This window comes from Pimephales promelas, chromosome 2, assembly GCF_988280905.1.
Source record: "Pimephales promelas chromosome 2, fPimPro1.hap1.1, whole genome shotgun sequence".
Taxonomy (NCBI): domain Eukaryota; kingdom Metazoa; phylum Chordata; class Actinopteri; order Cypriniformes; family Leuciscidae; genus Pimephales; species Pimephales promelas.
In genome coordinates this window covers 12,012,969-12,157,147 of record NC_142770.1, presented here as the reverse complement: position 1 = coordinate 12,157,147, position 144,179 = coordinate 12,012,969, and the positions used below count along the sequence as shown (strand labels likewise).

The 144,179-nt window shown below is 39.8% G+C and overlaps 4 protein-coding genes and 1 long non-coding RNA gene across 7 annotated transcripts; 1 reads left to right on the top strand and 4 right to left on the bottom strand.

Annotated features, from left to right (window-relative positions):
• Window positions 1–53,076: 53,076 nt before the first annotated feature.
• Window positions 53,077–85,874, bottom strand: hcn2b (hyperpolarization activated cyclic nucleotide-gated potassium channel 2b). Its single transcript, XM_039681565.2, has 8 exons — window positions 84,326–85,874; window positions 78,995–79,418; window positions 74,280–74,441; window positions 69,536–69,754; window positions 62,901–63,047; window positions 62,581–62,821; window positions 58,015–58,179; window positions 53,077–55,778 (listed from the first exon to the last, which is right to left on the bottom strand). The coding sequence occupies exons 1-8, from the start codon at window positions 84,994–84,996 to the stop codon at window positions 54,892–54,894; spliced, it is 2,916 nt and encodes a 971-aa protein (XP_039537499.1). The 5' UTR covers window positions 84,997–85,874; the 3' UTR covers window positions 53,077–54,891.
• LOC148995801 (uncharacterized) lies at window positions 62,688–79,382 on the top strand. Its single transcript, XR_016169806.1, has 4 exons — window positions 62,688–62,827; window positions 65,648–65,679; window positions 72,314–72,433; window positions 79,248–79,382. It is a non-coding gene; the product is annotated as an uncharacterized LOC148995801 (long non-coding RNA).
• A 123-nt stretch (window positions 85,875–85,997) lies between the features above and the next one.
• Window positions 85,998–99,233, bottom strand: bsg (basigin). 2 transcript variants are annotated; one of them, XM_039681557.2, is made up of 8 exons: window positions 98,998–99,233; window positions 91,410–91,578; window positions 90,930–91,018; window positions 90,719–90,852; window positions 89,944–90,220; window positions 87,774–87,798; window positions 87,548–87,622; window positions 85,998–86,979 (listed from the first exon to the last, which is right to left on the bottom strand). In XM_039681557.2, exons 1-7 carry the CDS (start codon window positions 99,065–99,067, stop codon window positions 87,562–87,564), a joined length of 825 nt encoding a protein of 274 aa, XP_039537491.2. In that variant the 5' UTR covers window positions 99,068–99,233; the 3' UTR covers window positions 85,998–86,979; window positions 87,548–87,561. The 2 variants fall into 2 exon arrangements, with proteins under 2 accessions (XP_039537491.2, XP_088991356.1); XM_089135230.1 differs by having other exon boundaries at window positions 87,774–87,786.
• A 2,038-nt stretch (window positions 99,234–101,271) lies between these two features.
• Window positions 101,272–109,687, bottom strand: LOC120485770 (interferon-induced protein 44-like). Of its 2 annotated transcripts, none has more exons than XM_039681552.2 (8): window positions 109,599–109,687; window positions 108,046–108,574; window positions 103,645–103,699; window positions 103,374–103,569; window positions 103,133–103,285; window positions 102,451–102,622; window positions 102,265–102,365; window positions 101,272–102,102 (listed from the first exon to the last, which is right to left on the bottom strand). In XM_039681552.2, the coding sequence occupies exons 2-8, from the start codon at window positions 108,572–108,574 to the stop codon at window positions 101,932–101,934; spliced, it is 1,377 nt and encodes a 458-aa protein (XP_039537486.2). In that variant the 5' UTR covers window positions 109,599–109,687; the 3' UTR covers window positions 101,272–101,931. The 2 variants fall into 2 exon arrangements, with proteins under 2 accessions (XP_039537486.2, XP_088991340.1); XM_089135214.1 differs by lacking the exon at window positions 109,599–109,687 and having other exon boundaries at window positions 108,046–108,114; window positions 108,150–108,234.
• A 16,962-nt stretch (window positions 109,688–126,649) lies between these two features.
• fstl3 (follistatin like 3) lies at window positions 126,650–133,799 on the bottom strand. Its single transcript, XM_039681566.2, has 5 exons — window positions 133,619–133,799; window positions 132,655–132,840; window positions 129,598–129,813; window positions 127,270–127,497; window positions 126,650–127,177 (listed from the first exon to the last, which is right to left on the bottom strand). The coding sequence occupies exons 1-5, from the start codon at window positions 133,692–133,694 to the stop codon at window positions 127,143–127,145; spliced, it is 741 nt and encodes a 246-aa protein (XP_039537500.2). The 5' UTR covers window positions 133,695–133,799; the 3' UTR covers window positions 126,650–127,142.
• Window positions 133,800–144,179: the final 10,380 nt, after the last annotated feature.

Below are 144,179 nucleotides of genomic sequence, written 5' to 3'. Positions count from 1 at the left end.
CTTAGACCTGAGTGCAAAAATGGAGGCTCTAGCCCCTTCCAGAGCTGAGATATCGAAACTCAAAAATTCGTGCCGAAAAAAAAACGACAGTGGTACCCCTTACGTTTTTTTTTTTTGGGCGAAAAATTAAGTTTCTCCAATCTTCCCAAAACTCTGGATTCTGATAGAGGGCCATGAGACTTAGACCTGAGTGCAAAAATGGTGGCTCTAGCCCCTTCCAGAGCTGAGATATCGAAACTCAAAAATTCGCCCCGAAAAAAAAACGACAGTGGTACCCCTTACGTTTTTTTTTTGGGCGAAAAATTAAGTTTCTCCAATCTTCACAAAACTCTGGATTCTGATAGAGGGCCATGAGACTTAGACCTGAGTGCAAAAATGGAGGCTCTAGCCCCTTCCAGAGCTGAGATATCGAAACTCAAAAATTCGTCCCGAAAAAAAAACGACAGTGGTACCCCTTACGTTTTTTTTTTTTTGGGCGAAAAATTAAGTTTCTCCAATCTTCCCAAAACTCTGGATTCTGATAGAGGGTCATGAGACTTAGACCTGAGTGCAAAAATGGAGGCTCTAGCCCCTTCCAGAGCTGAGATATCGAAACTCAAAAATTCGGCCCGAAAAAAAAAACGACAGTGGTACCCCTTACGTTTTTTTTTTTGGGCGAAAAATTAAGTTTCTCCAATCTTCCCAAAACTCTGGATTCTGATAGAGGGCCATGAGACTTAGACCCGAGTGCAAAAATGGAGGCTCTAGCCCCTTCCAGAGCTGAGATATCGAAACTCAAAAATTTGTCCCGAAAAAAAAACGACAGTGGTACCCCTTACGTTTTTTTTTTTTTGGGCGAAAAATTAAGTTTCTCCAATCTTCCCAAAACTCTGGATTCTGATAGAGGGCCATGAGACTTAGACCTGAGAGCAAAAATGGAGGCTCTAGCCCCTTCCAGAGCTGAGATATCGAAACTCAAAAATTCGGCCCAAAAAAAAAACGACAGTGGTACCCCTTACGTTTTTTTTTTTTTGGGCGAAAAAATAAGTTTCTCCAATCTTCCCAAAACTCTGGATTCTGATAGAGGGCCATGAGACTTAGACCTGAGAGCAAAAATGGAGGCTCTAGCCCCTTCCAGAGCTGAGATATCGAAACTCAAAAATTCGGCCCAAAAAAAAACGACAGTGGTACCCCTTACGTTTTTTTTTTTTTGGGCGAAAAATTAAGTTTCTCCAATCTTCCCAAAACTCTGGATTCTGATAGAGGGCCATGAGACTTAGACCTGAGTGCAAAAATGGAGGCTCTAGCCCCTTCCAGAGCTGAGATATCGAAACTCAAAAATTCGTCCCGAAAAAAAAACGACAGTGGTACCCCTTACGTTTTTTTTTTTTTGGGCGAAAAATTAAGTTTCTCCAATCTTCCCAAAACTCTGGATTCTGATAGAGGGTCAAAAGACTTAGACCTGAGTGCAAAAATGGAGGCTCTAGCCCCTTCCAGAGCTGAGATATCGAAACTCAAAAATTCGGCCCGAAAAAAAAAAACGACAGTGGTACCCCTTACGTTTTTTTTTTGGGCGAAAAATTAAGTTTCTCCAATCTTCCCAAAACTCTGGATTCTGATAGAGGGCCATGAGACTTAGACCTGAGTGCAAAAATGGAGGCTCTAGCCCCTTCCAGAGCTGAGATATCGAAACTCAAAAATTCGGCCCGAAAAAAAAACGACAGTGGTACCCCTTACGTTTTTTTTTTTTGGGCGAAAAATTAAGTTTCTCCAATCTTCCCAAAACTCTGGATTCTGATAGAGGGTCATGAGACTTAGACCTGAGTGCAAAAATGGAGGCTCTAGCCCCTTCCAGAGCTGAGATATCGAAACTCAAAAATTCGGCCCGAAAAAAAAAACGACAGTGGTACCCCTTACGTTTTTTTTTTTTGGGCGAAAAATTAAGTTTCTCCAATCTTCCCAAAACTCTGGATTCTGATAGAGGGCCATGAGACTTAGACCTGAGTGCAAAAATGGAGGCTCTAGCCCCTTCCAGAGCTGAGATATCGAAACTCAAAAATTCGTCCCGAAAAAAAAAAACGACAGTGGTACCCCTTACGTTTTTTTTTTTGGGCGAAAAATTAAGTTTCTCCAATCTTCCCAAAACTCTGGATTCTGATAGAGGGCCATGAGACTTAGACCTGAGTGCAAAAATGGAGGCTCTAGCCCCTTCCAGAGCTGAGATATCGAAACTCAAAAATTTGGCCCGAAAAAAAAACGACAGTGGTACCCCTTACGTTTTTTTTTTTGGGCGAAAAATTAAGTTTCTCCAATCTTCCCAAAACTCTGGATTCTGATAGAGGGCCATGAGACTTAGACCTGAGTGCAAAAATGGAGGCTCTAGCCCCTTCCAGAGCTGAGATATCGAAACTCAAAAATTCGTCCCGAAAAAAAAAAACGACAGTGGTACCCCTTACGTTTTTTTTTTTTTTGGCGAAAAATTAAGTTTCTCCAATCTTCCCAAAACTCTGGATTCTGATAGAGGGCCATGAGACTTAGACCTGAGTGCAAAAATGGAGGCTCTAGCCCCTTCCAGAGCTGAGATATCGAAACTCAAAAATTCGTGCCGAAAAAAAAAACGACAGTGGTACCCCTTACGTTTTTTTTTTTGGGCGAAAAATTACGTTTCTCCAATCTTCCCAAAACTCTGGATTCTGATAGAGGGCCATGAGACTTAGACCTGAGTGCAAAAATGGAGGCTCTAGCCCCTTCCAGAGCTGAGATATCGAAACTCAAAAATTCGGCCCGAAAAAAAAACGACAGTGGTACCCCTTACGTTTTTTTTTTTTTGGGCGAAAAATTAAGTTTCTCCAATCTTCCCAAAACTCTGGATTCTGATAGAGGGCCATGAGACTTAGACCTGAGTGCAAAAATGGAGGCTCTAGCCCCTTCCAGAGCTGAGATATCGAAACTCAAAAATTCGCCCCGAAAAAAAAACGACAGTGGTACCCCTTACGTTTTTTTTTTTTTTGGGCGAAAAATTAAGTTTCTCCAATCTTCCCAAAACTCTGGATTCTGATAGAGGGCCATGAGACTTAGACCTGAGTGCAAAAATGGAGGCTCTAGCCCCTTCCAGAGCTGAGATATCGAAACTCAAAAATTCGGCCCGAAAAAAAAACGACAGTGGTACCCCTTACGTTTTTTTTTTTTGGGCGAAAAATTAAGTTTCTCCAATCTTCCCAAAACTCTGTATTCTGATAGAGGGCCATGAGACTTAGACCTGAGTGCAAAAATGGAGGCTCTAGCACCTTCCAGAGCTGAGATATCGAAACTCAAAAATTCGTCCCGAAAAAAAAACGACAGTGGTACCCCTTACGTTTTTTTTTTTGGGCGAAAAATTAAGTTTCTCCAATCTTCCCAAAACTCTGGATTCTGATAGAGGGCCATGAGACTTAGACCTGAGTGCAAAAATGGAGGCTCTAGCCCCTTCCAGAGCTGAGATATCGAAACTCAAAAATTCGCCCCGAAAAAAAAACGACAGTGGTACCCCTTACGTTTTTTTTTTTTGGGCGAAAAATTAAGTTTCTCCAATCTTCCCAAAACTCTGGATTCTGATAGAGGGCCATGAGACTTAGACCTGAGTGCAAAAATGGAGGCTCTAGCCCCTTCCAGAGCTGAGATATCGAAACTCAAAAATTCGTGCCGAAAAAAAAACGACAGTGGTACCCCTTACGTTTTTTTTTTTTTTTGGGCGAAAAATTAAGTTTCTCCAATCTTCCCAAAACTCTGGATTCTGATAGAGGGCCATGAGACTTAGACCTGAGTGCAAAAATGGAGGCTCTAGCCCCTTCCAGAGCTGAGATATCGAAACTAAAAAATTCGGCCCGAAAAAAAAACGACAGTGGTACCCCTTACGTTTTTTTTTTGGGCGAAAAATTAAGTTTCTCCAATCTTCCCAAAACTCTGGATTCTGATAGAGGGCCATGAGACTTAGACCTGAGTGCAAAAATGGAGGCTCTAGCCCCTTCCAGAGCTGAGATTTCGAAACTCAAAAATTCGCCCCGAAAAAAAAACGACAGTGGTACCCCTTACGTTTTTTTTTGGGCGAAAAATTAAGTTTCTCCAATCTTCCCAAAACTCTGGATTCTGATAGAGGGCCATGAGACTTAGACATGAGTGCAAAAATGGAGGCTCTAGCCCCTTCCAGAGCTGAGATATCGAAACTCAAAAATTCGGCCCGAAAAAAAAACGACAGTGGTACCCCTTACGTTTTTTTTTTTGGGGCGAAAAATTAAGTTTCTCCAATCTTCCCAAAACTCTGGATTCTGATAGAGGGCCATGAGACTTAGACCTGAGTGCAAAAATGGAGGCTCTAGCCCCTTCCAGAGCTGAGATATCGAAACTCAAAAATTCGGCCCAAAAAAAAAACGACAGTGGTACCCCTTACGTTTTTTTTTTTGGGCGAAAAATTAAGTTTCTCCAATCTTTCCAAAACTCTGGATTCTGATAGAGGGCCATGAGACTTAGACCTGAGTGCAAAAATGGAGGCTCTAGCCCCTTCCAGAGCTGAGATATCGAAACTCAAAAATTCGGCCCGAAAAAAAAACGACAGTGGTACCCCTTACGTTTTTTTTTTTTTGGGCGAAAAATTAAGTTTCTCCAATCTTCCCAAAACTCTGTATTCTGATAGAGGGCCATAAGACTTAGACCTGAGTGCAAAAATGGAGGCTCTAGCACCTTCCAGAGCTGAGATATCGAAACTCAAAAATTCGTCCCGAAAAAAAAACGACAGTGGTACCCCTTACGTTTTTTTTTTTTGGGCGAAAAATTAAGTTTCTCCAATCTTCCCAAAACTCTGGATTCTGATAGAGGGCCATGAGACTTAGACCTGAGTGCAAAAATGGAGGCTCTAGCCCCTTCCAGAGCTGAGATATCGAAACTCAAAAATTCGGCCCGAAAAAAAAACGACAGTGGTACCCCTTACGTTTTTTTTTTTTGGGCGAAAAATTAAGTTTCTCCAATCTTCCCAAAACTCTGTATTCTGATAGAGGGCCATGAGACTTAGATCTGAGTGCAAAAATGGAGGCTCTAGCACCTTCCAGAGCTGAGATATCGAAACTCAAAAATTCGTCCCGAAAAAAAAACGACAGTGGTACCCCTTACGTTTTTTTTTTTTGGGCGAAAAATTAAGTTTCTCCAATCTTCCCAAAACTCTGGATTCTGATAGAGGGCCATGAGACTTAGACCTGAGTGCAAAAATGGAGGCTCTAGCCCCTTCCAGAGCTGAGATATCGAAACTCAAAAATTCGCCCCGAAAAAAAAACGACAGTGGTACCCCTTACGTTTTTTTTTTTTGGGCGAAAAATTAAGTTTCTCCAATCTTCCCAAAACTCTGGATTCTGATAGAGGGCCATGAGACTTAGACCTGAGTGCAAAAATGGAGGCTCTAGCCCCTTCCAGAGCTGAGATATCGAAACTCAAAAATTCGTGCCGAAAAAAAAACGACAGTGGTACCCCTTACGTTTTTTTTTTTTTTGGGCGAAAAATTAAGTTTCTCCAATCTTCCCAAAACTCTGGATTCTGATAGAGGGCCATGAGACTTAGACCTGAGTGCAAAAATGGAGGCTCTAGCCCCTTCCAGAGCTGAGATATCGAAACTCAAAAATTCGGCCCGAAAAAAAAACGACAGTGGTACCCCTTACGTTTTTTTTTTGGGCGAAAAATTAAGTTTCTCCAATCTTCCCAAAACTCTGGATTCTGATAGAGGGCCATGAGACTTAGACCTGAGTGCAAAAATGGAGGCTCTAGCCCCTTCCAGAGCTGAGATTTCGAAACTCAAAAATTCGCCCCGAAAAAAAAACGACAGTGGTACCCCTTACGTTTTTTTTTGGGCGAAAAATTAAGTTTCTCCAATCTTCCCAAAACTCTGGATTCTGATAGAGGGCCATGAGACTTAGACATGAGTGCAAAAATGGAGGCTCTAGCCCCTTCCAGAGCTGAGATATCGAAACTCAAAAATTCGGCCCGAAAAAAAAACGACAGTGGTACCCCTTACGTTTTTTTTTTTGGGGCAAAAAATTAAGTTTCTCCAATCTTCCCAAAACTCTGGATTCTGATAGAGGGCCATGAGACTTAGACCTGAGTGCAAAAATGGAGGCTCTAGCCCCTTCCAGAGCTGAGATATCGAAACTCAAAAATTCGGCCCAAAAAAAAAACGACAGTGGTACCCCTTACGTTTTTTTTTTTGGGCGAAAAATTAAGTTTCTCCAATCTTTCCAAAACTCTGGATTCTGATAGAGGGCCATGAGACTTAGACCTGAGTGCAAAAATGGAGACTCTAGCACCTTCCAGAGCTGAGATATCGAAACTCAAAAATTCGTCCCGAAAAAAAAACGACAGTGGTACCCCTTACGTTTTTTTTTTTTGGGCGAAAAATTAAGTTTCTCCAATCTTCCCAAAACTCTGGATTCTGATAGAGGGCCATGAGACTTAGACCTGAGTGCAAAAATGGAGGCTCTAGCCCCTTCCAGAGCTGAGATATCGAAACTCAAAAATTCGGTCCGAAAAAAAAAACGACAGTGGTACCCCTTACGTTTTTTTTTTTTTTGGGCGAAAAATTAAGTTTCTCCAATCTTCCCAAAACTCTGGATTCTGATAGAGGGCCATGAGACTTAGACCTGAGTGCAAAAATGGAGGCTCTAGCACCTTCCAGAGCTGAGATATCGAAACTCAAAAATTCGTCCCGAAAAAAAAAACGACAGTGGTACCCCTTACGTTTTTTTTTTTTTGGGCGAAAAATTAAGTTTCTCCAATCTTCCCAAAACTCTGGATTCTGATAGAGGGCCATGAGACTTAGACCTGAGTGCAAAAATGGAGGCTCTAGCCCCTTCCAGAGCTGAGATATCGAAACTCAAAAATTCGTCCCGAAAAAAAAAACGACAGTGGTACCCCTTACGTTTTTTTTTTTTTGGGCGAAAAATTAAGTTTCTCCAATCTTCCCAAAACTCTGGATTCTGATAGAGGGCCATGAGACTTAGACCTGAGTGCAAAAATGGAGGCTCTAGCCCCTTCCAGAGCTGAGATATCGAAACTCAAAAATTCGGCCCGAAAAAAAAACGACAGTGGTACCCCTTACGTTTTTTTTTTTTGGGCGAAAAATTAAGTTTCTCCAATCTTCCCAAAACTCTGGATTCTGATAGAGGGCCATGAGACTTAGACCTGAGTGCAAAAATGGAGGCTCTAGCCCCTTCCAGAGCTGAGATATCGAAACTCAAAAATTCGGCCCAAAAAAAAAACGACAGTGGTACCCCTTACGTTTTTTTTTTTGGGCGAAAAATTAAGTTTCTCCAATCTTCCCAAAACTCTGGATTCTGATAGAGGGCCATGAGACTTAGACCTGACTGCAAAAATTGAGGCTCTAGCCCCTTCCAGAGCTGAGATATCGAAACTCAAAAATTCGGCCCGAAAAAAAAACGACAGTGGTACCCCTTACGTTTTTTTTTTTGGGCGAAAAATTAAGTTTCTCCAATCTTCCCAAAACTCTGGATTCTGATAGAGGGCCATGAGACTTAGACCTGACTGCAAAAATTGAGGCTCTAGCCCCTTCCAGAGCTGAGATATCGAAACTCAAAAATTCGGCCCGAAAAAAAAACGACAGTGGTACCCCTTACGTTTTTTTTTTTTGGGCGAAAAATTAAGTTTCTCCAATCTTCCCAAAACTCTGGATTCTGATAGAGGGCCATGAGACTTAGACCTGAGTGCAAAAATGGAGGCTCTAGCACCTTCCAGAGCTGAGATATCGAAACTCAAAAATTCGTCCCGAAAAAAAAACGACAGTGGTACCCCTTACGTTTTTTTTTTTTTGGGCGAAAAATTAAGTTTCTCCAATCTTCCCAAAACTCTGGATTCTGATAGAGGGCCATGAGACTTAGACCTGAGTGCAAAAATGGAGGCTCTAGCCCCTTCCAGAGCTGAGATATCGAAACTCAAAAATTCGGCCCGAAAAAAAAAACGACAGTGGTACCCCTTACGTTTTTTTTTTTTTTTGGGCGAAAAATTAAGTTTCTCCAATCTTCCCAAAACTCTGGATTCTGATAGAGGGCCATGAGACTTAGACCCGAGTGCAAAAATGGAGGCTCTAGCCCCTTCCAGAGCTGAGATATCGAAACTCAAAAATTCGGCCCGAAAAAAAAACGACAGTGGTACCCCTTACGTTTTTTTTTTTTTTTTGGGCGAAAAATTAAGTTTCTCCAATCTTCCCAAAACTCTGGATTCTGATAGAGGGCCATGAGACTTAGACCCGAGTGCAAAAATGGAGGCTCTAGCCCCTTCCAGAGCTGAGATATCGAAACTCAAAAATTCGTCCCGAAAAAAAAACGACAGTGGTACCCCTTACGTTTTTTTTTTTTGGGCGAAAAATTAAGTTTCTCCAATCTTCCCAAAACTCTGGATTCTGATAGAGGGCCATGAGACTTAGACCTGAGTGCAAAAATGGAGGCTCTAGCCCCTTCCAGAGCTGAGATATCGAAACTCAAAAATTCGTCCCGAAAAAAAAACGACAGTGGTACCCCTTACGTTTTTTTTTTTTTGGGCGAAAAATTAAGTTTCTCCAATCTTCCCAAAACTCTGGATTCTGATAGAGGGCCATGAGACTTAGACCTGAGTGCAAAAATGGAGGCTCTAGCCCCTTCCAGAGCTGAGATATCGAAACTCAAAAATTCGGCCCGAAAAAAAAACGACAGTGGTACCCCTTACGTTTTTTTTTTTTGGGGCGAAAAATTAAGTTTCTCCAATCTTCCCAAAACTCTGGATTCTGATAGAGGGCCATGAGACTTAGACCTGAGTGAAAAATGGAGGCTCTAGCCCCTTCCAGAGCTGAGATATCGAAACTCAAAAATTCGTCCCGAAAAAAAAACGACAGTGGTACCCCTTACGTTTTTTTTTTTTGGGGCGAAAAATTAAGTTTCTCCAATCTTTCCAAAACTCTGGATTCTGATAGAGGGTCATGAGACTTAGACCTGAGTGCAAAAATGGAGGCTCTATCCCCTTCCAGAGCTGAGATATCGAAACTCAAAAATTCGGCCCAAAAAAAAAACGACAGTGGTACCCCTTACGTTTTTTTTTTTTGGGCGAAAAATTAAGTTTCTCCAATCTTCCCAAAACTCTGGATACTGATAGAGGGTCGTGAGACTTAGACCTGAGTGCAAAAATGGAGGCTCTAGCCCCTTCCAGAGCTGAGATATCGAAACTCAAAAATTCGGCCCGAAAAAAAAACGACAGTGGTACCCCTTACGTTTTGTTTTTTTTTGGGCGAAAAATTAAGTTTCTCCAATCTTCCCAAAACTCTGGATTCTGATAGAGGGCCATGAGACTTAGACCCGAGTGCAAAAATGGAGGCTCTAGCCCCTTACCAGAGCTGAGATATCGAAACTCAAAAATTTGTCCCGAAAAAAAAAAATGACAGTGGTACCCCTTACGTTTTTTTTTTTTGGGTGAAAAATTAAGTTTCTCCAATCTTCCCAAAACTCTCGATTCTGATAGAGGGCCATGAGACTTAGACCTGAGTGCAAAAATGGAGGCTCTAGCACCTTCCAGAGCTGAGATATCGAAACTCAAAAATTCGTCCCGAAAAAAAAACGACAGTGGTACCCCTTACGTTTTTTTTTTTTGGGCGAAAAATTAAGTTTCTCCAATCTTCCCAAAACTCTGGATTCTGATAGAGGGCCATGAGACTTAGACCTGAGTGCAAAAATGGAGGCTCTAGCCCCTTCCAGAGCTGAGATATCGAAACTCAAAAATTCGTGCCGAAAAAAAAACGACAGTGGTACCCCTTACGTTTTTTTTTTTTGGGCGAAAAATTAAGTTTCTCCAATCTTCCCAAAACTCTGGATTCTGATAGAGGGCCATGAGACTTAGACCTGAGTGCAAAAATGGAGGCTCTAGCCCCTTCCGGAGCTGAGATATCGAAACTCAAAAATTCGGCCCGAAAAAAAAAACGACAGTGGTACCCCTTACGTTTTTTTTTTTTTGGGCGAAAAATTAAGTTTCTCCAATCTTCCCAAAACTCTGGATTCTGATAGAGGGCCATGAGACTTAGACCCGAGTGCAAAAATGGAGGCTCTAGCCCCTTCCAGAGCTGAGATATCGAAACTCAAAAATTCGGCCCGAAAAAAAAACGACAGTGGTACCCCTTACGTTTTTTTTTTTTTTTGGGCGAAAAATTAAGTTTCTCCAATCTTCCCAAAACTCTGGATTCTGATAGAGGGCCATGAGACTTAGACCCGAGTGCAAAAATGGAGGCTCTAGCCCCTTCCAGAGCTGAGATATCGAAACTCAAAAATTCGTCCCGAAAAAAAAACGACAGTGGTACCCCTTACGTTTTTTTTTTTTGGGCGAAAAATTAAGTTTCTCCAATCTTCCCAAAACTCTGGATTCTGATAGAGGGCCATGAGACTTAGACCTGAGTGCAAAAATGGAGGCTCTAGCCCCTTCCAGAGCTGAGATATCGAAACTCAAAAATTCGGCCCGAAAAAAAAACGACAGTGGTACCCCTTACGTTTTTTTTTTTTGGGCGAAAAATTAAGTTTCTCCAATCTTCCCAAAACTCTGGATTCTGATAGAGGGCCATGAGACTTAGACCTGAGTGCAAAAATGGAGGCTCTAGCCCCTTCCAGAGCTGAGATATCGAAACTCAAAAATTCGCCCCGAAAAAAAAACGACAGTGGTACCCCTTACTTTTTTTTTTTTTGGGCGAAAAATTAAGTTTCTCCAATCTTCCCAAAACTCTGTATTCTGATAGAGGGCCATGAGACTTAGACCTGAGTGCAAAAATGGAGGCTCTAGCACCTTCCAGAGCTGAGATATCGAAACTCAAAAATTCGTCCCGAAAAAAAAACGACAGTGGTACCCCTTACGTTTTTTTTTTTTGGGCGAAAAATTAAGTTTCTCCAATCTTCCCAAAACTCTGGATTCTGATAGAGGGCCATGAGACTTAGACCTGAGTGCAAAAATGGAGGCTCTAGCCCCTTCCAGAGCTGAGATATCGAAACTCAAAAATTCGTGCCGAAAAAAAAACGACAGTGGTACCCCTTACGTTTTTTTTTTTTGGGCGAAAAATTAAGTTTCTCCAATCTTCCCAAAACTCTGGATTCTGATAGAGGGCCATGAGACTTAGACCTGAGTGCAAAAATGGTGGCTCTAGCCCCTTCCAGAGCTGAGATATCGAAACTCAAAAATTCGCCCCGAAAAAAAAACGACAGTGGTACCCCTTACGTTTTTTTTTTGGGCGAAAAATTAAGTTTCTCCAATCTTCACAAAACTCTGGATTCTGATAGAGGGCCATGAGACTTAGACCTGAGTGCAAAAATGGAGGCTCTAGCCCCTTCCAGAGCTGAGATATCGAAACTCAAAAATTCGTCCCGAAAAAAAAACGACAGTGGTACCCCTTACGTTTTTTTTTTTTTTGGGCGAAAAATTAAGTTTCTCCAATCTTCCCAAAACTCTGGATTCTGATAGAGGGTCATGAGACTTAGACCTGAGTGCAAAAATGGAGGCTCTAGCCCCTTCCAGAGCTGAGATATCGAAACTCAAAAATTCGGCCCGAAAAAAAAAACGACAGTGGTACCCCTTACGTTTTTTTTTTTGGGCGAAAAATTAAGTTTCTCCAATCTTCCCAAAACTCTGGATTCTGATAGAGGGCCATGAGACTTAGACCCGAGTGCAAAAATGGAGGCTCTAGCCCCTTCCAGAGCTGAGATATCGAAACTCAAAAATTTGTCCCGAAAAAAAAACGACAGTGGTACCCCTTACGTTTTTTTTTTTTTTGGGCGAAAAATTAAGTTTCTCCAATCTTCCCAAAACTCTGGATTCTGATAGAGGGCCATGAGACTTAGACCTGAGAGCAAAAATGGAGGCTCTAGCCCCTTCCAGAGCTGAGATATCGAAACTCAAAAATTCGGCCCAAAAAAAAAACGACAGTGGTACCCCTTACGTTTTTTTTTTTTTGGGCGAAAAAATAAGTTTCTCCAATCTTCCCAAAACTCTGGATTCTGATAGAGGGCCATGAGACTTAGACCTGAGAGCAAAAATGGAGGCTCTAGCCCCTTCCAGAGCTGAGATATCGAAACTCAAAAATTCGGCCCAAAAAAAAACGACAGTGGTACCCCTTACGTTTTTTTTTTTTTGGGCGAAAAATTAAGTTTCTCCAATCTTCCCAAAACTCTGGATTCTGATAGAGGGCCATGAGACTTAGACCTGAGTGCAAAAATGGAGGCTCTAGCCCCTTCCAGAGCTGAGATATCGAAACTCAAAAATTCGTCCCGAAAAAAAAACGACAGTGGTACCCCTTACGTTTTTTTTTTTTTGGGCGAAAAATTAAGTTTCTCCAATCTTCCCAAAACTCTGGATTCTGATAGAGGGTCAAAAGACTTAGACCTGAGTGCAAAAATGGAGGCTCTAGCCCCTTCCAGAGCTGAGATATCGAAACTCAAAAATTCGGCCCGAAAAAAAAAAACGACAGTGGTACCCCTTACGTTTTTTTTTTGGGCGAAAAATTAAGTTTCTCCAATCTTCCCAAAACTCTGGATTCTGATAGAGGGCCATGAGACTTAGACCTGAGTGCAAAAATGGAGGCTCTAGCCCCTTCCAGAGCTGAGATATCGAAACTCAAAAATTCGGCCCGAAAAAAAAACGACAGTGGTACCCCTTACGTTTTTTTTTTTTTGGGCGAAAAATTAAGTTTCTCCAATCTTCCCAAAACTCTGGATTCTGATAGAGGGTCATGAGACTTAGACCTGAGTGCAAAAATGGAGGCTCTAGCCCCTTCCAGAGCTGAGATATCGAAACTCAAAAATTCGGCCCGAAAAAAAAAACGACAGTGGTACCCCTTACGTTTTTTTTTTTTGGGCGAAAAATTAAGTTTCTCCAATCTTCCCAAAACTCTGGATTCTGATAGAGGGCCATGAGACTTAGACCTGAGTGCAAAAATGGAGGCTCTAGCCCCTTCCAGAGCTGAGATATCGAAACTCAAAAATTCGTCCCGAAAAAAAAAAACGACAGTGGTACCCCTTACGTTTTTTTTTTTGGGCGAAAAATTAAGTTTCTCCAATCTTCCCAAAACTCTGGATTCTGATAGAGGGCCATGAGACTTAGACCTGAGTGCAAAAATGGAGGCTCTAGCCCCTTCCAGAGCTGAGATATCGAAACTCAAAAATTTGGCCCGAAAAAAAAACGACAGTGGTACCCCTTACGTTTTTTTTTTTGGGCGAAAAATTAAGTTTCTCCAATCTTCCCAAAACTCTGGATTCTGATAGAGGGCCATGAGACTTAGACCTGAGTGCAAAAATGGAGGCTCTAGCCCCTTCCAGAGCTGAGATATCGAAACTCAAAAATTCGTCCCGAAAAAAAAAAACGACAGTGGTACCCCTTACGTTTTTTTTTTTTTTGGCGAAAAATTAAGTTTCTCCAATCTTCCCAAAACTCTGGATTCTGATAGAGGGCCATGAGACTTAGACCTGAGTGCAAAAATGGAGGCTCTAGCCCCTTCCAGAGCTGAGATATCGAAACTCAAAAATTCGTGCCGAAAAAAAAAACGACAGTGGTACCCCTTACGTTTTTTTTTTTGGGCGAAAAATTACGTTTCTCCAATCTTCCCAAAACTCTGGATTCTGATAGAGGGCCATGAGACTTAGACCTGAGTGCAAAAATGGAGGCTCTAGCCCCTTCCAGAGCTGAGATATCGAAACTCAAAAATTCGGCCCGAAAAAAAAACGACAGTGGTACCCCTTACGTTTTTTTTTTTTTGGGCGAAAAATTAAGTTTCTCCAATCTTCCCAAAACTCTGGATTCTGATAGAGGGCCATGAGACTTAGACCTGAGTGCAAAAATGGAGGCTCTAGCCCCTTCCAGAGCTGAGATATCGAAACTCAAAAATTCGCCCCGAAAAAAAAACGACAGTGGTACCCCTTACGTTTTTTTTTTTTTTGGGCGAAAAATTAAGTTTCTCCAATCTTCCCAAAACTCTGGATTCTGATAGAGGGCCATGAGACTTAGACCTGAGTGCAAAAATGGAGGCTCTAGCCCCTTCCAGAGCTGAGATATCGAAACTCAAAAATTCGGCCCGAAAAAAAAACGACAGTGGTACCCCTTACGTTTTTTTTTTTTTGGGCGAAAAATTAAGTTTCTCCAATCTTCCCAAAACTCTGTATTCTGATAGAGGGCCATGAGACTTAGACCTGAGTGCAAAAATGGAGGCTCTAGCACCTTCCAGAGCTGAGATATCGAAACTCAAAAATTCGTCCCGAAAAAAAAACGACAGTGGTACCCCTTACGTTTTTTTTTTTGGGCGAAAAATTAAGTTTCTCCAATCTTCCCAAAACTCTGGATTCTGATAGAGGGCCATGAGACTTAGACCTGAGTGCAAAAATGGAGGCTCTAGCCCCTTCCAGAGCTGAGATATCGAAACTCAAAAATTCGGCCCGAAAAAAAAACGACAGTGGTACCCCTTACGTTTTTTTTTTTTGGGCGAAAAATTAAGTTTCTCCAATCTTCCCAAAACTCTGTATTCTGATAGAGGGCCATGAGACTTAGATCTGAGTGCAAAAATGGAGGCTCTAGCACCTTCCAGAGCTGAGATATCGAAACTCAAAAATTCGTCCCGAAAAAAAAACGACAGTGGTACCCCTTACGTTTTTTTTTTTGGGCGAAAAATTAAGTTTCTCCAATCTTCCCAAAACTCTGGATTCTGATAGAGGGCCATGAGACTTAGACCTCAGTGCAAAAATGGAGGCTCTAGCCCCTTCCAGAGCTGAGATATCGAAACTCAAAAATTCGCCCCGAAAAAAAAACGACAGTGGTACCCCTTACGTTTTTTTTTTTTGGGCGAAAAATTAAGTTTCTCCAATCTTCCCAAAACTCTGGATTCTGATAGAGGGCCATGAGACTTAGACCTGAGTGCAAAAATGGAGGCTCTAGCCCCTTCCAGAGCTGAGATATCGAAACTCAAAAATTCGTGCCGAAAAAAAAACGACAGTGGTACCCCTTACGTTTTTTTTTTTTTTGGGCGAAAAATTAAGTTTCTCCAATCTTCCCAAAACTCTGGATTCTGATAGAGGGCCATGAGACTTAGACCTGAGTGCAAAAATGGAGGCTCTAGCCCCTTCCAGAGCTGAGATATCGAAACTCAAAAATTCGGCCCGAAAAAAAAACGACAGTGGTACCCCTTACGTTTTTTTTTTTGGGCGAAAAATTAAGTTTCTCCAATCTTCCCAAAACTCTGGATTCTGATAGAGGGCCATGAGACTTAGACCTGAGTGCAAAAATGGAGGCTCTAGCCCCTTCCAGAGCTGAGATTTCGAAACTCAAAAATTCGCCCCGAAAAAAAAACGACAGTGGTACCCCTTACGTTTTTTTTTGGGCGAAAAATTAAGTTTCTCCAATCTTCCCAAAACTCTGGATTCTGATAGAGGGCCATGAGACTTAGACCTGAGTGCAAAAATGGAGGCTCTAGCCCCTTCCAGAGCTGAGATATCGAAACTCAAAAATTCGGCCCGAAAAAAAAACGACAGTGGTACCCCTTACGTTTTTTTTTTTGGGGCGAAAAATTAAGTTTCTCCAATCTTCCCAAAACTCTGGATTCTGATAGAGGGCCATGAGACTTAGACCTGAGTGCAAAAATGGAGGCTCTAGCCCCTTCCAGAGCTGAGATATCGAAACTCAAAAATTCGGCCCAAAAAAAAAACGACAGTGGTACCCCTTACGTTTTTTTTTTTGGGCGAAAAATTAAGTTTCTCCAATCTTTCCAAAACTCTGGATTCTGATAGAGGGCCATGAGACTTAGACCTGAGTGCAAAAATGGAGACTCTAGCACCTTCCAGAGCTGAGATATCGAAACTCAAAAATTCGTCCCGAAAAAAAAACGACAGTGGTACCCCTTACGTTTTTTTTTTTTGGGCGAAAAATTAAGTTTCTCCAATCTTCCCAAAACTCTGGATTCTGATAGAGGGCCATGAGACTTAGACCTGAGTGCAAAAATGGAGGCTCTAGCCCCTTCCAGAGCTGAGATATCGAAACTCAAAAATTCGGTCCGAAAAAAAAAACGACAGTGGTACCCCTTACGTTTTTTTTTTTTTGGGCGAAAAATTAAGTTTCTCCAATCTTCCCAAAACTCTGGATTCTGATAGAGGGCCATGAGACTTAGACCTGAGTGCAAAAATGGAGGCTCTAGCACCTTCCAGAGCTGAGATATCGAAACTCAAAAATTCGTCCCGAAAAAAAAAACGACAGTGGTACCCCTTACGTTTTTTTTTTTTTGGGCGAAAAATTAAGTTTCTCCAATCTTCCCAAAACTCTGGATTCTGATAGAGGGCCATGAGACTTAGACCTGAGTGCAAAAATGGAGGCTCTAGCCCCTTCCAGAGCTGAGATATCGAAACTCAAAAATTCGTCCCGAAAAAAAAAACGACAGTGGTACCCCTTACGTTTTTTTTTTTTTGGGCGAAAAATTAAGTTTCTCCAATCTTCCCAAAACTCTGGATTCTGATAGAGGGCCATGAGACTTAGACCTGAGTGCAAAAATGGAGGCTCTAGCCCCTTCCAGAGCTGAGATATCGAAACTCAAAAATTCGGCCCGAAAAAAAAACGACAGTGGTACCCCTTACGTTTTTTTTTTTTGGGCGAAAAATTAAGTTTCTCCAATCTTCCCAAAACTCTGGATTCTGATAGAGGGCCATGAGACTTAGACCTGAGTGCAAAAATGGAGGCTCTAGCCCCTTCCAGAGCTGAGATATCGAAACTCAAAAATTCGGCCCAAAAAAAAAACGACAGTGGTACCCCTTACGTTTTTTTTTTTGGGCGAAAAATTAAGTTTCTCCAATCTTCCCAAAACTCTGGATTCTGATAGAGGGCCATGAGACTTAGACCTGACTGCAAAAATTGAGGCTCTAGCCCCTTCCAGAGCTGAGATATCGAAACTCAAAAATTCGGCCCGAAAAAAAAACGACAGTGGTACCCCTTACGTTTTTTTTTTTGGGCGAAAAATTAAGTTTCTCCAATCTTCCCAAAACTCTGGATTCTGATAGAGGGCCATGAGACTTAGACCTGACTGCAAAAATTGAGGCTCTAGCCCCTTCCAGAGCTGAGATATCGAAACTCAAAAATTCGGCCCGAAAAAAAAACGACAGTGGTACCCCTTACGTTTTTTTTTTTTGGGCGAAAAATTAAGTTTCTCCAATCTTCCCAAAACTCTGGATTCTGATAGAGGGCCATGAGACTTAGACCTGAGTGCAAAAATGGAGGCTCTAGCACCTTCCAGAGCTGAGATATCGAAACTCAAAAATTCGTCCCGAAAAAAAAACGACAGTGGTACCCCTTACGTTTTTTTTTTTTGGGCGAAAAATTAAGTTTCTCCAATCTTCCCAAAACTCTGGATTCTGATAGAGGGCCATGAGACTTAGACCTGAGTGCAAAAATGGAGGCTCTAGCCCCTTCCAGAGCTGAGATATCGAAACTCAAAAATTCGGCCCGAAAAAAAAAACGACAGTGGTACCCCTTACGTTTTTTTTTTTTTTTGGGCGAAAAATTAAGTTTCTCCAATCTTCCCAAAACTCTGGATTCTGATAGAGGGCCATGAGACTTAGACCCGAGTGCAAAAATGGAGGCTCTAGCCCCTTCCAGAGCTGAGATATCGAAACTCAAAAATTCGGCCCGAAAAAAAAACGACAGTGGTACCCCTTACGTTTTTTTTTTTTTTTTGGGCGAAAAATTAAGTTTCTCCAATCTTCCCAAAACTCTGGATTCTGATAGAGGGCCATGAGACTTAGACCCGAGTGCAAAAATGGAGGCTCTAGCCCCTTCCAGAGCTGAGATATCGAAACTCAAAAATTCGTCCCGAAAAAAAAACGACAGTGGTACCCCTTACGTTTTTTTTTTTGGGCGAAAAATTAAGTTTCTCCAATCTTCCCAAAACTCTGGATTCTGATAGAGGGCCATGAGACTTAGACCTGAGTGCAAAAATGGAGGCTCTAGCCCCTTCCAGAGCTGAGATATCGAAACTCAAAAATTCGTCCCGAAAAAAAAACGACAGTGGTACCCCTTACGTTTTTTTTTTTTGGGCGAAAAATTAAGTTTCTCCAATCTTCCCAAAACTCTGGATTCTGATAGAGGGCCATGAGACTTAGACCTGAGTGCAAAAATGGAGGCTCTAGCCCCTTCCAGAGCTGAGATATCGAAACTCAAAAATTCGGCCCGAAAAAAAAACGACAGTGGTACCCCTTACGTTTTTTTTTTTTGGGGCGAAAAATTAAGTTTCTCCAATCTTCCCAAAACTCTGGATTCTGATAGAGGGCCATGAGACTTAGACCTGAGTGCAAAAATGGAGGCTCTAGCCCCTTCCAGAGCTGAGATATCGAAACTCAAAAATTCGTCCCGAAAAAAAAACGACAGTGGTACCCCTTACGTTTTTTTTTTTTGGGGCGAAAAATTAAGTTTCTCCAATCTTTCCAAAACTCTGGATTCTGATAGAGGGTCATGAGACTTAGACCTGAGTGCAAAAATGGAGGCTCTATCCCCTTCCAGAGCTGAGATATCGAAACTCAAAAATTCGGCCCAAAAAAAAAAACGACAGTGGTACCCCTTACGTTTTTTTTTTTTGGGCGAAAAATTAAGTTTCTCCAATCTTCCCAAAACTCTGGATACTGATAGAGGGTCGTGAGACTTAGACCTGAGTGCAAAAATGGAGGCTCTAGCCCCTTCCAGAGCTGAGATATCGAAACTCAAAAATTCGGCCCGAAAAAAAAACGACAGTGGTACCCCTTACGTTTTTTTTTTTTTTGGGCGAAAAATTAAGTTTCTCCAATCTTCCCAAAACTCTGGATTCTGATAGAGGGCCATGAGACTTAGACCCGAGTGCAAAAATGGAGGCTCTAGCCCCTTACCAGAGCTGAGATATCGAAACTCAAAAATTTGTCCCGAAAAAAAAAAATGACAGTGGTACCCCTTACGTTTTTTTTTTTGGGTGAAAAATTAAGTTTCTCCAATCTTCCCAAAACTCTCGATTCTGATAGAGGGCCATGAGACTTAGACCTGAGTGCAAAAATGGAGGCTCTAGCCCCTTCCAGAGCTGAGATATCGAAACTCAAAAATTCGGCCCGAAAAAAAAACGACAGTGGTACCCCTTACGTTTTTTTTTTTGGGCGAAAAATTAAGTTTCTCCAATCTTCCCAAAACTCTGGATTCTGATAGAGGGCCATGAGACTTAGACCTGAGTGCAAAAATGGAGGCTCTAGCACCTTCCAGAGCTGAGATATCGAAACTCAAAAATTCGTCCCGAAAAAAAAACGACAGTGGTACCCCTTACGTTTTTTTTTTTTTGGGCGAAAAATTAAGTTTCTCCAATCTTCCCAAAACTCTGGATTCTGATAGAGGGCCATGAGACTTAGACCTGAGTGCAAAAATGGAGGCTCTAGCCCCTTCCAGAGCTGAGATATCGAAACTCAAAAATTCGTGCCGAAAAAAAAACGACAGTGGTACCCCTTACGTTTTTTTTTTTTGGGCGAAAAATTAAGTTTCTCCAATCTTCCCAAAACTCTGGATTCTGATAGAGGGCCATGAGACTTAGACCTGAGTGCAAAAATGGAGGCTCTAGCCCCTTCCGGAGCTGAGATATCGAAACTCAAAAATTCGGCCCGAAAAAAAAAACGACAGTGGTACCCCTTACGTTTTTTTTTTTTTGGGCGAAAAATTAAGTTTCTCCAATCTTCCCAAAACTCTGGATTCTGATAGAGGGCCATGAGACTTAGACCCGAGTGCAAAAATGGAGGCTCTAGCCCCTTCCAGAGCTGAGATATCGAAACTCAAAAATTCGGCCCGAAAAAAAAACGACAGTGGTACCCCTTACGTTTTTTTTTTTTTTTGGGCGAAAAATTAAGTTTCTCCAATCTTCCCAAAACTCTGGATTCTGATAGAGGGCCATGAGACTTAGACCCGAGTGCAAAAATGGAGGCTCTAGCCCCTTCCAGAGCTGAGATATCGAAACTCAAAAATTCGTCCCGAAAAAAAAACGACAGTGGTACCCCTTACGTTTTTTTTTTTTGGGCGAAAAATTAAGTTTCTCCAATCTTCCCAAAACTCTGGATTCTGATAGAGGGCCATGAGACTTAGACCTGAGTGCAAAAATGGAGGCTCTAGCCCCTTCCAGAGCTGAGATATCGAAACTCAAAAATTCGGCCCGAAAAAAAAACGACAGTGGTACCCCTTACGTTTTTTTTTTTGGGCGAAAAATTAAGTTTCTCCAATCTTCCCAAAACTCTGGATTCTGATAGAGGGCCATGAGACTTAGACCTGAGTGCAAAAATGGAGGCTCTAGCCCCTTCCAGAGCTGAGATATCGAAACTCAAAAATTCGCCCCGAAAAAAAAACGACAGTGGTACCCCTTACTTTTTTTTTTTTTTGGGCGAAAAATTAAGTTTCTCCAATCTTCCCAAAACTCTGGATTCTGATAGAGGGCCATGAGACTTAGACCTGAGTGCAAAAATGGAGGCTCTAGCCCCTTCCAGAGCTGAGATATCGAAACTCAAAAATTCGTGCCGAAAAAAAAACGACAGTGGTACCCCTTACGTTTTTTTTTTTTTTGGGCGAAAAATTAAGTTTCTCCAATCTTCCCAAAACTCTGGATTCTGATAGAGGGCCATGAGACTTAGACCTGAGTGCAAAAATGGAGGCTCTAGCCCCTTCCAGAGCTGAGATATCGAAACTCAAAAATTCGGCCCGAAAAAAAAACGACAGTGGTACCCCTTACGTTTTTTTTTTTTTGGGCGAAAAATTAAGTTTCTCCAATCTTCCCAAAACTCTGTATTCTGATAGAGGGCCATGAGACTTAGACCTGAGTGCAAAAATGGAGGCTCTAGCACCTTCCAGAGCTGAGATATCGAAACTCAAAAATTCGTCCCGAAAAAAAAACGACAGTGGTACCCCTTACGTTTTTTTTTTTTGGGCGAAAAATTAAGTTTCTCCAATCTTCCCAAAACTCTGGATTCTGATAGAGGGCCATGAGACTTAGACCTGAGTGCAAAAATGGAGGCTCTAGCCCCTTCCAGAGCTGAGATATCGAAACTCAAAAATTCGTGCCGAAAAAAAAACGACAGTGGTACCCCTTACGTTTTTTTTTTTTGGGCGAAAAATTAAGTTTCTCCAATCTTCCCAAAACTCTGGATTCTGATAGAGGGCCATGAGACTTAGACCTGAGTGCAAAAATGGTGGCTCTAGCCCCTTCCAGAGCTGAGATATCGAAACTCAAAAATTCGCCCCGAAAAAAAAACGACAGTGGTACCCCTTACGTTTTTTTTTTTGGGCGAAAAATTAAGTTTCTCCAATCTTCACAAAACTCTGGATTCTGATAGAGGGCCATGAGACTTAGACCTGAGTGCAAAAATGGAGGCTCTAGCCCCTTCCAGAGCTGAGATATCGAAACTCAAAAATTCGTCCCGAAAAAAAAACGACAGTGGTACCCCTTACGTTTTTTTTTTTTGGGCGAAAAATTAAGTTTCTCCAATCTTCCCAAAACTCTGGATTCTGATAGAGGGTCATGAGACTTAGACCTGAGTGCAAAAATGGAGGCTCTAGCCCCTTCCAGAGCTGAGATATCGAAACTCAAAAATTCGGCCCGAAAAAAAAAACGACAGTGGTACCCCTTACGTTTTTTTTTTTTGGGCGAAAAATTAAGTTTCTCCAATCTTCCCAAAACTCTGGATTCTGATAGAGGGCCATGAGACTTAGACCCGAGTGCAAAAATGGAGGCTCTAGCCCCTTCCAGAGCTGAGATATCGAAACTCAAAAATTTGTCCCGAAAAAAAAACGACAGTGGTACCCCTTACGTTTTTTTTTTTTTGGGCGAAAAATTAAGTTTCTCCAATCTTCCCAAAACTCTGGATTCTGATAGAGGGCCATGAGACTTAGACCTGAGAGCAAAAATGGAGGCTCTAGCCCCTTCCAGAGCTGAGATATCGAAACTCAAAAATTCGGCCCAAAAAAAAAACGACAGTGGTACCCCTTACGTTTTTTTTTTTTTGGGCGAAAAATTAAGTTTCTCCAATCTTCCCAAAACTCTGGATTCTGATAGAGGGTCAAAAGACTTAGACCTGAGTGCAAAAATGGAGGCTCTAGCCCCTTCCAGAGCTGAGATATCGAAACTCAAAAATTCGGCCCGAAAAAAAAAACGACAGTGGTACCCCTTACGTTTTTTTTTTGGGCGAAAAATTAAGTTTCTCCAATCTTCCCAAAACTCTGGATTCTGATAGAGGGCCATGAGACTTAGACCTGAGTGCAAAAATGGAGGCTCTAGCCCCTTCCAGAGCTGAGATATCGAAACTCAAAAATTCGGCCCGAAAAAAAAACGACAGTGGTACCCCTTACGTTTTTTTTTTTTTGGGCGAAAAATTAAGTTTCTCCAATCTTCCCAAAACTCTGGATTCTGATAGAGGGTCATGAGACTTAGACCTGAGTGCAAAAATGGAGGCTCTAGCCCCTTCCAGAGCTGAGATATCGAAACTCAAAAATTTGTCCCGAAAAAAAAACGACAGTGGTACCCCTTACGTTTTTTTTTTTTTGGGCGAAAAATTAAGTTTCTCCAATCTTCCCAAAACTCTGGATTCTGATAGAGGGTCAAAAGACTTAGACCTGAGTGCAAAAATGGAGGCTCTAGCCCCTTCCAGAGCTGAGATATCGAAACTCAAAAATTCGGCCCGAAAAAAAAAACGACAGTGGTACCCCTTACGTTTTTTTTTTGGGCGAAAAATTAAGTTTCTCCAATCTTCCCAAAACTCTGGATTCTGATAGAGGGCCATGAGACTTAGACCTGAGTGCAAAAATGGAGGCTCTAGCCCCTTCCAGAGCTGAGATATCGAAACTCAAAAATTCGGCCCGAAAAAAAAACGACAGTGGTACCCCTTACGTTTTTTTTTTTTTGGGCGAAAAATTAAGTTTCTCCAATCTTCCCAAAACTCTGGATTCTGATAGAGGGTCATGAGACTTAGACCTGAGTGCAAAAATGGAGGCTCTAGCCCCTTCCAGAGCTGAGATATCGAAACTCAAAAATTCGGCCCGAAAAAAAAAACGACAGTGGTACCCCTTACGTTTTTTTTTTTTGGGCGAAAAATTAAGTTTCTCCAATCTTCCCAAAACTCTGGATTCTGATAGAGGGCCATGAGACTTAGACCTGAGTGCAAAAATGGAGGCTCTAGCCCCTTCCAGAGCTGAGATATCGAAACTCAAAAATTCGTCCCGAAAAAAAAAAACGACAGTGGTACCCCTTACGTTTTTTTTTTTGGGCGAAAAATTAAGTTTCTCCAATCTTCCCAAAACTCTGGATTCTGATAGAGGGCCATGAGACTTAGACCTGAGTGCAAAAATGGAGGCTCTAGCCCCTTCCAGAGCTGAGATATCGAAACTCAAAAATTTGGCCCGAAAAAAAAACGACAGTGGTACCCCTTACGTTTTTTTTTTTGGGCGAAAAATTAAGTTTCTCCAATCTTCCCAAAACTCTGGATTCTGATAGAGGGCCATGAGACTTAGACCTGAGTGCAAAAATGGAGGCTCTAGCCCCTTCCAGAGCTGAGATATCGAAACTCAAAAATTCGTCCCGAAAAAAAAAAACGACAGTGGTACCCCTTACGTTTTTTTTTTTTTTGGCGAAAAATTAAGTTTCTCCAATCTTCCCAAAACTCTGGATTCTGATAGAGGGCCATGAGACTTAGACCTGAGTGCAAAAATGGAGGCTCTAGCCCCTTCCAGAGCTGAGATATCGAAACTCAAAAATTCGTGCCGAAAAAAAAAACGACAGTGGTACCCCTTACGTTTTTTTTTTTGGGCGAAAAATTACGTTTCTCCAATCTTCCCAAAACTCTGGATTCTGATAGAGGGCCATGAGACTTAGACCTGAGTGCAAAAATGGAGGCTCTAGCCCCTTCCAGAGCTGAGATATCGAAACTCAAAAATTCGGCCCGAAAAAAAAACGACAGTGGTACCCCTTACGTTTTTTTTTTTTTGGGCGAAAAATTAAGTTTCTCCAATCTTCCCAAAACTCTGGATTCTGATAGAGGGCCATGAGACTTAGACCTGAGTGCAAAAATGGAGGCTCTAGCCCCTTCCAGAGCTGAGATATCGAAACTCAAAAATTCGCCCCGAAAAAAAAACGACAGTGGTACCCCTTACGTTTTTTTTTTTTTTGGGCGAAAAATTAAGTTTCTCCAATCTTCCCAAAACTCTGGATTCTGATAGAGGGCCATGAGACTTAGACCTGAGTGCAAAAATGGAGGCTCTAGCCCCTTCCAGAGCTGAGATATCGAAACTCAAAAATTCGGCCCGAAAAAAAAACGACAGTGGTACCCCTTACGTTTTTTTTTTTTTGGGCGAAAAATTAAGTTTCTCCAATCTTCCCAAAACTCTGTATTCTGATAGAGGGCCATGAGACTTAGACCTGAGTGCAAAAATGGAGGCTCTAGCACCTTCCAGAGCTGAGATATCGAAACTCAAAAATTCGTCCCGAAAAAAAAACGACAGTGGTACCCCTTACGTTTTTTTTTTTGGGCGAAAAATTAAGTTTCTCCAATCTTCCCAAAACTCTGGATTCTGATAGAGGGCCATGAGACTTAGACCTGAGTGCAAAAATGGAGGCTCTAGCCCCTTCCAGAGCTGAGATATCGAAACTCAAAAATTCGGCCCGAAAAAAAAACGACAGTGGTACCCCTTACGTTTTTTTTTTTTGGGCGAAAAATTAAGTTTCTCCAATCTTCCCAAAACTCTGTATTCTGATAGAGGGCCATGAGACTTAGATCTGAGTGCAAAAATGGAGGCTCTAGCACCTTCCAGAGCTGAGATATCGAAACTCAAAAATTCGTCCCGAAAAAAAAACGACAGTGGTACCCCTTACGTTTTTTTTTTTTGGGCGAAAAATTAAGTTTCTCCAATCTTCCCAAAACTCTGGATTCTGATAGAGGGCCATGAGACTTAGACCTCAGTGCAAAAATGGAGGCTCTAGCCCCTTCCAGAGCTGAGATATCGAAACTCAAAAATTCGCCCCGAAAAAAAAAACGACAGTGGTACCCCTTACGTTTTTTTTTTTTGGGCGAAAAATTAAGTTTCTCCAATCTTCCCAAAACTCTGGATTCTGATAGAGGGCCATGAGACTTAGACCTGAGTGCAAAAATGGAGGCTCTAGCCCCTTCCAGAGCTGAGATATCGAAACTCAAAAATTCGTGCCGAAAAAAAAACGACAGTGGTACCCCTTACGTTTTTTTTTTTTTTGGGCGAAAAATTAAGTTTCTCCAATCTTCCCAAAACTCTGGATTCTGATAGAGGGCCATGAGACTTAGACCTGAGTGCAAAAATGGAGGCTCTAGCCCCTTCCAGAGCTGAGATATCGAAACTCAAAAATTCGGCCCGAAAAAAAAACGACAGTGGTACCCCTTACGTTTTTTTTTTTGGGCGAAAAATTAAGTTTCTCCAATCTTCCCAAAACTCTGGATTCTGATAGAGGGCCATGAGACTTAGACCTGAGTGCAAAAATGGAGGCTCTAGCCCCTTCCAGAGCTGAGATTTCGAAACTCAAAAATTCGCCCCGAAAAAAAAACGACAGTGGTACCCCTTACGTTTTTTTTTGGGCGAAAAATTAAGTTTCTCCAATCTTCCCAAAACTCTGGATTCTGATAGAGGGCCATGAGACTTAGACCTGAGTGCAAAAATGGAGGCTCTAGCCCCTTCCAGAGCTGAGATATCGAAACTCAAAAATTCGGCCCGAAAAAAAAACGACAGTGGTACCCCTTACGTTTTTTTTTTTGGGGCGAAAAATTAAGTTTCTCCAATCTTCCCAAAACTCTGGATTCTGATAGAGGGCCATGAGACTTAGACCTGAGTGCAAAAATGGAGGCTCTAGCCCCTTCCAGAGCTGAGATATCGAAACTCAAAAATTCGGCCCAAAAAAAAAACGACAGTGGTACCCCTTACGTTTTTTTTTTTGGGTGAAAAATTAAGTTTCTCCAATCTTTCCAAAACTCTGGATTCTGATAGAGGGCCATGAGACTTAGACCTGAGTGCAAAAATGGAGACTCTAGCACCTTCCAGAGCTGAGATATCGAAACTCAAAAATTCGTCCCGAAAAAAAAACGACAGTGGTACCCCTTACGTTTTTTTTTTTTGGGCGAAAAATTAAGTTTCTCCAATCTTCCCAAAACTCTGGATTCTGATAGAGGGCCATGAGACTTAGACCTGAGTGCAAAAATGGAGGCTCTAGCCCCTTCCAGAGCTGAGATATCGAAACTCAAAAATTCGGTCCGAAAAAAAAAACGACAGTGGTACCCCTTACGTTTTTTTTTTTTTTGGGCGAAAAATTAAGTTTCTCCAATCTTCCCAAAACTCTGGATTCTGATAGAGGGCCATGAGACTTAGACCTGAGTGCAAAAATGGAGGCTCTAGCACCTTCCAGAGCTGAGATATCGAAACTCAAAAATTCGTCCCGAAAAAAAAAACGACAGTGGTACCCCTTACGTTTTTTTTTTTTGGGCGAAAAATTAAGTTTCTCCAATCTTCCCAAAACTCTGGATTCTGATAGAGGGCCATGAGACTTAGACCTGAGAGCAAAAATGGAGGCTCTAGCCCCTTCCAGAGCTGAGATATCGAAACTCAAAAATTCGGCCCGAAAAAAAAAAACGACAGTGGTACCCCTTACGTTTTTTTTTTTTTGGGCGAAAAATTAAGTTTCTCCAATCTTCCCAAAACTCTGGATTCTGATAGAGGGCCATGAGACTTAGACCTGAGTGCAAAAATGGAGGCTCTAGCCCCTTCCAGAGCTGAGATATCGAAACTCAAAAATTCGGCCCGAAAAAAAAAACGACAGTGGTACCCCTTACGTTTTTTTTTTTTGGGCGAAAAATTAAGTTTCTCCAATCTTCCCAAAACTCTGGATTCTGATAGAGGGCCATGAGACTTAGACCCGAGTGCAAAAATGGAGGCTCTAGCCCCTTCCAGAGCTGAGATATCGAAACTCAAAAATTCGTCCCGAAAAAAAACGACAGTGGTACCCCTTACGTTTTTTTTTTTTGGGCGAAAAATTAAGTTTCTCCAATCTTCCCAAAACTCTGGATTCTGATAGAGGGCCATGAGACTTAGACCTGAGTGCAAAAATGGAGGCTCTAGCCCCTTCCAGAGCTGAGATATCGAAACTCAAAAATTCGTCCCGAAAAAAAAACGACAGTGGTACCCCTTACGTTTTTGTTTTTTTTGGGCGAAAAATTAAGTTTCTCCAATCTTCCCAAAACTCTGGATTCTGATAGAGGGCCATGAGACTTAGACCTGAGTGCAAAAATGGAGGCTCTAGCCCCTTCCAGAGCTGAGATATCGAAACTCAAAAATTCGGCCCGAAAAAAAAACGACAGTGGTACCCCTTACGTTTTTTTTTTTTTGGGCGAAAAATTAAGTTTCTCCAATCTTCCCAAAACTCTGGATTCTGATAGAGGGCCATGAGACTTAGACCTGAGTGCAAAAATGGAGGCTCTAGCCCCTTCCAGAGCTGAGATATCGAAACTCAAAAATTCGTCCCGAAAAAAAAACGACAGTGGTACCCCTTACGTTTTTTTTTTTTGGGGCGAAAAATTAAGTTTCTCCAATCTTTCCAAAACTCTGGATTCTGATAGAGGGTCATGAGACTTAGACCTGAGTGCAAAAATGGAGGCTCTATCCCCTTCCAGAGCTGAGATATCGAAACTCAAAAATTCGGCCCAAAAAAAAAAACGACAGTGGTACCCCTTACGTTTTTTTTTTTTTGGGCGAAAAATTAAGTTTCTCCAATCTTCCCAAAACTCTGGATTCTGATAGAGGGCCATGAGACTTAGACCTGAGTGCAAAAATGGAGGCTCTAGCCCCTTCCAGAGCTGAGATATCGAAACTCAAAAATTCGGCCCGAAAAAAAAACGACAGTGGTACCCCTTACGTTTTTTTTTTTTGGGCGAAAAATTAAGTTTCTCCAATCTTCCCAAAACTCTGGATTCTGATAGAGGGCCATGAGACTTAGACCTGAGTGCAAAAATGGAGGCTCTAGCCCCTTCCAGAGCTGAGATATCGAAACTCAAAAATTCGCCCCGAAAAAAAAACGACAGTGGTACCCCTTACTTTTTTTTTTTTTGGGCGAAAAATTAAGTTTCTCCAATCTTCCCAAAACTCTGGATTCTGATAGAGGGCCATGAGACTTAGACCTGAGTGCAAAAATGGAGGCTCTAGCCCCTTCCAGAGCTGAGATATCGAAACTCAAAAATTCGTGCCGAAAAAAAAACGACAGTGGTACCCCTTACGTTTTTTTTTTTTTTGGGCGAAAAATTAAGTTTCTCCAATCTTCCCAAAACTCTGGATTCTGATAGAGGGCCATGAGACTTAGACCTGAGTGCAAAAATGGAGGCTCTAGCCCCTTCCAGAGCTGAGATATCGAAACTCAAAAATTCGGCCCGAAAAAAAAACGACAGTGGTACCCCTTACGTTTTTTTTTTTTTGGGCGAAAAATTAAGTTTCTCCAATCTTCCCAAAACTCTGTATTCTGATAGAGGGCCATGAGACTTAGACCTGAGTGCAAAAATGGAGGCTCTAGCACCTTCCAGAGCTGAGATATCGAAACTCAAAAATTCGTCCCGAAAAAAAAACGACAGTGGTACCCCTTACGTTTTTTTTTTTTGGGCGAAAAATTAAGTTTCTCCAATCTTCCCAAAACTCTGGATTCTGATAGAGGGCCATGAGACTTAGACCTGAGTGCAAAAATGGAGGCTCTAGCCCCTTCCAGAGCTGAGATATCGAAACTCAAAAATTCGTGCCGAAAAAAAAACGACAGTGGTACCCCTTACGTTTTTTTTTTTTGGGCGAAAAATTAAGTTTCTCCAATCTTCCCAAAACTCTGGATTCTGATAGAGGGCCATGAGACTTAGACCTGAGTGCAAAAATGGTGGCTCTAGCCCCTTCCAGAGCTGAGATATCGAAACTCAAAAATTCGCCCCGAAAAAAAAACGACAGTGGTACCCCTTACGTTTTTTTTTTGGGCGAAAAATTAAGTTTCTCCAATCTTCACAAAACTCTGGATTCTGATAGAGGGCCATGAGACTTAGACCTGAGTGCAAAAATGGAGGCTCTAGCCCCTTCCAGAGCTGAGATATCGAAACTCAAAAATTCGTCCCGAAAAAAAAACGACAGTGGTACCCCTTACGTTTTTTTTTTTTTTGGGCGAAAAATTAAGTTTCTCCAATCTTCCCAAAACTCTGGATTCTGATAGAGGGTCATGAGACTTAGACCTGAGTGCAAAAATGGAGGCTCTAGCCCCTTCCAGAGCTGAGATATCGAAACTCAAAAATTCGGCCCGAAAAAAAAAACGACAGTGGTACCCCTTACGTTTTTTTTTTTTGGGCGAAAAATTAAGTTTCTCCAATCTTCCCAAAACTCTGGATTCTGATAGAGGGCCATGAGACTTAGACCCGAGTGCAAAAATGGAGGCTCTAGCCCCTTCCAGAGCTGAGATATCGAAACTCAAAAATTTGTCCCGAAAAAAAAACGACAGTGGTACCCCTTACGTTTTTTTTTTTTTTGGGCGAAAAATTAAGTTTCTCCAATCTTCCCAAAACTCTGGATTCTGATAGAGGGCCATGAGACTTAGACCTGAGAGCAAAAATGGAGGCTCTAGCCCCTTCCAGAGCTGAGATATCGAAACTCAAAAATTCGGCCCAAAAAAAAAACGACAGTGGTACCCCTTACGTTTTTTTTTTTTTGGGCGAAAAAATAAGTTTCTCCAATCTTCCCAAAACTCTGGATTCTGATAGAGGGCCATGAGACTTAGACCTGAGAGCAAAAATGGAGGCTCTAGCCCCTTCCAGAGCTGAGATATCGAAACTCAAAAATTCGGCCCAAAAAAAAAACGACAGTGGTACCCCTTACGTTTTTTTTTTTTTGGGCGAAAAATTAAGTTTCTCCAATCTTCCCAAAACTCTGGATTCTGATAGAGGGCCATGAGACTTAGACCTGAGTGCAAAAATGGAGGCTCTAGCCCCTTCCAGAGCTGAGATATCGAAACTCAAAAATTCGTCCCGAAAAAAAAACGACAGTGGTACCCCTTACGTTTTTTTTTTTTTGGGCGAAAAATTAAGTTTCTCCAATCTTCCCAAAACTCTGGATTCTGATAGAGGGTCAAAAGACTTAGACCTGAGTGCAAAAATGGAGGCTCTAGCCCCTTCCAGAGCTGAGATATCGAAACTCAAAAATTCGGCCCGAAAAAAAAAAACGACAGTGGTACCCCTTACGTTTTTTTTTTGGGCGAAAAATTAAGTTTCTCCAATCTTCCCAAAACTCTGGATTCTGATAGAGGGCCATGAGACTTAGACCTGAGTGCAAAAATGGAGGCTCTAGCCCCTTCCAGAGCTGAGATATCGAAACTCAAAAATTCGGCCCGAAAAAAAAACGACAGTGGTACCCCTTACGTTTTTTTTTTTTGGGCGAAAAATTAAGTTTCTCCAATCTTCCCAAAACTCTGGATTCTGATAGAGGGTCATGAGACTTAGACCTGAGTGCAAAAATGGAGGCTCTAGCCCCTTCCAGAGCTGAGATATCGAAACTCAAAAATTCGGCCCGAAAAAAAAAACGACAGTGGTACCCCTTACGTTTTTTTTTTTTGGGCGAAAAATTAAGTTTCTCCAATCTTCCCAAAACTCTGGATTCTGATAGAGGGCCATGAGACTTAGACCTGAGTGCAAAAATGGAGGCTCTAGCCCCTTCCAGAGCTGAGATATCGAAACTCAAAAATTCGTCCCGAAAAAAAAAAACGACAGTGGTACCCCTTACGTTTTTTTTTTTGGGCGAAAAATTAAGTTTCTCCAATCTTCCCAAAACTCTGGATTCTGATAGAGGGCCATGAGACTTAGACCTGAGTGCAAAAATGGAGGCTTTAGCCCCTTCCAGAGCTGAGATATCGAAACTCAAAAATTTGGCCCGAAAAAAAAACGACAGTGGTACCCCTTACGTTTTTTTTTTTGGGCGAAAAATTAAGTTTCTCCAATCTTCCCAAAACTCTGGATTCTGATAGAGGGCCATGAGACTTAGACCTGAGTGCAAAAATGGAGGCTCTAGCCCCTTCCAGAGCTGAGATATCGAAACTCAAAAATTCGCCCCGAAAAAAAAACGACAGTGGTACCCCTTACGTTTTTTTTTTTTTGGGCGAAAAATTAAGTTTCTCCAATCTTCCCAAAACTCTGGATTCTGATAGAGGGCCATGAGACTTAGACCTGAGTGCAAAAATGGAGGCTCTAGCCCCTTCCAGAGCTGAGATATCGAAACTCAAAAATTCGGCCCGAAAAAAAAACGACAGTGGTACCCCTTACGTTTTTTTTTTTTTGGGCGAAAAATTAAGTTTCTCCAATCTTCCCAAAACTCTGTATTCTGATAGAGGGCCATGAGACTTAGACCTGAGTGCAAAAATGGAGGCTCTAGCACCTTCCAGAGCTGAGATATCGAAACTCAAAAATTCGTCCCGAAAAAAAAACGACAGTGGTACCCCTTACGTTTTTTTTTTTTGGGCGAAAAATTAAGTTTCTCCAATCTTCCCAAAACTCTGGATTCTGATAGAGGGCCATGAGACTTAGACCTGAGTGCAAAAATGGAGGCTCTAGCCCCTTCCAGAGCTGAGATATCGAAACTCAAAAATTCGGCCCGAAAAAAAAACGACAGTGGTACCCCTTACGTTTTTTTTTTTTGGGCGAAAAATTAAGTTTCTCCAATCTTCCCAAAACTCTGTATTCTGATAGAGGGCCATGAGACTTAGATCTGAGTGCAAAAATGGAGGCTCTAGCACCTTCCAGAGCTGAGATATCGAAACTCAAAAATTCGTCCCGAAAAAAAAACGACAGTGGTACCCCTTACGTTTTTTTTTTTTTGGGCGAAAAATTAAGTTTCTCCAATCTTCCCAAAACTCTGGATTCTGATAGAGGGCCATGAGACTTAGACCTCAGTGCAAAAATGGAGGCTCTAGCCCCTTCCAGAGCTGAGATATCGAAACTCAAAAATTCGCCCCGAAAAAAAAACGACAGTGGTACCCCTTACGTTTTTTTTTTTTGGGCGAAAAATTAAGTTTCTCCAATCTTCCCAAAACTCTGGATTCTGATAGAGGGCCATGAGACTTAGACCTGAGTGCAAAAATGGAGGCTCTAGCCCCTTCCAGAGCTGAGATATCGAAACTCAAAAATTCGTGCCGAAAAAAAAACGACAGTGGTACCCCTTACGTTTTTTTTTTTTTTGGGCGAAAAATTAAGTTTCTCCAATCTTCCCAAAACTCTGGATTCTGATAGAGGGCCATGAGACTTAGACCTGAGTGCAAAAATGGAGGCTCTAGCCCCTTCCAGAGCTGAGATATCGAAACTCAAAAATTCGGCCCGAAAAAAAACGACAGTGGTACCCCTTACGTTTTTTTTTTTGGGCGAAAAATTAAGTTTCTCCAATCTTCCCAAAACTCTGGATTCTGATAGAGGGCCATGAGACTTAGACCTGAGTGCAAAAATGGAGGCTCTAGCCCCTTCCAGAGCTGAGATTTCGAAACTCAAAAATTCGCCCCGAAAAAAAAACGACAGTGGTACCCCTTACGTTTTTTTTTGGGCGAAAAATTAAGTTTCTCCAATCTTCCCAAAACTCTGGATTCTGATAGAGGGCCATGAGACTTAGACCTGAGTGCAAAAATGGAGGCTCTAGCCCCTTCCAGAGCTGAGATATCGAAACTCAAAAATTCGGCCCGAAAAAAAAACGACAGTGGTACCCCTTACGTTTTTTTTTTTGGGGCGAAAAATTAAGTTTCTCCAATCTTCCCAAAACTCTGGATTCTGATAGAGGGCCATGAGACTTAGACCTGAGTGCAAAAATGGAGGCTCTAGCCCCTTCCAGAGCTGAGATATCGAAACTCAAAAATTCGGCCCAAAAAAAAAACGACAGTGGTACCCCTTACGTTTTTTTTTTTGGGTGAAAAATTAAGTTTCTCCAATCTTTCCAAAACTCTGGATTCTGATAGAGGGCCATGAGACTTAGACCTGAGTGCAAAAATGGAGACTCTAGCACCTTCCAGAGCTGAGATATCGAAACTCAAAAATTCGTCCCGAAAAAAAAACGACAGTGGTACCCCTTACGTTTTTTTTTTTTGGGCGAAAAATTAAGTTTCTCCAATCTTCCCAAAACTCTGGATTCTGATAGAGGGCCATGAGACTTAGACCTGAGTGCAAAAATGGAGGCTCTAGCCCCTTCCAGAGCTGAGATATCGAAACTCAAAAATTCGGTCCGAAAAAAAAAACGACAGTGGTACCCCTTACGTTTTTTTTTTTTTTGGGCGAAAAATTAAGTTTCTCCAATCTTCCCAAAACTCTGGATTCTGATAGAGGGCCATGAGACTTAGACCTGAGTGCAAAAATGGAGGCTCTAGCACCTTCCAGAGCTGAGATATCGAAACTCAAAAATTCGTCCCGAAAAAAAAAACGACAGTGGTACCCCTTACGTTTTTTTTTTTTTGGGCGAAAAATTAAGTTTCTCCAATCTTCCCAAAACTCTGGATTCTGATAGAGGGCCATGAGACTTAGACCTGAGAGCAAAAATGGAGGCTCTAGCCCCTTCCAGAGCTGAGATATCGAAACTCAAAAATTCGGCCCGAAAAAAAAAAACGACAGTGGTACCCCTTACGTTTTTTTTTTTTTGGGCGAAAAATTAAGTTTCTCCAATCTTCCCAAAACTCTGGATTCTGATAGAGGGCCATGAGACTTAGACCTGAGTGCAAAAATGGAGGCTCTAGCCCCTTCCAGAGCTGAGATATCGAAACTCAAAAATTCGGCCCGAAAAAAAAAACGACAGTGGTACCCCTTACGTTTTTTTTTTTTGGGCGAAAAATTAAGTTTCTCCAATCTTCCCAAAACTCTGGATTCTGATAGAGGGCCATGAGACTTAGACCCGAGTGCAAAAATGGAGGCTCTAGCCCCTTCCAGAGCTGAGATATCGAAACTCAAAAATTCGTCCCGAAAAAAAACGACAGTGGTACCCCTTACGTTTTTTTTTTTTGGGCGAAAAATTAAGTTTCTCCAATCTTCCCAAAACTCTGGATTCTGATAGAGGGCCATGAGACTTAGACCTGAGTGCAAAAATGGAGGCTCTAGCCCCTTCCAGAGCTGAGATATCGAAACTCAAAAATTCGTCCCGAAAAAAAAACGACAGTGGTACCCCTTACGTTTTTGTTTTTTTTGGGCGAAAAATTAAGTTTCTCCAATCTTCCCAAAACTCTGGATTCTGATAGAGGGCCATGAGACTTAGACCTGAGTGCAAAAATGGAGGCTCTAGCCCCTTCCAGAGCTGAGATATCGAAACTCAAAAATTCGGCCCGAAAAAAAAACGACAGTGGTACCCCTTACGTTTTTTTTTTTTGGGCGAAAAATTAAGTTTCTCCAATCTTCCCAAAACTCTGGATTCTGATAGAGGGCCATGAGACTTAGACCTGAGTGCAAAAATGGAGGCTCTAGCCCCTTCCAGAGCTGAGATATCGAAACTCAAAAATTCGTCCCGAAAAAAAACGACAGTGGTACCCCTTACGTTTTTTTTTTTGGGGCGAAAAATTAAGTTTCTCCAATCTTTCCAAAACTCTGGATTCTGATAGAGGGTCATGAGACTTAGACCTGAGTGCAAAAATGGAGGCTCTATCCCCTTCCAGAGCTGAGATATCGAAACTCAAAAATTCGGCCCAAAAAAAAAAACGACAGTGGTACCCCTTACGTTTTTTTTTTTTTGGGCGAAAAATTAAGTTTCTCCAATCTTCCCAAAACTCTGGATACTGATAGAGGGTCGTGAGACTTAGACCTGAGTGCAAAAATGGAGGCTCTAGCCCCTTCCAGAGCTGAGATATCGAAACTCAAAAATTCGGCCCGAAAAAAAAACGACAGTGGTACCCCTTACGTTTTTTTTTTTTTTGGGCGAAAAATTAAGTTTCTCCAATCTTCCCAAAACTCTGGATTCTGATAGAGGGCCATGAGACTTAGACCCGAGTGCAAAAATGGAGGCTCTAGCCCCTTACCAGAGCTGAGATATCGAAACTCAAAAATTTGTCCCGAAAAAAAAAAATGACAGTGGTACCCCTTACATTTTTTTTTTTTGGGTGAAAAATTAAGTTTCTCCAATCTTCCCAAAACTCTCGATTCTGATAGAGGGCCATGAGACTTAGACCTGAGTGCAAAAATGGAGGCTCTAGCCCCTTCCAGAGCTGAGATATCGAAACTCAAAAATTCGGCCCGAAAAAAAAACGACAGTGGTACCCCTTACGTTTTTTTTTTTTGGGCGAAAAATTAAGTTTCTCCAATCTTCCCAAAACTCTGGATTCTGATAGAGGGCCATGAGACTTAGACCTGAGTGCAAAAATGGAGGCTCTAGCCCCTTCCAGAGCTGAGATATCGAAACTCAAAAATTCGCCCCGAAAAAAAAACGACAGTGGTACCCCTTACTTTTTTTTTTTTTTTGGGCGAAAAATTAAGTTTCTCCAATCTTCCCAAAACTCTGGATTCTGATAGAGGGCCATGAGACTTAGACCTGAGTGCAAAAATGGAGGCTCTAGCCCCTTCCAGAGCTGAGATATCGAAACTCAAAAATTCGTGCCGAAAAAAAAACGACAGTGGTACCCCTTACGTTTTTTTTTTTTTGGGCGAAAAATTAAGTTTCTCCAATCTTCCCAAAACTCTGGATTCTGATAGAGGGCCATGAGACTTAGACCTGAGTGCAAAAATGGAGGCTCTAGCCCCTTCCAGAGCTGAGATATCGAAACTCAAAAATTCGGCCCGAAAAAAAAACGACAGTGGTACCCCTTACGTTTTTTTTTTTTTGGGCGAAAAATTAAGTTTCTCCAATCTTCCCAAAACTCTGTATTCTGATAGAGGGCCATGAGACTTAGACCTGAGTGCAAAAATGGAGGCTCTAGCACCTTCCAGAGCTGAGATATCGAAACTCAAAAATTCGTCCCGAAAAAAAAACGACAGTGGTACCCCTTACGTTTTTTTTTTTTGGGCGAAAAATTAAGTTTCTCCAATCTTCCCAAAACTCTGGATTCTGATAGAGGGCCATGAGACTTAGACCTGAGTGCAAAAATGGAGGCTCTAGCCCCTTCCAGAGCTGAGATATCGAAACTCAAAAATTCGTGCCGAAAAAAAAACGACAGTGGTACCCCTTACGTTTTTTTTTTTTTGGCGAAAAATTAAGTTTCTCCAATCTTCCCAAAACTCTGGATTCTGATAGAGGGCCATGAGACTTAGACCTGAGTGCAAAAATGGAGGCTCTAGCCCCTTCCAGAGCTGAGATATCGAAACTCAAAAATTCGGCCCGAAAAAAAAAACGACAGTGGTACCCCTTACGTTTTTTTTTTTTTGGGCGAAAAATTAAGTTTCTCCAATCTTCCCAAAACTCTGGATTCTGATAGAGGGCCATGAGACTTAGACCCGAGTGCAAAAATGGAGGCTCTAGCCCCTTCCAGAGCTGAGATATCGAAACTCAAAAATTCGGCCCGAAAAAAAAAACGACAGTGGTACCCCTTACGTTTTTTTTTTTTTTTTTTTGGGCGAAAAATTAAGTTTCTCCAATCTTCCCAAAACTCTGGATTCTGATAGAGGGCCATGAGACTTAGACCCGAGTGCAAAAATGGAGGCTCTAGCCCCTTCCAGAGCTGAGATATCGAAACTCAAAAATTCGTCCCGAAAAAAAAACGACAGTGGTACCCCTTACGTTTTTTTTTTTTGGGCGAAAAATTAAGTTTCTCCAATCTTCCCAAAACTCTGGATTCTGATAGAGGGCCATGAGACTTAGACCTGAGTGCAAAAATGGAGGCTCTAGCCCCTTCCAGAGCTGAGATATCGAAACTCAAAAATTCGTCCCGAAAAAAAAACGATAGTGGTACCCCTTACGTTTTTTTTTTTTTGGGCGAAAAATTAAGTTTCTCCAATCTTTCCAAAACTCTGGATTCTGATAGAGGGTCATGAGACTTAGACCTGAGTGCAAAAATGGAGGCTCTATCCCCTTCCAGAGCTGAGATATCGAAACTCAAAAATTCGTCCCGAAAAAAAAACGACAGTGGTACCCCTTACGTTTTTTTTTTTGGGGCGAAAAATTAAGTTTCTCCAATCTTTCCAAAACTCTGGATTCTGATAGAGGGTCATGAGACTTAGACCTGAGTGCAAAAATGGAGGCTCTATCCCCTTCCAGAGCTGAGATATCGAAACTCAAAAATTCGGCCCAAAAAAAAAAAACGACAGTGGTACCCCTTACGTTTTTTTTTTTTGGGCGAAAAATTAAGTTTCTCCAATCTTCCCAAAACTCTGGATACTGATAGAGGGTCGTGAGACTTAGACCTGAGTGCAAAAATGGAGGCTCTAGCCCCTTCCAGAGCTGAGATATCGAAACTCAAAAATTCGGCCCGAAAAAAAAACGACAGTGGTACCCCTTACGTTTTTTTTTTTTTTGGGCGAAAAATTAAGTTTCTCCAATCTTCCCAAAACTCTGGATTCTGATAGAGGGCCATGAGACTTAGACCCGAGTGCAAAAATGGAGGCTCTAGCCCCTTACCAGAGCTGAGATATCGAAACTCAAAAATTTGTCCCGAAAAAAAAAATGACAGTGGTACCCCTTACGTTTTTTTTTTTTGGGTGAAAAATTAAGTTTCTCCAATCTTCCCAAAACTCTCGATTCTGAAAGAGGGCCATGAGACTTAGACCTGAGTGCAAAAATGGAGGCTCTAGCCCCTTCCAGAGCTGAGATATCGAAACTCAAAAATTCGGCCCGAAAAAAAAACGACAGTGGTACCCCTTACGTTTTTTTTTTTTTGGGCGAAAAATTAAGTTTCTCCAATCTTCCCAAAACTCTGGATTCTGATAGAGGGCCATGAGACTTAGACCTGAGTGCAAAAATGGAGGCTCTAGCCCCTTCCAGAGCTGAGATATCGAAACTCAAAAATTCGCCCCGAAAAAAAAACGACAGTGGTACCCCTTACTTTTATTTTTTTTTGGGCGAAAAATTAAGTTTCTCCAATCTTCCCAAAACTCTGGATTCTGATAGAGGGCCATGAGACTTAGACCTGAGTGCAAAAATGGAGGCTCTAGCCCCTTCCAGAGCTGAGATATCGAAACTCAAAAATTCGTGCCGAAAAAAAAACGACAGTGGTACCCCTTACGTTTTTTTTTTTTTTTGGGCGAAAAATTAAGTTTCTCCAATCTTCCCAAAACTCTGGATTCTGATAGAGGGCCATGAGACTTAGACCTGAGTGCAAAAATGGAGGCTCTAGCCCCTTCCAGAGCTGAGATATCGAAACTCAAAAATTCGGCCCGAAAAAAAAACGACAGTGGTACCCCTTACGTTTTTTTTTTTTGGGCGAAAAATTAAGTTTCTCCAATCTTCCCAAAACTCTGTATTCTGATAGAGGGCCATGAGACTTAGACCTGAGTGCAAAAATGGAGGCTCTAGCACCTTCCAGAGCTGAGATATCGAAACTCAAAAATTCGTCCCGAAAAAAAAACGACAGTGGTACCCCTTACGTTTTTTTTTTTTGGGCGAAAAATTAAGTTTCTCCAATCTTCCCAAAACTCTGGATTCTGATAGAGGGCCATGAGACTTAGACCTGAGTGCAAAAATGGAGGCTCTAGCCCCTTCCAGAGCTGAGATATCGAAACTCAAAAATTCGTGCCGAAAAAAAAACGACAGTGGTACCCCTTACGTTTTTTTTTTTTGGGCGAAAAATTAAGTTTCTCCAATCTTCCCAAAACTCTGGATTCTGATAGAGGGCCATGAGACTTAGACCTGAGTGCAAAAATGGAGGCTCTAGCCCCTTCCAGAGCTGAGATATCGAAACTCAAAAATTCGCCCCGAAAAAAAAACGACAGTGGTACCCCTTACGTTTTTTTTTTTGGGCGAAAAATTAAGTTTCTCCAATCTTCACAAAACTCTGGATTCTGATAGAGGGCCATGAGACTTAGACCTGAGTGCAAAAATGGAGGCTCTAGCCCCTTCCAGAGCTGAGATATCGCAATTTAAAAATTCGTCCCGAAAAAAAAACGACAGTGGTACCCCTTACGTTTTTTTTTTTTGGGCGAAAAATTAAGTTTCTCCAATCTTCCCAAAACTCTGGATTCTGATAGAGGGTCATGAGACTTAGACCTGAGTGCAAAAATGGAGGCTCTAGCCCCTTCCAGAGCTGAGATATCGAAACTCAAAAATTCGGCCCGAAAAAAAAACGACAGTGGTACCCCTTACGTTTTTTTTTTTTTTTTGGGCGAAAAATTAAGTTTCTCCAATCTTCCCAAAACTCTGGATTCTGATAGAGGGCCATGAGACTTAGACCTGAGAGCAAAAATGGAGGCTCTAGCCCCTTCCAGAGCTGAGATATCGAAACTCAAAAATTCGGCCCAAAAAAAAAACGACAGTGGTACCCCTTACGTTTTTTTTTTGGGCGAAAAATTAAGTTTCTCCAATCTTCCCAAAACTCTGGATTCTGATAGAGGGCCATGAGACTTAGACCTGAGTGCAAAAATGGAGGCTCTAGCCCCTTCCAGAGCTGAGATATCGAAACTCAAAAATTCGGCCCAAAAAAAAAACGACAGTGGTACCCCTTACGTTTTTTTTTTTGGGCGAAAAATTAAGTTTCTCCAATCTTCCCAAAACTCTGGATTCTGATAGAGGGCCATGAGACTTAGACCTGAGTGCAAAAATGGAGGCTCTAGCCCCTTCCAGAGCTGAGATATCGAAACTCAAAAATTTGGCCCGAAAAAAAAACGACAGTGGTACCCCTTACGTTTTTTTTTTTGGGCGAAAAATTAAGTTTCTCCAATCTTCCCAAAACTCTGGATTCTGATAGAGGGCCATGAGACTTAGACCTGAGTGCAAAAATGGAGGCTCTAGCCCCTTCCAGAGCTGAGATATCGAAACTCAAAAATTCGTCCCGAAAAAAAAAAACGACAGTGGTACCCCTTACGTTTTTTTTTTTTTTGGCGAAAAATTAAGTTTCTCCAATCTTCCCAAAACTCTGGATTCTGATAGAGGGCCATGAGACTTAGACCTGAGTGCAAAAATGGAGGCTCTAGCCCCTTCCAGAGCTGAGATATCGAAACTCAAAAATTCGTGCCGAAAAAAAAAACGACAGTGGTACCCCTTACGTTTTTTTTTTTGGGCGAAAAATTACGTTTCTCCAATCTTCCCAAAACTCTGGATTCTGATAGAGGGCCATGAGACTTAGACCTGAGTGCAAAAATGGAGGCTCTAGCCCCTTCCAGAGCTGAGATATCGAAACTCAAAAATTCGCCCCGAAAAAAAAACGACAGTGGTACCCCTTACGTTTTTTTTTTTTTGGGCGAAAAATTAAGTTTCTCCAATCTTCCCAAAACTCTGGATTCTGATAGAGGGCCATGAGACTTAGACCTGAGTGCAAAAATGGAGGCTCTAGCCCCTTCCAGAGCTGAGATATCGAAACTCAAAGATTCGTGCCGAAAAAAAAACGACAGTGGTACCCCTTACGTTTTTTTTTTTTTGGGCGAAAAATTAAGTTTCTCCAATCTTCCCAAAACTCTGGATTCTGATAGAGGGCCATGAGACTTAGACCTGAGTGCAAAAATGGAGGCTCTAGCCCCTTCCAGAGCTGAGATATCGAAACTCAAAAATTCGGCCCGAAAAAAAAACGACAGTGGTACCCCTTACGTTTTTTTTTTTGGGGCGAAAAATTAAGTTTCTCCAATCTTCCCAAAACTCTGTATTCTGATAGAGGGCCATGAGACTTAGATCTGAGTGCAAAAATGGAGGCTCTAGCACCTTCCAGAGCTGAGATATCGAAACTCAAAAATTCGTCCCGAAAAAAAAACGACAGTGGTACCCCTTACGTTTTTTTTTTTTGGGCGAAAAATTAAGTTTCTCCAATCTTCCCAAAACTCTGGATTCTGATAGAGGGCCATGAGACTTAGACCTGAGTGCAAAAATGGAGGCTCTAGCCCCTTCCAGAGCTGAGATATCGAAACTCAAAAATTCGCCCCGAAAAAAAAACGACAGTGGTACCCCTTACGTTTTTTTTTTTTTTTGGGCGAAAAATTAAGTTTCTCCAATCTTCCCAAAACTCTGGATTCTGATAGAGGGCCATGAGACTTAGACCTGAGTGCAAAAATGGAGGCTCTAGCCCCTTCCAGAGCTGAGATATCGAAACTCAAAAATTCGTGCCGAAAAAAAAACGACAGTGGTACCCCTTACGTTTTTTTTTTTTGGGCGAAAAATTAAGTTTCTCCAATCTTCCCAAAACTCTGGATTCTGATAGAGGGCCATGAGACTTAGACCTGAGTGCAAAAATGGAGGCTCTAGCCCCTTCCAGAGCTGAGATATCGAAACTCAAAAATTCGGCCCGAAAAAAAAACGACAGTGGTACCCCTTACGTTTTTTTTTTTGGGCGAAAAATTAAGTTTCTCCAATCTTCCCAAAACTCTGTATTCTGATAGAGGGCCATGAGACTTAGACCTGAGTGCAAAAATGGAGGCTCTAGCACCTTCCAGAGCTGAGATATCGAAACTCAAAAATTCGTCCCGAAAAAAAAACGACAGTGGTACCCCTTACGTTTTTTTTTTTTGGGCGAAAAATTAAGTTTCTCCAATCTTCCCAAAACTCTGGATTCTGATAGAGGGCCATGAGACTTAGACCTGAGTGCAAAAATGGAGGCTCTAGCCCCTTCCAGAGCTGAGATATCGAAACTCAAAAATTCGGCCCGAAAAAAAAACGACAGTGGTACCCCTTACGTTTTTTTTTTTTGGGCGAAAAATTAAGTTTCTCCAATCTTCCCAAAACTCTGTATTCTGATAGAGGGCCATGAGACTTAGATCTGAGTGCAAAAATGGAGGCTCTAGCACCTTCCAGAGCTGAGATATCGAAACTCAAAAATTCGTCTCGAAAAAAAAACGACAGTGGTACCCCTTACGTTTTTTTTTTTTTTGGGCGAAAAATTAAGTTTCTCCAATCTTCCCAAAACTCTGGATTCTGATAGAGGGCCATGAGAATTAGACCTGAGTGCAAAAATGGAGGCTCTAGCCCCTTCCAGAGCTGAGATATCGAAACTCAAAAATTCGCCCCGAAAAAAAAACGACAGTGGTACCCCTTACGTTTTTTTTTTTTTTTGGGCGAAAAATTAAGTTTCTCCAATCTTCCCAAAACTCTGGATTCTGATAGAGGGCCATGAGACTTAGACCTGAGTGCAAAAATGGAGGCTCTAGCCCCTTCCAGAGCTGAGATATCGAAACTCAAAAATTCGTGCCGAAAAAAAAACCACAGTGGTACCCCTTACGTTTTTTTTTTTTTGGGCGAAAAATTAAGTTTCTCCAATCTTCCCAAAACTCTGGATTCTGATAGAGGGCCATGAGACTTAGACCTGAGTGCAAAAATGGAGGCTCTAGCCCCTTCCAGAGCTGAGATATCGAAACTCAAAAATTCGGCCCGAAAAAAAAAACGACAGTGGTACCCCTTACGTTTTTTTTTTTTGGGCGAAAAATTAAGTTTCTCCAATCTTCCCAAAACTCTGGATTCTGATAGAGGGCCATGAGACTTAGACCTGAGAGCAAAAATGGAGGCTCTAGCCCCTTCCAGAGCTGAGATATCGAAACTCAAAAATTCGGCCCAAAAAAAAACGACAGTGGTACCCCTTACGTTTTTTTTTTTTGGGCGAAAAATTAAGTTTCTCCAATCTTCCCAAAACTCTGGATTCTGATAGTGGGCCATGAGACTTAGACCTGAGTGTAAAAATGGAGGCTCTAGCCCCTTCCAGAGCTGAGATATCGAAACTCAAAAACTCGTCCCGAAAAAAAAAACGACAGTGGTACCCCTTACGTTTTTTTTTTTGGGCGAAAAATTAAGTTTCTCCAATCTTCCCAAAACTCTGGATTCTGATAGAGGGTCATGAGACTTAGACCTGAGTGCAAAAATGGAGGCTCTAGCCCCTTCCAGAGCTGAGATATCGAAACTCAAAAATTCGGCCCGAAAAAAAAAACGACAGTGGTACCCCTTACGTTTTTTTTTTGGGCGAAAAATTAAGTTTCTCCAATCTTCCCAAAACTCTGGATTCTGATAGAGGGCCATGAGACTTAGACCTGAGTGCAAAAATGGAGGCTCTAGCCCCTTCCAGAGCTGAGATTTCGAAACTCAAAAATTCGCCCCGAAAAAAAAAACGACAGTGGTACCCCTTACGTTTTTTTTTTTTGGGCGAAAAATTAAGTTTCTCCAATCTTCCCAAAACTCTGGATTCTGATAGAGGGCCATGAGACTTAGACCTGAGTGCAAAAATGGAGGCTCTAGCCCCTTCCAGAGCTGAGATATCGAAACTCAAAAATTCGGCCCGAAAAAAAAACGACAGTGGTACCCCTTACGTTTTTTTTTTTGGGCGAAAAATTAAGTTTCTCCAATCTTCCCAAAACTCTGGATTCTGATAGAGGGCCATGAGACTTAGACCTGAGTGCAAAAATGGAGGCTCTAGCCCCTTCCAGAGCTGAGATATCGAAACTCAAAAATTCGGCCCAAAAAAAAAAACGACAGTGGTACCCCTTACGTTTTTTTTTTTTGGGCGAAAAATTAAGTTTCTCCAATCTTTCCAAAACTCTGGATTCTGATAGAGGGCCATGAGACTTAGACCTGAGTGCAAAAATGGAGACTCTAGCACCTTCCAGAGCTGAGATATCGAAACTCAAAAATTCGTCCCGAAAAAAAAACGACAGTGGTACCCCTTACGTTTTTTTTTTTTGGGCGAAAAATTAAGTTTCTCCAATCTTCCCAAAACTCTGGATTCTGATAGAGGGCCATGAGACTTAGACCTGAGTGCAAAAATGGAGGCTCTAGCCCCTTCCAGAGCTGAGATATCGAAACTCAAAAATTCGGTCCGAAAAAAAAAACGACAGTGGTACCCCTTACGTTTTTTTTTTTTTGGGCGAAAAATTAAGTTTCTCCAATATTCCCAAAACTCTGGATTCTGATAGAGGGCCATGAGACTTAGACCTGAGTGCAAAAATGGAGGCTCTAGCCCCTTCCAGAGCTGAGATATCGAAACTCAAAAATTCGTCCCGAAAAAAAAACGACAGTGGTACCCCTTACGTTTTTTTTTTTTTGGGCGAAAAATTAAGTTTCTCCAATCTTCCCAAAACTCTGGATTCTGATAGAGGGTCATGAGACTTAGACCTGAGTGCAAAAATGGAGGCTCTAGCCCCTTCCAGAGCTGAGATATCGAAACTCAAAAATTCGGCCCGAAAAAAAAACGACAGTGGTACCCCTTACGTTTTTTTTTTTTTTTGGGCGAAAAATTAAGTTTCTCCAATCTTCCCAAAACTCTGGATTCTGATAGAGGGCCATGAGACTTAGACCTGAGAGCAAAAATGGAGGCTCTAGCCCCTTCCAGAGCTGAGATATCGAAACTCAAAAATTCGGCCCAAAAAAAAAACGACAGTGGTACCCCTTACGTTTTTTTTTTTGGGCGAAAAATTAAGTTTCTCCAATCTTCCCAAAACTCTGGATTCTGATAGAGGGCCATGAGACTTAGACCTGAGTGCAAAAATGGAGGCTCTAGCCCCTTCCAGAGCTGAGATATCGAAACTCAAAAATTCGGCCCAAAAAAAAAACGACAGTGGTACCCCTTACGTTTTTTTTTTTGGGCGAAAAATTAAGTTTCTCCAATCTTCCCAAAACTCTGGATTCTGATAGAGGGCCATGAGACTTAGACCCGAGTGCAAAAATGGAGGCTCTAGCCCCTTCCAGAGCTGAGATATCGAAACTCAAAAATTCGTCCCGAAAAAAAAACGACAGTGGTACCCCTTACGTTTTTTTTTTTTGGGCGAAAAATTAAGTTTCTCCAATCTTCCCAAAACTCTGGATTCTGATAGAGGGCCATGAGACTTAGACCTGAGTGCAAAAATGGAGGCTCTAGCCCCTTCCAGAGCTGAGATATCGAAACTCAAAAATTCGTCCCGAAAAAAAAACGACAGTGGTACCCCTTACGTTTTTTTTTTTTGGGCGAAAAATTAAGTTTCTCCAATCTTTCCAAAACTCTGGATTCTGATAGAGGGTCATGAGACTTAGACCTGAGTGCAAAAATGGAGGCTCTATCCCCTTCCAGAGCTGAGATATCGAAACTCAAAAATTCGTCCCGAAAAAAAAACGACAGTGGTACCCCTTACGTTTTTTTTTTTGGGGCGAAAAATTAAGTTTCTCCAATCTTTCCAAAACTCTGGATTCTGATAGAGGGTCATGAGACTTAGACCTGAGTGCAAAAATGGAGGCTCTATCCCCTTCCAGAGCTGAGATATCGAAACTCAAAAATTCGGCCCAAAAAAAAAAAACGACAGTGGTACCCCTTACGTTTTTTTTTTTTGGGCGAAAAATTAAGTTTCTCCAATCTTCCCAAAACTCTGGATACTGATAGAGGGTCGTGAGACTTAGACCTGAGTGCAAAAATGGAGGCTCTAGCCCCTTCCAGAGCTGAGATATCGAAACTCAAAAATTCGGCCCGAAAAAAAAACGACAGTGGTACCCCTTACGTTTTTTTTTTTTTGGGCGAAAAATTAAGTTTCTCCAATCTTCCCAAAACTCTGGATTCTGATAGAGGGCCATGAGACTTAGACCCGAGTGCAAAAATGGAGGCTCTAGCCCCTTACCAGAGCTGAGATATCGAAACTCAAAAATTTGTCCCGAAAAAAAAAATGACAGTGGTACCCCTTACGTTTTTTTTTTTTGGGTGAAAAATTAAGTTTCTCCAATCTTCCCAAAACTCTCGATTCTGAAAGAGGGCCATGAGACTTAGACCTGAGTGCAAAAATGGAGGCTCTAGCCCCTTCCAGAGCTGAGATATCGAAACTCAAAAATTCGGCCCGAAAAAAAAACGACAGTGGTACCCCTTACGTTTTTTTTTTTTTGGGCGAAAAATTAAGTTTCTCCAATCTTCCCAAAACTCTGGATTCTGATAGAGGGCCATGAGACTTAGACCTGAGTGCAAAAATGGAGGCTCTAGCCCCTTCCAGAGCTGAGATATCGAAACTCAAAAATTCGCCCCGAAAAAAAAACGACAGTGGTACCCCTTACTTTTATTTTTTTTTGGGCGAAAAATTAAGTTTCTCCAATCTTCCCAAAACTCTGGATTCTGATAGAGGGCCATGAGACTTAGACCTGAGTGCAAAAATGGAGGCTCTAGCCCCTTCCAGAGCTGAGATATCGAAACTCAAAAATTCGTGCCGAAAAAAAAACGACAGTGGTACCCCTTACGTTTTTTTTTTTTGGGCGAAAAATTAAGTTTCTCCAATCTTCCCAAAACTCTGGATTCTGATAGAGGGCCATGAGACTTAGACCTGAGTGCAAAAATGGAGGCTCTAGCCCCTTCCAGAGCTGAGATATCGAAACTCAAAAATTCGGCCCGAAAAAAAAACGACAGTGGTACCCCTTACGTTTTTTTTTTTGGGCGAAAAATTAAGTTTCTCCAATCTTCCCAAAACTCTGTATTCTGATAGAGGGCCATGAGACTTAGACCTGAGTGCAAAAATGGAGGCTCTAGCACCTTCCAGAGCTGAGATATCGAAACTCAAAAATTCGTCCCGAAAAAAAAACGACAGTGGTACCCCTTACGTTTTTTTTTTTTGGGCGAAAAATTAAGTTTCTCCAATCTTCCCAAAACTCTGGATTCTGATAGAGGGCCATGAGACTTAGACCTGAGTGCAAAAATGGAGGCTCTAGCCCCTTCCAGAGCTGAGATATCGAAACTCAAAAATTCGGCCCGAAAAAAAAACGACAGTGGTACCCCTTACGTTTTTTTTTTTTGGGCGAAAAATTAAGTTTCTCCAATCTTCCCAAAACTCTGTATTCTGATAGAGGGCCATGAGACTTAGATCTGAGTGCAAAAATGGAGGCTCTAGCACCTTCCAGAGCTGAGATATCGAAACTCAAAAATTCGTCTCGAAAAAAAAACGACAGTGGTACCCCTTACGTTTTTTTTTTTTTGGGCGAAAAATTAAGTTTCTCCAATCTTCCCAAAACTCTGGATTCTGATAGAGGGCCATGAGAATTAGACCTGAGTGCAAAAATGGAGGCTCTAGCCCCTTCCAGAGCTGAGATATCGAAACTCAAAAATTCGCCCCGAAAAAAAAACGACAGTGGTACCCCTTACGTTTTTTTTTTTTTGGGCGAAAAATTAAGTTTCTCCAATCTTCCCAAAACTCTGGATTCTGATAGAGGGCCATGAGACTTAGACCTGAGTGCAAAAATGGAGGCTCTAGCCCCTTCCAGAGCTGAGATATCGAAACTCAAAAATTCGTGCCGAAAAAAAAACCACAGTGGTACCCCTTACGTTTTTTTTTTTTGGGCGAAAAATTAAGTTTCTCCAATCTTCCCAAAACTCTGGATTCTGATAGAGGGCCATGAGACTTAGACCTGAGTGCAAAAATGGAGGCTCTAGCCCCTTCCAGAGCTGAGATATCGAAACTCAAAAATTCGGCCCGAAAAAAAAACGACAGTGGTACCCCTTACGTTTTTTTTTTTTGGGCGAAAAATTAAGTTTCTCCAATCTTCCCAAAACTCTGTATTCTGATAGAGGGCCATGAGACTTAGACCTGAGTGCAAAAATGGAGGCTCTAGCACCTTCCAGAGCTGAGATATCGAAACTCAGAAATTCGTCCCGAAAAAAAAACGACAGTGGTACCCCTTACGTATTTTTTTTTGGGCGAAAAATTAAGTTTCTCCAATCTTCCCAAAACTCTGTATTCTGATAGAGGGCCATGAGACTTAGATCTGAGTGCAAAAATGGAGGCTCTAGCACCTTCCAGAGCTGAGATATCGAAACTCAAAAATTCGTCTCGAAAAAAAAACGACAGTGGTACCCCTTACGTTTTTTTTTTTTTTGGGCGAAAAATTAAGTTTCTCCAATCTTCCCAAAACTCTGGATTCTGATAGAGGGCCATGAGAATTAGACCTGAGTGCAAAAATGGAGGCTCTAGCCCCTTCCAGAGCTGAGATATCGAAACTCAAAAATTCGCCCCGAAAAAAAAAACGACAGTGGTACCCCTTACGTTTTTTTTTTTTTTGGGCGAAAAATTAAGTTTCTCCAATCTTCCCAAAACTCTGGATTCTGATAGAGGGCCATGAGACTTAGACCTGAGTGCAAAAATGGAGGCTCTAGCCCCTTCCAGAGCTGAGATATCGAAACTCAAAAATTCGTGCCGAAAAAAAAACCACAGTGGTACCCCTTACGTTTTTTTTTTTTTGGGCGAAAAATTAAGTTTCTCCAATCTTCCCAAAACTCTGGATTCTGATAGAGGGCCATGAGACTTAGACCTGAGTGCAAAAATGGAGGCTCTAGCCCCTTCCAGAGCTGAGATATCGAAACTCAAAAATTCGGCCCGAAAAAAAAACGACAGTGGTACCCCTTACGTTTTTTTTTTTTTGGGCGAAAAATTAAGTTTCTCCAATCTTCCCAAAACTCTGGATTCTGATAGAGGGCCATGAGACTTAGACCTGAGTGCAAAAATGGAGGCTCTAGCACCTTCCAGAGCTGAGATATCGAAACTCAGAAATTCGTCCCGAAAAAAAAACGACAGTGGTACCCCTTACGTATTTTTTTTTGGGCGAAAAATTAAGTTTCTCCAATCTTCCCAAAACTCTGGATTCTGATAGAGGGCCATGAGACTTAGACCTGAGTGCAAAAATGGAGGCTCTAGCCCCTTCCAGAGCTGAGATATCGAAACTCAAAAATTCGGCCCGAAAAAAAAAACGACAGTGGTACCCCTTACGTTTTTTTTTTTTGGGCGAAAAATTAAGTTTCTCCAATCTTCCCAAAACTCTGGATTCTGATAGAGGGCCATGAGACTTAGACCTGAGAGCAAAAATGGAGGCTCTAGCCCCTTCCAGAGCTGAGATATCGAAACTCAAAAATTCGGCCCAAAAAAAAACGACAGTGGTACCCCTTACGTTTTTTTTTTTTGGGCGAAAAATTAAGTTTCTCCAATCTTCCCAAAACTCTGGATTCTGATAGAGGGCCATGAGACTTAGACCTGAGTGTAAAAATGGAGGCTCTAGCCCCTTCCAGAGCTGAGATATCGAAACTCAAAAACTCGTCCCGAAAAAAAAAACGACAGTGGTACCCCTTACGTTTTTTTTTTTGGGCGAAAAATTAAGTTTCTCCAATCTTCCCAAAACTCTGGATTCTGATAGAGGGTCATGAGACTTAGACCTGAGTGCAAAAATGGAGGCTCTAGCCCCTTCCAGAGCTGAGATATCGAAACTCAAAAATTCGGCCCGAAAAAAAAAACGACAGTGGTACCCCTTACGTTTTTTTTTTGGGCGAAAAATTAAGTTTCTCCAATCTTCCCAAAACTCTGGATTCTGATAGAGGGCCATGAGACTTAGACCTGAGTGCAAAAATGGAGGCTCTAGCCCCTTCCAGAGCTGAGATATCGAAACTCAAAAATTCGGCCCGAAAAAAAAACGACAGTGGTACCCCTTACGTTTTTTTTTTTGGGCGAAAAATTAAGTTTCTCCAATCTTCCCAAAACTCTGGATTCTGATAGAGGGCCATGAGACTTAGACCTGAGTGCAAAAATGGAGGCTCTAGCCCCTTCCAGAGCTGAGATATCGAAACTCAAAAATTCGGCCCAAAAAAAAAAACGACAGTGGTACCCCTTACGTTTTTTTTTTTTGGGCGAAAAATTAAGTTTCTCCAATCTTTCCAAAACTCTGGATTCTGATAGAGGGCCATGAGACTTAGACCTGAGTGCAAAAATGGAGACTCTAGCACCTTCCAGAGCTGAGATATCGAAACTCAAAAATTCGGCCCGAAAAAAAAACGACAGTGGTACCCCTTACGTTTTTTTTTTTTGGGCGAAAAATTAAGTTTCTCCAATCTTCCCAAAACTCTGGATTCTGATAGAGGGCCATGAGACTTAGACCTGAGTGCAAAAATGGAGGCTCTAGCCCCTTCCAGAGCTGAGATATCGAAACTCAAAAATTCGGTCCGAAAAAAAAAACGACAGTGGTACCCCTTACGTTTTTTTTTTTTTTGGGCGAAAAATTAAGTTTCTCCAATATTCCCAAAACTCTGGATTCTGATAGAGGGCCATGAGACTTAGACCTGAGTGCAAAAACGGAGGCTCTAGCCCCTTCCAGAGCTGAGATATCGAAACTCAAAAATTCGGCCCGAAAAAAAAAACGACAGTGGTACCCCTTACGTTTTTTTTTTTTTTGGGCGAAAAATTAAGTTTCTCCAATCTTCCCAAAACTCTGGATTCTGATAGAGGGCCATGAGACTTAGACCCGAGTGCAAAAATGGAGGCTCTAGCCCCTTACCAGAGCTGAGATATCGAAACTCAAAAATTCGGCCCGAAAAAAAAAACGACAGTGGTACCCCTTACGTTTTTTTTTTTTTGGGTGAAAAATTAAGTTTCTCCAATCTTCCCAAAACTCTGGATTCTGATAGAGGGCCATGAGACTTAGACCTGAGTGCAAAAATGTAGGCTCTAGCCCCTTCCAGAGCTGAGATATCGAAACTCAAAAATTCGGCCCGAAAAAAAAACGACAGTGGTACCCCTTACGTTTTTTTTTTTTTTGGGCGAAAAATTAAGTTTCTCCAATCTTCCCAAAACTCTGGATTCTGATAGAGGGCCATGAGACTTAGACCTGAGTGCAAAACTCAAAACTAAAAACCTGAGTATCGAAACTCAAAAATTCGGCCCGAAAAAAAAACAACAGTGGTACCCCTTACGTTTTTTTTTTTGGGCGAAAAATTAAGTTTCTCCAATCTTCCCAAAACTCTGGATTCTGATAGAGGGCCATGAGACTTAGACCTGAATGCAAAAATAGAGGCTCTAACCCCTTCCAGAGCTGAGATATCGAAACTCAAAAATTCGGCCCGAAAAAAAAAAACGACAGTGGTACCCCTTACGTTTTTTTTTTGGGGGGCGAAAAATTAAGTTTCTCCAATTTTCCCAAAACTCTGGATTCTGATAGGGTCTAAGTCTCATGGCCCTCTATCAGAATCCAGAGTTTTGGGAAGATTGGAGAAACTTAATTTTTCGCTCAAAAAAAAAAAAAAAACGTAAGGGGTACCACTGTCGTTTTTTTTTTTCAGGCCGAATTTTTGATATAATATGGTATTATCTTCAAATGTTCAAATCCATTTTTGCCCCTGTACTCCTGTCGAAATTTTGAGTTTCTCTGATCTTCTTGAAACTCTGGATTCTGATAGAGGGCCATGAGACTTAGATTTGAGTGCAAAAATGGAGTCTCTTGACCCTTCCAGAGCTGAGATATTGAGATATTTATAATGGCATAAATGCTACGTGGGATCTCAATGTCTCAGCTCTGGATGGGTCTAGAAACTCCATTTTTGCACTCAGGTCTAAGTCCCAAGGCCATCTATCAGAATCCAGAGTTTCAAGAAGATCAGAGCAACTCAAAATTTCAACCCGAAAAAAAAAACGACAGTGGTACCCCTTTCGTTTTTTTTTTTTTGTTTTGTTTTTTTTTGGTGCGAAAAAATAAGTTTCTCAGATTTTCTTGAAACTCTGGATTCTGATAGAGGGCCATGGGACTTAGACCTAAGTGCCAAAATGGAGGCTCTAGACCCTTCCAGAGCTTAGATATTGAGATCCCACGTAGCATTTATGCTATTATAAAAATAGTGGGTTCGCGGACAGTGGAATTTTGGGACGTTGCTTGGTGCTAGCCCCAGCTTGGTGCTGCCCCAGGGGACCTGCTGAGTGCAGTAAAATAGTTTTTATCACGACAGGAACTTTAATTAAAATGTCATCAAATATACTACCCGAAACCCCATTCAATAGATTACAGGCGAGATGGTGTCCAACATAAAAATGGTATGAAACTCATACAGGTTTGGAACAACATGAGGGTGAGTAAGTGATGACAAATATAATTTGTGGTTGAACTATACCTTTAAAGGCATAGTTCACCCAAAAATGTAAATTAGCCCATGATTTAATCACCCTGGCCTCTAGCTATCCTTGGTGTATATGACATTCTTCTCTCAGACGAAAACAATCAGAGTTATGTTAAACAATGTCCTGGCCCTTCCAAGCTTTATATTGGCTGTAAATGGTTTTCTGTTTTGAAAGTCCATAAAAGTGCATCTATCCATGATAAAAGTGCATCTATCCATCATAAAAGTGCATCTATGCATAAAAAATATATATTAGTATGAAATATTTAAAATATTCATATTTAAGTCAAATCCATTTGTTCTTTTGGCCGGAAGTTATTTTACTTTATAAAGTTTTAAATATGGATATTTTTCTTACATCTCCATCTTCCTCATTACTCCACATAAAGTCAACATCTGAGATATTTTCATCAGTTATATGTTCAAGCACTTCAGAACTGTATATTCTGCACATGAAAAAGTTTCAAAAATGTATCGGTACTTTGATATATATATATATATATATATATTTATAAAAGAAATTTCAATCAGCATCACTGAAAATGAGACTTCAGTAAGGCTTTCAAACCTACTGTCCATTCTAATGGACAGACACATTTAAAAAAAATCCTGATTTAAAACGTGCAATTCTACAGTCGATTTTTAACTTTAATTAATAAATTCAATCTTTCTATTTTACATACAAACTATGAAATACTGGCAAAAATATATACAAAATGTAAATACACCTTAGAAAATGTTGCTTCCTTCTATGTTTGGAGTGAAGTGCTACCATGCTTCTCTTCAATGTAGAGTTTTTTTTAAATAAAATTACTACATGCAGAGCTTTGCTGGCATTTGATTGGATGACAAACATCCAATCTCATGAACTGCAGGCTTTAAACTAGGTGAAATGCTCGAGAAGTTAAAAAAGGGGGCTGACATGACATGTAATGTCCATTGTAATGGACACAGGGTCTGAATGGGTTAAGTTAAACAGTACATAAAACAGTAAGTATATTAAACCATCAGCCAATCATTATACTATTTCTTGCAAAGCTGCAAAACAACCCCAGGGTCTTGAAACATCCTAATTAATTTAGTAGCTTCATCGCAAGACGTTCTGAAAGTTTATTTGAACAAAACAGCAGAGTCGCTGCTAAAAAACATGGCTTTTTAATCAATAATTATGCCGTGTGACCTCCTTTTTGAACAACAACAGAAAAACATTTTTCCTCTAGCACAATGCATAGTAAAACGTAGTAATATTTAGTGGAGCATATTTTGTTAATGATAGCTACAACTGAGACAAATATTCCTTTCTCGTGGACAAACTGTAAACTTTATTGCTTCAAATATTCCTTAGAATTTGGCAAAAATATAACACTTGGCATATATTGAATAAAATCCAACATCTGTGTTTGGTGCAAGATGAACTGAGGATATGAGCATCATTTAAAAGCAGCTATATGATTTTTTTTTTTAATCTGCTTATGGCAGGAATCTACAAGGAGTCATTTAAAAGACATGATTTTAAGTCATAAAAAATGTGCTTTTTTTCAAAACCCTGAATATGAACAGTCTGATACTATTTTCAAACATTTGCCCATTTTGTTATTTTCTTTAAATCATAAATGAGCGATTTGCGCTTGGTTTTGCCTCCAGGATGCCAAGAACAAACAGGAGCCGCTACAACAGAGCTAGCCTCTTTCAAGCTGTGAAATAGTAAGTAACAGCAGAATATAAATAGGTTTTCAAGGATTTAAAGACCGAGAGGACATCAGACCTCATTAGGTAGCCATGGCGAGTGAGTTTAGTGCTCCAAAACAACAGATAGTGGAGAGACTCATCGTCGCCTGATGGATCTCGTCACATCGCAGAGGAGGGGGTAATCAACCCTAATGTACTTACTCGCATAACCTCACTTGCCCTCTAAGATGTGCGATCCCCCTCAAAACTGCATTAAGTCATATTTATTCACTCTCTGCTTTATTTGTGAGGGAGAACGATTTTTTACAAACAGGACAGAGCCACAATTTTTGAAATAAATAGTTCATTGATAATGAAAAGCTGAACTTTTTCAAGAAAGCTACTCAAGTCCTTTGTAATTAAATACGTACGAATGTAGCAGATGAGGGCAAATTAGTCTCCCAGTCATTAAACTTTGTACGTTAGCAGCATAATTAGCTCAAAATGGATGTGGTATTTACTTCCATGAACACTCATTGGGAAACTGTTGATTCGTTTAATTGTCCCAATGCTAAATTAAGACGATGAAATAATCTCTGTTGTGGGATAGCGAAGAAAAAAAAAACACACATATGGTCACACACACATACACAACGTTCAAAATCAAGGCCTTTCATTTCATTTGACATCGTTTCATGTCGTCTTATGTTAACATGTTCCTTTGGTCTGAAGGAATAAGACAAAGACATGGACAGAAGTTCTCATTTTGAAACCGGTTTGGGACTCTTGAGCCTTCAAATACACCTTTATTTTTCTATAACAACTCTAATATTGCGTATTATAAGTTAAGTATCTAATGTCTAGCCGGTTCATGTTGAGAAGAGGGGGTTAGCTCCTACATTGTGATCAGAAGCAAACTAAGTCCCTGTATTCAGACACGTGCCAGTTTGCATTATTTGTACTACAGTACATAAAAGGGAGTGGGTACATCTTTGTGAGCAGCTACAATAAAGAAAAACATTTCAAAGAGGCAAATTGTGAGGGTGGAAGCTACATTGATGTTTATATCATAGGTACAATGGAAATGTCCCGGTCGTGGTAAAAATGATACAGTCATTTTCATTTAATGCTATCAAGTCTTGAGGGTTTGTTTTCCCTTGTAACCAGTCGCACCACATACATTCTGTGAGTAAAATCCAAAGGTGTGACAAGGGATCGGAAACGTTCTTGGTTAAGGTGAGTCCACACATTCCTGACCCAGGCAGAGCCTGCCAACACTATCGTGGTCACAAATTTGATGATAATCTAGATCTGATGTGATGTTGTTCAGTTTCTGGTAGACTGGTTATTGAATCCTTCTTGGGCAGTCCTGAATCCAAACTGGGTCTCATCTGGGGGAGAGAGGCAGGAGAAAATGCACCTACAGACATTTGGTGGGGTAGTGCCATTCTTGGCGGAAAACTTCCTCTAATACCAGCAGGGCCGGGGAGGTTCTGGGGGGGACCGATTGAAGTGGAAGAGACTCTGGTGGACTGGGAAGGGCTTGGGGCAACTGGCTGTACCATATCATGGGGTAAGGATGGCTGGGAGGCGGATAGGGCACGGGCATCTTGGCTTAAAGCGCACCTGGGAACCAGTGGTCGATGTGTGGGACTGGGGACATGTTGTTGTACAAGGGATAACTGGGAGCCTGAGGGTGCACCTGGGGGGCTGGAACCATACTGGAATGTTCGACCGGTAGTTGCCAGAGGGCTATGGACCGGTGTGCCTGCAAGGGCAGAGGCAAGGGCTAAGGTGGAGTACTGGGAGCCTGGGGGTGTCTGGCTCTGGACCACCTGGAAGCGCCGCACCATGCGAGGTGACTGGACAGCCCCAGAACCCACTAGAGTGTTGCCCATCTGGGGACAGAAGCTCATGGCAACAGCTTGCTGGAGGGTAGCAATGGCAGAACTTGTTGAGGGCTGACTAGAAGGTGCAAACATGCTCCCTTGAGTTGAAGGAGCCATGGACATGGACATGGCCCTGGGCCTCTGCATGTCTCCTTGTTTAACTAGTTGAACCATTTCTCGATCGTACTTCACAATCTCCTGGATCATCTCGTTCTCACGGTTGTTGAAGACGCCAGTGTTAAGATCGTGCTGTACTTTGTGCATCAGGATGGAGTTCTTCTTGCCTGAAAGGTGCAGATTATGGTCAGATATGGCTTTGTTGACACATCTTTAATCAACAGCTATATCTGTAACTAGCAAACAATACTGCTGTTACAGACGTCTAATGATAGTATCAACTACCTAAATGTTGCATTTATATTACAGTGAACCCATTGTACTCTGTGCCTTTGGTAAGAGTCAGACACAGAGTAACAAAGGCTTAATCTGACATCCTACACCAAGGGCCCTATCTTGCACCCGGCGCAAATGACTTTGTACACTGACAAATTTATCATTCCTATTTTGCACCCGCGCAAAGTGGACTTTTCCCTTCACAGACGTACATTTTGTTTGGGTTTGTCCCATCCCCAATGTCACTTCTCTTTCTTTTACGGCCCTGACAAGAACATCGATTTCATCGCTGTGAACCGATTGTGAAGCGCCTGGTAAATGCGCCGTTAAAATAGAATTTCGCCATGGAACAAGCACACCTCGTTCATCATGCTCTTAAAGGGAATGTGATATGATGCTCTTATTGGTTTGTTTCCGTTACGCCCAAACCACACCAATGAATAATGAAGCTACTTCAGGCCAACCCCTTTTAAACTTGCGTCTGGCGCAAGTGTCATCTATCCCGCCTGGTACAATAGCAACAGCGCCCAAGACCCGCCCACAAAGTTACTTGCGCTTCGCGCTTGATACTTGCGTTTCAGATCGTTAAAAAGTGATTATATGGTGCTGAAGGGTCATTGAAATCACATTTGGTTGACTTGCACAATGGGAAAAAGGAAGGAAAAGTGTCCCACCATGAGAGCATATCTTATGTACATGGCCTTTGAGAAACGCGTCCCTTCGGGTTGAGGTAAACTCCAAACTAGCCAAATTATAGTTTTTGAAAACATGCAATTTTGCACACCTCTACTATTGTCTTTTGGTCTGACTGTTGACACAACTTGTTTAGATGGATGTTTGTACTTAGTGGATTCCTGTTGGGGTTTTTATTTCTGATATCTGCTTTTTCAGACTGATGGGTCATCTAGTTGCCTGTGAACAGCAAGGCCCAGAGCCCTGCTGAGATTTCCAGTGAGAGGGAAGCTATAATGTCTGGCACTAGTGTCATTGTGCTGAGTCACAGCACCGCTAACACTAACTCGCGACATGGCGCGTGCCTATCACCTGCACCCTGCTGCTAGCAAGACAATTTGCAGCTAAAATGACATCCTTCGCACAGCTCCTGCTGGCAGGGCCCCAACATCGCCTTCAATTTCTCTCATCTCCGTCTCCAGAAGCACATACAAATAACACTTATATCCATCACTCGTGGTTTGAGCATGCTATTTCACCAAGCTGTCTCCCAAATCCACAGGTACATAGTTCATATCACACGATGTGCAGCATATATTAATAGCATTCATCATGTACACCTTGTTTTAGATGTCTGTTGAATTCGATTTAAAAGTAAAAAAGATTTACATTGCTATTGTTTGCGTTTTAAAGTACATGTGCAAAAAAAAAACAAAAAAAAAAAAACGTGGAAATACTCCAAGCACAAACCTTATTTCACTCAGAATTAATTACATAAATTACAAAGGGAGCCCATGGCGAATTAGCCTTCCAGTTAGGCCTAAAAATTGACATAATAACTGAATCTCTCTTTTCCCATAGTAAATAAAAAACTGTCATTTTTGACGTTCGTAAATTTTAACAGCTAACATTGACGGTAAGTAGGACATTTACTGCGAAATTGTGGTAGCGGACGTTCTTCGGCAAAGTGTCTTTTCCCAAACTCCCCTGCATGAGCTGAACTGATCATTTATGGAATCTGGTTGCCATGGCAACAGCAGCGTGTGGGGTGGTTGCATGGCCCATGTGTAAACAACTAAGGTGGTCATGTGACAGGGAGTGACATCAGCAGCACACTGACCTTGGGAGATAAGGAAAGAGGATGCTGAGAGGGGTGAGGAGGGCAGGTGGCCTGCTTATCTTGGCAAATTACGTGTTTATGTGCCGAGGACACAAGCCAAAAACGGCAAAACAACCGTGTTGAAGACAAACCAATTTTGGAGCTCACTAGAATTCGAGCACAGATGTGATCAATGTTTGTCCAAACAAATGGACTCCTGGGCTGTGTACCCGTAACGCTTCTAAATATACCATCACAAAATGTGCTGAGTGTGTACTGTAGTATTACCGTGGTTCTTTATTGTAAGCATAATGCGTTTTGTTTATGCAACCAATTTTACCTTCTAGGCAACTTACCTATCCGATCAAGGCGGTCGATGGCTACGGTCTCGAACGCTCTCCTCATCATTGGGTACTCCTCCAGTACTTCATTGAAGTTGTCCACGGAGAGCGAGTACAGTCGGCAGTAGGTGTCCGCCCGCACACTGGCGGTTCGTCTTCCACGGGTCAACAGGCAGATCTCTGAGAATCAACAGGACATATTATGGTTGTGGTTCCAGAATAATCTGTATCTTAATCGCTCCTAATTGTTTTTAGATGTGTCTTTTAGCACTTGTCACGTCCTGATTTCGCAGTTTTGCAGAGTCAACATATTTTGTTGATCCTGGAACAACATTCTTGTCTGAAAATTTTGTCCTAAACCCTACCCATAAGGTGAAGAACACTGATGTAGAAGCACCTAACCCTAGTTGTAAGCCTAAACTTGACACAACTGTAAACTTGTCCCTCAATTCTGATTGGTTGATTGGAATGTTGTTCCAGGATCAACAAAGATGATGATCCAGGAGGCAGGAACGTTCCACCTGGTGAAATCGGATTATGTGCTGGTTGTACCTGATGTAATAAAAGCCTCTGCTTAAACCATTTTTAAAAAGTGGTTTTCTGGTCTTAGTTGGTTTTAGATTAGGTTTTTAATAGAGATATGGAAATTTTGGCAGATAGTAATAATTATTTATATTTGAAAGCCGATAACCGATATATTGGCAGATAAATCTAAATCCAAATTTTTAGATAATTTCAGAAAGTCTGATTACAATCACCATTAAAAACCTTTATAATGTTCCAATATAATTTGATGTAGTCTAAATGACAAACGTGGGCTGCACTGTTGCACTCAACCTTATTTTCCTTTTTTTTGAAGTGATTCCAATCATATTTAAAACAATTAAAAAAAAAAGTCTAAGATGGTTTGCTCCCCTTAGCTGGTTTCCCAGCCATGTCAGACTGGTCCTGATTGCTGGTTTTAGAGTGGTTTCTGTCACTAGACCATGCCAGTAGACCAAGTTCACTAAGATAAGACTGGTTTAAGTCTAAGCTGGTGTTTGGTGGACTAGTGGACATGGGCAAAACAAAACAAAAAAATGACTTGACCAGCTTGGTCTGGTTGGGAGACCACGTTAAGTGGGTTTTCTTTTTCAGCAGTGTTCAATCTAAACCAATGGAACATAAACTTCAACAACATAATAGTCGTGTTAATTAAGTTTTTCAATCTCTTTTCTCTTTATTCCTGAAAGTACATTAAAATATCACCACAACTCGAGTTGAAACCTGAAAAGGTAACCGTAGAGGACCTGTCAGTTTGCTTTGTCTCCTAACTACACCTCTTCTCTCTGAATGGAAGGTCAAACTCAACATTGCAGTGAGGTAAGATCATGACACTGACTGAAGGGGACATATCTACACACACACACACACACACACACACACACACACACACACACACACACACATAGATGCTCAGCATTTGGGATCTACCCAGTTGAAAATGTGGCTTCGATTCAAAGTAAATGTTGGCACAGATCACTCTAATTTGAAGTCACTGTGCCACTCATCCCTGTAGAGTGAATAAAACTCCAGTGAGGGATTCAAGTGGAAGTTGCCCGTCATAAAAAATCAATAATTCAGGGTAACATCTGCAACCATGTGTTGTTAAATTGATAATATTGAATATTTAGAATGGATGCATTCGATCATATTTCAGTACTATGAACTTAACTTTTCCAACAGTATTACGTTTTATAAAGAGAAATGACCTATAGTTGAATGGCAGCAGGGTTTAAAAAACATTAAATTTTGTTCCATTTATGATTATTTATTTCATATTTTTAAATATACAGTCACATGACTGCCACAATGTTTGTTTGTTTTTCAGTAAAAAAAAAGTATAAAATAAAATAATATTTTTTTGGAGAAAATATTTTCTTTTCTTGCAATTGTTTTTTTTTAAAGTATCATAATTTTAATAATCTAACAAAACATATTTTTCTCATTGAATTAATATTTTTAAAGATGTTTGGATTTTTTTTACTGAAAAAAGGAGATTTTTGCAGTCATGACTATTAAAATAAAAAAAATACAAAAATTTGAACTGATTATTGTATTTCATTACAATGTGTATAATTAAAATAAATAGTTTCATAGAACCTAGTGCTCTGGCTGTTTCTAGTGCAGCTCTTTGAAGTTTGTTTGGCCCCGTCCCTTAGTGAGAAGCCTTTGTAAAGTTGGCACATACAGCCTCTTGTTAAATACTGCATGCGATTTTCTTTTCTTTTTTCAAATTCTAGGGCTCATGAACTGTGTACTGATTGGCCAATAACTGCACTTCTTTTACAGCCAGATTTAATGATTCATTTTCCCATTTTACAAGCGCATTGGTGTAAAAGCTGAGAATGATGAGCTTTACCACAAATGTGGAGATCAAATTTAGTCATTACATAAAGAACATGCAATATCACAAATCTATGTAATGTTTTTCTAATAGAAGATTAAAAGAGATTAGCTGAAAGTTCTTTCCATTGGTATTCACAAATAACTTTGAATGTCTGCATATCCTTACATGCTCGATTCAGTGTATAATTTGAGATATTTAAAGCTCAGCTCAGAAGATGAATGATGATTCTCATTTCTGTAAGCTGCTAAGAAGCATGGCCATTACACGTTTAATGTATCCATGTGTCACTCACTCAACAAGCCATGAATTACCTTTTTAAAGTTTTTCTACTATCGGGAATAAACAAAAAATTGTAAATACATATATATATAAAAAAATTGTTGTTGCTGTTGGTCCATACAATGATAGTAAAAGGGGTCCAAATGTCATTTTTGGACCCCATTAACTTTCATTGTATGGACAAAAAAAAGTTCAAAACATCCTTATCTTAACATCTATTTTATGTTTTAACGTTGAACTAAACATAGATCTTGCATTTAAATTATAATCTGTTTTATTTTGCAACTTCAGAAAAAGAAATGTTTACCGAGTGGCCGTTTTATTATGTGGAGCATGCAAGCAGAGACGCTGTGATCGGTATAGAAGAGTACCATGACTAATCAGTCTGGCATCATGAATAAGCTCCTCTCATTCATGCATTGTAAAAGGTAAAGTGTAATTGTTTTTGGCCAGGGATTCTCTGAAGTTGACGTTACAAATTGATCTGCCATTGCTGTTCTGCTCCACTAATTCAGTGTTATTAATTAGCCAAATTTGTTCTTTATCTGCAGCCATTATTCAGTGCCGCTGGCTCCGGGTATATTCACAGCCTCAGTGAACTCTGCTCCTTGCCCTAAAGACTCTGGGAGGGGAAAAACACTGCTTTTTTTCTGGATCACCAACGCAAGCCACTTCGAAGAAGGCAGCATCTTAAATGGGACAAAGCTTGCTGGAGGGAGAAACTAAGGAGTCATGTTTAAATGACAGTGGTATTTATCACTGCATTCACAGTGCAAGTGAGCTGTTAGGGCCTCAGATGGAGCAATGATGAGGTGCAATAATGTACAGCTGAAAACATTTTCAGCATTCTTTCAATTCTGTTTTATTTTTAATTCACTTTTAAAACTACTTTCTGTTCAGTTTTTGATTTTCATTAAAAAAAAAATCCCCAAGAAAAGTGAACAGGAAGATTAATTAAATAATTTTGACTATTAAAACAAATCCTTAAATTTGCAGTATTGTTTCATTTTATTTTATTTTTTTTTGTGCATAATTTCCTTCCTGGACTTTTATTTTGAAATGTAATTTGACAATACATTAATAGCTAACAACAACAGTTATATTATGCCGAAGTTATCACGTCACTCTGTAGGCCAAAACGCGGAAGTGAGTTAGCATTTTAGCACTTCCGGTTCCCTCGGTCTAAAGTCTATGGGATTTTTGAATGGGTTTTTGCTAAATCGCCTGAAATAAGGTCTGTGGTAAACAAAGCCTCTAAATATTTTCACGTTTTGATCTATGACATAAAACACACCAGTTAAAACCTGCTTGTGTTTTTTAAAACTTTGTTGTGTCTGCTTATATTTTTTTTAACTTCATATAGGCTTCAAAATGTGTAAATGTTTGGATAATCTTGATAGACAAAACGTGTAAGGGTCACAACTCTTTGTTGAAAACAGATCTTATTTTTTGCGATTTTCCAAGAGTCTATGGGGAAAATGCATAGCTTTTCGCTCGAGGGAACCCATGTGAGGCTAACTTCCGAGTTGTCCTACAAAGTGACGTCATCACTTCGGCACTCTATTTAGCTTTGGAAAAATATTTGGCTGTAAGTAACTTACAATTCATTGCAATATGATTGAGTTCAATACAATTATTTTAATACAATGAGTGATTTTATTTGATTAGGTATGTAAAAGTGCAGCATTGATAAGTATAATAGTAAAATTGATACTCGAATAAGTTTGAGTGATTTAGTTAACTTAAGTTTACTGCATTTTGGAAATTAAAATTGTAGTTAAGTATTTTTTAAGTTCCTTTGGGGACTTTTATTTTGAAATGTGAGTATTTTACAGGAAGTTCTGTAAGTATTATATTGAGTATGATGTTCAAACTGCCAAATTAATAAGAGGGTCTGTCTGTGTGGTCTTTACCCCCAAAGTAGGAGCCATCCGAGAGCTTCATGCCGATAGTCCCTTTGGTCAGGATGCTGACTACGCCATGCTGAATGAAGTACATCTTCTTGCCGATAGTTCCCTCTCGAACGATGTAATCTCCTGGTTGGAAGACCTCGAAGCGGAGCTTGGTTAACATTGCTGTCACGAAGTTGGGATCTGCGTTGGCGAAGAGCGGCATGGACGCCACCAGTTTCCGGCAGTTGAAGTTGACTATTTCCTGAAGGTGCGGAAGTGAGTTTACTCTCAGTTTTAACACAAGTTATCAATTGTGTACCGTTTCTGTTGGTAACTGGTACCTCTCTTAATGGCTCGTTCAGTTCTTCCAAAATGCTTTCCTCATCGAACATCTTGCCCTGGTATCTGTGCTCATAGTAGTCATGGATCTTCTGCCGGAAGTCAGCCGGAAGTTTGTGGAAAGACATGTACTGTTCGACTTGCTTGTACTGAGAAGAGAAAATGGACATAGGGTCAGTTCAAATGATTGTGAAATAATGATTATGTTAAAACATAACCAACACCATCAGATCACCTTTTAGGAGGCTATTATAATTCACATATAGCAGCCAAACAACATCTAAAGTTAATGATTTAAGGGTCAAGAGCCCAACTAAAACACACACTGATCACCACAATGGTGACTTAAAATTAGGTTTTTCTCCTTCCGTGATTCTGCTTGTTAACATCAGGTGTCTTCAATGATGGCAATAAAAAAAAGAGGTTTTTACTCATATACATTACAAAGAAAAGAAATTTTACTCATTTTAAATGGTTAACTTTTAAGTAATTAATTTGGTTAATTATTACTCAATTCTAATTTGTTGAATTTCATGAATAATATTGATTGTAATCTGTTGCCTTAATTTTATTGATTAGATTTCACATATTCAGTCGTATTCATTTGGACACACTTTTGACCCAAAATTTCCAACCAGTAAAATTTAGGTTTCCTGTATGGGTGTTCGTGCTATTTTAGGAAACATCAAGGGAAGTTATTTATGGTGGATGTGATAGACTAAATAGTGCGTGATGAATCAGATGATAAACTCTATTCATAGCGCAGCATATGTAGTTAACCATCTCTCTGCAGCATCTTCTGTATTGTGATGGCTTTCTGGTTTGTTACTGGAATAATCAGTAAATTTGTTGTGTTAAATGGTTTCAGCTATGTTTGTATGTTGTGTGTAAATTAGATTATATATAACAATTAATTATGAATATATTGATGTTTCAAAAACATATCATATTTTTATAACACAGACTTACTAAACTACTTTACCTGTCATTAGTTTTTAAATAACTGAATTTTCACTTTGAAACTAATACGTAATGATCACTAGAATATTTAACACATTTTCCATATAAAAAACATAAATAAATCTAAATACCTTAGAGAAAAAAAATAGTTTTTTTTCTATTTTTTCCCCAAACCATGTGATCCATGAAAAAATGATGGTAAATATCCTATTAATTGTTTTTTTTTATATATATCTCCAATGACTTATTGTCATTGAGTATATGAATTGCCCATCAAATATGTTGGGTACATTCTTATGGTTTGCAATATTTGTATTGTTTTCTTTAATAAATAAATATAAAAATGTGAGGTTAACCCTAATCAAGAACAAATTGAGGCAAAATTGAGAAATTGTCATTTTCAACTGTTTTGACTGATTTTTTTTTTTACATTTTTAAATGTAAATGCCTCTTCTGATATTCTTTACATCCACAAGGACTGGAGATTTGGATGACTTCTCTTAAAACTACAAAATTACCTTTAAAATAGATTCATGATGAAAAAGTTTCACAAATTTAAAAATGGAAAAAAAAAATCTCAGAATTATTTTAAAATAATCAGTGGCAGAATAGACCAAAAATGTATACATTGTGAGTCTTAAAGTGAAGCAGTGTGTGTAGTGGCATACAGTTTGTCTGTCACATAGTTGACAATCTCACAAGGGAAATATCTATATTTATTATTATATTTTCTGTGTCAGAACAATATGTTGCAGAAATTAAATTCTAAAGAAATGTTTCTGTCACATAGTATGATATGTCCAAGTACTCAAGAATCAGTGATATAGAATGGTGGCTATATTTCGCAGGTTAACAAAATGTCAAATTTTGAAAATCCAACCTTGTGACTTTAGCAGAGGTCATATTAACCCTTTCTATGTTGAATGGCAAAGTGCGGAGGTTAGAAAGTGTGTTAATAACACCAGCTCATGACATCTCTGCAGCATCTCTCTCTCACACACACATCCTGATGGCAATTCCTATCAATGTCAAGGTGGATCCATTTAATAAGTGAGATAGATACAGTATACATCATAGATACAGACAGACAAACAGAGGTGATGAAGATGAAGCTTAGGTTAAGGTTATTTTGCAGTCAAAATCTCAAACACTTAATACCAAGGAGGGAGGCTGTTTACAGTATACGATTGTTATGACACAATATTTCTGAAGCAGTGTTAAATGTGAGACAGTCTTGTGTGGCCTTTCAGACCTCATATTCCAACATAACAACTATATTGGGTCGTGTGCACACCAGGATAATGACATGGGGGAAGGGTGATGCTCCTTAGTGACCTATCAGCTGGATAGATGGTGTTGGTTGGAAAAAGGCATGTGGATAATGACTGTCTGTATGTGCGCGGTGACATGCTCGGCTTGACAAGCCTAGGGTCGATTCTTTGGCTACTAACAGGGATGCAGTCTTTTGCACTTGTTAGTGACAGGTACTGTCTGTTGTACAGGCCATTGTGCTGTTTTATGAAGGGATTTTTGTTTATTATTGCACTCTAAAAAATGCTGGGTTGTTTCAACCCAAATTTGGGTCAAATATGGACAAACCCAAATGTGGGGTTAAAAATATAATAAGAAAATGTACAGTTGAAAGTTGAAGTTTTTAATGACATTTTTAACCCAACATTTGGGTTTGTCCATATTTGACCCAAATTTGGGTTCAAACAACCCAGCACCGTTTAGAGTGTGGTGTTTGTTTGAGAAACCTTTTAAATGTTTGTGTTTTTTTATGTTTCAGTGTGTGTCTAACAGATTTGGAACAACATGAGGGTGAGTAAATGGTTTGAACGATTTTTTTTAATGAAAGTCTAATGGTATTGCCACAGAAATGTAGTAATGACATTGTTAAAATAGTCCATGTGACTACAGTGGTTCAACCTTAATGTTATGAAGAGACACACTATTTGCACACTATTACTCATCATCCCTTTGGCAGTGGGAGGGGAATCATGAGATGTGCACTGACTGACTTTAATTAGCTCAGAGTGGAAATCCCTATCATAAACTCATTTCATGAAAACCTTTTGTTTCAGTAATCCGGCCCAAATCCTAATCTAAATCGATCTTAATTAATTACAATTGGATAAGGGATTTGTACAATCGCACATAACCGAAAGAAAAAAACAGAGGTCCCGACTCTCAGCATGCCATTATCCCTTTTCACCTTTTTTGCATTTCTTTCTGCGTACGGTAATAGCACAATGCTAATTGCTAGTTTTGTGCATAAAACACATATTTAATTAACCTACTTTACATATAGGAGGCGGAGTGTAGTGGTAAAAAAAGTGCAAATCTTAAGTAAGAGAATTTAATCAGAGACTGTTTAACATTGACACAACTGTGCTTAAAGAAAGTACCACAAATGCACATGATCATTTAGCCACCTCAAAATAACAGAGCCCGCTTGTCTCGTCAAGCTCGACCAACTCTGTAATTTACGCTTTGTGTCTTTCGATCAAGGAAGTCTATTTTCTCCTCTCTTTGGTTCATTCAATCAGCAATGAAACAAGGCAAGGTGTTAAACTGAAATGTGAAGCCAATTACTTGAACCACCTTGTTGCAATCACTGTTTGAGATAGATAGATAGATAGATAGATAGATAGATAGATAGATAGATAGATAGATAGATAGATAGATAGATAGAAAGACAGACAGACAGATAGACAGACAGACAGACAGACAGACAGACAGACTTCTGTTCTCTGTCACAGAACAGAGCTAGCATTAGCTTAGCACTTAGCATCTGGTGAAAGGTAGATGACCCGATTAGCTTGTGTAAGCTTCCTAGCAGAAGTCATCAAAGAATTGATGCAATGTTGCGTAATATATTACAGATAATCATCTTAGTTCATCCAATAGCTACGGCTTTGACATATTCTGACCTGACTCTGACATTTGAACTGATTTGAGCTTGCTAAATATTACCTCAGTCTTTGTTGCTTGCTTGTTTTTAGCAATGTTCCTCCATACAGCACCAGGACTATATTTTCCAAACTGTTCATTTAGTTTCTGTAAAAATTTACAACATAATCACTTCCAACCCAAGCAAGCATGTGGAAACAAGCTATTAATTATGAACGATGTTAGCGCATATGCTAAATACATGGAATCAAATCACATTTTCAGCCAGTCCACTGTTGTTGTTTTTTTATCTTTGAAATGGGACATGCAGTTCATCTTCAGTCAGTGACATAAAGGGATGATATACTTCCCATGACCATCTGCCAAAGCATCAAGGTCATCAAAGTCACCAAGGAGGGGGGATGAAAGCCTGAATCCTGTGAACCGTATATCATGCTTTCGTTCCATATGGACATAGAGTCCATCAGTGGATACATTTAAACCATAGGTATCCGACGCCAACTAGGATTATGATGGTTTACTGTTAATAACCAGCGTGATATGAGACCCCTATGGCCCTGTAGTCCAAAACCCTAAACAAAGATCACAAACAATTCTTGCTGTATACTCCTGCAAAAAAGACTAAGAACTATATTATTCTGTAAAATCAAATCGTTCCCATAAATGATGCAGTCAGTATATAATCATGTTGTGGTCATTATTGGAACATACTAGTCTAATTGGAGACTGCGGTGCCCGATGGTCGATTGATACAGCTCGATCTGTACATCTCGACGCCGTCGACTTAACGTTACATTACTGTATATATGACCTACCCCTACCTAAACCTACCCGTCACTGGGGTTAATACGATTTATGAGTCTTCCCCTACCATCCTAGGAAAAAAAAAACATCGCTCCCCAGATGTAGATCTACATTTTGCTTTGTTTCGCTCGGACATTTAACGGCGTAGACATACACGCATACACACGGATAGCTCAAAATGCGTATAGATAACATGTCACTTGACTTGCAAGTTCCCTGGGGTGCGGTAATGTTGACAGAAACTGATCTGAGACTTCTATCGTTCTACTTCATTTAAAGCTACACTGTGTAACTCTTTTAGTTTACTCTTAGCTAAAAAAACGTAGTTCTTTCAAAAATATATGTGCTCATTAATGTATATTTACTTCGTTCAAGTAATAAAGTGTATAATATGCCATTGAAAATACATACGGGTAAGGGGTTCTAATGTCGGTCGCCATGTTGCCCCTCCATCTTGAAAGTACATTAGCCAAAGAGGGACATACCCGTTAATTTAAGCTTCGCCTTTCTCGTTTACGTTTGAGTTAACACTCATGGACGAGGTCGAACTGGAAGCCATGCTAATCTTGGACTACAATGGCTACCGTAGGAGTTAAAACGAAATCGGAATTGAGAGGAACAGAATCTAATATTCACTGGATAGTCGATGGGGGTAAAAATCACACAGTGTAGCTTTATTTTTTTGGAGGCTAGACCTAAGCAGGTAATTGAAAGTCAAAGCTAACCAATGTAATGCTTGTTACGTAATGGCTAATGTCCCGTTCATCTGTCGTTGTCTGGCAATCCACTGGTTTACACATAGCAGGGGAGATGGACATGTGAGGGGATGATGGGAGATCTACACAGGGACATTTGTACATCAGGTTGCAAAGGCGTGATAAAGAAGGGATTTTAAAGTACCCTATGCTTTTTACAGTGGCTTTTGAATATATACTATACATCGATTTATGCTAGAAAGCATATTCTAGGTCAATATGTTGAAAAGCAAGCACTCAAGGACCACCATCACAGCAATCCACTTCTTCCTCTCCACCAGTGAGATCCCCTTCATCTCAAGTATGCACAAAAATCATCAGCTTTTTAATGTATATTTTGTCTCCAAGAAACATTACATTGCATTTATTCTGGATCATGAGGTCAAAAACAGCGTCCTATGGGCCCTTTATTTCATGCAAAGAATGGCTTTTGTTGGCATCTTTAGCACGTTCTACTCCCCTGCTGCCTCAGTGGCTCTGTTATCTGACGGCAAGCAGCTCTGTTGCTAGTGATTAATGAACAGGAAAGTCTGCCGCCAGAGGCGAGATTTGATGAGCTCCACCGAAAGTCCCATAGGGATTCTCTGCATTACATCATTCCTTCCAATAGTGTCGTAATATATATGCATGTTTAGAGTAAGAATCTAAGGCATGCAAATAATGATGAGCAGAAATTCCTTTCGATCTTGAAATTCTTGTGTTTTAATGTGTTGAGGGGGCACAGTGACCCTCATGGCGCCGACGCTGAGTGGACATCAAATTTCTTTGAAATACAATCCCCCCTTTTAAAGCACATGGCTATAACAAAACGATTATCTATATTTTCAAGAAAACGGGAGGATCCAGAAAGTCGGATGCTCAATGGAAAGTGCAGAGATAAGAAGTTTCTATTCAAACCAAATCGTTTGTGGCGTCAAGACACGAGTTGCCGGTGTAAACAAGCACCAGATGCCGTGATTAGGAATCAAAGAAGACCGAATTACAGCCGTGGGAGGGACTGACAACTGATCAGATGAGAGGCCAGATTGCAGAGAATACCCACAATCCTCAGCCGTAGGGATAGTTGGCCTGAGCAGTTTCATCCTCTCTAACAGACGATAGGTAGCGACTTTGATCTGGCAAGATCAAACAGACGGTGACACATAAGAAGGTCATCTGCAGGTGTTTCGTTGTGTATGTGTGTGTGTCTGGAGCATAATACCCACCTTCTCCTGGTACTGGCGCCGGGAAGAGTCCAACGACTGGATGAGGGCGGTGGCATGGCCAATGAACATGGCGTAGCAGGTGGCTCCCACGATCATACTCAGCATGGTCAACCAGATATCAGACATACTCTCTGGGGCCTGGCGTCCGTACCCGATGCACAGCATATGGCTCATGGCCTTAAACAGGGCAAAGGAGTACAGCTCACTCCAGGAGTCGTTCTGCAAATTGGAAGGCGAGAAAGGGAGACTTTGATTACTTCATCAGCACTTCATACACTCTCCTGAGCATGATCTCCTCTGGGCACTAATCCTTGTGTCAAAATCTTGGCTCATGATACAAAACCCCTATTAAAGGCAGCTTGCCAAGTACTGTACGTTGGATAGCTTCGTGCGGCATGGACCTGTGGTAGATTCATCAATTCACCACTCTGTCTGTCTCTGTAATTTAAAGGTGGTTAGTTGGACCGCATTGTTTATTGCTCAGCTGGGCTCCCCTCGCAAATATCTGCATAGGACCTCAGCTGCTTACGCTAAAGTGCTTCGCCTCTCTTCATAAGCTACTGATTTTTCAGGATTGACCTGATGGGTCCCCGTGAAATGTGCTTAACCTAATTTGCATTCACTTCGAGCAGGTTTAGACAAGGCTATGAAGATCCTGAATCAAAGTCAAGGAGGCCACGGGTGACTTTGAATGGCGAAGAGGGGGGAATGAAGGGAAAATGGAAAACGGGGTGATGGGTAATCAGGGGTATTACTTTGTGGAAATGAGTTGAGAAGTGGTTTACTAGGGTTGGTATGGAGGAAGCCTCTGTTGAGGCCAGGACACACCTGACTGCTATGACTGGCAGCTTGGGTGTAAAGGCAGTGCTCATGGAGCGCAATTGTCGTTGAGAAATAAGAAATATTTGCAGAATCAACTATACATTCCCAAAAATGAAGCAAATTGTTGCCTCAACCCCAACAATCTTGTCAAGTACAAATGCAAACAAGCCCAAGAGGACATTGTCTGGACTCTGGAGTCTAACCATTTATTTGAGAAACTGCAAGACTTGGCAGTGAAGAAAGCATGCAGTGTGGGCAGTGTGTCTTCATGTCTGCTTTCCATCTTCAGTCTGCCATCCAAGACATACCCTGAACACATCTCAGTGAGTGCACAGGTCAACAATTAAACACCCTCCTGACATATGCATGGGAAAGAAATAAGTTATTTTGCTTAAGTTTATACTTAGATGGATCTGAGTCATGCCTTGCACTGTGAGACTGATTTCTCAGGATTTGTACTGCAACATAAACACTATAAACACAACGATTTGCCTGGCAGTGGTATGCTTCTCAGTGAGGTGTATGCAAATAAACACACTGAGCAATTGCTTAGCCTTGAAACATTTGCATTTAACACCCCAGCACATGCTCTACATTCTGTGGCTAAACAGGCATTCACAAATTATTTCCTGTTCCCTGCATTGAAAAGAAAAAGGAAATGTTTAATGCTGCATAATCTGTTTGAGCAGACATAAATTGTAGTGCTGCTAGCATGATTTGGAATGAGCTAAATAAAAGATTAGTACACATTAGGGTAGATCCCGTTAAGCAATTGTGCTTTGGTTACGTTTGCTTATCGAATGCCCTTAGCGCACATTTAACCTAGTGCTACTCTACCCCACTGGCACAGAAATGAAGAGACTATTAAGTTGAATTTGGGCAAGCTCAACTAGTATAGTAATTTGTCTTTACTGCAGGGTTTTTCTGTATTTATGTGTGAACATAAGAGGTTTGTACAGTCTACATTCAGCTGAGGGGAAAAAAAAATACCCTAATAGTTACTGTAGTGTCTATTATGGCTTGCTGGGGTATTATAATGGTGTTTGTAATAGAATAAATATAGAGAGCTAATTAGCTGCAGTGCAAAGGGTTTTCTGTAGCATTGCTTGTTTAATTGGGTATAAGTAATAGAGTATACATGCAATGTATACATTAGTCGAGCTCATCTTTACAATCGGTTTCTCTATAAGGAAGGTGTAGAATCAGGCCACTCAACCGAGGTAACGTAACGTCAATCCTGTCAGATCATTCATGCATTGAGTGAGCGTGTAGGCAGCTACGGGTCGGCCAATCTGGTTCCGTCCATTAAAAATAACCGCAGCCCTGGACACTGAGTGACCTTACACATTAAGCAGTCATTGTTAAAAAAACAAGCTAACAATACTTGCTAACTAGCGTTAGTGAAGCGGCCAGAGGGATCGTTCTGCCTCCACCTAAGCTCCGCCCACAAAAAAAAACGTCACCATGTTTACCAACTGAAAAGGGGTCTATTAATAGGAAATTACAGATTTTTTTGACCTTTGATGCATGTAAACCTGTTGTAGGAGACTCCAAAACAACACTAGGAAACTTTAAAATGGCGTAATGGGGGCACTTTAACTTTGAATGGCTCAACGAGTTTGCAGAGCTCATAAGCAAGACTCTTAAAAAATGCATTTGTAAGCATGTACCTTTGAATCGGACATGGTTTATTTGGGATTCTAACCGTGCACAGATGGATTTAAAGATGCTAGGTCATGGATCACAGGGCACAGCTGGATCAAAAGGGATCAAAGGGTGTATTTCAGTGCATTGATCTACCAGAGGCGGGAAACACAGTGGCAGAATCATCTGTAACTCATTTATGCACTTCAACAAGGAATTTTAATTCAGTTTGGATGTGATATTGATTAGTCTAGGCTTACATTAATGATCATGATGTTTTTCCAACAACTATTGAAGACATATTTTTTTCAGAATCTGACCCTGGATTTCTGCAAATAGGAAGAAGGCAAGTATAAGTGATACTGTTTTGGATTGGATTCGTCATCGTCATTGGAGTCTGAATGTCATCACTTTCTTTCAGTATCCTGAATGGTAATGCCTCTTTAAGTTTTATTGTGTTCTAACAAATGAAGGAAGGTTTGTAAATTGTCCAGTGTTTTATAACACCTTTGCTGAAGCAAATCTTCAGTGAGTGTGACTCACAGGCTTCATTAACGCACAAAGAAGGGCCTATTGAGAGTACAGGCGGACACTTGAAATAATGAGACGGATCATTTAACGCTGCGTCTTTCATTTCAAGCAATCTGCCTTTCGAAAGCTGCTGACCTTGATTGCTAAGCATTGGCAATGACTAGACTGACTGCAACTATTGTGGTAACAAAAGCCAATGAGAAACTTGTCCCCATGTCACATGACAACATATACGAGTCTCAAAAAGGATGACCAGGCAGGGAACCCCTAAATAATCTGCATCACTCAATTTTTTTTTTGTCGGTTACAATAGCCATAGTGTTAGATTACGCGATTTTGACTCATAAAATCTTGATGTGTCGTGGACAACACACGTCAGACTACACATTGCTTCCTGACCAGTCCTCGCATGCCGTCTTTAACGGCGCGCGATCCCATCGAGAAGGCCAAACTAGTAATGGATGAAGCGGTGAGTGTTGTATTAGCTATGTATTGACTGTCCTGTGTTCAGAAAAAAGTAAAAAAAAAAAGAAAAAAAAAACAGACAATGAACACGTTCCTGGATTGCTCGGCATTGCCTTTTAAGCGCGAGAAATACGCGGTGTGGCGTGTGAGCGTGTGAACTGGTTGAATTGCGTGTCTCACGGCCATTGCGTGAGACTTGAGCTCGAAGAGGACACTATGGGCTGTCAATCCTCCAAAGAGAACTTGAGGTAAAATATTGTTTTCTTATATATTTTTACTTTTAGTGTTAACGTTAGCACCATCGTCTCTCTTTCGTTTTGCCATTTTTGAAAGTTGTGTATGGAAAAGCTTCTGTGCTCCTATTGGTCATCCTCATACATGTGACAGAACCGTCGTGGGCGACCGTTAAAAAAATTAAACATGCTAGTCTTTTTGTCGTGATGTCGTGAAGCATCGCAGACTCGACGTAGGTTGTCGCCCACTATGACAAACTATACAAAATGATACGATCGAATCTTGCGTCCCGACGCCCGTTGCCTTTTACGAATCCCAATGACACACATCAAAACGGTGTGTCTGAACCTTTATTCAACCCCGTGAGAATGTCAACCTTTCCATTGGTAAATTCAATTTGGAAAAAAAAAAGCGTGTTGTGTTTTTCATACCAGACTGGTTGGCGACTATTCACAAACTGTCGCCAATCGTTTACACTAAGGTTTAAAACAAGCCAGCCTTTGTTTGTCAGAGTGGTTTTCTGCCCACATGTGAATCCCCAGACAACCCAATTATATGTCGTACCCTCAGTTGAAGTTTCCTGACACTGTACACACTTTACCGAGGCAGAGTTCACGATCGATTACTGTATACATCGGTGTAGCAAATGTCCAAACAGTGTCTTTTCTTCCAACTAGACTAAACAGCATGGAGAACTTCTAGAACAGATGGATGATGGTGAGCAGTGAGGGAGGGGTGACTCGAAGTGCCTGGCAGACTTGAGAAAGTGAGAGGAGCAGGTGATGGAGTCGGCTCCCCAATGTGCCCATGTGATTAACACTGTCAAACACTGATGATATCAGTAGAGGTGTTGGCTTTGTTATTTGCATATTGTGTGGAATTGTCCAGGCATAATTTGAGGACTGAGTCCAAGATTCGGTTCCTGGACTGAAAATATCTCGTTCCTATTTGTGTGTAACTGTAGAAAATGATGCTCAAACTTTGGGCTACACAAATCACTGAGAACTTGCGTGACAGAAACCGAGGTAAGTTGGAAGGTAAGACTTACCACCATCTTGTTAAGAGACACCCAACAGTCCGAAGGGAAGTCCTGCAACATGGGCACCAGGAACTGCAGACAGCCATCCCAGTGGCACAGCAGCAGCATCATCCCGATCAGATTGATAATGCGCATCACTGCACTGGCCAGGTCATAGGTCATGTGAAAGATCTGTCAGTCAAGATAAGAGCTTATTACATTTGAGTAGCAGAAGGGAAGGACTCTCTAGGACAAACTAGACGATATTAAATTATCACGACTCTGAAACAAAGACAGACTCGGAAACAAAATCCCTCATTTTCGGAAGGATTGTCTAAACAAGCTACTGTTTCAAAACCCCTTTGACTTGTAGATTATTTGTGACCTCTAGATTTGTGAACATATTGTATTGAGATCAGGTTTGTCAAAGCTTTATGTAATGAGCACAGTACATTCTACAAACTTCATCCCGTCAGATTAGATTCAATAGCGGTGACTGTGAGGTCAGAATGATACGAGCATGTCTGTGAATGATGAGTTCTTGAGTTCTCTGAGTTCTTCCCGGCAAGACTAAGGAAGAGTGGAGAATGTTTCTCTTGGAGACAGCTGTGTGTGCAGTTTGTTTGTGGTTACAAAGTGAAGAGGACAGCTATTTGAAAGCGATCTGGAGCCAGCCCAGGATAATTCCTTGTGTGGTTGTGCGAGACAGTGTCAACACTCTCTTCCCATACCAGAAACAAGGCTTGTCACACCTGAGAAAAGCCAAGTGCCCCAAATAGCAACTGAGCCAATACAGCGATAAAAGAAGACAAGGCAGAGACACTAACCTGGCTCATGTTGTAAAGTTCTTAGTCGGCATGGGTTATTTTTTTTTTTCTAGCTTGAGAGGCAGCAGCATCTTAAAACCGAGACAATGCAAAACATAAAACTGACTGGAGAACTAATAATTGAAGAGAAGCATCATGCTTGGGGCTATGGTTGAGAGTTATGGCTGTTTGTTTAGCATCACTGTCGCCGTGCAGTTCTTGAAAGCCTCTTTGATCAGGGTCACTGATCTTAAAGCAATGTGGAAGCACTTAATAGGTCTCATTACACTGTGATTTAAATTTGGTTAAATGAATGATCTATATCAAGTATCCTTTTTCGTCTGGCATGCATAATAACCTACTGTAAGGGTGTTGTCAAACATCAGCTGACTAATGTCCTTGTTAAAACGCTGGCTTGTGTGTACGTACAATATAATCACCAGCCATGTTTTTTTTAAATAGTTTTTCAGTAGCTGAAACTAGGACTGCAGATATATAAACCATAAACAAAGCAGTGCTTGCTTACAATTTTGAACTTCGACCACGCCGATCACTTTCTCCATTCCAAGCGGCTCATGTTGTTATGAAAATATGTACGCATTGGAATGCTCAGGTAAGATGACGTAAAATTAGAATAGCATTCTGTCTGTGCCATCTTGACGACTTTGCTGGCTTTTATCACTTTTGCTTTAATTCTAGAGAAAACTAGTTCACTAAGCTGAACAACAGTCAGAATTCTCTCTCTCGCTGATGGGCACCAAGTAAATATGCTCAACTTGTCAAATATAGCTACCCAACACTGCAAAAACTACTGGCAGACACTTAACAACTGCCCAGCGTCGGCCAACAGCCGCTCTTTGGCTTGGTGTGTCAGCACTAAACGTTTTGATATCTTGGTATTTTTACAGATTTAGAAAGCTAATGCTTAGCCTGATAGCTTCCCAGATAGCAAACTGACATTGAATCAACGTGGAAATATGACATCGAAACAACGTTGATCTGACATTGTTTTGCTCATCAAATTAATGTTGAACCAACGTCAGACGCGTCATTCTTTCAAAACTAACGGAAAATCAACTTGAAATCAACGCGTTGTTTCAACGTTATGAAAGCAAACCAATTTTCGATTTCATTTAGCTTTGAAGAATGCCGCGTCCGACGTTGGTTCAACGTTAATTCGATGAGCAAATCAACGTTGTTTCAATGTCATGAGAGACGTCGTTTCCACGTTGATTCAATGTCAGTTTGCTGTCTGGGTTACCAGTTTTTATACTAATATAATATAATATAATAAATGGCTAATAAGCTAATCAAGTAAACATTTCTCTTTAATTGTGCTTTAGTTGTTTTGTGTTTTTAGCAACATTACAACTGGCCTGACAGCTTAGCATACATTTATTAGCTATTAGCATGCTAACATACACAACGTAATCTTGTAAACAAAACATTTATCCTGCTTTTTTAATTACCCTGCCGTTTGCAAGCTAACTATTAGCCTGATAGCTTACCAGTTTTATACTAAATTATGAACGGTTAATATAAGCTAATCAACTAAACATTTCCCATGTGCTTTAGTTTCCTTGTGTTTACAACTGGCCTGACAGCTTAAGCATTTATTAGCATGCTAACATACATAGCGTAATCTTGTAAACAAAACATTTATCCTGCTTTTTTAATTACCCTGCTGTTTGCAAGCTAACTATTAGCCTGGTAGCTTCGAATTAATTTTTCACAAAATTTAATGGTCAAAAACATTTTGCTTAGTGTTTTTTTTTTTTTTTTAGCAAGATAACAACTGGCCTGATAGCTTAACACAATGTTCACCATTGCTAACCTATACTCTTTGTAATCTTGTTAGCAGAAGGCTGGGCAGCTGTACACATGCAGTATGAAATCAGGGTAATGGGCAACAATCTAAGTGTGCGGTTGCTAGCTGTTTATGACATTTCCCAGATAAAAGACCACAGTTTTAAGACACTTACATTTCCTTCACGTTATCCAGATTAAGGAAAAGTGGTTTAAGACAAATGGGTTATATATTTTAGGTTGTCTTACTCGTGCTGTGTCCCTGCCTGAGTAATCAAGAGCTATACGGGGGCTAAACAGTGTGGAGTGAATGTGGCACTGCTGTGCAAGGTTGATTCAGTAATTGAGGGCCATGCCTAGCTCACATTACCACTATGTAATCAGGAGCATAATTGTCCCATTCGGTGGTGAAAAGAACGCATATAACTGAATCATCAGTCAGCTCAACCCCAGACAAATCGTCACAATGCTGTCACCCAGCTGGCTCTCTATAATCATCCGAAATGTTCACAAAAGGTGGTGATTTGAAATGTTGATCATTGTTTTAATGTTAATGCACTGTTCTGTTTTTACTATTGTGGTCAGTCAGTTGCTGTTCTCAATGTTTATGATGGATAATTACCCCAGGCTATGTTAATTAGCCTGTGAACCTAATTAGTCACCCACGACAAACACCTACAAGACAGCATTGGAAATCAGTGAAAAGCTCCATTGAATACATTCTGCTTCTCACAATTACAAACAAAAGAAGTGACATCACCAGGTAAATAATAAATCATATATATATATATATATATATATATATATATATATACATACATACACACACACACACACACACACACACGTATAGCTTTTTTAATAGTCGTGAACAAGCACTCAAGTCCTTAAAAATGAAGCCAAAGCGTGTTGATCGCCCCCAGGTGGCTGGTCCCAGCATAGGTCATAAACCCCGCCCTCTCCATGTAATCTAATGGGACGCGAGGCAAACTAAACAATCCAATTACACTTAAAATAATTTTTTTTCTGTCATTTCAGGTTGTTTTATCATTGCTGATGTAAGTTTAAGTGTTGATGCTTTAAAAACGGGAGTGTGACATCATGATTGCTAGCTACTCTGAGCGAAGCATAGAAATATACACTAGATGTCGCCTGGGGTACGGCAGTTCATTAGAACAAATGCGTCAATAGAGCCGCCATCTTGGAACAGGGGAGCTCCTTCACTTTAACGCATCAACGTCAATGTAGACAAAGGTCTAACGGCAATAAAATCACCATAAATCATCAAGAATGCGATTTTCTCGTTTTTTTTGGTTCGTTCTAACGGTCAGACATGCATTTATCATTCAAAAAAAATTCAAAACTTTTTTTTAAAACATTCTTCCTAGTTCCGATTTCATTCGTGTGACCATCATACACAGCACAAAAGTCCGCTACCATAAATTAATTCGAAGTAAAGTCAGAGATAGCAGCGTTACCTAGCTACTTCCTATGACAACACCCCTGTTCCAAGATGGCGGCGGGTTTGAAGCATCCTTAGAATCACAAGGTGACGTCTAGTGTATAAGTCTATGTGAGCGAAGTAGTCACTGAGGCACCAACTGACTTTTTTGGGGATAATCAGGCGGCGATTGTAGCTTCAACTTTAATTTCTATATTACAATAACATTTATTTCACACCAATATGAGTTGTTCTGCCGTTCACCGTCCTAACCGTTTCAGAATCAGATCCCAAATCAGCGCCATATTGGGACATTTGCCGCTTCACTATTCTACAATGGAAGAGAGTGAAGGTGTGTCGTCCATCTTTCTTACAAGTCTATCTTCTTTTGAATAAGAAATTACATCACGAACAGGGTATGCGCTTTCAGACGCAGCCATTGTGTATATCCAGTAGAAGCAATTATTTTTGAGTTAGGCTACCGAAGCTATCAGCCGTGATTCATTTATTTTTTAATCTCAAATGGCAGCCACCATGAGATGACCGATGACCTATTCAACGTAGAATAAAACAAATTTTAAATGAGGAAAAAATGACTCAATGCTCCTTTCATCAAAGCGCATATTTCAATTTCTTTACGTTGTCATAAATCGAAAGATCGTGTTTGACTTCAACAATGAAGCCCATCTTACCTCTTCCCATTGATGGATGTAACGAATCAGTCTGGACAGTCTAAGCAGTCGCAGTAAACTGAGAATCTTGGTGAAGCGCACGATCCGCAACGCCCTGGCAGTCTTGTAAACCTCAGAGTCGATGCCTTTCTCTACGATGAGAAAGATATAATCCACCGGGATGGATGAAACGAAGTCCACCACGAACCACGTCTTCAGGTACTTCATCTTGATCTTTTCTGGGTCCAGTACTATCTCTGTGTTCTCTTCGTAGACAATGCCTGTACGGAAGTTCAGCACCAGGTCCATGAGGAAGAACGTGTCGGACACTACGTTGAAGATAATCCAAGGGGTGGTGGTCTCCTCCTTGAAGAAGGTGATGCCCACGGGAATGATAATCAAGTTGCCCACCATAAACATTAGCATTGTGAAATCCCAGTAGAACCTATGTGGAGATTGAAGGAACAGGCACATGAATTCAGTTGGTACAGTTATTTACAGGTCATTCGCTTAAAGGGATAGTTCACTTTGAAATTAATTTTTGGTATGTTTTAGCTTACCTCAAGGGCATCCAAGATGCAGGTCTTTTGTTTCCACGAATTAAAATCAATATAAATACTGTTGTTTTCTCACACAAACCGCTCGTTTCGTGTCTTAGGCCATGAATGTGTACTTACATTTACGAGTCATTAAATCATGTTTAATTTGGACTTCTCTGTGTATGCTCTTTGAGGTGGTGACCATAGACCTCCATGACTGACAGACAAGAACGGTTTGACCTAAAAATATCAAAATTGAAAATACTGTGTAAACAAGGACACCTATATCTTGGATGCCCTTGAGGTAAGCTAAAACATATCAAGAATCAATTTCAAAGTGAACTATCCCTTTAAATGCATATGCAAAAAAATGCCACTGAATTTTTATTTTATTGATAGATGGCAATTTAAAAAAAAAAAAATCAGCATTTCAGTGTCAAACAAAATGTCTGAATATTTTCATTAGTCTTCAAGTTAGAGTTGTGTGCATGAATTCACACCACATTCACTTGGTGAATGGACACCACATGTTTTTTTTTGTTTTTTGTTTTTTGTTTTTTTTTTGGGGGGGGGGGGGCTATTTACATTTTGTTTGCCGTATGTCAATCTAATGTGGCATTTTTCATGTATTTTGGCAAGAGGCACACCCTTATAATGAAATTCAGTCCTCGTGCGTTCAGTGACACGGGGATACACCCTATAAATAACCCCAGCCTTGACAAACACGCTGCACGCACACGAGAGGAGGCGATGTAGGCGTAATAAAACAGCTTTCATGTGATATAGTGCCTGTTGGATGAAATCAATATGGTGAGATATTGTACCAATAAATAATAGTCAACCTATGCAAGGTCATCACAAGGACGATGAGAACGAGATACAGACGGGATAATTTGGCTTACAGATTTGTGAATTTAAGAGATAGGTGGTTTCTCTTTAGGTGCATCAATGATTTATTGATTATATATAGCTGTCTGTGGTATTGAAAGCATAACTTCAGAAGTGATCGTAAGTGAGCGTTCTCAAGTAAAAGTATGCAGCTGTTCTCTAATAATATGTGCTCATCACATAGAGCTCATTTAAATGCAGTGCTCCGTTTGTCTTCTCTGTGCAAATAATAATAGGTCACTGGCCTGCACTGCAACGTGTGATTATGAATAAATATGAAGACTAGCTTGAACAAATACATTATTTTCTTTTGTTTTGTTTTTCATGCATACACAGAAAAAAAACGTGTATGAACAGTCATTGGCACAATGAGCTGAGAGCGTAAAAGAATGTGTAATGATGCTGATGTTGGGGAAATAAGGACTCGGAGTTATCTTTCTCTACTTTAACCTTTATTATACGTTTAAAATGTGGCATTAAAATATTGTACTGAATGGATTTTTTGTATTGTTTTGATTATATATATATATATAATTTTCATATATATATTTATATATGTGTGTGAGTGTGTGTTATTTGTTATTGTTTGTATTTTTATGAAAGTTTAGTTTTATTATTTTATATCTAAAATACTCCATTAAAACATTACAACAACTTGGTATCTGAAAAGAGAGAATAAATTATTAGTATTTTATTATTTTATAATTTTTTTATGATCTATATATATATATATATATATATATATATATACACACACACACACACATATATAGATAGATAGATAGATAGATAGATAGATAGATAGATAGATAGATAGATAGATAGATAGATAGATAGATAGATAGATAGATAGATAGATAGATAGATAGATAGATAGATAGATAGATAGATAGATAGATAGATAGATAGATAGATGGATCATAAAAAAATAATAAAATAGTAAAATATTAAGATATTTTATGTATATATATATATATATATATATATATATATATATATATAATATTGCATTGATACACTGGGCTGGGTATCTGAAAATAGAGAATGGTTTATTTTATTTATATTATTATTATTATTATTATTATTATTATTATTTTGTGTTGTGTTGTAATTATTCTTTTTTTTATTATTTTTATGCCTGATACTTTTATGAAAGATTATTTCATAGGGCCGTGAAACGAGTAATCGCATCCAAAATAAAAGTTTGTGTTTACATAATATGTGTGTGAACTGTGTATAATTATTTTGTATATATAAATACATACACGAATGTTAAGAAATATTTGCTTATATACTGTATATATATACTGCTCAAAAAAATAAAGGGAACACTTAAACACTTAAAAAGTAAAAACAAGAAAAAAGTATTTAATAAGATTATTTCATTCATTCAGATCTAGATTATTTCATTCATTCAGATCTATCATGTGTTATTTTTGTGTTACCTTTATTTTTTTTTTAGCAGTGTATATATATATATATATATATATATATATATATATAAAATGTGTACTATACATAAATATTTTATATATAAATAACATTTTTTCTTAAATATATACATGTATGCATGTGTATTTATATATACAAAATAATACACACTTCACACACACATATATTATGTAAACACAAACTTTTATTTTGGATGTGATTAATCGCAATTAATTGTTTCACAGCCCTATTTCATATTTTTATTTGTATATATCTTATATTAAAATATTGAAATAGATATTGGAATTCGGAGAATTTATTTATCAATTCTTTATTGTTATTGTATTGTTTTTAGATGTTTATATTATTTTAATGGTTACAAGTTAGATATTCTGTCAAATGTGTTTCTCGCCTTGTGGTTTACATCTCCTGTTGAATGCACAGTGGTGTTGTACGAACATTGTTGAGTGTTAATCATTTGCTGGGTCTCCAAATGATTATGAAAAATATTGGTCAAACTGATAATTGGTCCGTCTCAATCAAAGGTTCATTAGCTACTGTCTAAACTGAGCGATCCTGCAGAACAGCCTTTTTGGAGGTAACTTGATATAAAATCAGCCTGTTTGTCACTGTATTTGAGGGAAGCCTTCTTGTCTCCCCGTCCTGGTACATAATTAAGAGGACACTATCAATAAAAGTGCTTGCTGGGAGAACAACAAACAAACTGTTGAACTATATTGTTGAGCTATAGTAATAAACAAGATCAGTTCTGATCTGATCCAGTGTCAGTTTTGAGCAATTTCATTTTGAATTAATCAGAAAGCTTGTTTGCACTTTGTGTGGCATTGCACTCGCAGCTAAAAATCAGTGTAAGGCTCCACAAGAACGTTTTATTCCCACTTTTTTGATTGCATTTCATTACAGACTTTACCCTGAGAGGCTGAGGGGATCATTTCTGAACTTAGGAGTAAGTGTCCTGACTAAATTTCCCTTTGCAGTTTATCCGGCTTTTTTACGTAAAAGGATTTCCATAAATTTTCTGGTCAATTATACACACCTGATGACATGAAACATAACAGCTGGTGCAAGCTGGCCTTCAATGATTCATTTAATTGATTAATGATTTGAGTTTGCTAAAATATCAAGTGAATGCGAGTTCCCGATCCCTATTACTAATTATAAAATACTGCATGTTTGATATTCCAGGAAAAGGGTGCCTTTTGTGGCACTCAAAGCTGATACTGGTGGCATGATGGTAACAGGGTTGACGCACAATTAAATGAGTTTAATAAAGATTAAACTTAACAAAATGTTCATTTAAATAAATTGTTTGAAACCTGAAATCACAATATCTTTGCAACCTTGTTTGTTAATAATTTCATCCTAAAACATGGATGGTCTTAGTCCTAGTCCGATAGTCAACCCTGTTATTGTGACCAGTGTTAAGTCGCATCAAATTGTTAGTAGAGGACCACCGCTGTCACTGACTTAATTGATGTGATTCTGAATTTATGAATGAATGAACAAATAAATGAATAAATATCATTGTTAAAATCTCTTTCTTGTAGTCTTATGGGCTAGACCACAAATGGCTAACTGAAATTTAAAAGTTCAACTCTGTTACTTTTTTCTTTTTATACTTTAACTCTTTTTTTAAAATGTTATTTGTCAGAAGAGGGCAACCTTAAATAGTCAACCCTGTAACCATGATTTTGTTCAGTGTAACTCTTTCAGGAAAAAGGTAACAGATTTGACATTTTTAAGTTCAATTAGCCAGGAAAAGGAATTTAATGCAGATATTTAGTCATTCACAAATATTTAGTGTGCAGAATCACATCAGGTGCAAAGTCACAGTAACAGGGTTGACTATTTAAATATGCCCTCCACTAACAAATTTAACATTTTAAGGATGATGTTATTAACAAACAAGGAAAGTGCCACCTTAATTATTAATAATGTATTTAAACATAAGTGCCACCTTGTTTAATGTCATCTTAAAATGTTGAAATTGTTAGTAGAGGACCACCGCTGTCACTGACATAACAGTTGATTCTGAATTTATGAATGAACGAACGAACGAGTAAATATCAGGGTTAACATCTCTTTCTTGTAGTCTCATTAGCTAGACCACAAATGGCTAATTGAATTTTAAAAGTTCAACTCTGTTACTTTTTTCTTTTTATACTTTCACTCTATTTTTAAAAGTGTTATTCGTCAGAAGAGGGCAACCTTAAATACTCAACCCTGATTTTGATTTTGTAACCATGATTTTGTTCAGTGTAACTCTTTACTGAAGTGCGATATTAAAAAATAATAATAAATTGATACAAAAATTTGCATTAATTTCTATTTTATGTACATGAAGTTTTTTGCCAAACAAAATGTTTAATATTTCACAGAAACGCACCTTTTAATACCAGACAAGCCAGCCATTTTACAGAATTCATGTGAATTTGCAACCAAGTATTTAGTCTCCATAGGTGTTACTCCATACCTGAAATCACTGTATGGATGAATAATCCAGTTGCCAGCGGATTTGACTCGTTCCTGCTCCTTCTCCACAGCCTTTTGGCTCCCAAACATACGCAGGGAGAATTTGTTGACCCCGGGCTGTAGCATGGAGCTAAACTGCCTCTGCATGTAAGTTTGATTGTCCCTGGTTTCCCCATCATCTGCCGAGATCTGGCCATCCTCAGACTTGGGGAAGCCCACAGAATGCTCCGGCTGGTTCGGGGTCGGTCCGTGGGCAGGGGGGGCGTTGGAGAAGGAAACCCTGGAGTCCTTCTTGTCGGCGGTCGGGGCAGGAGTGACCGAGCCGTCCATGCTGGAGGTGCTGGAGTGACATGCAGATGCTGGGAAGCCTCCACCTGTCTGCTTCTCCTGCTTGGAGAGGACTGAGGACAAGCTGTCGTGTCTTCGGCAGTCTCCGTTGATAACGCATCTCATTCCGGTGCCATCCTCGCCGTCAACCCCGCTCCTGGAAACATCTCCGTGACTGAGGAGCGCGGTGGATTCCGTGCTGCGTCCACATGAGACCGAGCGCGAGTCCTTGTTGTTGGAGATCCTGCTCGTTGCTCCCCCTCCTGGTGCCACACTCTTCATCATCCTGAAGGAAGGGTCAAGGATCTCTTTGTGGTCTTCATCGCCGTCCTCGGCTTCGTCCATGGCGGGGTTGCTTTGAGATGAACCCTGACGCTGCCAGATTTCGAAAGCGTAGACGTGGGCAGTTAGTGGCTTTACTCCGCGTCCCAGTGTCACCAGACACAACTACACCAGGAGCGTTGCTATGGCTGCACGCGTTCACTCCCTTACCTGGTAACGCATCGCAAGCTTGGTGTTTCTCAGGCATCAACGAAACTGTGAAGGAAAAATTAGTGGGAAATGGGCATTATTGTGAGTTTCTTTGCGTTAAATACACAAATGTAGGTTAGTAGCATGTAGTAGCCTATGGTGGGGATGCATTATTTGCACATTTCTTAAATAAATAAAGAAGATGCCTGAAATAAGGACGAGGAAATGTATTCGTCTTGTTTTCATGTATATTTGAAAACCATATATGGTAAAAATGTCAGGTTTAAGTATTATTTTGAATCACGAATATCACGGGTCTTATTGGTTCCATTTGACCTGAACAAAAAGTGTCGTCAAAATGTTTTGTCGTTTTTGATTTGTGTCATCACTTCAATGTTTTTTTTTCTTCAGGTTTTTCCAAGTAGAGTATTTCGAATGATATTCTCAAAATATCTCCACTGCCTGCAAGTAAACAATGCCAAACTACTTTAATATATATAAAATGGTAATTATTTAGATGTTTTTCTTATACCACCTAGACATTTGACAAAAGGCACCTTTAACTGAAAAACAAAAGTGTTCAGAGATGCATTCGATCTGGACGACCAAAATACAAAGCTTTAGCGATAGTTTGGGAATATCTACATTGACTTAGTTACTATGAGTAGTAATAATATGGGTGACTTGTTTAAACACATGAAGGTTTAAATGAAGGCTTCTTGTCATCAACATAACAATGTGAGCTGTGTCACGTAGAGCCGCTCCCTACAACTGAAGCGAATAAATGAGTAAACGACGCCCCCTTCTGGCGGCTCAAAGAACACGCGGATTAGGAAATCACTTCACATAAACAAAGCAATATTCAAAAGACAAAGTTAAAATCAAATCTTTATTCAGATTGTGCAAGTCAGTACATTAGACAGTGTATTTCCTACGAAGCTAAGGCAAAATAATTTATACACCTCCATTAGGTCTTAAATTTTACGCATCTCTTAATTTGGAAATGGCACATCCAGACACTATACTTCACAATGTATTACAATGCAAGTATTACGTCTATAGGAAAGTATCATTTAAGCAACGAAACAAGCCTCGACTAAAATCCCAACTTCACTGACTTAACCTAGAAATGAATAACCATGTCATTGTCCTCCATGTTAGAATTTGGGAAACAATTTATAACGGATTATCCGAGGAACACTGCACAAGCACTTGGTCCTTATGGGTTTAAATGGCAGGAGGAACCCAAAGATTCTACATCGGAAACCATCCAAGCGACTCGAAAATAAGCTTGTTAGACATTAAACGGAAAAATTGTTAGCCAGACAAAATAAAGCGTCATTTGACCATCCACATGGTACAGTGCACTTTCATATGCAGAGTGCTGCACATAAAAGTTGTTAATTTAAATTATTTGAATAATTAAAAACAGCATGTACAATAAAGTGGTTGAACATTAAGGCTTGCAGGAAGGGAAATGACTGCCAAAGAAAATGGTTGTTTCAGTACACTCATTAAATAATCATGCTGATAAACAATGATCTGAGCTCACACTTGGTAGAGGTGACGGTGAAAGCCAGGAAGATGGAAAAAAAAAAACCCCACATAATAAGACTTTTACTAAACACACTTCTACAGCACGGATACAATCATGCAATTTCCCCCCTTCCCCCACAGAACCACTTTAAAAACATCTGCTGGCAGCACATTACAGATACCAATAAAAGTAAAAGGAGACTAATTTATATCTCAAGACATTTACACTCAAGCAGAAGGTTAAGGAACCGCCGGGTGCACTATAATGTGCTACTCAAACCAAAATACTCTGCATGTCTTCAGCAGTAGTCATCAAGACACCTGAAACAAACAAAACCTGATTATACTTCATATCTAAAAACAAACCAAAAAAAACTATTATATATAAAAGATTTACTATGCATACACCAGAATTAATTATATAGTGTGTGGTGAGGACCCTCTTGGAATTGCTCCATTTATTATACTGTATTATTTTAAATTTGTATCTTTATATTCCATTACTGATGTTTCTCACAAATTTAATGAAAATTAAATTACAAAATTATGCAATTTAATTATTATAAAATTATTATAAAAAAAATATTAAATTATTTAATAAAATTAATGACAATAATCATTTTAAAATTTAATAAAATAATTGATTATTGCTTCTATGATTAAAATATTTAAAATGCAGAAAATGAATGAATATGAATATACATATTGTATGTTAAAACTAAAATAAATTCTATATTAAATGCAATACAGAAAAAAAAATTACAGTTTATATTTTATAATGAATTTATGAATACGTCCATAATACAAAAACGTACACGTATATAGTTTAAATTTGTTTAGATATGCATCCATTTATTGAATTTCTAAATAAACATTTGAAGAGTAATACCTTTTCTCCTCTTCTCAGTTGGAGTTTCTTTGCCGGACGTTTTTGTCTTTGTGGTTCGTAGCTGCGTTGCTCTTCCTGTAAAACACGGCGGTACGTCAGATCCCAGAGCTAGAAGCACATCGAGGGGCTACTCTAGACTTCAACATGGCTTTGAAGTTCCTTTGACTGAACGGCACAAATATCTGCACTTCAAAATCTCATCACAAAAATATTACAAAACACTTACAGTGGTGCAGCTCCTGAGTCATCATCTACAGGAAGCAGGACGACATGGAAAGAAAACGAAAAGAGTTAAACACTCATTTTACAAGATACTGCGTGTAAAAGACTGTAGTCTACTAGTACAGTTGCAGTAGAGTAGAGTCTAAGCTCTAGTTTGGCAAACCTTAAGTTTAAAAGCAGTGTCTAATGAGTAATGTGATTCGGGACTGGTAAACCTCGTTTATATTCTTAATTTGGTTATTTCTACTGCAAAATCTGTACACGTCATCTAACCAGCTATGACTCTTTACAGTACTACTAATAATGATTCATGCAGAATGATGCATTTACATTAACCATGCAGTCTGATGTTGGATTGAAAGGATACGTTTAGTGGTTTTCAACCCAAGAACAAACGTTTCCAATCAAGTATCATTTGTTTGTAGCACAACCTCACCTACACATGTAAATGTTGAGAAAAACATGGTTCTTTTTCTGCATCAATCATGATGAAGGCTCTCAAACAGCATTAGATCACATTTGTAAACTCCTGCACTGGACTTGCACTATCAGTATCGACCAGAAACCTTCATATCGAAAAAGCACCACTGAAAAATGCCCTGCCTCTGACACATGAAATCTGTGGAAATGACAACGGCTGTATGGACATGAAAAGAATTATATTTTGTGCGAAATCAGACACTTCATGTACCGCATAAAATTTTCAACAAATGACAAACAATAAACAAAACCATACTAAATTAAATTGTATGTACTTAAATATAGAATACACACACACACACAATAGATTTGTGATTATTTTGTTTGTTGACTAATATATTTGTGGGGAATTTTTTTTTTTTTTTTTTTTTTTACATATACGTGTACCGGTTTAAATAATACTATATTATTGTATTTTAGCTTCTTTTTTTTTTTACTTCAAATTGCCCTTTAACTGCATGGATTAAATCACTATAACCATTTTATAAAGATAAAATTCAAAATTGTAAATAGTACACAACATATACACATGTATACACAAATTAATTTATATATAAATAAGCCTTTTAAGGGTTAAGGTAATTCAAATTATTTTTAAAAACAAATATAACAACGTAATATTATTGATAATTTATTAATAAAAGTAAAATAATATATGCAGTTTGTGGGTATTTAAAGTCACTATAAAATCTTGTTTAAAACGGATAATACATTTATAATTTTAGTTTACATTTTAATCTATATTTAATAAGTTCCATTGAATATGTATTTTAGGGGGTTTGAAGTCACGCGAGTAGGCTATTCATTAAAATATTACAGCTACTGGCAAGGTTGTGCTTCAGACAGTTAGACAATCAAAAAAGTAACTTTAAATAAGATGCGAGTTGACACCCAACAAACATATTCTTTTGAAACTGAATCCGAGTGTAAAATATAGGTATTTTTCCAGGTTTTCATGCAGAAAACACTCAGAATGAAAAAAAAAAAAGTCAAAGTAAAAAAAGAAAGTTGGGATTATATATTTTGCCAGCATTGTTGCCATATGGGTGCTGCGTCTCAGAAACAAATGAGATGCAGAGGAAGTCACTGCTAGAATGTTGGGCTGAAGAATATCATGCAATAAGAAGATGGAGAGAGCATGCAAGGCAATATAACATGATTCGTCTGAAATGTCATTGTGTTATTATGCATAATACCTTGGCATTTAAAACCCATTCTGAAATGCAATATGTCAGACTCAGCTAAACGCTTTCACTGGCTAAGGGAGAACCAATAAAAGTTGCTTTTCTTAAACCCAAGTATAAGGAATCTGGTCCATTTTATCATAAGTAAGACAAACTGCCAGTGAAAGAGTTGTACTTTCCAGGCTATCAGTGAGAGCATTCAAACTCCCAAAACCACTCGTTTAAGCAAACCCACTTCAGTCTGACATGCAGTTGAGCACTTACCACAACGTAAAAGCAGCAGCGAACAGAGAAATAAACAACGAAAATCATAAAAATAGACTCAGCTAAGGCACAGCCACACACTACAGCCAAATAAAATAAACAGACAAAATCAAACTGAAAGAGAAACAGATCTTGCACAATTACGAATTCATAAACAAAATGTAAAATTACATCCACTGATCATTTGTACATTCACAAAAACGGAAAGTGAAACAATTATGACTTAAAAACGGTTCCGTCACATACCGTCAGTGATCTCGTCAGGCTTTCTCTTCTTCTCGTAGATGAAGATGATGGTGACGAGGATGATGACCTCAGCGACAATGCCGAGGAATGGCCACAGGGCGGCAAGCTGGCTGCGCACACGCAGTTGAATCTCTTCACGGGCTTCTCCAGCATCGCTGGTGCCAAGGCACTCATAGGTGCCCATATCCTCTTCAATGTTCAGATCTTTCACGTACAGTGTGGTCTTGTTGGGAGTGTTTTTGATCTCATACTTGTCAGTGCCATTGATAATGGGTTCCTGTGTGTTGACACAAAACGGTCATGTTACACAGGCAAATACGAATCCAGCTGTGTGGTGTTTGCTCACAGTGCTTTAATTATTGTTAACAAGATTTAAATGAAGTATTAGCAAATGTTGAAATTAACATTAACAAAGATCAACAAATGCTGAAGTATTGTTCATTCTTAGTTAATGTTAACTAATGAACCTTATTGTTAGTGTTACCGTAATTCTATAACTAACAACTAGAAGTATATTTACTATTAAAGTATTGTAATATTAAAATGTAGTAACAACACAATAACAAATGTCATAATATCCAACATCTGTGGAAAATCCATCAAGCTTTAAGTTGATCTATTAGTCTTGTCATGCCATAAACAGATAGACATTACTGCTAGGTAAATCAATGGCAAGTGTGCGTAATGCCAAGTAACAAACCTTAACCAACCTTCAAATACATGGACAGGTGCCAGTCTCATGTTATTACAACTGTTTAGTAAAGTCTTGCTTTACCTTTCCACCTTCACTGAGCTTGTACCAAGTCCAATCAGAAGGCAGGGGGTATCCATGGCTCACACATACTAGGGCAGCCTTGTCCTTCTCATTAGCATTTTCAGAGCGTTTGTAGGCCACAACATGTGGGGGAGCTAACAGGAAGAGAATAATTATGGGTGATGAACACTAACACAAAAAATACAGCTGCAGCAACATCAAATTCTCTTACCTTTAATTTCAATGGTTTCATTAGCCGGAGGCTCTGACCGGAAGACGCATACATATAGTCCAGCATGGTGGTAATCAATCTTTTCAATGCTACCAAAGAGAAAAACAAGCAATGAGACCCACAAATCAAAACCAGAATTTAAGTTTAAACATAAACTCAATATAACAATAAAGGTGGAGGGGAGGACAATACAGTGAAGCAAAATGAACGACAAAGTAAACAGCTTTTCCAGTACACTGCTCAACCATCCCCATGGATATTTTTCCGACCCAGCAACTCTAATGGGAATTAAGGTCAGCTAGTGTGGTGTGCCGGAGGCTTTTAACAGAACAGATAAGACAGAGGCAAACAGAGATGCTGCACTATATTTAATGGACCTGGATTGATGGTTAGACACAAAATGTGCAAAGCAGATTACAACCAATAGGGCAGAGTTTGAAATTTCACTCTTCTTTAGTCAGGTGAGGTTGGGAAACGTACCGGTATTCAGTGTAAATGCTGTCACTGGTTGACTCTGATTTTTCAATGGTCTTGCCATTCCTGACCCAGTAGTGGCCTTTGATGGGAGAAGGAGGGTTGGTAATGTTGCAGCTGAGAGTTGCAGAAGTCAGATTGCTCCCCACCGTCGGACTGGTTATAATGTTTGGCTCTGTCAAAGCATAAAAGTAGAAGTTACACAACTATACTTTGCGAAAGCTTTCATACATCTTGACTGAATAATGGGGGAAAAGAAATCCAGGAAACCAAGTATTCACTGCTGATAATGCTTTAAAATGCATCCACCAACCTCTGGATTCACTGTGGCACTGTAAAAAAATGACATTTTTGGACATGACGAAACAAATCGGACCAAAGCCAACGCACTACCAAAGGAGAAGTGAAGGTACATTTTAGCTGTGAGCTTGGGAAACATTGAGCAATTTGCAAGCAAAAACAGATGGGAAGAGGGAACAAAATTATACCAACCAACAACTGGTTTGGATAATATGAGCTTATGAAAACCTGTTGTTGAAAAGCACAATGCAGTGTGCTAAAGCGCTCTAAAACCACCTAAAGCGTTAAGCCAGACATCTAAAGAGCCTTTTAGAAGTTTACAAAAAGCAAGCCACATTAATGTGACCTAATGAGAGCCCTTTTTCAGAAAGGCATACCAATTAGTGCGTTTTATACATTCTGACCATTGTTAACTGATCAATGCCGTTTCTTTAAAAGGTTCAACTTCATCTCACAAGCTCTAGGCACTGATATGGCATCAGATTACTATGACAGAACAGACGGTGCTAGAGTAGAAGTCATGTGACTTGGTATGGGAGGGCGGCAAGGGAGGGTAAGGTAAGGGAGAGTCTGAATCTACGGGACTTCCTCCTCTACACTAGTGGACACACCTCATTTCCACTACATAACTCACGTTCAAATACTATAACGTTTGCTTGGGAGCGAATCCACTTGACTTTGGGCGGGGTCCTGAGGTCGTTGCGGTCAGGGTCGTTTGAGGCGCGGCACTCGTAAATGCCCGTGTCGTTGAGCATTAGGTTGGTAAGGACGAGCGTGCTGGTGGCATGGTGAATATAGGTGGCGTTGATGCGTACACGATCCTCTCTTGCACCGTCAAACAGCTGAGAGACAGTTTCATCTGGCTCCTCGCCCTCAATGAACCACCACTGAACTTCAGGGATGGGGTTCCCTATGACCTCACAATCCATCTCGGCACTGTCTTCTATGAGTTTCATCTGAGACAAGGGTGATTTTATGAAGCCCGCTGGACATTTGATGAGTGAATGGGTGAATTGGATTTAGAGTGGACAGTTCATTGAGATGATATGAGTAATGATTAGCAGGCAGGCAGGCAGAAAAGAAACCATAGAGGAGAAAAGAAAGAGAGAAAATGTTAGAATGGAAGACAAAGGCAAGGCATACATAAGAAACAAATTGGATTGAGCATCATGGTGCAAGACTTCAACACTTCATGATAGCAAAACCCAAATGAAGAACATTAGAAGCATTTAAAAAAAGACAATGAGTTGAAGCATGCATAAAACCAAAGCTTAGCATATCAAGAAATGCAGTGAAAAATGAAATTAGAAAAATCACAAGAAATAAAGGTATGAAGTAATGGTGGTGAGTGGTGACTGATGGGGCTTAAAGGGAGACTTCACCACGCAATGACAATTCTGTTACCATTTACACACCATTATACCATTCCAAACCTCCATGACTAATGTTTCAATGACTTTTGACCAAAACAACATTGGACCCATCTAAATTTTAATGTATGGAAAAGAAATTAAAAAAAAAATAGGCCAACAGGTTTGGACTGACATGAGGGTGATTTTAATTTGAGCCAAGTAGGCTATTTCTTTAAGACTTGTCATATGATTGCGGACAACCGTTATATCACTAAAGCCGTTTTATGTGTCTGAAGGGGGTTGTCGAAATTGATATGAACAGTGTAAATGAGAAATGAACCTAAAAACAACTTTTTCTTTTGAACACTGAACCATTGTGCCTTGTAGACTCGAAGCATGTACTCCGGAGAAAAACAAGGTTGTCCTGTGCTAATCCCCCATGGAGAATATCAACAGAATTCTTCTGATCACCTTGGAACAATACACACCCTGAACGACATGTACGTGCGTATCGGCCCGAAAAACAACCTTTCACATCAATGAAAAGAACACTGAGATCAGCCTCAGACCTGTAGTTGTCTCCCGCAGTGTAGCACATGTTTTCATTATGTTTGGTTTAGAAACAAGAGTAAGGTACTGCTCCCTTTTTGTCTATTGCTGAGGGAGGAATGTTTAGCGAGTTAGCCAGGGAGGGGTAAAAAGGGTACAATGTCCACAATCCACATTACATTCAGAGCAGTGGGACTCCACACATGCCTTAAGCCTGAAATAACATGTGCCCTTTGAAAGGAGAACAGGTTTCATTCATTTGACCAATATGAAAGGTCACCAACACTAAGTGGCCCAGAGTAGACAGAATTTCAAAACTACTCATGAACAAGCTCTAAAAGGAATTTAAGCATATGTTTGTGTATGCGTTCTTAGATTTAATGTTACCATAAGACAAGCATATTGACTAAATATTTCAAGCCTAAATTGTAAATAACTCCAAACAGGGAGAACAGTAAAGTACAAATGTATGGTACAAAGCAAAGTCTGCCACTACTAGATAATTAACTTAACCTCTTCTAATAAACAAGTCAATAAGGTCACCTTCTAACAAGCTGACATGGATTAATTGGCAGAAAAAATACTGACCCAAGGTCACTCATTTCATCATGGGTTTCTTGGCTCAATCCCCTGATTGAAAGCTGTTAAATGTGGGATATCCTTCCCTATAAAAGGTATTAAACTAACACAGCATGTCATAACTGTTTAATCAAGGCTTTTGAGATTTCTAAATGCACAAGGGACATTAAGAATAAAATGCACCATTTGCCATCAACTCAACTCATTTTGTTGGCCTCTAGGAGACTAGAAGCTAACAAATATATATATATATATATCTTTCCTGTAATACCATGAGACCACACAATTTAACTAAAACATGCATTAAAAAAAAGTGTAATCTAGTTGAGGCTTTTACACCATGTTCTACTTTGTAACTTAGCTAAACATTAGTTAACCATTGTAGATCACATCTTTATTTAGAGCAGGTTGCCTAGATTCAAACGAGCCCACACACAACATAATACAATGCAGATGTCCATTGAAAATAATACTCACTGAGTGATATGACATGCTGCTTGGCTAAAGCTATAGGACAGCCGGGATTCCATTATTTGAAAATTCAACCAATATAACTGGATCTCAGGTAAGGTGGGTACTGGGATGATGTGTAGAGACCAGTCAGTCGCTGTTTGAATGCGCTTGGATTGGAGCGATCATTAAGATTGGCAGGTCTTCATTTACTGTGCACCATAGATTAGGCGTGCACAGCTGAATCACACTTCAAGATCACTCATCAACCAGGATATTATTTAGGGATGCACGATATAATCAGCCACATTGTCGGTATCGGCCGATATATGATCATTTTTAAATGTTATCGTTATCGGCCCAACAAGAACATTTAGCCGATATCTAAAAGCCGATAAATAATGTATTATTTCCTTCAGCCTGAAGGAAATAATACATTATTTATCGGCTTTTAGGTGAGGCACTTTAGATGCGCACTGTTCAACATGATGCTTTTAAATAGCTTGAAATACAATTGAAATCACTTTTAAAAAAAAAGAAAATCCAGTTAAAGAGCAAAATGTGCAGCGCAAGTCTGTCATATCGGATACACAACATAAAAATAGCAACAACATAATTGTCTTTGTATCTTGGTTTTTAATGAGGAGTCTTTTTTATAATCAGGCTCTCAAAAATTGTCTAAAAATGTGTATTTAGATTTATCGGCCAATATATCGGTTATCAGCTTTCAAATATAAAGAGTTATCGGTTATCGGTATCAGCCAAAATTGTCATATCGGTGCATCCCTAATATTATTGCTTGTCATTTACAACTATTTCTATGCGTTATGGCGTTTACACTTGCAAGTGGTTCTTATGTTCAGCAAAACACTCAGACCACTTGTTTGAAGAGGTTTTTTGATTTTATAAAAAGGCTACCATGGTTCCAAATGCCATAACTTTTGAGTGCTTTGAGATCAACAGAAAAAATTTGGCGTAAATGCAGTTCACATTGTAAACAAGCCCAAACTTGATCATGACCAATAGGGCTGTCGCGGTCATGGAATTTCCCTTTCGGTAATGTTGAGTGGCTCAATAGCGCGATATGCGGTATTACCGCCATTTATTTATTTATTTAATTTATAATTATTTGTTGCTATACAAATAAAGTTTACGATGTGGACAAAAACTAGGTCATTTAACCAATAACCGAAACTAAACAGCGTCTATATGCGCATTGAAAGCATGATTGAAAGGCTTTCACTCAGCGTGCATATTGTTATAACAACGGACTTTGAACCGTTCATTCAATGAACATGTTCAAAGAAGCTAATTCGTTAAAAGAGATAGAATGAAACAAGATGTTAATTATTTTTAACTTTGAGTTCCATTTTTTAAGGCTCAGCTGATCAGCATTGCGCCGTATGGGTAACGCGGAAGCTGATGCTTCACTTATTAGAGACCCATCCTAGCATTGATTCAATGCGTGACTGTGATATTATTTTCCGCGGCTTCCTCGCGCTGTGGGATGTTGACCAGCGCTGCTGCTGACGCGCATTTGTGGAAAATACCCGTGACGAAGGTTAAAAAGATGATGACAAATATTTCGCTTTCCTTTGACACGGCAACCTTTTCACGACTTCAAAGACAGACGCAGGTAATTGCACGCGCTCTGCAGATCTCTCTCATTCACTGTCTGTGTGAAGCCTGTAGGCTACACATCACCAAGGTAAACAGTCTTGTTGTTATCATTATATACTTGTTTAACATTCAATACACATGCATGAAGTTCAAAACAAGAAGCCTTATAAAAAAAAAAACGTGAATATCACGGTTGCTGTGGTTACGTGCAATCCTCCGCGGTTGACTTGTCAGAAGCGCGGTACTTCAATATTGCGGTTATCGCGACAGCCCTAAATGACCAATCAGATTTACCCTCTAATAGTCTTCGAATAATAATAATAATAACAACAAAATTAATTAAATTGCATCACTTTTTTCTGGGGTTTTCTCAGTGTTGTAACATATGAACCTCCAAACATGATCAAAAACAATTTTCCTTAAATTTTGAAAGGTTTTCTGTCAAATTAAACAGTGTTATAAGCCCTAAGCCCCTTACTTTTAAGTATGCCACTTGAACTCATGTGAAATCATTGACACATTCAACATAGCGTACATTTCCCTTATAAAGCTTGAATGAAATCAGAAGTCGGTATCAGCTACAGAATCGCTAAGTCTCGCTTCAGTATAACAATGTATGGAAAAAAGGCTAATTATAATTTCTCATTAGACAAACACAGAAAAAAAAATTTAAAGGTTAGGTTTAGGGACGGGGTTGAGGCAAGTCATATATTTATATAACGTTAAGTCAACGGCGTTCATAAACACGCTGAAAGGCAATTATGCATCTTGATAGCACGCCAAAAAATGGATATACGAATTGGCGCGTCATACACACACTACTTCATGAGATCAGTCTGCAATTTTGAGATGTGGACAAACCAACAAACCAGCTAAAATCAAAGCAAACTTGAAGCCAATTGTAGAAGGGCGATATAAACAAACTAAAGTGATCGGAAAAGTCAGACATTTTGTTCTTTTCACTGGAGTATCAAGTTATGACATTGATTTAACATGAGAAAAAAAATGAACAAAACTTACATGGATGAATCAGCCACAACATGTAGTTCTTTAACATGATTGAACATGAACAATTTCAAGCGACTTTAAAGTAATAGTTCACTCTCATCGTTTCCTCACCCACAAGTTGTTCAAAGGGTGAGTAAACAATGACAATTTTCATTTTGACGTGAATTAATCCTCTATGGCTACTAGTGGTCTAGGAAACCCAGCGACTAGTTTTGAAAGTATACATGTTACGCCCACATATCAGTATGAGTAATTCAAAAAAGTTGAAGGACAGGACTATCCTCACATAACCTGCTGACAAACACCTTCTCTAGGCATTTTCCAAAGTTCAAAATGGCTGCCAATAGCATACCAAGCCAAAAAACAACATAAAATACCTGCCCTTTAGCTTTAAGCCAATTTATTGAGCAGAGCTTAGGATCAAGAACTAAGTTATGACTTACGCCATCCAGTTATGTGGCCTGACGTTCTCTCATGTACTATGAGACAACGCAACAACAGTATTAGCAAATCTGTTGCTCTGGCATAAATTGTGTCATTTTGAGAAATAGTAATGCTTACGTGCAGAAAAAGCACCTCCTGAAGTGTTTAGCGCTCTATGAAGCTGATTAGGTTTCGGATTTACCGATCCTGCCATCCATCAGCTCCTGCTGCTGTTGGGGACTACAATTATAATGGTGACCATAAAACAAAATCACTCTCATTACTCTGCCATTTTTATTCATCATGCAAACCAACTGATGCATCTAAAAGGATGGGGATGCTGTTTAACATATTTAAATAAATTCTACAGTACATGATTTACAACTAAAGTCTAAACGGCTAAACTTTCATTACCGCAAGTGAGCAATGGTTGCATGTCAACAAGTTCAGTGGGATTGCATGGATTCCTGTGCCATTTCCAGTGATTGGACATTATAATGAGCTTAAGCTAAGCCTTTTGCTGAACAAGGATCGACTAAGAGATGAAAAATGCAGCCTAGAGGCCACCTTCAAGCCAAATGATTGGACGAAACATGTTTTGCCTCCCCAAGCTTTCATTATGATTAAAGGTTACACTTAACTAATGTTTTACTGTAACGCCTCCAAAACCAGCCTGCACCAGTTGTCATAGCTGCAACATTTCGACGACTCCTGTCCTGGCAATGATTAAACGTCGACTAAGAAGCATGATACACAGAGAGATCCTCTTTAGTTTGAGAAATGTGTAACGTAGAAGGCTACAACACCCTCCTAGCCTGGAGTGAAAGGTTAATTTACATGAATAAACAGAAAACCCACATGGTGTGTTTTGTACTTTGGCTTTAATACCGTGACGTAGTGATCATTACTGTCGCTACCATCTTAACGCTTTTTTAAAATGAATTGTTAATAAATTAATATAGAATAAAAACTCATCTTTAATGACGATTTCCATCTTTTGAATTTAAGATGACTAAACGAGCATCACTGAGAAAAATAAGTATTTTACGAAAATCAGCTGTTGCTAGATGCGCGTGAGCCATTTCGCGTATGCTCGTGCGCGAGTTGGCCGACGGTTTAAACGTCTTTTTAACATTTCAAACCCTTTCAAACGTTCATAATCTATGTATTTCGCTTTACTGTAAGGTAAAATCGAAAAAAAGCAGTCGGCTTGCCGTATAGGTCGTGTTTATGTCAACACCCGGCCTGCAAAAAAAATGAGTTCGCGAGCTTCATGATGATGATCAACAGAAAAACAAGACGCCTTAACTTACCTGTAGAAGCCTCGGCTTGGAACCAGCCGATACAAAGGGCTAAAATTGCGCCGAACAGCTTCCTTCTCATGGTGAAATGTTGTTAAATGTGTAACAGAGGGAATGTCAGGCCTGTTTCTAGAAGAAAACACAGTACTGCTGAAAGCCCTCGGTGTCGGTGAATCCTCGTCGTCCTCTACTTGTTCCGAGCGCACTCAGGAACGCGCACGTATACGGGCGAGCGGTCTTACGTCATCACGTCCGGTCCTCAACGTCATCACGTCCGGTCCTCAACGTCCTCCTTTTATACAAATTTTCTAAATTATTTCGTCATCTTTAGGTTTTCATAAAATTGCAGGCTCTGTCATTGTAACTAACCAAACACGTTTTGTAAATATAATGTTCGAAATTAATCCAAACCTGCACATTTAATCTCATTTAAATACATTTAAAATTATAGAGCTACATTTAAACTTTCACGTTGCCTACTTAACCAAATAAATGAAAACCAGAAATGTGTTTCAAAAGAGATAATCTGTGGAGGAATTAAATACTGAATACTTTATTAACTGGGAGTAGCCTACAGCCACTGCAATGGATGTTCCTCACTTTAAATATAAATCTGCAAGAACTGCTAACAATAAATCAGAAACTAGTCTAGTTTATACAACAGAGATGGTCACTGTTTAGACAGCCTCAGTGAGTGGAAGAAATCCAACATACATCAGTAGTAATCTGTTCAGATTCATATGGAATATCAGAATAAGATATGGGCCTAGCAGAAGTAGGCCGACTACAAAGTTTGTAGAATCTGCCAAATGAGAATTAGAGTACATTGTTTTAAGGGAAACAAGGACGTGGACATATATCACAAAAATCAGGGGATCATGCTTTATCTTTATTATTTAATCATTTCTTAAATAACCAAACTTCAACAACATAAGCCCTGGGGCAATACCATGAAGCTGGTTTAGGTGGCTAGCCAGCTATGTTTCAGTTTAGTTTGTTCCAATGGGTTTTAGGCACCATTAAAGTGGTTTGGCTTTTAGCATATTCATAGTAACTTACGCTCCACAGCTAACCTGGTTCAGGGCAGGTTATGTCAGGTAAGAGGTTGCAAAACGAACTTGGACCAATCAGCTGTGAGCAAAGTGAGACATGTCTGACACGAAAAAGTAACCTCACCTGTTTCTTCTCCAAATTAAAGGTCACTACATAGCAAATAATTTTTAAAGACAAAATCATCTGGCTTTTAGTAATGTCTAATTAGAATAATACATTTGTATGATTTAGAAACTATTTATGCAATTATTATACAATCTCACATGTACAATTTCAGTTCATCAATTATTTAGGTAAAATACGCTTTAGAATCAATAAATGAAGCTATAGATCCTTTGAATGAAGTGAAGCTCGAGAGATCAAGAATTCAATATACAAATACAGGGGTTTCCTGTTTACAAACATTACAGGGTGTGTGCGCATACCAGAGGCTGAAAGCCAAATTGGTGAGCTGGTCTGCTACAGCAACAACCTTAAGTATAGAAGCTTTCTTTATTTTGTGTATTGTTTTGTTTTGTTTGTATATAACTGCTGTGCTTTACTCAATACAATGTGATTTTAGGTGGGATTTCTGATTGTCTGTCTTTAATTTTGCAGCATTACTGTGAATAATAAGTAATGCAAACTTACACACAAACAGAGATGTATAAAGTACTAGAAACCTGGACTTAAGTAATGGTACAAGTGCTCTATCAAAAAAAGTGACTTGAGTAGAAGTTGAAGTGCTCTTTAAGCACCACACTTAAGAAGTACTAAAGTATTCAACATTTTTAAGTATTGCAAGTAGTTTATTTTAAAATTCGCTACTCAAGTACTAAAAGTAAAAGTACAAGTATTGTGTCACGTACTTTGTAGTTATTAAAGAAAGCAGTCAAAAGTTTGAACATCATATTGTTTTTAATTTCAAATGATTAACCTAAAGGACACCCACAACTCCTTTGGCTGGAGCAGCAGTAACAGGACTGAAGCGAACACAAATTTCTGTTTAGGGGGGGCTGAAGCCATATCAGTGAAATTTCTTTCACAAAACGATGTTGTTACGAATCTATGCGAATCCTCAAGCTTTTTAAAGTGGGCATACGGAGATCTTTGACATTTTCTAGTGGGTATACGGCGTACCTATCACATAGACCACACCACTGATGTAGGCTACGTTGTGTGGAATGTCATTGGATTTATAAAGTCTGTTAACCTGCATTATAAGCGATCGTCAGAACATTTGGACTAAACAGCTTCATTTATACGACCTCTTTATGAACTTATAAAAATAGCTATACAGTTCACAATGCATTTTATGGAATAATGTTAAATATTACCATATGGTAGCTCTATCCTATAGTAGCTTTTTATTATTAACAATAATAATAGCCTAAAAATACAATTGGCTTTATGCACAGCTGCACTACTTCCTGAATTTAAGCCAGTTTCCTGTCTGCCATTATTGGACAAATTGATTAATTCAGGTGTGTCTGCGAATAATAAATTGTTAATTAAACGTTCAAACAGAATCACTAATGTCCTATTTATCGAAATAAAATAAAAAGTATGCTTACACAGTTGTTGTGTTATTTCTCTTAATATGCATTACTGACATTCATTAGTATTATACTTAAAAAAAAAAACATATTTTGGCACAAAATTGTAACAATCAACAGCAATGATGCAACATGCTTAAGTGATATAAGAACGTTGTTTGCACTTCCTATAATTATCCTGAATGACTATATGCAAGATTATTAAAGAAATAGAACAGACTTAAGAATCTTAAGATGCCTTATGTGGTTATCTAGAGATAATCTAGTTGATAATAAATAGCACAAGCTTACACACAAATACAATATTAAATCAGCTACAAAGGGAGATAAAACTCTTGTAGCACTTTATAAGATTGTCCTAAAAAGGACCAACATCATCCAGATAGTCGTCTGCAAAGTTGAGCATCTGCTGTATCGCCGTGAGAAGCAGGACGTCACAGTTGAGCTCCAGCTCCAGCTCCTGACTGTAGTTCTTCACCGGTAACACACAAGACACCGGCACACCCAACCGAGAGCTCACCTCCTGCACCTGCACAGACAAAACAACAGGTCATTACATCTATACATTTAGCAGACATTTCAATTCAAAGCGACTATAGCATGAGGAATTTATCCGACAATAGTTGTAGTATGCCAGGTTTAAGAGAGGTTCTGAATGAAAAGTCCATGTGATCGGGTGATTATGCCTCACCTTCGTCTTGATGTAAGAAGTTATATAAATATTTTGAAGATCTTCCTCCACATCAGGACATGCTTCATCTACTTTTGTCATCAAAACCATCTGGGGAATGCCTTAAAAAAATAAGTAAATAACCATTAGTTAGTCTTAGAACATTTGGCATAGGACAAGTAACTTAATATAAGATAAATGACTTACCCAGTGTGTTCACTTTTCTGCGTATGGCAGCAAGTTTTTCCTCTAGTTTGCTGGACATGAGGGAGATTTTGGTGGCGTCGATCACATACACCACACAGTGGATCTTCTCCTTTAGAGATGCAGGTCTGGAAGACTTTTGCTCATCCGGTTGAAACGGTGTTGTGGGGTTGAACTGAATCAAGAGGATTTGGAGTGAAATAAACATTGTCATTAATACTTCACTGTAAAAAATATTTTCAAGATTTGTTATCACAACATATTTTCTTTTGTCAAATCAACTTTATAATAATTTATTTGGTTGAGATAACTTATTATTTTGAGTTTCTGATAGTTAAATTAATCTACTTCATTGTATTAACTCACTTTTTCCAGTTCAATCAACTTAAAATTTTAAGGCAACCCAAGTTACTTAATTTTTTTAAGTTAAACCAACAATATTTTTTTACAGTGTAGTAATCACAACATTGTTTTTTCTTTTGGCAAATCAACTTAAATAATTTATTTAGTTCAGATAACATATAATTTTGAGTTTCTGATGGTTAAATTAATCTCCTTCATTGTATTAACTCACTTTTTCCAGTTCAATGAACTTAAATTTTTAAGGCAACCAGGTTACTTACTTTTTTAAGTTAAACCATCAATATTTTTTTACAGTGTTGATTCTGGAGAACAGTGTACTTACTTTATAGCGGTCTGGTACGTGACCTTGAAGAATGCTGCTGATGTCATCAATATCCAGTCCTGCACCTGATTGCTCCTCGAGTCCCATTGTGTCACACAACACAAATGGCAACGGCTTTCCTTCACGACCGTCTTTCACTGGATATGTGCGAAACTACCAAGAACCAAGAAGAGAAACATATCAAGTTCTCGACCTGAAGAGACACTTCTGTAGGAAACTCTGAATCCTGTTGAATCTGTACCTGTGTGGTGAGACTAGAGCCTGCAGATCCTGACATGGCTTTGCTGGTCATGCGGCCCATGAAGACGGAGTTGATGGAGTTGAAGAAACTGGATTTTCCAGCACCTACAGGACCGATCATTAGGATTCTGACCCGACTTACAGACGGCATCATGGGTTTATAACTCCTGATCATTTTCATGAGCTCGTCTCTTTGTCTACGAGAGATCACAACTTTATTATAACAGAACTGTATGAAATCAGCAGCAAAACAACATTGAGTAAAAACTTACTTTTCTGTCCACTGAACATTCCTCCACGGCTTCACCTTGGCACTGATCCGAGGATCTTTTTCAGAGGAAGTTTTCAAATACAACTTACTTTCGCCATAACATTAACAGCAGTACATTTTAAGTTACTGGACTCTGAATTTCTATTATTTACTCTACACAACTATACTGGACGTGTGTGTATCAAATACAAATATAGCTGCGAGCAGCGATGGCGGGCCCAAGCCGGTGGCACCGCAACCCCGGTTCCTTTAGTTACCTAAAGGCACCCGGGTGGCGGTGCCGAAGGCTTTGGCCCTTTCATGATTAAATGTTAAAACGGCTTGCCATACTCTGTCATTTCGACTAGTCAAAATTATGTTACAGATATCTTAAATGATAATACAAACTATCCAAAATGTAATTACGAATAGACAGAAAGACGTTGTTGATATCTACAATGTTAATTCCGGATAGGCAAACTTAGCTTTTAAATGTTAAAAGGGCTTGCCATACAGGGACGTAGGCTCAGAGAGAGGCTCACCATATTCAAACCAAAATATCTGACTTCCTCTTGGTCCGAGCTAATGACTATGTAATAGAAAGTTGTCCGGCTTGAGGAGTAAAATGTATATACCGATTTTTGTAACTGTAGATAAAACTAACAACCCCACTTTTGTCAAAAGGTGGCGCTATTTAGTCCTTGCACCATGCCCGTTTCTGAAACTTTGCACGTCTACTGGCTAATAAATGTGATGTATCTGTTGAGTTTCAAGCAATTTCAATTTCAATTTGACTGTTGAAAAGAAGTGCGCCGATTAGATACTCAGGATCGGTATCGGCTCTGACACTGCCATCTTTGACGAGGCTGATTCAAATTCTATATTGTGCATATACTATTCTATGTAAGGCACAAAGGCACAAAAACTTTCTAAAGTACCATAAAGTTTTTGTGTACTGTATTATAAGTGTTCTGAAGCTATTATGTGATATAGAAATTAATATTTAAGTCATTAAATTCAAGAACACGTAAACTTTTCCCTCTCTGCGCCTGTCAGTCATTCTCCATTCAGCATTCAAACAGCACGTCGCATTCGGTTACAGTCAATGATGAAACGATCTTCAAGATGATTCAATGTTAATCCTATTATACTGGGTCTTTAAGATAAAGGTCTAAAGGTCTATATTTTCGAATGAAGAAACTTTTTCTTGCTGGACTTTATTGCTGTAACTTAATCGTGTTACTTTCTACCGGGTGTCGGACGCTGTCGGTTAGATCACAACACTAGAGTCAGAGCACTATAATTGTTCTTCACGCACACAGTAACTGAAATTTAAAACCTTTAAAAGAAAAGGCTCAATAAACTATTGCATAGATAGATAATGTATAATACACTGTTCATAAATATGTATTTCCTTTGTGCTTTGAACTTTTCAATACGGACTCAATGCGCTGTAACTTCATGTGGTTTCAAGCACATCATTCTCCGCTCGGGATGCACATAAGTGCTTTGTGCTGCACCGTATTAGAGCCGTAATATCATAATGCAGTGACGTAATGACAGATTATTAATTGCCTTTCAATTATATGTTGCTGCGTCATTAAACATCTGTCCTATGCATTTCAAACATTTATAGCAGCCATGGCTATATCTTTTTATGATTTTTGTTATCTTGTTTTTCATGAATGTATTTTTTAAAAATAAGAGCAATGTGTATTATCTATTATTAATATAGTTTATAATAGCATTTTTGTCATAGATTATGACAAAGTAATCATATGATCCACCAGCGAGGAACCAGCAGAACAGAGTGAACATTCTTTCTGTTTAGTTCAATCCTACTTAATAGGAATTTATTTAAAATGCTCGCTCTACTCCACACCATTAATGTCTTGTGCGGACATCCGTATTTTGACTTTCGGTTTTAAGTAAGCGATTTAAAAGCTCCCAAGTCCCAGCGGAGTCACACGTTGATTAACCGGTGGGAATATACACAATAGGCCTACCTGATATTGAACACAAGAGGGCAGTATAGCACTACGTATGACTCAGATTATTATTTTTTTCTGAATTTTACAACAATTCTGGCTGTTTTTGAACGTAAACATAATTCTTAAATGAAAAAAGGGAAAAATTGGGGAAGTTATAATATTTGTATAATTTAATTTAGAAACAAATGATGTATAATTACATTTTTAGAAGATATGAGGCTTTTAGTGTTTACTTTTTTCACATTACTTTAATCTTTTGCCATAGTTGCACATGTCTACTGGCTAATAAATGTGATGTATCTGTTGAGTTTCAAGCAATTTCAAGCATGCTAAGAGTCCCAAAAGCATCAAAAAAGAATGTTAAAGTTTGTTTCGTTGCCACGGCAACAGTATCAAAGATATCAAAAATTCATTCACAGGTCTACATCTGCCGTGTATTTACATTATACAGATGAAGTTTGAAGCAAATCGGTTAAAAATAAGAGAGTGATTTCAAAGCATTTTGAAAGTGACACACTTCCTGCTGCCAGTTGGTGGCGCTATAACTTTGACTCACAATAGTCACATCCATGTGATCGGTCTCTTACAGCGAAAACACTGCTGAAGTTTCATCAAGATCAGTTAATGTATGCTGAAGTTATAACACACATCCTGTTTTATGTTTTTCGCCATGATTTCGTTTCCTCGCCACGGCCAAACCGTTCGAGGTATCAAAAATCCTGTGGCACTTTTTCATCCTTAATGTCTTGACTTCACGCTGATCGAGTTTCGTCGAATTTGGTTCAGTGCTCTAGGAGCAATAATTTAAATTCCATTGCATGTGTTTTAAACACAACCCTAAATAGCCGACTTCCTGTTGGGCCGGGGTAAAAAGTAAGAGTGTGAAGTATATATGAAACGATGAGATCTATATGTGTACCAAGTTTCATATTATTACATGCAAGTGTGTTTGATTTATGGACCAAATTTTCAGACCAAGTTTATTGACCAAGTTAATCTGATTAATAAACTAATTATATAAAACTATTGTCAATTCACTACAATTAAACTAGTTATATGCCTTTACTTATAAAAAATAAAAATAAAAACTTATTTAAAAAATACCAGGCTTGAGAAATGTATTTTCTTTATGCAGGTCATACACACAGCAGTGAAATGGTTAAGCCCCCTCCCCCTGCACACACACAGACAGCCAGCCAGCCAGCCAGCCAAAGACACAGAGACACAGACACATGTAGGCTCAGAGTGGCCATATTCAAACAAAAATATCTGACTTTCTGTGGGTCCTAGCTAATAAGTGTCAATTAGAAAGTTGTCCGGCTCGAGGAGTACAATATACATACCAATTTTTGTAACTCTAGTTAAAACTAACAACCCCACTTTTGTCAAAAGGTGGCGCTACTGAGCCCTCACCACGCCCGTTTCTGAAACTTTGCACATGTCTACTGGCTAATAAATGTGATGTGTCTGTCGAGTTTCATGCAATTTGAAGCATGCTAAGGGTCTCAAAAGCATCCTAAAAGCATCCTAAAAGAAGGGTAAAGTTTGATGCGTCGCCACGGCAACAGTTTCAAAGATATCAAGAATCCATTCACAGGTCTACATCTGCCGTATGTTTACATTATACATATGAAGTTTGAAGCAAATCGGGTAAAAATAAAAGGGTGATATCAAAGCATTTTGAAAGTGACACACTTCCTGCTGCCAGTTGGTGGCGCTATAACTTTGACTCACAATAGTCACATCCATGTGATCGTCCTCTTACAGCGAACACACTGCTGAAGTTTCATCAAGATCAGTTAATGTATGCTGAAGTTATAACACACTTCCTGTTTCACGTTTCTCGCCATGATTTCGTTTCCTCGCCACGGACAAACCGTTCGAGATATAAAAAATCCCCTCGCAAACTTTCATCCTCAATGTCTTGACTTCACGCTGACCGAGTTTCGTCGAATTTGGATCAAAGCTCTAGGAGGAGTATATGACATTCCATTGCGAGCGTTTTACAAACAAACCTCAATAGCCGACTTCCTGTTGGGCTGGGGTAAAAAGTAAGAGTGTGAGGTATAGATGAAACGATGAGATCAACATGTGTACCGAGTTTCATATTATTACATACAAGCGTGTTTGAGTTATGGACCAAGTGTTCGGACCCCGTTCCAGGGGGCGCTGACGAGCCGCCCTACCACGCCCGGGTACCAGCTTCAGCCCGGCTCTGATGGCCGCGGGTTCTGACCCGTGTGCAAAGTTTCAAGAGTTTTCGAGCACGTTAAGGGCCCCAAAAGTGCCCAAAAGGTAGTAAAATAATAATTATTATAATAATAATAATAGTAAAGAAAAATAATCCCAAGGAAAACAATAGGGCCTTCGCCCTTTCAGGGCTTGGGCCCTAATAAATATTTATAAATATTTTTTTCTGATAGTTGACTTACTCTGTTCCACTTTGTACACCTCACATTCATTCAGCTGAGTGTCATTCCCATGCAGTGTGGCAGGATTAAAATCGAATGGATTAACCCTCACTCCATATCCACCATATACATTCTGTCCTTGACTATACACAGCTGGTTGGTTTTTGTAGCAAAAGTACAACTGTTGACCAAAGTTGGGTGCTCCAGCATCATCAATACGTGCATACTGTCCACTGTTAACTTTGATGCACACAGGGATCTTGCCTTGAAAGTTAAAAAGGAAAGCTTCCTCATCTATTATTTCTTGTCCACTTTGAGTATAATCTACACTAGTGTATCCACCAAAGATGTAGCCTGATCTGTTATAGGCTACAAGTAATGTGGGACCCTGATGGTCACATCGCTGATGGAAGGTTGAAGCAGTATATCCATGAACAGAAGCTTTGTACAGAAGAGTCAGGTCAACATTCCCCAGCAAACCACAGAGCTGCTTTCTTTTCTCTTCTGGTAAACTAGAAGCGAGTGGAGCATTGTGAGTAAAGGACGCCATCTAAAAAGAAAAAGAATATATGATTAGAGTTCTCAGTAATAGGCACACAGACACAAACAGTCAGATGATTTGTGTTGTGAAAGCCCTACAAACTAACTTTTTTGCTCTTCTGTTGATTTAGAAGTGAGGGAGTTTAAATTTCCCAGCATTTTGTTCATCTTTAAGACAAGACAAAAAGACATGCAATATACATATCTTTGTTGTATATCATACGATTTAATTTACTTTTTTTTTCTTTATAGTTTTGTCAATAAGGTATTGTTATCTTTACAAAAACATAAAAGCCAGCAGTATTGGCTGAATTAATAATCCTTAAGAAAATTTTAGTTGTGCTTTCAGATATTTACACTCATAGAAATAACCACACTTTTGTTAACACTGTTAATTCAGACTAACAGTAAACAAATCGTTAATTAATGCACGTCAACATAAACGAAAACATTTTCAACACGAGATGTTTACTTAAACAGTATTTTCTAACGTGGTATCGCAGATGGAGCTCAGGGTGGAGTCACATGGACAAGCCTTATCACTGTGAGCAGTGTTTGCATAAGGTTTCTGTGAGAAACTACATTTAACTAGATATTAAACTGAAACCAGCTCGACAAAGAATGACTGAATGGACGAATTAACTTTTATTTAATCACTGCAATGTAATAACAGTTTGTTCAAAGCGGCTGATTTTATATAAAAAAAATGTAGTCATTGTTACAGTGTAATTATATATTTAATACTGAGTAATTTTAAGCAACTACATATACTTTAGGGTATTGTATAAGGATTTGGTTGAGGGTTAGTTGCATGTAATTATGCATAATTTACTGTTATTAATATAATTACATAAGGTAACAAGGACACTGTAAAATAAAGTGTTAAAAAATTTAAATAGTTATTTGTATTTGAGAAACTACTTTCATGTTTGAAAATGATAGCATTACTTAGACTTATGTTTTAGATTGGCCTAGAGAACATTACAATTTTTGACAATCATGATTTATGATAGGCTATATTCTATGAAGCTTACCTTTTAGCTGTATCTTTGTGCATCAAACACTGAAATGCTCTTCGTTCAATATACACCAGTATGAAAAAAAGCATGTGAAGCTCCTCCTATAAAACATCCATCTGCTCTTTATTTTCCCTGGCCTTTCCTATAGTGTAACATAGGCTACTCCAAAGAACAGCGGGAATTATCTTTGGGCACATAGTATGTCCGTCTCTTAAAATGGTATAATGTGCATTGATTAGGTCATCAATTGATTATTGTAGAATAATACATGGCGCAGCATCAACCTCACTGCTTACAAAAATAGATGTGATTCAAAAACAATCTTTTAGAATATGTTGTGGAGCTTCTCCTGTGACAGATTTGCAGAAATGGGTAAAAAGGCACTTTACGTTAGTGAAATTCAGCTAAAAATGGTATACTGGACTGGCATTAAAGGTCATTTTACAAATTTGTTATGTAAAATGATTTGTATCTTCATAATTCATGAGTTCTGACTGAGATGGATGTACAAGAAGGTCAAAAATCACCATTGAGCAAAAATAAGCAACCATTGATGCTCTTTAGTTCCAGACATAGGGGGATAATACTAACAGTGGGAAATTAGAAATCAAAACAAATGAAAACAAGTAGCCTACATTAAAAAAGTTCCCATGGTTAAGATGGTGATTAAGCAGAAACTTAAACTTTAGTCTGCTCCTCACACAAAGGTAACATTTAACATCAGAACACTCTAAATTTGCTTTAGTCATGTTTTTGCCAGGTGTGAACCTTGACAGACATCATTTGTCCATTTCAGTGTAATAGCGCCAAACAGGTTCTGCTAAACTTCTCCCTTTTTCTGTCGTAATAAAAGTTATACAGGCTTTTAACGACATGGCGGTGAGAAAATTATGACCGAATTGTAATTATTTGGTAAAATATTTCTTATTAACAGTTGACAATGACTACTGTTTCTAACGTTTACACAGAAGAGGTTGTAAACTGTAAATCCACTTCAGTAGAGAATGCTCTCTGAGTTTGAATCCATCCTAATCAAAGAGTGTCCAACTGAGCTCATTGTTCGTTTGTTCCGTTATTTATACAGGGAATGCTCCTTTCTAAATATACATCTGGAGATATTCCCATGGGAACTTGTTAGAACAGATACCTTTGGTTTATTTTGTAGGCTATAAGCCAAATTTGTATATCATTTTTGAGACCCTGATAACAAAAACAATATTCTCAGTATTAAAAGGCACGTCCCAAATAGACAACGCATACTCATCCCACGGCATGATATACTGACGCTTTTGCCAAAGCATAGACATCCAACGCACATGGCACCCTTTAGCATCAAATGAGGGGTAGGGTTAGGGTTAGACCACTAGGAGGCGCCTTCTGCCCCATATATATCTGCGTCTCATTTGACGCTAAAAGGGTGCCATGTGTGTTGAATGTCTACGCTTTGGCAAAAGCGTCAGTATATGACGCCTTGGGATGAGAACGGGCTTAAATAGACAATTATAATGTTCTCATCATAATTTTATGTAGCCTATATGACAGACTTGCGCTGAACATGTTGCACTTAACTTTATTTTTCCTTTTTTTGAAAGGATTTCAATCCTATATCAAGCAATTCTTGACCATTGTGGCAAACAGCTGAAGGAAATAATCCATTATTTATCAGCTTTAATATTTTGGAAAAATGTTCAGGTAGATAACGATAACATTTAAATTGAACATATATCGGCCGATACTGATATGTTTGCCTAAATATCATGCATCCCTAGTTTAAAAGAAAAAAAACAAACAAACATTTGACCTCCACTCAAATTTGTCCAGGGTGAGGGTGCAATAAAACCAGAACACAGTCAATTAAACTAATAACCGTATCTTTCCAGATCATATTAATCCTTTACATTAGAAAACAAAACACAGCATTATTTTAAAGGGATACCCGACCCAAAAAATTAAATTCTATCATCATTTACTCACCCTCAAGCTGTTGCAAACCTGTATGAGTTTCTTTCTTCTGCTGAACACAAAGGAAGATGTTTTGTAGAACGATTGGAACCAAACAGGATTTTGTCACCATTGACATCCAAAGTATTTTATTTCCAACTATGGAAGTCAATGGTGCCAAACAACTGTTTGGTTCCAATCGGGTTTTTTTAAAATAAGGGTGGAGTATCCATTTAAAAAAGCTTGAAAGCTGATATGATCGAAGGCCTGTCACTAGGAATTTAAATCTGAATATACTTAGTCCATCCATTACCAGGCGAGAATTAGCATTTTAGCATTAGCATGTTTTTGTTTTTTTGTTTTTGGTTGAAATAAAGTCTGTACTTAACATTCACCTTAAACAGACTTTTACATTTTGTTCTACAACATAACAGCCATTACAGTAAGATGTATGTACTGTAGGCTAAACGTTGTTAGAAAGAAAGAAAGTCAAACAGCTGGTTTGGTTATGTGGCCTCCATGTTTTGTCCATAGGCTATGTGGCTGTCAAGCCTGTCTATCAGTCTTCTAGAAAGAACACAACAACGCCCGTCGGACCTACAAGGTACATTCACATTAAAGCTGGCCTAAAAATACAGTTAAATTACACAGATTTGAGTAGGCTACAGAAATATTCAACAACTATAGAAATAACGTCTTCTCATAAAAATACTCTTGTAGGTCTATGTTTTAATGTTGTTTTCTGGTGTATTATTTGGGTTGAGCTTTATGCTCTGGACTACAGGATATTTGAATTTTGATTACATATTCCGAGCAGCAGGTGGCGCAATTGCTCAAATGTTTTTCATAACCAACGATGTCTTTTGCAATGATGGTCTTTTAGGGGGGCGCAATACTCGATAACAACAAATAATACATTTGAGAATTGGCTGGTCTGAGCTGGTTTAAGCTGGTGTTCAGTTGGTTTTTAGCAGGTCTCCCAGTTCAAAACCCCTGTAAAAGCATAAGCCTAAGCTTAGGCTAGTTTTAGCTGTTTTTTTCCCCAACTGGAAAGTTTATGACAGAACAACATATTGCACATGATGCAGTTTTACGAGATCTCGTAATATATAAAACACATCCAATTCCACTCTTATTTTTCTAAGTCAGTCAGTAAATGAAAAATAATGAGTTTAGTTAGATGTATTTCTAGGGACACCCTCTACATCTGCATTTTTAGCTTTATACTTAAGTGTTTTGTCATATTTAAAGGAATCCTTGGGGCTTTCGGGCAAGAAAGGCAATAAATCTATTCTTGGATCCATTCTCCAAGTTCCTAAAGCATGATCCCATGTGGGCTGTAGAAATAATGATTTAATAGCCCGTAGAGACATATCTGTGAGATATCAATCCAAACCCTGTGGCTGCCGGGCTTGTGCGCTACCTTTTGAAATGCCTCCAGTTGACAGGAACAGATCACAATCTCAAGGAGTAAGTAGGAGTTTCCACATAATTGTCCCTCAGCCAATCACGGCTCCCCGGACCACTCGCCTGACTGCGATTTTAGATATCATTTTTAGGGTGTGCGCTCTTTGCGATTATGACCTACAGTAAGGAGCAAAACATAAAACATTCAGAAATAGTTCGAGTTGTACTATTAAGTAAACAATACCCCATTGAATATATAACAAGTGTGATTTAGTTGCCAGATTGCTGGCTAAATCATAATGAAGGATTAACTATTGATAATGGGGGAAAAAATTAGGGGGAAAAAGGGTTTACTTGTGCAGCACACCATTCATAGTATTTTGAAGTCATATTTCTGTTAACAAGGTTGTTCAGTTCATGAAGTCTTCAGTTCCCCAGGCCCATTGGGTGAGTTTTATCTGATGTGTGTGGGAGCGATGACTGGAGGAATCTGACAGCACAGACGCTGCTATGTTTGCGCTCATTAACTCAGCTATTGTATCCACTGTTTCACGTGTGACACCCCCACGTCTGTCTCAGTGTCTGGAGAGAACTGACAGCAATTCAGGACTACAGAAATGACAGTTTGCAATAGTTGTTACTCTCATTGTGCATTATTTTTTTATCTGTTTATGTATCTGGTTGGTTGGTTTGGTTGATTTGTTTTTATGGTTGGTTGGCTGGTTAGTTTGGTTGATTGTTTTTATGGTTGGTTGGTTGGGTTGGTTGGGTTGGTTGGTTTGGTTGGTTGGCCTTTTTGGTTGGTTGGTTAATTGGTTTTTATGGTTGATTTGGTTGGTTGGTTGGTTGGTTGGTTGGTTGGTTGGTTGGTTGGTTGGTTGGTTGGTTTGGTTTGGTTGATTGGTTTTTATGGTTGGTTGGTTTGGTTGATTGTTTTTATGGTTGGTTTGGTTGGTTTGGTTGATTGGTTTTTATGGTTGGTTGGTTGATTGGTTTTTATGGTTGGTTTGGTTGGTGTAGTTGATTGGTTTTTATGGTGGTTGGCTTGTTGGTTGTGTTGTTTGTTTGGTTTGGTTGATTGGTTCTTATAGTTGGTTGGTTGGTTGGTTTGGTTTTTATTGTTGGTTGGTTGGTTTGGTTGATTGTTTTTTATAGTTGGTTTGGTTGGTTAGCTTCTTGGTTGGTTGGTTTGGTTGATTGGTTTTTATGGTTGGTTTGGTTGGTTGGTTGGTTTGGTTGATTGGTTTTTATGGTTGGTTGGCTTGTTGTTTTTTTGGTTGATTGGTTTTTATGGTTGGTTGGTTTGGTTGAGTGTTTTTATGGTTGGCTTTTTGGTTAGTTGGCTGGTTTAGTTGATTGGTTTTTATGGTTGATTGGTTTTTATGGTTGGATGGTTGGGTTGGTTTGGTTGATTGTTTTTATGGCTGTTTGGTTGGTTGTTTTGTTTTTTTTTGTTTGTTTTTTGTCTGGATGGTTGAATTGGTTTGGTTGGTTAATTTGGTCAGTTGTTTTCAGTATCACATGATTCTTCAGAAATTATTCTAATATGCTGCTTTGGTTCACAAGAAACACTTCTTATCAGTGTTGAAAAAAGTTTGTTTAACAATTTTTTCTAGATTATTTGATTAAAAAAACATTTATGAGAAATAGAAATCCTTTGTAACATTATAAATGTCTTGACATGTAATTTTTGATCAATTAAAAAATATATGTATTACTGACCCCACACTTTTGAATGGTATGTCCATTCATTGTTTTTTAGTGAGATAGATATGGATGGAGAAAGAAGTAGTTCCCGTTAAGTTTATGGACATTTTGCTTTAACCCTGAACACGACACAATACAACGTTTAATTCAAAATACGGTGAAAATCAATACCAGTAAATTTGACCTTTTTTTTGGACCTAGTCCAAAAGTAGGACCTGGATCCTACTTTTGGACTACCTTTCACATTTGAGTTATCTGTTTAGAGCTGTTGACATTTCATGTACACCTGTTTGTCTGATTTTAAACATGTCCAGATAATGTGAAAGACAGAGCAGGAAAAACACTCTTCCCCAGGCCAAAACGTCAGACTGGAACTTCTTCGAATCCTGAGTCACGCGCTAGTTTAGGTTTGAATAACTGGAATTCGTCATTAACACCCATTTGCAGGCGTCATACATCAGACAGAACAGTAATATAACTGTGAATGTGAGCTATCCACACCAGCTGGGAACATTGCTTCACACGAGGCGAAGAAACACCAGGTTCCTAATAAAAAAAAATCCTGACATCGTTTACTCATCCTTGTGTCTTTTCGATCTTTCTTTCTTCCAAGGAACACAACAGGAGTTATAGCAGACTGCTTTTTTACGTAAAATGAAAGTAAATGGTGAAATTTATAGCGATATTTTCAGACTACTTATTCTTATGCACTGTTGAGATCTGCGGTGACCCCAAATGACCTTAAACGATAAAACTGATACTTCAAAATAAATATAATGAATTCCCAAAATCAGCCATAATGCAGAGACAAATACACAGAAATGAAAGCACACAAAATGAAGGAAAACACATTCACGATGGAGTAAACACACAAAACACCCACCTCTTTTTTCTATAGAGTGAAGATAAACATACAATTATTGTGCAATCATGTAAGACATTATATAGAACATTTTTGGCATAAAGTTTTCTTTAGAGTCAAGAACCCTGTAGTGAAGAATATAGCTTTTAAGTCATTTCTGGTTCCCCAAAGAACCTTTCAATAAACAGTTAAATGAACAATATTTTTGTTAGTATGAAGAACATTTAAAAAATCGAAAGAACCCAAACACTCTAAAAAAAATTAAAACATTTTACTGCCATCTGGTTGCATGGAGAACATCAACTAAACCTTAACATTGTACAAAAGGCGAAAAAAACTTTTTGTTTTTTGAAAAAAATCGGTTTAGTAGATGTTCTTAATGGAGAGATGCCAATAAAAAAGCTTTGTTTTTAAGAGTGTGTGATACCTTGGTGGCTATTTTTGGAGCTCGACACGCTTTCATTAAATGGAAGAGTTTGACATTGTGCAAATCATCTCCTGTTTTGTTCCGCAGAGTGGATTTATTTATTGTTTGTGTACCTTGCTGCTGTAAACGTCCATCGTTGGTGGCTCATGGCCACGGTGAAGTTAGATTGTTATCGCCTGTTGGAATGTACCAGTCCAGGGGTGCGTTTCCGTACAGCTATGTAGTTCACAGCTTCACTACCATAGTACGATGCATGAATCATTGGAAAAATCAATTAGCTAGTCACGGCTGTTTCCCGAAACCCATTGTGGCAAAGTATCGTTCAACCACCGTGGTTTCGCACGTGGTGGAGTAATAACTTGTAATGAAACGGTTTGAGATCCAATTAACGATAGATTTGTTAATATAAATTACAGACATGTCATCTGAGGACTATTTCAAATTGTTCTCAGTTATTTTGCTTTATTACTAGTCAATATTTGGCTCGTTCATAGAGCACGTTCGCACATGCGCACTCACATGGTAGCCTACTTTGAATCTTTTGATAAACTAAAAGACGTAAATTACATTTATGCATTCTAAATAAAAGGTACCGGTTATACTGAATATCAGCTTGCTTATTTTGCTCAAGATACGAATTTATTACGTCCAAATGTCATGCAATATAGAAATGCCTCTATTATAGGTCGAGAGCTGTCGTTCAAACCACACAACTTTGCGATGCTGTTTGCGAATGTTCGTTGAAACGATGGTTTCGGGAAACACCGACTCGTTGAACTATGCTGAAAACGACGGAACTTGCGACCATATTTGGCTAACGATTCTTTCGGGAAACTCACCACTGGACTTGGTCAAGCATCAGCGCATATAAAACAATACAGTTGCTTCAGACCAGTAATGACTTTGATGGTGCAGATAAGACGAAATGGATCTGGATGTTTTTTTGTGGTTCTCATGTGCACGACATTTTGTGGACGTCAACTCAGGGGGCCTGTCCTGTGGATTGTTCATGTATCATAAGCCAACTCTGGCTGAATTTCAGAGAAAATAGACCCCATATGGGCAGATGAGAACAAAATGAGTTTTTCAGGAGGCATTAAATCATTTCTGAAGACTACAAGAAAAAATAAGATTTTTTTTCTTGCAAGGTTGAAATGGAAATGATTAAGCTCCATTACTTTTCCCAAAACAAAAAACAAATTTGTCAAGGAATCTGGTACTAATCCGAAATTTCTTTGGAAATTAGGCTATACCTATCGTCTCAGGATGAAAAGGATGCAAGTGTAATTTTAATTTGAGATAGAATCATTTGTTCTTGCAAAAATTGATGCAAGTGTAATTTTAATTTGAGATAGAATCATTTGTTAAGTGAAACAGAATCATTTTGCCAAGTCCTGAAGTCAAACCCCACTGAAGTTTTAGACCACACAGCGAGAAATAGTGAGATCAGGCAGTCAGAAGATACCATCTCTGCTCGGTTTGCTGCATCGCACTTAACCGGGACATTTAGAGGTTGCCCAACTTCCGATGCAAACTGTTGTCTTGAAGCAAAATGCAATTGCTTGCACCTGTTAACCTTTGACGTGTGGTTTTGGTCAATTTGTTCAAGCACAAATGACAATTTTGACCATTCTTATCATTTACCCACCCTCTATGTCTTGTTTTGTCGTTCCAAACCTATATGACTTTCTTTCGGAAGTGAAACACAAAAGGAGATGTTTTGCAGAAAGTCCAAGCTGCGCATTTCCATATAATGTAATTTGAAAAATTGAATGCACACTACAGAATCTCGCTGGATGTAGACCCGTGTACTTTTTCGCCTATACTGTTTAATGAATGAATTCGGACATGTTACTCACATGCTGTTTTTGCCTACTATGGAAGTATATTCAGACACAATATACAACTATTTAAGGATTCTGAGAGTGTAGGGAGACTTGATTACTCATTTGCAGTGCTTCATGGGAGTGGGTGGAGCTAATGAGCTCTTTTGGCCTGGTTTGCTTGTTTTGACTCTGATTGGTGACTTTTCTATACAGCATCATGGGTAATGTAGTTTTTCTCACAAATTGCATTGTTAAACATGAATTTGAAAAATAAGTTAAAATAATGCAGACTCGCGGCTTTAACAGAAGGAAATACCACCCATTAACAACCTCGTATCTCACAGTATAGGGATGTCTAAAAAGGTTTCAGATATCATTAAAAAAATGAATTCCCCATACACTGTAAAAATTAATATGCTTTATCTAATCAATAAAATTGTGGCAACAGATTACAAACAATATTATTAATTAAATTGAACAGATTAGAATTGAGTAATACTTAATCAATATATTCCTTAAATGTTAACCATTTAAATGAGTTTACACCAAAAAATTAAACAAAACTATCTGAATAACAGACAGACGCCAAAGATGAATTATTTTATATTATATTTATTTTATATTGCCAACATTGAAGACACCTGATGTTAACAAGCAGAATCACTAAAAGAGAAAACCGTCATTTTAAAACAAACCTAAAACAAACACTGAGCATCATAATGGTGACTTAAACGTCTCTGGTTACGTATGTAACCTTAGTTCCCTGAAGGGAACGAGACGCTGCGTGTAAACGCCGTGGGAACGCCTCTGCGTGACGAGTCATGAAGCACGTATGAAATCTGTCCAATGGCGAGACGGAACGTCATAGGCGGGGTGACGTATCGACCAGGAAACTATAAAGCATCCCCGAAACACAAGCGCAACAGCTTCTGATAGGACTGAAGCAAGCGCTCACGGGCATGCTGGGAGTATGGCATAGACACGCAGCGTCTCGTTCCCTTCAGGGAACTAAGGTTACATACGTAACCAGAGACGTTCCCATTCAGGGAACTTCGAGCTGCGTGTAAACGCCGTGGGAACGCTAATACCAACGCCGCCATGCGAGCAGGTGTCCGTTGTATGAATATCAGAGTGCACATTCTGACGAAAGCATCTGAGCCCCAGGGGTGGAGCTGAAGTCCAGATGGTAAAACTTCACAAATGTGTGAGGTGAAGACCATCCTGCCGCCTCACAGATGTCACACAAGGGAACTCCTGATAAAAATGCCTTAGAGGCAGCCATACTCCGGGTTGAATGAGCCCGGACAGCCAAGGGAGAAGGCTGACCAGAGGACTCATAAGCAAGTGAAATGGCCTCGACCACCCACTTACTCATTCTCTGCTTAGACGCCGCAGAACCTCTATTAGGAGGCCCAAAGCAGACAAATAATTGTTCTGATTCCCTCCACAGGGCAGCTCTGTGGACATATGCGTCTAAGGCCCTCACCGGGCAGAGCAGATTAAGTTTCTCCTGGTCTGGTGTCCGAAACGGAGGAGGACAGAAGGCCTGTAGCACTATAGGTTTGACAACCGTAGTTGGAACCTTCGGAACATACCCCGGTCTAGGGAGGATGAAAGCCTTCGCCATACCGGGAGCAAATTCCAAGCACGAGGGGGAAACCGACAGCGCCTGAATATCTCCAATCCTCTTTAGGGAAGAGATGGCTAGGAGAAAGATGGTTTTGAGAGTAAGAAACTTCTCAGGCACCTCATCAATGGGCTCGAAAGGGGCTAAACAGAGCCCCTCCAACACAACCGCTAGATCCCAGGTCGGTACCCTCGTACGCACTACCGGCCTCAGCCTCAGGATACCACGAAGGAAACGGGTTACCAGGGGATGTCTCCCAAGAGAAGCTCCACTCAAAGGGACATGGTAAGCGGATAGGGCCGCCACGTACACCTTTAGTGTGGAGTACGATAACCCTGTGGAGAAGCGTTCCTGAAGGAATTCCAGCACTGCCGGCAACGGGCAGTTAACTGGATCCAACTGTCGCTCTCCACACCAAGAGGTGAACAGTTTCCACCTCGAGGCATACAACTTCCTCGTGGATGGGGCTCTGGACTGGAGGATGGTCTCCACGACCTCAGTCGAGAGACCTGAATCTATGAGCTGGGCCCCCTCAGAGGCCAAGCCCACAACCTCCACAGTTCCGGACGGGGGTGGAGTATCCCCCCGTCCGCTTGAGACAGAAGGTCCCTCCTGACCGGAATCTCCAGAGGAGGACCCTCGAGAAGGGAAATCAGGTCCGCAAACCATACCCTGGTTGGCCAACGGGGGGCCACCAGAAGTACACTGGCCCCCTCCTGGCGAATCCTTTCCAGAACCCCTGGGAGCAGAGCAATCGGGGGAAAAGCGTACAGGGGTGCCCTCGGCCACTCCTGTACCAACGCATCCAGCCCCAATGGAGCTGGAGGACTCAGGGAAAACCACAGCGGGCAGTGTGAGTTCTCCCTGGACGCAAAGAGGTCCACTTCGGCCCGACCGAAGTGTCTCCAAAGGAGCTCCACCACCTCGGGGTGAAGTCTCCACTCCCCGGGCCTCGGCCCCTGCCTCGACAGGATGTCCGCTCCCCGATTTAAGTATCCTGGGATATAAATCGCTCTCAGCGACCGAAGTTTCCCCTGGGACCACAACAGGATCTGGCGCGCCAGCTTGTACAATGGACGTGAGCGCAGACCCCCCTGGTGGTTTATGTAAGAGACCACAGACATGTTGTCTGACCGGACAAGAACATGATGATCTCTGAGGTCTGGGAGAAAGTGTTTCAAAGCCTGAAACACCGCCATCATCTCTAGACAATTTATATGCCATCGGAGATGATGGTCTTGCCACAGCCCGCGGGCCGAGCGACCACTCATGATCGCTCCCCAGCCCGTGAGAGAGGCATCCGTCGTCACCGTAACCCGGCGACACGGGGCTCCCAGCGCAGGTCCCAGGGACAGGAACCAAGGTTCTTTCCACATAGCCAGGGCACGGAGACCACGTCGCGTGACCTTGATCTTGCGGAGCGGGTTTCCCCTCGGGGAGAACCCCTTGGTCCTGAGCCACCACTGTAGTGGTCTCATGTACAGCAGGCCGCACGGTAACACGTTGGATGCTGCTGCCATCAGACCCAGAATTCTCTGGAATTCCTTTACAGTGAGTGACTGGCCTAGCTTCACTTGCGTGACAGTCGAGATAATCGAGGCTATACGAGCCGGCGACAGACGTGCCTGCATCGTCGGCGAATCCCATACCACGCCTAGAAAAGTGGTCCGCTGAACTGGCGAAAGCACACTCTTCTTGGCGTTGAGTCTCAACCCCAACCTTCTGATGTGGGCGAGGACGGCATCTCGATGCCGAATCGCCTGATGCTCTGATTGAGCCAGAATCAACCAATCGTCGATGTAATTTAAAATGCGAATGCCCTGGAGACGCAGCGGAGCCAAGGCCGCGTCCATGCATTTCGTGAAGGTTCGAGGAGATAACGCTAGGCCGAATGGAAGGACCCGATATTGGTACGCTTCGCCCCCAAAAGCGAACCTCAGGAACTTCCGATGTTGCGGAAGGATGGAGATATGGAAGTACGCGTCTTTTAGGTCTATCGTGACAAACCAGTCCTCGGACCTGATCTGTGACACGATCTGCTTGAGAGTCAGCATTTTGAACTTGAGCTTCCCTACTGACCGATTTAAGAGGCGCAGGTCTAAAATCGGACGCAGCCCCCCATCCTTCTTCGGAACAATGAAGTACCGGCTGTAATACCCCAGCTCTCTGTCGGGAGGAAGAACTCGTTCTATCGCCCCCTTCATTAGCAGAGCTTTCACTTCTTGTTCCATAACCAGAGCCTGCTCGGGGGTCACCACTGTGGGCAAAACCCCCCGAAAACGAGGTGGACGCGACCTGAACTGGATCGCGTACCCGCGTTCGATAGTCTGCAGGACCCAACGAGATATATTTGGAAGACTTCCCCATTCTACCAGAAATTCTACTAAGGGTACCAGCCTCTCGAGACTGGCCTCTGGAGTAGTTTTTAAAACAGAAACAGCGCCCTGTGACCGCGCACAGGCAGGGTTCAACGACCGTTCTGTATCGCTCCTCGGAGCAAACGAGCGTCCCTCGGGAAATCGCTCGCTGGGACCGTCTGCACCCCCCATTACAGGCAGGGTTGGCAGAACGAACCCCTGAGGGCACCGAGAGAGAGCGGGCGCCGGATTCAGCGGCGAACACCTCTGTCTCACGGTGGGGACCACCCTCAGTAGCCTGACACCAGTGGCGTCAGGACTTCTTCGACGAAGCCTTCCTGGCGACAATAACCGTCCTCAGATCGGTTCTATCCCGGGAAGACCTCGCCTGAGAACGCCGCGTCTCAGCCCAGTTTTGCTGGGGAGGAGCCCGAGACGCGACGCTCTTCTTCTGCTGCGCCCTATGCCTTGAGGAACCCGACGGGCGGGGCTGCTCTCGCCCAGCAGCCCCCGAAGGATGAGTACGGACGGGGAGACATTTCTGGAGCGCCGCTGCCTGCTTTTTTCCCTCTTGGAATCTCTCAATCACTGCGTTCACAGAACCACCAAAAAGACCTTCGGTCGACAGCGGCGCATCCAGGAGAAAAGCTTTATCTTTCTCCTTCATATTAGCCAGATTTAGCCATAAATGCCTCTCCGTGGCCACCAGGGCTGCCATAGAGCGGCCGACTGAACTGGCCGTCTCCTTGGTGGCACGGAGAGAAATATCTGCCGCCTGACGCAGCTCATTAATCACGTCAGTGCTGACGACCTCCCCCTCGCTCATATCCTTCAGCAGATCTGCTTGGTACGCCTGGAGGATGGCCATCGTATGCAAGCAAGATGCTGCCTGTCCCGCCGCTGAATAAGCTTTGCCCACCAAAACCGAAGTATTTCTGAGTGGCTTGGTGGGCAACGCCGGTGTTTTAAAAGACGATGCCGTCTCAGGAGAAAGATGGCTCGCCAAAACTTCCTCCATCCTCGGCATCGCCCCATAACCGTGTCCCCTAGACTCAGCAATATTAGCGTACATAGAGGTCTGTTGTGTCAAAATTCTAGCTGACACTGGTTTGTTCCACGATCTACACACCTCGGTGTGTAGATCGGGAAAAAAGGGCAAACACCGGCGTGGAGGTAGTGAGTGTGATTTTAAAAATCTCTCATCCATTTTACTTTTTACTCTTGACTCTTGTTTTTCAACTGGCCATTCAATGGTTAATTTTTCCACAGCCCGAGTCAAAACCTCCATCAGCTCTACATTCGCGGGAGACTGGGATGGCGAGTCCCCGATCTCCACTGAGTCTATAGACTCTGCATCCACACTTTCAACATCCAGCTCCTCAGAACTGGATAATTGAAGTGATGGCGCCTCAGCCCGGGCAGGAGAAACCGCAACGCGGACCCCCGCAGCGAGAACTGAGGCACTGGATCTACCAGGTAAGGGCAGAGAAAGGGCGGGGCCCGTCTCAATCCCCGCTGATAGATCCATCTGCGAACCCCACGACGCAAGCCTTCGCTGTGCCTCGGCAGCAGCGGGACCCGAGCCGCGGGGAGCGCGCACCGAACCACTCTCCTCGAAGAGTGCCCGGCGGGAGCGAAGTGTCTTCATGGACAGACACTCGCAGTGCTCACAGCCGGCCCCCTCGAGAGCCGACTGAGCATGCTGCACTCCCAAACAAACAACACACAGATCGTGTGTATCCCCACCCGTGATGAAGCGAGGGCAGGGATGAACACACTTTCTGAAATTCTGCTGTTGTTTGCTCGCCATATTTCCAATATATATATATATACAATATCAGACAGACAGACAATATTCATACATAGAGCGCTTGTGAAGACTCAGAAGCTGTTGCGCTTGTGTTTCGGGGATGCTTTATAGTTTCCTGGTCGATACGTCACCCCGCCTATGACGTTCCGTCTCGCCATTGGACAGATTTCATACGTGCTTCATGACTCGTCACGCAGAGGCGTTCCCACGGCGTTTACACGCAGCTCGAAGTTCCCTGAATGGGAACATACTTTCAAAAAAAAGGTTTGACTCATTTTAAATGGTTAACTTTAAATGAATTAATTTGATTAATTATTACTCAATTCTATTGTTAAATTTAATTAACAATATTGCTTGTAATCTTTTGCCACAATTTTTTTTGATTAGATAAAGCGCAGTGTAGAGTTTTTACTTCCAGAACCCAACTGTTGAACTCTATCACGCATTGTACTTTCTCTCATTCATAAGTAATATAACTGCACCGTCTTTGTATATCTGAAGTCTTTGCTTGTAGCCTTGTCACATCTGATGTGGATAGACAAATTGCTTTTTGCTTGTGTCTTATCTCAATCGAAATCTGTTTCCAGCTGTCTTTCCTCAGGTTCCTTCCTGTCCAGGAAGTAAAGACTGCAATCCTGACAACATATAGCACTTAACTTTACTGCACTGTGTGTCACGCTACACATAATTACTAATGCTTTGATACCCCACTGGATTGCACTTCCTGAACGTTTTGAATCAGTCCGGCCTGTAACGAGTCACGACACACCATGAACAAATTAGGGGCGCCACTCATAACACAAATGACGCACAAGTGGTGATTCTCTGGTGGAATTTTGACTAAAAATGTCACATCAGCTATGAATTCATTTGGCAAAATGACTAAGCTAGACATAACAAGATCACCTTACTCCTATGTGGCGTACAGTGTGGTTTTACTTGAACACCCAAACAAACAGCACTTTGTTTCTTATTTGGACAGAAAGCCAAACATAATTTCAGACGCTGAACATCTGACGACCTCCTTCTGTCATAACAAGAAAATTAAATCAGGCCTGTAAATTGCTCTCAGGATTACTGTGGAACATTCTAGACAAACAGAAATGGAGAAAAGCGAGACGTCGAAACAATGCGTTACAAACATTTTTTATGGAATTGTTATGGCCTGTTAGAGCAAACAATTAATTCCAGTTCCAATGTAATAAAAGAGCCCTGGATCAGAATATAAACATTTCTCAAAGTTAAACCAGATGCGGAGTTCAGTCGGGATTCGGGAGAGCCTTTCAAAGAGGGGGAAAAACAAGAGAGCTTTTCAGACAGGAAAATGAGTCAATAACCCCTAGATTTCTCACTACTGCCACTGTTAGTTGAGGGGCTGCCTCATAGACAGAGGGCTAATCCTTCCAAGACCATGTTGTATAATGGGGAAAAAGCTAAAAAAGATTCTTAGACTATTGAGAGTAAATTCTTTGGGTTCACAATAACACAACTGAGTGATGATAACAAGAGATAAATTCAATGTCAATTTTTAAATATGAAAAATTTCCCTAAATAACTTTTTTATTTTACCTTTATTTCTATATTATCAATTGCAAAACGTCATAATTGTATTATTATTTATCTAATATCAAATTATTATTATAAAACTGATTTATTGTTTTATAAATTTCTCAAATGGAATCACATGATGCGGGCTCCCAAAATCTTGAACATGAATCATTGTAGTTGACTGAACCATTTATAAAACCTAATACCATTTATAAATAAAATAAAAAAAATATTTGAAAAAATTGTTGCTTGAAATAAAATAAACTGAATAAATTGATAAATTGAATAAATTCAAATAAAAAATTTGAAAAATATTTTTTTTTTCAGATTGTAGCCATGGCAACATACATTTCAACTACATTTACTAAAATTATGGAACCTTGTTTCTACCACAAAAGTAAAAAAGTTAGAATTGCGACAATTAAACTATTAATTGCTAGTTATAATGTCAGAATTGTGAGATATAAACTCTAAATTGTGAGAAAAAAAGAATTGTGAGATAAACTTGTTAGAAAATAAGTTAAAATTTTTAGATAAATACTCGCAATTAACTTTTTTTTTATTTTTTAAGTGGGGGGAAAAAGCTTCCATAGTTATTTTAGTAGGCTACTGAAAGTTAAACTAAATGAAAATGAGATATTTTTTTTCCTTTTAACTTGTTTCGTAGCAGAAAAAAGCTTCCAAAAAAATAAAAAAAAACTTCCATAAAAATTACAAAAACACACAACAAAATTACTAAAACAAACTAAAATTCAAATGAAAACGAAAAATGTAAAAATAAAAACATTCAAAACATGAATAAAAATATAACTCATGGATACTAAAATAACACTGATCAAGAATCATGAGAATCATATTGACACAACATTAATTTTGAGTTTTAATAAAAAATGTAAGTAAACAATACAAAAATATGCAATTGAATAAATTGGATTTTACAGTATGATACCGCAAAAGGTCTCTATTTACAAGAAGGTAGAAGAAAGGTTACACATGGAACAAACTTGTAGCTACAATGTTGATTTACACACAAATCACCAATCCGTCAGTCTCTTTTTCAAATCACAATACGATTTACTGGGAATTAAACAAAACACCTTTTAAATGTATTCTTATGACTAGTATTTAAGTATACAACAAGGTCAAGTGATAGAAACTCAGACACACACAAAATGACAAAAACACAACCCTGCAATCAATGTAAAAACCATTAAAACAGTAGAATGTACTGTACATTCTTTGACTGTCCCAGCGTCCTCGTAAATACTGCAGCCTGGTAATTTCATTGCTTTGTGGGTGGCTCAGTTTGCCCTTCGCTTCAGTGAAACATGGCCTGGAAGTGTTGCTGTTTTGGCTGAGTAATCCCTCGAATGCAAACACTACACGCATAACGCTTTATCTCAATGAGTAAGTAGTCTCCCATGCCTATAAGAATTTGCAGAGAGGCACATTTTTGGGAAAGCTGTACTTAGCTGTACTTGGTTTCTGGGCATCGTTTTTGCTAGTGTGTTTTTTGCTTAAAGAAAAGATGTCAAAAAGATGTCTGACAATGGCTGAAAATCATGGGAATTAATTTAATATAAATTAAATTAAAAAAATTATATAAAACATTACATACAAATTTTCTAAAATACTTAATTGGCAAGAATAGCTCTTTGTGAATATATATATATATCATGCACTTCTGACATGTACAAGAAAACTGAAGCAAAACCCACAATAAATACCTTGATAAAGGCAGCTGAAGTATACGTATATATGGTGTCTCAAACGTGTTAACACATAAATAACAGACTTCATTATTTTACTCCAATAAATAGTAGCTTGTAGTATATTTACAATATACACACTGTCAATTCATCAGATCAATTCTCCTGTTAAAACCACACATTTCCTTTAAATATGAATTGCATGCGTATATAAAATACTAGTAGTGGTTCTTTGGTACAGAGGACCGTGTTGTGAGACTATATGGTTTCAAACAGGTTCTCTCACGTCTTATGTGCCATCATAATATGTACATGGAGCGGAACTTCTCTCGACATCCTCAGAAGAGTGAATTCTCCTCACTTTCTTCATTACCTGTAAGACAGAACATAAGTTAAGGTGTGTTCAGCAAGTCCATTGAGGAAATATCGTAATGGTCAAATAATTCCAGGTGTGTGAATACGTACTTCTACAGTGTCCATAGTGGCGGACCCCTATGGATCGACCCAAAAAGCATGTAGCCCTACGCAGGTGGCAGGCGCTTGGGTAGGTAATGTTGTCATTGCCGCAGATGGTTTGCTCAGTGACCATGGGCATCGGGCAGGGCGCAGTGCGGCACATGACACAGTGGGCGCTGTTGGTCTGGTCCGTCACACAGGTATGTGTACCAGGACATACGACATTTGAGCAGGATTCTGAAACATTGGTGCCAAGGGTCAAGATAATGATGAAAAAACATATAACACACACAGGTCCCATGTAGAATACTTAAAAAAAGTATTTTCATGATTTTCATGAAGATAATTAAAGTGCAGATAACATAATATTTTTGAGTTTCTGTTGATTAAACCAATCTTCTTCTAAATATTAACTTTTTTTTTTCAATGAACTAAAAATTAAGGCAACCAGGTTACTTCATTTTTTAAGTTAAACCAACAATTTCTTTTACATAAGCCACATTTCCATTACAGATTTGCGCAAAACTTTTGCGAGATTGCGAAATGGCGGCGTTTCCATTTACTGATGTTATGTGACTAAAACGAATTTTTTTTTCACTCATGATAAGTCATTCCAAAACTCATGGCAACCTGTTGGTAGTTTCGTGTATACTGCAGCCACCGCACTAGCCATTGTTTTTAATCTAAGGAGACGTAGGCGTGTTATCCAAGCATTAATGGTAATGAAAGCCCCTCACGCTGCTGACCCACTTGTCCGACACGAGTGTCGTGTGGTGTCGCGACGCCTCCCTACATTTGTACGTTGATGGGGGTTCCTCTGTTTGCCGCTATGGGCGTGGTTTTGACCGAGCGGGAAATGTGAGAACCTGCGAACCTGCGAGAGACTTCCCTCGTCTCCATATGCTCTACTCCGATTGGATAGACGTGTCACGTTCAATGCACTTCATTTGCATAAAGATGCGCATCGGCCAGCTTTTTGTCGCGCAACAATTTTCAAAATGAAACGCCGCCTTCCTCGAATGCTTTGCGGGCGTGATAAAGTCACGTGATGTCACCCATAGGAATAAAGCGGAGCGCGGTGCGTCAGTGGATCAGCACCGTTATACTTGGGAGTGCCACGTATGAGGTGTTTCTGGGTGTTTCTCCCTCATTTCTGCTTCAAGGTCTTGATAAATTGTGACATTTTTTTTGTTGTTAAGAATCCAGTATTCCCATAATTCTTTTGTCTTTTATGAGTTTAATAAAGAACTCTGTCTCGTCTTCGGTCCAAACATACTACGCCATCTATAAAGAATGATTATGTGACTTTTGCGTACGGTAGATGACCTGTAAATGCGATAAGTGGGAGTTTTGCGAAAGTGATGTCCATTGGCTGTATCTTCAATTCGCAATTTCAATTTACGTAATTTAAAGGGTAAAGGAAACGCTGCTTGTGATTATTTTGTCTGTTACGATAGTCACTGTGTCAGATTACGCGATTTTGACTCCTAAAATCTTGTCGTGTCGTGGACAAGACACATGTCAGACTACACGTTGCTTCCTGACCAGTCATCGCATGCCGTCTTAAACGGTGCGCGTGATGTCATCGAGAAGGTGAAACTAGTAGCGTTTGACTTTCGGAAATGAACGTAAACAAACAATGGATGAAGCGGTGAGTGTTGTATTGGCTGTCCTGTGTTCGTAAAAAAGTAAAAAAAAAGAAAGAAAACCCGACAATGGACACGTTCCTGGATAGCTCGAAGAGGACAGTATGGGCTGTCAATCTTCCAAAGAGAACTTGAGGTAAAATATTGTAAATATATATTTTTACTTTTAGTTTTGACGTTAGCACCATATCGCCTCTCTTTCGTTTCGCCATTTTTGAAAGGTTTTGTACGGAAAAGCTTCTGAGCTCCTATTGGTCAACTTCATACATGTGACGGAACCGTCGTGGATGACCGTTAAAAAAATTAAACATGCTAGTCTTTTTGTCGTGAAGCATCGCAGACGCGACATTGTCGCCCACTATGACACACTATACGAAATTATACGATCGAATCTTGCGTCCCCACGCCCGTTGTCGTTTACGAATCCCCACGACACCCTATGTCAAATGGATCGTGTAATCAGGCATAGGAGTCTTTCATTTTAAGTACAATTAAGTGGCCTTTCACTTCAATACTATTAAGCGCACTTCTTTTTCACTAGGGCCTGGTTGGAAGTTTTTCAGAATACATATGGGAAATATGCACTTTCTTTCTTAAAATAATTATTCAATCTGAGTAATAATCTAAATATGAAGCTTTTCCTTCAGTCTGAAAACCATCTAAGCAAAATGATGGAAGCTGAAAAGCATACTTTTGCAATCCCCCTGGTACATAATCTCCAGGTCAGGGTGACCTCTGCAGCGAGCCATCAGGAGTGCACACTCGTCTATGTACGAGTTCCCATCGCTCCCACACACGGCATGTTTAGCGGAGATGTTTGAACAGTCCGGAGAGCACACGCACTGGGGACGTCCAGACTTCATCCTGCACACCTTTCCAGGGCCACAGTTGACCCCCTCACAGTTCTCTGTAAAAGAAGGGGGATAAAGTGGGAAAAAGCTGATTATAAGTAAACATATAGGATTTATTTCAATCTTGAAAAGTGTTTGTTTCAAACTTAATTTAGAAGTGTGTTTATCTCCTTTTACGCAGGACTATGTAGCACTGTTAGCAGTGTTAACCCCGAATTGCACACTACAGAACAAGTGTAATGTGAAACAATGCGTCTTAGAACATTATGACTGCTTAGCAACTGACAGTCAATCTCATGTTTGATGGGAAAGATTTCAAACGGCGATGGAAAATTTTCATTCTTGCCTTTGAGAGTACAGTGGGTGATATGTAATATATGGCGTTCATCCAATCAATGACACTGACACAGCAGGGTTTAGAAATGTACAGTGTGAAATGTCAGCTTATGAATACCCAGGATTGTTTACCCTATAGGTAAAGTATGAGCAGTGTGAAAGCAAGATAACACAGGACTCCATTAACCTGGGGCTCAATGACCCTGAGTCAACTATTTAATTGACATGATTTCAAAATAATGTCCATTCTTCTCCATTCATCTGTGAAGCCAGAGCAAACAAAACACACCAGAAACACTTTGAAATGGATTCAGCTTCTGGTTCCCATTCCTACAAGTTCTTTAATATCCTGTTGCTCCCCTTCCCTGTGAAGCCAACTAAATCACTCAAGGCCGAATCAGATACCTCCACCTCCACTGGAAATCCCAGCATAACCCTGTTATGTTTCCTCAAGATCCGCAGGCAGTCACACATAATTTACGAACTGCCTTGTCTGTAAGGAAAATGTAAGGAAATGCGCCGGACAGACACTAAGCGTGAGTTGAGCTTTCAGGAATGCTTTGAAGCGTTTGACATTGAGAACACGCTGGGGAGGTCACACAGTAAGGTCCGCTAGTCCATATAGTTTTATGATAATGGAAAGCAAACGCAATGGAATAAACAATATAACAGACTTTCACTTCCAGTCTATCTTTCCCCCCCAAGTGTCTAATGATGCTGATTGTGTTTGAGGCTTATGAGGACCAGACCTCTCCAGCATGTGGCACACATTTTTCTTTGCGGTGTGTTAGAATTCAGTATTCTCTGAGAGGGAAAGGCAAAACAAGTCTGCTTTCCAATAAGAATTGGGAAACACTGAATGTTGAGAGAGGGAGAAGACTTTACTTTAAGGGTACGCTTACATGACAACGATATGCTTAAAATTGAGAAGTTTTTCGTGTACAGACGACACCATTGTCAAAACGATCCCCATTCACACGGATTCCGCGAAAACGACTAAAAGCGCTGTATTCTGCTGCCAGGCTATTAGATGGCGATGAAACACTATAGACTGAACACGTAATTCGCATGTGCATGACGTCATCGTCTTCAGACATTGCTCAAAGCCCATTTTCAAAAACGTGCACTTTTAAACGTTCGGCCATCCAAAACGCTTTTCTCACGTAAATGAACGACCAAAACGCATAATTTACGTTTTTAGTTGAAAACAGTGTAGTGTAAACAGTCCCTCATTCACAGTCATGGGCCATAAGTTGCTACTTGCTAATGCTAATCGGAATTAGGTCGTTTTAAGGTGCAGTCAAATTTACTGTTGTTCTGTGAATTTTTGTTGGCAAATTCCAATCATTTCAATAGGAATCCACATGAACGTGAATTTGCAAGTCGCTATTGCTAATCAGAAGTAGGTTGTATTAAGGTTTCCTAATAGAGTTTGTAATGGGTTCAAGTTGGTCAACCAATCTGGGGTGCGTTTCCCGAACAACAACGTAACTTGAATACTAGAGCACGTTCGCACATGCGCACTATTAAAAAATGATGCTTCAAATCTCGACGAACTAAAAATACGTAAATTACATTTGTGTGTGTTCTAAATAAAAATATAGATTGTACTGAATGTTAGCTTGCTTATTTGACTTAACTCCACGTCATGCAAACAAGAAACTATGCTTCTAACCACAGGTTGAGAGCTGTCGTTCCAACCACACAATTTTGCAATGCTGTTTGCGAATGTTCGTTGAAACGATTGTTTTGGGAAACACGACTATGACTATTGAACTATGCTGATAACGGCGGAACTTGCGACCATAGCGATGCTTTTGGGAAATGCACCCCTGCTAGGTTTGGTTTTTGCCCCAAAATGTTTCAGTGGGTAGGTCATTCTCATTCTAGAGAGCATTTGATTGGATGAAACAAATAAGCAGGATGAGAACTTTTTTGGTCTGTTTTTCTGGATGACTATACATTTTAAATGTGCTTATCTGCTAAAAGTGAATTTTAAGAGTACACTATCATACAGATTACCTCAGACTGATAGATATGGACTAAAAACCACAAAACTACAATTTTGAGCACAATTATGGGCTTGCTGGGCTGAGGAAATTCATTAAAATAACCATGTCGACTAACTTGTTTACTCCAGTGATAACTGTCTGTGTTTAAAATGTCTCATGATAGTAGAGTTTTGGAGCCCTTATATGAACCTACGTACCTGGCCAAGTCTACCAGTAGTGAACTCTTTCCACAACAGCCGGAGAAAGTTAAACAAAACATCTGGTGTAGATCCACTCTTTTTAAACTTGCCGAAGAATTGCATTTGCAAAGAAAACTCTCCAAACCAAGATTTGGCCTACAGCACTAGATTTTATCTCCTCAGAAAAAATGGTTTCAGCCCTAATTTGCAAACAAGGAATGTTCTCTTATGTGTGGAAGGCTTAAAATGGTAGAACCCAGTTCAAGAGGGCTTCAGCACAGAGACACTTACTGATATCAACAAGTTGGAACAATACAGTGGGATAACCCAGTCTACCTGCTATGAACATAGGGTAAATAAGTGTCTGTACCTTTACACGGCTTACAGGAAACTATTCCCAGGAATCCCAGCAGGCTGACTTCATTGATGGGTAGACTGGTATTGGACCAGGCAGTGTCCAGACGGCCAGCAGCACAGCACTCTTCCCTGCTCACGCCCCTCATGAGCACCATGTCACAGCGGTGCTCCGGACCCTGCTGCAGCCAGCACATTCCCGCTAGACACACAAACACACAATGAAAACATATATTATCCATCTCAGGGACAATAGCGACAATAAAAACCTAGGCTATATCACAGATGTATTTTCTCCATTCTTGTACATATGAGATTGTAAAGTAGCCTATTTTTATGCCTAAAATAAAGATTACCTCAGATGTGTCATATTTTTGCCCAATAAAATATGTCACATGAAATATCTTCAGTGTAAAAAATTACAGGACATTTTTTTTTTACTCTGGGGTGTTAACAGTCTTTTATTCAACTATAATTATTTTTCAGAATAAATACAACTTTTATATTTCCGTTTTATAGCTCAAACGTCGTGCCTGAAAATATCTTTAGCGTCTGTCACCCAAGTTGAAAATGCAATAAATTCAATTACCATTTATATATTTATATTATGTGTAATCAATGTATACAATTTATGTATTTTTCTTTTCTTTTTTTTTCTTCTTTTTACTAGTGTTTTCAAATATTTCAACCACAAAAGCTTTAGCTTGTCTGCACTCAAGAACAGAAATCGCCTTTGCTTGACGGGGTAACCATGACAACAGCTGTGCGATCGCTGAACATTTATACGAAAACTTCGTTATTCAGTATCATTATTTTTTACAGATTTGTCTTTAAAACGATTTACTTTAAAATCCATTAAAAGTCTGTTTATTACAAACGTAGAAGGCTATGTGTTAATATATGATCAACGTTAATATTAGTGTATTAATCTAAACTTCTGAAGACGAAATATAACGTTAGTCAAATGCGTTATCTCCTACCGTTCGTTCGATGTTCTCCAAGTATTTCACAAACTGAAATAAGTATCACACAGTGTAGAACAGCCAAAAAGTTCATGATGCTGCTGAATACTTTACACTGATGTTTGAACCAGCGGCTTTCCTTACAAGTATATTGATTTTTTTAAGTCTACAGCGCCTTTAGTTGTTTCCACTCGGTTTCGTGAATGGACTTGTTGTAAATGATTGTGGTCCGCCTCTGTATAAATATTTTGCCCGAGTAAATTATGCTTCTGGGATGGGCGATAATTCCAGCCAGTTACGTTGCTGATGCCGTTGTGTAGCCTACTTGAGTCAGTTCTCGGATATGAGGCTGAAAAACTCCCACACTTCATCAGTCCGTCTGAACTCAGTTAACAAGAAATTTACCATGATGTCTTCAATGGTAAATGTAGATGCATGTAAGTCTCTGCACAAAACTTTATTTTAAAAAGGTTTGGCTTTCTAAACATTATTTGGTCTTAGAAAAATAACATATTAACCATAGTGGCCAGGAAAAAAATATTTTATTATATATTATAAGTAAATAAACCAATATAACATTCCCCAAGAATAGAAAAAAATGACCTCGTCCTGAGAACAAAGATCAACCTTTCAGTTAAAGTCATCAATCATCAATTGAATAGCTGACCAAAATACAAAAACACTGCTAGAAAAAAAGACAGTTTGTGTAACTGCTGTTTGAATAGAAACCGGTAGCACTTTATTTTACAGTCCTGTTCCCCATGCACTTATGTACTTATTATAGTTATTACAATAACTAGGTAATAACTAGGTTCTAACCCTAAACCTACCCCTAACCCATGTAGTTTCCTTATATTACCCAGTACTTTCTTACTAAATACATACACTGTACTAAATACACATAAGTACACATACTGTCAAACAAAGTGCAACCTCAAAACCTCATAGTTATTGAGATGTAGCCTTGTAACCTCCCCACGTGACAACTAGCCCTGGTAGTATAGCAGAACCAATAAATAACAAAAATATATACATTTGCAACGCATTCTCATCCTAGGGCGTCATAAAGGTGACGCTTTTTACATTGCGTCAAAATCCGACGCACATTGGAACCCTCTTATCTAGCGTCACACGCTTCGGTTATGGGTTTAGGTCTGGGGTAGTGTTAGGGTTAGACCACTAGGAGGCGCCTTCTGGCCCATATATACCTGTGTCTCATAGTGACGCTAAAGGGTGCCATGTGCGTCGGATGTAGACGCAATGTCAAAAGCGTCACCTATATGATGCCTTGGGGATTAGACCAGGCTGACGTTTGTAATGTGCAAAATGTTTCAAAACGCAGTCTGTGTGTAATGGTCTTGATCTGTTTTAGTTTCACTTTTCATTCTGTTTCTGTATGGCAGTGTTTCATGTCGTTTTTAGTTACCTTGGTTGCTGATTTGTGTTTTAGACCTGTTCGCTGTTTCATTGAAAACTCCCTGTGTATTTAAACCCTTAGTTTTCCTTAGTTCCATGTTGAGTATTATTGTTATGTTATTTGTTTGATGTATCCTTTCGCTCTTTTGGTAAATAAAAGTCTTATAGTCATTAATTCCATGTCCCGCTCTTTGTTCCTTGGATTATACAGTGTGGCCAACCCGATCTCACGACCAAGTCGTACGAATTCGACGAATGATTAAAAAGTGGCTAATTCGTAACAATTCATACGACCTCACTCGTACGAATTAATACGATTTTGCTAAATCGTACATATTTTACGAATTGGCCAATTCGTATGAATTTGTACGAATGACCTACCCCTGACCCCGCCCCTAAACCTAACCATCACGTGGGTTTAGACAAATCGTACGAATTAGTACGAGTGAGGTCGTACGAATTAGTACGAATTAGACACTTTTTAATCATGCGTCGAATTCGTACGAATTGGTCGTGAGATAGTGTTGGTGTGGCCCATAACAGAATACAGGACCAGGACAAGATTGAAGTGGCAAAAAACAATGGACTTAACTGCAGTCTGTTTACTCTGCCTGGAGCAGGGAGATTGCTTAATTGAGGACCACACAAAGAACTGGCTGTCCTCAAGAGGAATTTGCGGCATTTGTGGAGTGAGTGCTCGTGAAAAACGGATCAGTGTCTACCATCTTCCACACTGAGGAGAGTATCGCCACCCCCACTTGGGATCCAGGGCCCAGCCAGCTGCCTCCCAAAAAATGCAAGGAGCCTATGTCAGAACCTACCGCAGGTAAAGAGTCCCACCTAGCTCCAAATCTCCTGCATCTCCATTAGTCCAGTCCAACTCCAAGTCTCCTGTGTCTCTGCTGGTCTTGCCCAGCTCCGCGTCCCCTGTGTCTCCAAAGATCTCGACAAGCCTCCCTCTCCCACCTCCTCTACCTATAATAGTCAGTTCCCCAGCCCTACTCCGCTGTTTGACTTCAGTCCCTCGGCTTCTTCTCTGTGTGGATCTGCCTTGGGTCTTCCGGTCTCCAGCTCTACCTTGGCAAGAAGATCCCCTGGCTCCACCTCCAGCCACCGAGCCAGTCACTCCACCTTGGTTTGTCGACCAGTCGGCTCCACCATGGCTCCTCCCTCCTACGACTCTACCTGGGACCATTGTCCTTATGGCTCCGATGGGCTCCGCCTTGAACAGATGACGCTCTTCCTGCATCACGGACTACCAGGCATTCAGCTGCACTTTGTCCCTTCATCCCTTCAGCTCCGTGGGGGCCGCCTTCAATCTGCTCCTCCTCCGGCTCCGCCTTAGTCCTCTGGCAACCTGGCTCCGCCTCGGTCTCCAGATCCATCGGCACAGTCTCAGTCTGTCATGCCCTGGCAAGGATCCACCATGGCTCCTCCATCTCTCGACTCCACCGGGGCCTTCGTCCCGTCTGCACTCTGGGTCTCCCTCTTACCTTCATCTCCTACCTAGCTCCTCCCACCATCATCACCACCCTGGCTTCTCCCGCCATCATATCCTCCCGCATCCTACCTGGTGCCAGCCCCTCATCCTCCTCCCACCATCCTGTCTCTTTCTGTTTTCTCTTGCTCTTCGTGGTAATTAAAAAGTCTTATAGTCATTCATTCTATGTCCCGCTTCTTTTTCATTGGATTATACACAGCAGCCTGTGACACATGTTGTCACCTGCCTTTAATTTTAATTGCAATAATATTTGTACAAAAATAATACCCCGGTGTCACGGGTGTGGTGCGGGTAGAAGAAGAAGAACAAGGCTCAGAGTTCCAATTCACACAATTTACTAAATATAATTCACACAGGTACTGACAGGCAGGCAGGACGAACACACACACAAAATAAGACTATCTACAGACAAAGGACTGACTGAACTGAAGGAACTAAATAGACCTTATGTAGCCCCGCCCCTTTTCAGCGTTGCGCTCGTTGTCTTTTGACTTCCGCTCTGTATTTTCACAGCGATCTTGCATAGGTATGAATGAACTGCTCGTAAAAAAATTCCCGGTTGACATTTGTTTAGACATCTGCTTTACAATGCTCATGATAACTTTTGTTAACTCTACAATAAGTAAATCCACTTCACCAGCTAATTATTCCTCGACAGCGATGCCATAGAAATATACAGAGCGACCGCAAAACCGGAAGTTCAAAGACAATATTCTAAAGATGACGGCGCCCACGTTTCTCTGGTGCATAAGGTCTATACAAACACTCGATGACCAGGTGACACAGATGATGATAATTAACAAGATACAGGTGATTAAGATGAACTAATGAATGGTTAACATGGTAACTGAAGATTGGCGGGAAAACAAGACGTGACTGAGAATGAAAACAAACTGAAGATCTAAACAGACACAAACGTGACAGTAGGACTATTTAAATGACCTGCAAAATAATGTGATCCACAATATGTTTTACTTTATAGATTAATATTCAGCATGAGCATAAGTTTATAAAAAAAAAATTGTTAGAGTGAATACTTTTGGAAATGGCAATCGCTGTCAATGCAATAAAGGACATTTGATACATAATCAAAATTATGCTTCTTGTACCCACTGATGCTCACACCCTGTGTGATTCAATTGGAAGGCAATAAAATGTCAGTTTTGTTTAGCAAAAAGGGGCTTAATGAGGGCAGAATTATAATTCAAGAGAATATTTTAGCTATTATACAGTTTAAATGACTGATAAGTGACACCTGTGCCCAGATGAATGGAGAAAAATAATGCTGTGGCCACCAAACAAGACAAGCAGTGAGGCCTGGCAGCTGCATCCGCAGACTGTCACTTCTCAGCACGTGACTCCCATTAAAATGTGGTCTGAAAGTCGGTCCCTTGACCACTAAATAGATGAGACTATGGGCCATTCAGCCATGTGGAAAACCACCGTCCGCCGAGCATGGAGCTCATTAAGATGTGCTCAAGTCAAGGAGTTCCTTGAGAGTGGAACACATGGTTCATATCGGCAACATGGGTTTACATTCTGATGTAAACTCCCACAGTCATGCACTGGGATTCTTTCTTCATTGGCGCACCCATCGCTGTGGTATGATATTGCATGCCAGCTATTTTGCAGGTCTTCCCATATGTCTTGATCCTCAATGGAGTGTCTTTGATCTTAGAGGGGGAGAAGAAAATAAAAGTATCAAATGAACTGTCTATATGTGTTTATAAAAATGAGGGTGTTCTGTTGATGTACAATAATTCTCAGCGAATGTTGACCTTGAGGTGGGTGGCCTAAAGGAAGCACTTACTCAAGGACTTTCTCACATGGTTTGGATCTACAGAAACTATTTGCTGTTCCCTTTCATGTCGGTCACTCCAACGTTCGTTGGAGGGATCCGACAGAAATGGGATCTTCGCAGAGAGACCAATCTACCTCAAGAGAAACTAAACGAGCCAATGCACATTGGCATGCGATAATTGCGCTGGTGTGGGTATATAATGAGCAGTAGGTGCAACGCTTCGGAGGCGAGCTGATTCATGTTCTGTTCCAGCAGTCTTACTTCTAAAGAAGAGACAACTTTTCGAGTGTTCTTTTTGGAAAAATCCCTCACCTTTGTGTTGCGTGTCAGATCACCTCTCTCAGGAGAACATGAATACATCAGCACATTGTTCGTCTTCCCTTTCTCGCAAGGGCTTGAGCGTTCAACGCGCCGTGTGCCCTTGGTTGTCACGGCAACCCATCGCGAGAACGACGCAAGGCCGGTGGCGAGATTACCGATGAGCGACACCTGTGAGACGTAAGTTACTGGTCTCGTGTCTCTCATGGAGGAGCGGGAATTTTCTTAGCAATGTTAAAACGCACATCAACCGATCCCTTTTTTAGCGTTCATGTAAACACTACATTCAGATTTAACAATCGGATTCGGAATGAATTCAGTTAGATTGAAACAAAAGCTGTATAAACAATGAATGGCGACTGCAGAAAGCAAAAGCTAAATCCCGGACATCAACGGCCAGACATGACGGTAACCCCTAAATTTACTACTCGGCTTTCTCCACAGAACAAGAGCCTGCTAGCTTAGCTTCGAAAAAAGATGACTGACACAATGTGTAATCCCAATCCTCCCATAATGCATCTGTCTGCGTATTCAGTACCTTCGTCCATATTTTCGAAAATTTTATGCCGGTGAAATCCAACGCACTGGCACTGATCTGTGATAGGTCTGTTAGCGCATTAAGTCCAACCCTTTATGGGCGAGTTTGAAAGGGTGGAAACTAGTGCTTGTAGTCTTTACAGAAATCCCCCCCTCTTACCCTTCCTCTTACAATGACGTAAAATGACGAGGAGGTAGGAGGAGGTGAAAAAGGTCAATTGTTGCAAGACTATTCAATAGTATAACTGGGTTTCTAACAATGCAAAGCTTAATGCAAATGGGTGGAGTGTCCCTTTAAGGCTTGGGCCCTATTAATAAATCAGCTCCATAGCAGATACAAAGTGATCAAGGGCTTGGGGCGTTCCATTGAAACCCATTGCAAGTAGTGGGCACTCGTGCAATGTAAGCAGTGACTGAACATCTGAGTGAACGAGACGGAGGGAAGTTAGTGAGGGAAGTGCATAAAAAAAATTGACTTAAATGCAGGCCAAGTGGTCCGTGCACTGATATGCAGAGAAAAAGTACCGGTAAAAAGAAGAATATGACGGAGAAGCATCGATGGACACCTTACTATCTCATGAAGCCATAAAAGCCATAAGAGAGGATTTGTGAATGGCAGTGAAGCAAGTCACATGATAATGGCAACATGGTGGATGTAGTACGTCCAGATTACATTAATACTATACACATTCATACAGAAATAACTTTTTTAGGGGTCACGACTTATTCAAAATAAGCACCTACTCAATAGAGAATGCAATTTCGGATGCATCCCAAGACTTTCCTTGCCCTTTATCGGGGTTCCCCAAATCCAGCCCTGGCCTGTAGGGCCACTGTCCTGCAGAATTGACCTCAAACCATGATCTAATTATCATGCTCTAAATTTAGAGTTTGTTTAAAAAAAGGAAATAAATAATAATAATACATTATTCATTGGCTTTTGTCTAGAGAAGTTAGACCATTTTTACATTTCTAATGTCAAGCCAAACTATAAAATTCACAATCGTATTTAGCCTGCTAAATATCTGGACCTGTCTGAACCCCAGTTGGATGTACGCTCGTTTTCGCAAACCACAATGTTTACGAGCTGTGAAAACGAGTGCGAGAAGATGTCTGATTTTGATTTGTAATGATGAAAAACACACTGCGAGTCTTCGACATAGCCTACAATGTTGGCAGCACTTCGACAAAATCTGAAAATGGTCTGATCCTGGTGGGAGGGAAAGGAAAAAGCTCAGAATGTGAATTGCGAACCATGAATGTTTTTACAGTTGCCATACATTTATTCAGTGCTTGAAAAGACTTTATGATCATTATATATTTGTCTTTAAAGGATAAAAATGATATATAACTTAGCTACAGAAGTTAAGCATTTTTTTAAACAATCTAATATCAGAGAATTTTTAACATTATTGAAAAAAGGAATAATACAATAAATACTATATTGTTTCTACATTAAGTTTTGACTCGAGTTTACTTTTTTCAACAAGATAGAAATGCTGTCTATATACAGTTAAAACATTTGAATTTATGATAACATGGTTAAGAATTCATTATTTTTATTGCTATTCTATAACACATTTATACTATATATATATATATATATATATATATATATGAAGAGTTCAGATGCAAAAGCCTCTAAATGCCATTTGAAATTTTCTTCTTTAATGATGATTTTTATCAAACTTGTATATCTAAGTTCAGTAATTTCACTTAAATAACAATTAATAGGTAATTATCATTGCCATTTAAGTGAAATTACTGAACTTAAATATACAAGTTTGATAAAAATCATCATTAAAGAAGAAAATTTCAAATGGCATTTAGAGGCTTTTGCATCTGAACTCTTCATATATATATATATATATATATATATATATATATATATAGTTAAAACATTTCTATTAAAAATAATAATAGGCTATTATTCAATGGCTCTAGTCTAGAGAAGTTGAAACATTTCTACATTTATAATGTTACACCAAACTTCACCATAAAATTCCCCAAAATTCACTTTCTTTAACAGTCTCAGTGGTACTGGTGATTGAAGCCGAATTTTTCAGCAATGGTGTCCTCTACTGGTGGTTTTATGAAGCAAGATTGAATATTTCACTCTTGTAAAGACCAGGAATGATGAATTAGACAATTGGACTTTTGACAATTGGATTGAATTAGACAAAAAAATGTTATGGCGCCGTTTTATACATAAACAATATTTATATTTAATATTTATATATAAAGAATATGAATGTAAGCCAGAGGAGAACTGGCCCCCAACTAAGCCTGGGTTCTCCCAAGGTTTTTTTCTCCATCCAATCTGATGGAGTTTTGGTTCCTTGCCACTGTCGCCTTGCTTTTGGCTCGCTTAGTTGGGGTTATTTTAATATTTAATATTTAACAATATTATTGATCTGTGTTGTACTACTTTCACTTGATGAGCTTGAAATAAAATATGCATGCGCTTCTCACATTAATCCAATTTTCAGGACCTTATTTTATAGCCTTTGGTGTAGGTGTTCTTAGTTCTGTTGAACAACAAATAAATAAATTATGAAGAGGCTTTGCTAATAGGATTAAACTGCATAATGCTGATAATAACGATGTTTGTGATTTGATTTAAGGGATTTTAACAGAACAGAATAAACACATGATTCATTTTGTTGACTAATGAGATAAAAGCTTTGATTCACATCTATGATGCAGAATAAAAGCTCATCTGGAAACAGGTGCATATGCTTAATGCGACAGTGTACCATTAAAAGCGCAATTTTGTCATAAACATCGTGCAGTAATCATCCACGACCACGAAAAAGGGAAGTGAAAATACACATTTTAGATGTCAGTATTGAAGTTTCCTTTAGTTTTTCTTTGTCTCACAAACACGTAATATATCAATCAGTTAATTCCCTTTTCATGTGTGTTGCTGATGGAAAAATCTCCCAAAGAGGAAGTAGCCTGAATTTATTCACCCTCTCACACCTTGGCTCCTTCTTAATGGGCATTTCAAGTCCTTCCAGCTGTTCATTGATTGGGGAGGGGATATCACTAAGCCGGCTACGCCACGGGGTACTGATCTTGCTGCAAAGGACGTGCTCTGACGGAAACACTAACTAAAAGGAGTGCGCAATAGCAGGACGCCTGGGAGTCTCAGGGCGATGGAAATCACCCTACACTGATGTCTACTCAGGCCTATGCCAGTGAAGAAGACACATCACACAGTTTGGTGTCGAATTGACAAAGTAAACAATTAAGAGAGCATCTAAATGTAGAGGGTATTGACCCTAAAGCTCTGTCAGAAAAAAGAAAGATGGAAGGTGAGATATAGAAAGAACTGTTGTGGTCAATTTTCATTTTTTGGTGATATCCCTTTAATCACAATTTTCAATTGATTGGGAATTGAGGATACTAACTGTTGTGGATTTCTTTTTTTTTTTTTTACCCAATCTCACCTGATGCAAGACATCTGCTCAACAGTCCGTGGTCGTCGTTGTCTGATTCTCCTTTACGTTTTCAATGGGCTCTATGCACGGCGGTATTCCCGGTGAAGGTGTAAGGATGCTAAACTTCCGCCGATCGTAGAGTCCAATGCAATACCGAGAATTTATATTGAATTTTATCCACAAGTTTCCGAGGGGCGCTCCTGTGAAAAATAAAGTGGGTGAAACTTCCGGTGAGGCGGCGGAAGTAGCATTCCAATGGTATTTTGTGTGTTAGTTAGCGAAGAGGCTAGCTTTTTTTCAGAGAATTATTTTACTATTTAAAGACGCAAATCTTTATGAGAGATGTCGTTACTGAGCTCATGGACAACATGTGCTGTTTGCGGTTGTATGTATAACCTGACTAAACTAGTTCAGTGGCTTAAACGTGATTGTTTTGAACATAAGCTGAAAACAAAATCAGAGTGTTCCTGCCAACGACTGTAGTTTCCATCACCTCCCAAAAGACGACGAATCTTCCTGTGTACATTTGTTTAAAATCTTAATATTCTATAAACTCTATCAGCATTTGTTTGGCTGTTCGCTACTGATGTTACACCTAAACTCAGGATCAAAGCCTGTGTTGACAGAATACCAAATGTGCCAGTTAATGTATTCAAGTAGCACATTCATTTATAATTTTGAATAAACTCCAAAGCACAATGACTAAGTGTGTATTTTTTATTTTAATTGTTTGTCAGCTCGCACAACTGTCTGTCACCATGCCTTGATGAGTATTGATTATTAATAATGTTATTATAATACTCCCAATCAACTACTGTGGAGGGTAAAGGTACTGTTATTTCACCTTTTTTAATTTCGTTGAGGTTGTGTTCCCACATCGTTAGCTAGTTTGGATCGCTATAACTTGAATGACTGTCAACTGTTGAATGAACGAGTGTCAAGCATGTCAAATCGTGCTTTGTTTACTTCCAACCGGAAGTCGCGCCCACTTTTGACGCAAGGCCTCATGGGGCGTAGGAAACTTGTGGATACTCCATGGTTATACTAAAGAAACATCACAAAAACAGATAAAACAGACACCCCTCGTTGTGTTTATGCTTCTTTTAAAAATATATATTAAATAAATAACTATGTATAAAATTACATCTAAACGTATGTACGTTTCGTTTCAAAGACGGGAGGACCGTAAATTTTGAAGACTCTGCCATAATCCCGTTTTCCTCGGTTTTCCTCCGCTTTAATCTCCACAACCGGAAACGCAAATGCGGAATTTATGCGTGCATATAGCCCATTGGAGACAGATCTGGACTGCAGGTAGCCAGTCTGGCACATCCACTCTGTGATAGAATGTCTACAAAACCACTCTGTTTTAGCATGCAGAATGTGGCCTGGCATTGTCTTGCTTACCAGGAAAGATGTCATCTTGATGGCAACTATGTATGCCTCCTTGTCAGTGGTACCTTCACACATTTGCACTGATGCACCACCATGACAGATTTTTCCTGATAAAAGTCTGGTTGGTCCCTTTTATCTTTGGGACTGAGTGATAACTCAACATCTCTC

Excerpts from the sequence above, each read along its gene's own strand:
- hcn2b (XM_039681565.2), bottom strand. The coding sequence starts at position 84,996 with ATGGACGAAGCCGAGGACGGCGATGAAGACCACAAAGAGATCCTTGAC. Across the intron at positions 79,419-84,325 it reads CATCCATACAGTGATTTCAG|GTTCTACTGGGATTTCACAA; the intron begins GTATGGAGTAAC and ends ATCTCCACATAG. Across the intron at positions 55,779-58,014 it reads CGACCGCCTTGATCGGATAG|GCAAGAAGAACTCCATCCTG; the intron begins GTAAGTTGCCTA and ends TGCACCTTTCAG.
- bsg (XM_039681557.2), bottom strand. The coding sequence starts at position 99,067 with ATGAGAAGGAAGCTGTTCGGCGCAATTTTAGCCCTTTGTATCGGCTGG. Across the intron at positions 90,221-90,718 it reads AGCTCAGTGAAGGTGGAAAG|GAACCCATTATCAATGGCAC; the intron begins GTAAAGCAAGAC and ends GTCAACACACAG. Across the intron at positions 87,799-89,943 it reads GCCTGACGAGATCACTGACG|ATGATGACTCAGGAGCTGCA; the intron begins GTATGTGACGGA and ends TGCTTCCTGTAG.
- LOC120485770 (XM_039681552.2), bottom strand. The coding sequence starts at position 108,574 with ATGGCGTCCTTTACTCACAATGCTCCACTCGCTTCTAGTTTACCAGAA. Across the intron at positions 103,570-103,644 it reads AATGTTCAGTGGACAGAAAA|ACAAAGAGACGAGCTCATGA; the intron begins GTAAGTTTTTAC and ends GATCTCTCGTAG. Across the intron at positions 102,623-103,132 it reads ACGTACCAGACCGCTATAAA|TTCAACCCCACAACACCGTT; the intron begins GTAAGTACACTG and ends CTCTTGATTCAG.
- fstl3 (XM_039681566.2), bottom strand. The coding sequence starts at position 133,694 with ATGAACTTTTTGGCTGTTCTACACTGTGTGATACTTATTTCAGTTTGT. Across the intron at positions 132,841-133,618 it reads TGGAGAACATCGAACGAACG|CGGGAATGTGCTGGCTGCAG; the intron begins GTAGGAGATAAC and ends TTGTGTGTCTAG. Across the intron at positions 127,178-127,269 it reads CCACTATGGACACTGTAGAA|GTAATGAAGAAAGTGAGGAG; the intron begins GTACGTATTCAC and ends TCTGTCTTACAG.